Source organism: Amblyomma mixtum, chromosome 7 (genome assembly GCF_055824585.1).
Source record: "Amblyomma mixtum isolate Tamu chromosome 7, ASM5582458v1, whole genome shotgun sequence".
Classification (NCBI taxonomy): Eukaryota; Metazoa; Arthropoda; class Arachnida; order Ixodida; family Ixodidae; genus Amblyomma; species Amblyomma mixtum.
Window position 1 is genome coordinate 87,495,171 of NC_143018.1, and position 143,723 is coordinate 87,638,893.

General features: G+C 50.4%; 3 protein-coding genes across 3 annotated transcripts; all 3 read right to left on the bottom strand.

Annotated features, from left to right (window-relative positions):
- Window positions 1-29,316: 29,316 nt before the first annotated feature.
- Window positions 29,317-57,259, bottom strand: LOC149336735 (uncharacterized). The gene is made up of 4 exons (XM_089554224.1): window positions 57,223-57,259; window positions 53,929-54,010; window positions 33,785-33,935; window positions 29,317-30,987 (listed from the first exon to the last, which is right to left on the bottom strand). Exons 1-4 carry the CDS (start codon window positions 57,257-57,259, stop codon window positions 29,317-29,319), a joined length of 1,941 nt encoding a protein of 646 aa, XP_089410350.1.
- Window positions 57,260-58,514: 1,255 nt separating this feature from the next.
- On the bottom strand, window positions 58,515-90,552 carry LOC149336736 (uncharacterized). The gene is made up of 4 exons (XM_089553084.1): window positions 89,111-90,552; window positions 75,027-75,361; window positions 66,950-67,100; window positions 58,515-62,639 (listed from the first exon to the last, which is right to left on the bottom strand). Exons 1-4 carry the CDS (start codon window positions 90,269-90,271, stop codon window positions 60,969-60,971), a joined length of 3,318 nt encoding a protein of 1,105 aa, XP_089409210.1. The 5' UTR covers window positions 90,272-90,552; the 3' UTR covers window positions 58,515-60,968.
- A 22,886-nt stretch (window positions 90,553-113,438) lies between these two features.
- Window positions 113,439-120,518, bottom strand: LOC149336737 (uncharacterized). The gene is made up of 3 exons (XM_089554226.1): window positions 120,079-120,518; window positions 117,844-117,994; window positions 113,439-115,446 (listed from the first exon to the last, which is right to left on the bottom strand). Exons 1-3 carry the CDS (start codon window positions 120,516-120,518, stop codon window positions 113,776-113,778), a joined length of 2,262 nt encoding a protein of 753 aa, XP_089410352.1. The 3' UTR covers window positions 113,439-113,775.
- Between the last annotated feature and the right edge of the window lie 23,205 nt (window positions 120,519-143,723).

A 143,723-nucleotide genomic window follows, 5' to 3' on the forward strand; every position in this document is an offset into this window, starting at 1 on the left:
TTTTCACTACCTTTGGTATTGTCCTTCCCCAAAGAACCACAGGGAATGTCCTTCCCCCCCATCCCCAATCCCATTCATTCTTCCTGGGAGGCTGCTTTACGGACAGCTCAGCCCGCCGGCCAGAAATGGCTGTGGATCGGGCTTCACGTGAAGCACAAGCTCGTGAACTCCTGGACCAGTAGGGGACCACCCTGGAAATTTTTTTTTGTGTGTTTAATAAAGTTGTTTCCATCCATCCATCCACCTTAGTACATAAGTCAATTATGGCAATCTGCAAAACCAACATAACGGAAACGGATGTACACCACACTGTACATGAAATTGTACCCGAAAAACCAGCGGATGACAACGATTTCATCATAAACGTGTACAGCCACCCAAAACAAAAGAACCCCAGAATACACGAACTGATCAAAAAAGCCAGCCATATGGCAGGCCATAACCCACTGTTGATGCTAGGAGACTTTAATGCGGCAAACCCCAGTTGGGGGTACCAAAAACTCAACGCCAAAGGTAAAAGCATTGCAGAAAGCGCAGAAAAATCTTGCATGGAGCTAGCTAACGACCCTACAACTACGAGGAGGATAGGAAACAGCGTCTGCAATGACACCACTCCTGACCTAGCCTTCTCAAAAAACAACGAGAATATCCAATGGGAATATACAATGGAAACCTTAGGTAGCGACCAGTTCATCCGTAACTTAAAAATAGTCGCAGGATAAATGAAGAGATGCCTAGGGACTGCCAAAATCACAGACTGGGAAGCCTTCAGAAACCACAGCGACGAAATAATAAAACTGATAACCAACATAGAAGAGTGGTGCACGGAGCTTATGAAGGTCAGACAAAAATACACGAAGATGATCGTTCGCACGGAACAACACCCAGACGTAGACAGCCACCTTCTTCACCTATGGGAAGCACGGACAAGCCTTATCAGGATATGGAGGCAGCAAAAACACAACAGGAAACTCAAGCTGAAGATCGCAAAACTAACAAAGAAGGCATCAGAGCACGCAGACAACATCGCCACGCAAAACTGGCAACAGTTCACGGAAACACTTGAGGAACACTAGGCATCGCCCGAACTTGGAATATACTAAGAGCCTTGATAGACCCCACAAAAACCAAAACGGAAAGCGGCAAGTCCATGAAAAAACTAATCCACACCTTCCCTGGAACGGAAGACAAACTAACATACGCACTGAGGGAGAAATGCTACGGCACAACCACGCACCCAAAGCAAGACCAAGAATACACCGGCGAAAACATCCGCGAGATGGATAGGCCAATCCCCGAGGAGGAAGTAAGGGCAGCCATAGGGGAAGCAAAAAAAAATACGGCAGCCGGAAAGGACAGCATAAATAACGCAACCATTAGAAACATGGCAGACACGGCCATCGCTGAGCTTACCAAGTACCTAAACGCAATCTGGGAAAAAGGAATCGTGCCGGCGGAATGAAAACATGGAGAGGTAATTGATACCCAAGCCGTGCAAAAGACTCCAAATCGAAAACCTAAGACCAATATCCCTAACCTCCTGTCTAGGGAAGATATGCGAGAGAGTGATTAATCAAAGGATCACAAACTACATGGATGACAAGTGATAATACCCTGATGCCATGTTTGGCTTCAGAAGGGGACTGTCTACGCAAGACGTACTCCTACAATTAAAGGAGGAGGTCCTCACTGATATACCAAGAAGCGGCTAACACATAGTGCTAGCGCTCGACATAAAGGGAGCCTTCGATAAAGTGGGACATGCGGCCATCATGGAAGGTCTCAATAACATAAACTATGAAAACAGAGCCTTCCATTATGTCAAAGCCTTTCTGACGGAACGAATGGCTACGATAGGCATCGGAAATACAAGATCGGAGAGCTTCACGGTGCCAAACAAGGGTACCCCGCAAGGCTCAGTAATATCACCGCTATTATTCAACATATCAATGATAGGACTCACGAAAGTACTCGACGAAATATAAAACATCAGCTACGCAATGTATGCAGGTGACATAACAATTTGGACAACTACAGGCTCCCTAGCAGCTAAACAAGAGCGGCTACAAAGAGCGATCGACAATACTGAACAATACGCCAGGGCCAGAGGATTATCGAGCTCAGCGAAAAAATCAGAATACGTAAGAATCAAAAAAGGTACACGAAAATACGGCTCCCAAATCACCCTGAAACTCGGAAACGAGACAATATCTGAGAAAACGGAAGTCAGGGTACTTGGAATGTGGCTGCAAAACACCGGACAATGTAGTAAAACCATTGCCTCTATTAAGAATACAACAGAGCAAGTCGCTAGAATTGTGCGAAGAATCAGCAGTAGAAAGAAGGGGATGAGAGAACAGGAAACCGTAAGACTCATAGACAGCCTCGTCACGAGCAGGGTTACGTACAGCCTCCCCTACCACGAACTAAACAAGCAAGAGACTCTACAAATCGACAACATAGTACGCAAAGCGTACAAAACGGCGCTCAAACTTCCAATGTCCACACCAACCCAAAAACTAATGGCCCTGGGAGTATCGAACACCTTCGACGAACTACGAGAAGCGCAACGTAGTGCGCAATTAGACAGACTCACTCAAACCAGAACGGGAAGACATCTACTGGAGAAATTATGGCTACCTCTTGGTACACAAAGAGACAAGGAACATATTAATAATGAAGACACAAACAACATCCGGGTAAGACCAATACCCAGACACATGGATCCGAATTTGCATCATGATGCCCTCACTGTGGGGAGACCTGTGATATCTTCCACATGGTGTGGGCTTGTAGTCAAAATCCCTACCTCCCCCCTTCCCCTACCCCTTCCAGAGAGGCATGGGAGACTGCCCTCCTCAACTGCTCCTCGCTTGAGTCCCAAAGGGCTCTGGTGAAACGGGCGAGAGACGGGGCATTGTCATGCGGTGTCCCGGACTAGGGACGCCGACCATGTAGCGGGGCCACTCTGTGGCTCCCAAACTCTATTTCAGAAATTAAAAGTTTTCGCCACCACCACATCATGAAAGACGACAAGCCAGAGTCCGAGCACTCACCAGGGAACTCAGCGACAATCACAACGTAGTCTACATGGACGCAGCAAAGTACCGATACCAACGCAAAACGATCGCCGTTGTAACAGACGAAGGAGGGCAAGAAATAACCAGCGCAACGATAAACAACCCAAACATAGAAACAGCTGAAGAAGCCGCCATTGCTCTGGCAATATCGCACGGCAACGCAACAGGACACAACCTCACTATAGTGACGGACTCCAAACAAGCATGTAGAAACTACACAAGAGGCAGGATAGACAGCATCGCCAATCATATTCTACACACGACGAGAAGACACAAAAACACTAAACATAGTATATTTATTTATTTATTTATTTATTTATTTATTTATTTATTTATTTATTTAGTGTGGGTTCCCAGACATGAGGGGGTGAGGGGCAACGCGGCAGCAGACGAGTCAGCTTGAGGGTACGTCAACCGAGCAGACTCAGCACATTGCACCGCAGGCACCTTTGACCCAGTTACCCCCACGTACTCAGATATACTCTATCATTACAGGGGTCAGCGGTAACGCTACCCAGCCCCACACAAAAGGCTCACCAAAGAGGAGGCGGTAGACTGGCGCAGACTACAAACCGGTACCTACCCACACCTGCACAAACTACACAAGATTTTCCCTACACAATATGCGGACGAACGTCCGTGGTGTCAGTGGTAAACCTACACTAGAACATATCACATGGACCTGCCCTAAGACAGACTTAGAGCGAAGAATAAACAACCCGAGTGTGATGCAGTGGGAGCACTTGCTGGCCAGCGAGGACGAGGAAGCGCAACGATTCCTTGTGCGCCGAGCCACGATGGCAGCAGTCAAGTGCGGCATCCTGGACCAAGGATCGACCACGGCGCCCAGGGTCGGGTCACGAACACCAATTTATTTACAACAAAGTTTTTTCCATCCATCCATCCATCTGAGCTACCAAGTCGGTTCCCGGCGGACCCTCCCCCGCGGGACCTAGAGAACCTCAAGACCTGGGAGGACTGGGAGACCCTGCTGCGCTCGGAGGACCCGGCCGTGCAGACCATCGCAACCGGCCGGGCTGCCAGTGTTATGGACCTCAGGAACATAAACACTTGAGTGCAGTGGGGTCGTGTGGGGACCCTGGGGCGTGGCCCAAATTCCTGGTACAATAAAGTTTTTTTTCTCTCTCTCTCTTTCGTCGGCGCGGTCCCAGTGGTATCCACGGAGCGCCGCAGATCCCAGGCAGTAAGAGGGAGAGAGAGAGAGAGAGAGAAACTTTAACAGGAATTCGGGGCACGCCCCAGGGTCCCCGCACGACCACACTGCACTCAAGTGTTTATGTTCCTAAGGTTCATAACACTGGCAGCACGGCCGGTGGCGATGGTCTGCACGGCCGGGTGCTCCGAGCGCAGCAGGGTCTCCCAGTCCTCCCAGGTCTTGAGGTTCTCTAGATCCCGCGGGGGAGTGTCCGCCGGGCAGAGGGAAATGATGTGGAGGGAAGAGGCGAAGTGTTCTGGGCATAGAGCGCATGCCGGAGTGGGGAAGGAGGGATGATAATGGGCTAGGTTAAGGGGTGTAGGGAGAGTCTGTGTCTGTAGTCTGCGCCAGAGTGTTGCGTGTTTGTTATCTAGGGAGGGGTGGGGCGGGGGGTAGAGCTGGCGTGAGGCTCTGTATGCCTGGGTCAGGTCACTGAATGAGTGCATGCGCTCCTTCGTCGAACCCCGATCAGAGGCCACCTGAGCCCGGTTTAAAGAACCTCGGGCTAAAAGGTTGGCGGCCTCGTTTCCGGGATTCCCGGAGTGCGCAGGCACCCATATCAGCTCCACATGGCGGGGCGGGGATGCATCGGGCGAGTCCAGTATGTCAAAAGCAGGGACATGAACTCGGCCTCGAACAAAATTTTGTATCGCAGCTTTAGAGTCACTTAATATATACCGGGCTTCCGTGCGGGTGATAGCGAGTGCAATGGCTGCTTCCTCTGCAGCCTCTGGGGACGTGTCTGGAGGGAGAGGTAGTGTGATGATGGCAGATAAAGAGGAGTCCACCACAGCTGCTGTCGCTTCATCACCCGTGCAGGCTGTGTCCACCCATATGGCGTCCGGCTCGGAGCCGTACGCTCTATGGAGTGCCTTCGCTCGGGCAGTGCGGCGCTGCTCATGGTGGGACGGGTGCATATTCCTCGGGAGCGGCCTGATGAGAAGCTCCCGGTGAAGGGGTCGTGGGATGGCGAGGAGGGTTGGGTCGTTGGCCGGTATTTTGATTCCCAGGGAGTCCAGGATATACCGACCTGTGGACGTTTTTGTGAGTCTGATGTATTGGGCCTGTCGGTGGGCCTCCACCAGTTCCCCGATCGTGTTGTGGAGGCCCAGGCCTAGTAATCTGTCTGTGGGTGTGTTGAGGGGAAGATGAAGTGCTACCTTGAATGCCTTGCGAATCAAAGCATCCAAAGCGTTTATGTCATGTTTGGATAGTTGTAAGTATGGGGTAGTGTACAGTACACGGCTGAGGACAAAAGCATGAATGAGGCGACATAGGTCGCGCTCCTTCATGCCTCTATGATGTCCCGAAACCCTGCGGATGAGGTGCGATATCGCGCCTGCAACCCGCTTGAGTTTCTTGAGGGTAGTGGTGTTTTTGCCATCGTTCTGGATGTGCAGGCCCAATACACGGAGGGTGCCAACCTCAGGTACCGGGTAACCATTCAATTCAATGGCAATGGGGGAGCGGGGACAGCGGTGGTTCTTAGGCCGGATGAGGAGCAGTTCGGACTTCTCTGGGGAGCAAGACAGTCCGATGGTCCGCGCGTAATTTTGGGTGAGGGTGGCTGCTTCCTGTAAGGTGTTCTCTATGTCGCCGTCACTGCCGTGGGTGGTCCACAGGGTGATATCGTCGGCATAAAGAGTGTGCTTGAGGTGGGGAATAGTTGCCAATTTCCGGGCGAGGGGTATGAGGGTTATGTTAAAGAGAAAGGGGGAAAGGACGGACCCTTGAGGGGTGCCGATACTCTGAAGTGTGTAGGAGGGGGAAGACAGAGGGGACTGCGTTCATTTCGAGGAAAGGAAAGGCGTCTTACCAACTCTGTGGTTTAGTGGACACCTCAATAACACTTTCAGCTAATTCCGTCGTTCATTTTTGCGCTCTGACAGAGACAGCGTTGTAGACTGCGTTGATTTGGAGGAAAGGAAAGGCGCCTTACAAAACTGTGTGGTTTAGTGGACACCTCAATAGCACTTTAAGCTGATTCCGGCGTTCCGTGCAGCACTCAGGCTTTCGCCTTTCACTGCTTTAGTCGGTGAAGTTGCTCGCAATTTGCTTTCGCAACCTTCCAGGCTTAACCAAGCTAAGCCTCTGCAATTTTTTCCTTGTGCCCATAGCGAAATGGACCCTGAGGCGCCACACAGATGAACATTCAACCTTCCCCTCTAATGCATTCAAGCATATTGGTCATAAAACCCATGCAAAGCTAACGGAACCAGCCCTCACTCACTGATCAACTTTTGCGTTCCGATTCAGGGCGGTCTATAGCGCATTAGTTGTTTGGGAAAACCATCGCTTCTAATGCATCACAGCTTAAAAAACAATTCTGTTCAACGTAACGGTAATTTTGAACTCCTATAGTCCCACAGGATTTTACAACAAATCTCGAAAAAAAAATAGTTGGAGATAATGCCAAAATTAACACGGCTGCGTGGTTTTCGTATTGCATTCTGGAGCCCTAATGCCTTAATTCCCTAAAGACCAGAAGGGCTGCGCTGGCTCAGCGGTTAAGCCGCCCGTCTACCGAGCCGGAATACCCGGGTTCGAACCCGACCGCGGCGACTTTCCGCACCTCTCTACCTATCGTAGACCCCCTCCAGTCGGGATACGACGCCTGGTCCAGATCGCTCACGTCTACACTCACACAACACGAAAAGCAGATACAGCTCACAGAAACACAAACAGACGTGGACAACCACCTTCTCCACCTTTGGGGGCCTGTCGCAGCCTCACGAAGCGATGGAAGAAACCGAAACATAACAGACGCCTAAAGAACCGCATCCTCGAACTCACACAACAGGCAGCGGAATATGCTACTCAGCTAGCCGACACTAACTGGGTGGACCGGTGCAACGCGGCTGCTCGCCAGATGTCTGGCCGCAACACGTGGCGCCTGTTCCGCGCTCTCATCGATCCAATACAAACACGCACGGAAACCCAACGCCAATTACATAGGGCCTTGCACAACTTTACAGGAACGACAAAAGAACTAGCGCACACGCTCAGGGATCGATACCTGTGCACCACTAAAGACCCCCGGCAGGCGGCTTTCTCGTATGCAGGCGAAGAGAACACGGAGCTGGACAAGCCTTTCCAACTCCACGACCTCCGGGCAGCCTTAAGCAAAATGAAGCGGGGCAGTGCACCCGGGCGCGACAAGGTTACGGTCAAGCTCTTGGCCAACCTTCCCGACGCAGCCTACGCCGCGCTCCTCAAATACATCAATAGCATTTGGGACGGAGAGACTCCTCTCCCTCTCGATTAGAAATCGGCTCTCGTCACCTTTATTCCGAAGGCCGGAAAACCTATTGATGTGGAGAACCTTCGCCCCATCTCCCTCACGTCTTGTGTCGGCAAGCTGATGGCACGGCCGCTTGATGCAAAGCGCAAAGCGAGGTGCTTTGCGCTTTGTATCTAGCGGCCGTGCTGATGGAGACGATGGTGCGCGACAGACTCTCCGATTTTCTCGAAACACAGCACACTTTCGCGGACACCATGTTCGGTTTTCGGCCTCACAAGTCAGCACAGGATATACTTCTGCAACTTCACCACGACATCTCAGATCCTGTCGAATGTCCCCACAACGACAAGGTGGTCCTGGCCTTGGATCTTAAAGGCGCATTCGACAACGTCAAACACGAAGTAATCCTGGACCACCTCAGTAACACCAACTGTGGCCACAAAACATTCAACTACATAAAACAATTTCTTACAGACCGTCAAGCCTACATACGCATACAAGATGCGGAACACGGGCCATACACCATCGGTTCGAGGGGAACACCTCAAGGCGCGGTCCTCTCTCCCCTCCTCTTCAATTTGGCAATGCTTCATCTTCCCTCCAAACTGTCTTCTTTGCCCGGGATACATCACGCTCTTTATGCGGATGACATTACAATCTGGGCCACGCAAGGTAACCTGGGCCACATGGAATCCTGCCAGCAAGCAGCGGCGACCCTAGTCGACGACTACGCGGCCTACTGCGGACTCCAGTGCGCCCCATCTAAATCAGAATTTGTGCACATACGTCCCTCCCCTCGGGACACAACTCCGCTTTGCATCAGTCTCCCCTCGGGACCGATCCGGGAGTCCAAGGAGATCCGCGTCCTTGGTCTCTTCATACACCATCAACGCAGGGTCGACACTACCCTAGCCAAACTTCGCACAGTGGGAGACCAGGTGGGCCGCATGGTCCGCCGGGTCTCCAATAAGCGGGGCGGATTACGAAGCAAGGATGCACTGCGGCTTGCCCATGCTTTCGTGACGAGTAGAATCCTCTACTCAACCCCCTACTTGCACCTGCGCAAACATGATGATGACCAACTCTGATGATGATGACCAACATGATGATGATGATGACCAACTCTGATGATGATGACCAACATGATGATGACCAACATCCTCTGAGATTATCCTCTGACCAACATGATGATGACCAACATCCTCTACTCAACCCCCTACTTGCACCTGCGCAAACATGACGGTGACCAACTCTGATGATGATGATGATGACCAACATGATGATGATGATGACCAACTCTGATGATGATGACCAACATGATGATGACCAACCGTGGGCTCTTTTCCGAGGTTTTTAAACCACTTTTTCACTTGATCGCAAACAAAAAGTATCTAAAAAGCTGGCTGCGTAACCCAGTCAAAAAATATAGCCAAGAAAAAACGGTGCTCTTTCTAGCGCGCGCCGTGAGCTGCGGCAGCAAGCGATTCCCACAGTCACCGTCCCCGAACTATTTACCTGATAACCCAAGGGCAGACTCAGTATTCTAAATACGCCGTGCAAATGCAACATTCATTCATCTTTGCGGCAACATTTATTCACCGGACCTGCGTTTTACTAAATACGAAACCCTACAAAAAGTTATGAGCCGGAACTATAAAAAGGACTATAAAATCCAAAATACGGTTTACTCGAAACTGGATGAACGTTACCATCTGAAGTAAACAATCAGATGCCTAAACATGTTTCCCTCGATTAAAATTTGTTTGCCATTCAGGTTTTATGCCAACAGGGATAAATACGCAAGGCAGAGCTCCATTAAGGCGGAAGCCTTTAATGTCTCATCGTTGTAAGCAGCAGTTGTCGACAGAAAATGTCACGCTTCTCAATTGGTGGAAACGGTCGTGACGTCACAGTGCGCGAATTTCAAACGGGGCCAATTGCACTTTGGCTAGTAACCATGCAACCAATTGAAGGGATCGTATAGTGATGCCCCAAGTAAGTGGGACTGAGCTTAGTTAATTGTTTAATTACCCAATTAGCCTAATTAGCTTTACTAGTCAGGCCATATAAATAAATAAAACCGATTAAGAAATTGGTCGAGCTCAGAAATCGAACCCCGGTCCTCGGCGTGAGAGACGAGCGTGCTATCCACTCCGCCATGCCAGCTCGATGGTTTGGAATGAACAAAGGCGCGTCTAGTGAATACGGTGTCTTCACTCACTCTCATCCTCCTCCTTTCCCTTCCGGCGAGGTTTAGGTGTGCACCGACAAATGAGAGACAGATACATTTCCTTTCCCCAAAAACCAATTTACCGACGAGCGAGGCGTAGAACCGAATGGGCGATGGCGTTCTATGGACTCCTTGGCAGCGTTGCAAGACGCTGTCGCGTTCCACTCTTAGGGGCGAAGCTTAACATCTTAACCACACATCAGTGACCACACTTTAGGTCAAAAAAGTGCCCCCCTGAATTTTAACGGGTGTCCACCGAGATATGTGAGACAGTTACTGCGTAATTTCCTTTCCTCAAATACAATTTTCATTTTCTTCATTACGGCTCCTCTTTATCTATCTTCTTTCACTCCCACTTCCTCCCTTCCTCTACGGTGCGGTTCAGGTGTCCAGCGAGATGACAGAGAATTACCGCGCCATTTCCTTTCCTCAAAAAGCGTTCCGTTCAAAGGGCAAGGCATCGCGCCGAACGGGTGGTGGCGTTCCGTGGACTCCCTGGCAGCGCTACAACGCGCTGTCGCGTTCCACTCCTAATGGCGGAGCGTAAGCGTCATTAATTAGCAGTTAATTATTATTGAGGCATTAAGCAGTAATTAACAATTAATTAGTGATTTGCCATCACTTAGTAATTAGTACTCAATTATATGTGACGCCACCAGTGCCACAGAAACAGCGAAGGTGGTGCGTAAAACGCTTCCGCCTCTACCCACTTCAGACAATCAAAGTGCCGCCTGAATTTTTTTACCGTTTCAATAGCGTACACGAAAAAGCGCAGGTCCGCAAGCCCAGCCTGTTTTCGGTAAAGAAACCTAATGCAACTTTTAGCAAAAAAAAACAAACAAAAAAAGGCGCGAGCTACGCACAGAGAGAGAGAGAGAGAGAAAACTTTATTTACAAAGGAATTCGGGGCACGCCCCAGGGTCCCCGCACGACCCCACTGCACTCAAGTGTTTATGTTCCTGAGGTCCATAACACTGGCAGCACGGCCGGTGGCGATGGTCTGCACGGCCGGGTCCTCCGAGTGCAAGCTACGCACACTAGACACCCCACAGCAGCGAACGTAAACAGCCGTTGGATAGTGAATCCGCTTCGAACTTGGACGGCTGTCAATCGAGTTCGCTGCAGCGGCGGCATCGGGAATAGACCTGTCCCGGCCTACGTCATCAGCGCACGTGTTTCTGGTCCGATGGGCAAAACATGCACCGTACCGAGGAAGCTCTCACAGGGAGAACAAAGGCTGCAGGGCGTCTCGAATCGGGGAACAGAGGCGGCGGGGGAGCACTCGACACCGGTAAAACCGGTTCAGAACCGAAAGTGGACAATTTTGCCCATCGAGCGTCGTCTTCTCCGCAGTACACGGTTGCTTGGACACCACGTGATGGCGCTCTGCCAATGGAGTCGCGAGCGGCGTTTTGAAAACAGACGCGCAACTCTGCTACCTTTGGTAGCATATACAGTAACTCTAATAAACACCTGCTTTCGCAACCAACCAGGCTTAACCAAAGCTAAGCCCCTGCCAATTTTTTATTGCGAAAGCAATACTACGCTAGATTCTGAGCCTTCAGCGTGGTCCCGGCGGTAGTCACGTTTCACCTTTAGACGGCCTCCAGTCTGATGACGCGTGGAGACGCTCGCGTCTGTGACGTCATACCGAGGTGAAATCTGAGCTACCAAGTCGGTTCGTCGGCGCGGTCCCAGCGGTATCCACGGAGCGCCGCAGATCCCAGGCAGTAAGAGAGGGGACTGCGTTCATTTCGAGGAAAGGAAAGGCGTCTTACCAACTCTGAGGTTTAGTGGACACCTCAATAGCACTTTAAGCTAATTCCGGCGCTCATTTTTGCGCTCTGACATAGCGTTGTAGAATGCGTTGGTTTGGAGAGAAGGAAAGGCGCCTTACCAACTGTGTGGTTTAGTGGACACCTCAATAGCACTTTAAGCTAATTCCGGCCTTCCGTGCCGCACTCAGGCTTTCGCCTTTCACTGCTTTAGTCGCTGAAGTTGCTCGAAATTTGCTGTCGCAACCTTCCGGGCTTAACCAAGCTAAGCCTCTGCAATTTTTTTTTTTTGGGGGGGGGGGGGGGCATAGCGAAATGGACCCTGAGGCGCCAGACAGCGCCGAGCCAATTGGGGAGCAGACCCAGGAATGGCTAACGGAACCAGCCCTCACTTACTGATCAACTTTTGCGTTCCGATTCAGGACGCTCTATAGCGCATTAGTTGTTTGGGAAAACCATCGCTTCTAATGCATCACAGCTTAAAAAACAATTGTGCTCAACGTAACGGTAATTTTGAACTCCTATAGTCCCACAGGTTTTTACAACAAATCTCGAAAAAAAAATAGTTGGAGATAATGCCAAAATTATTAACACGGCTGCATGGTTTTCGTATTGCATTCTGGAGCCCTGATGCCATCTCTAAAGATCAGAAGGGCTGCGGTGGCTCAGCGGTTAAGGCGCCCGTCTACCGAGCCGGAATACCCGGGTTCGAACGCGACCGCGGCGGCCACGTTTCGATGGAGGCGAAACGCAAAAGGTGCCCATGTGCTATGCTTGGTTTGGATTGGTTTATTGGGGTTTAACGTCCCGAAGCAACTCTGGCTATGAGGGACGCCGTAGTGAAGGGCTCCGGAAATTTCGACCACACCAGATTATTGAGGCAAAAACGCGGGACACCAGGATAATTCTTGGACTCGACCTGCAAAAGGCCTTTGACAATGTCAGACATGATGCAATCTTGGAGAACCTTCATGAAGTCGGCGTGGGAGCCCGCATCTTCAACTATATTGGCGACTTTCTCTCAGGTAGAAAGGCGCATTTTCAAGTAGGAGGTCTCCACTCGCGTGACTTCCCCCTCGGCAACAAGGGCACCCCGCAGGGATCGGTCCTGTCACCCTTTCTCTTCAACGTTGCAATGTTGAAACTTCCACACCAATTAGCGCAGATCCCGCAACTCCACCACAGCCTCTACGCTGACGATATCACCTTGTGGACCGCCGAGGACAGTGATGCCGAAATCGAGCAGAGACTCCATATCGATATCGTGGGGAACTATGTAGACCCCAGGGCGCTGCGGTGCTCTCCAGCCAAACCTGAATTTCTCATATTCCGCAAAATCAGATCCATTGCGCAACCCCCACCGGCCATCGAACTCAGTATTCGCGGAGTCCCCATTCCTCGAGTACCCAAATTTAAAATCTTGGGCCTAATTCTACAAGAACAGGGCTTCAATGGTGACGTAATTCAGAAGCTTCAGGGAACCTCGCAGCAAATTATGCGGCTCATTCGCCGCATTGGTAACCACCACTCGGGCTTGAGGGAAAGCAATACTCTCCGTTTAGTACAAGCCTTTGTGATCAGCCGCATCGATTACGTATGCCCTTACCTACATCTCAAATCAGCTGAAAAAGAGAAAGTGGAGGCCATAATCAGAAAATGCGTCAAACAGGCAGTTTGGCTACCCATGCACACAGTGTAGTGCCGGCGCCCACATTTCGCTGGCTGGCCTCTGGAAACCAGCGCTGCGCGCTCGCCGTCGCTCAAAGCAGGCCCAGACTCTCTCGGACATATCGCGGCTTGCAGCTGAATCATCCGTCTCGCTGGCGCCGACGCGGACCCTTCCTCCTTCCCTCCTCTCCGTCGGTGCGGACTCCTACAACGCTTCGTCGGCCGTCGCCTCTCGACCATTGGTCTAATTTGAACGGTGGCCAGTGCCGTGACCTGATTGGAGGATTTGAACTGCTGGCTGCCGCAACCGACAGCGGCGGCTTTAAAAACGGAGCCGTGCTCAACCCGCGCAGCAGACGGGCAGCAGAAGAGCCATCACGCCGGAGCTACGCTCGCCGCCGGGGCCGCCCTTCTTCTTTGTGCTTGCCCGTGGTGCTCTTGGCCCTTGTATCATGTAAAAACCCTTGTACATAGTGTACATAAAAGTCATTTGACTCACCGTCGCCTCGACCGTTTCCTGGCTCGGACACCCATTCCCAACAGTGGTGGAAGCGGTGGGGTGCCGAAGTCCCAACAACAGCGACTGAGAAAGTGTTAGGCCTCGGTCTTCATAACACCCTAAGTGAGATTATTGAAGCGGTAACCGTCTCGCAGTACGAACGACTAACGGCCACACCAACTGGCAGACACATGTCCACACTAGGCATAACATACGAACGACAAGGCGAACCAACAACTGATCTTCCCAAACATATACGCCAGCTTCTGGTCATTCCTCCACTACCTCGGAACATGCACCCAGATTTCCACGCTGAACGTCGTGCAGAGAGAGCCAAATCATTAGGCAAACGCTTCCTTAATGATACCTCTGTGGTATATGTTGATGCAACAGATTCTTCGGCTGACAAGATGGTAGCTGTGGTCACCACGGAATGTGGTACACTCATAACTGGGGCACTATACGCACTCAGCACACACATGTTAGAGAAGAAACAGCCATTGCTCTAGCCATTGCGGGATCCTCGGCAGAAACCATTGTCAGCGACTCAAAATTCGCGATACGTAACTACACGTTTGGAAGAATCTCTCCACAAGCAGCACGGATTCTGCTAAATTATCAGCCCACGCGGCGCATTCGCCTAATCTGGACGCCTGCTCATGCCTCCCTTGCTGGTAATGAGGCGGCTCATAACCTAGCTCGAGAACTGTCCTGCCGAGCTGGGTCGCGCAGTCCACCCGCCCTGTACTCCGGCTAGGACAGGTTGTTTTCTTACAGAGAAATCCTGCAGCACTATAGGCTTGCAAGACTCAGATTCCCCCCAGCAGATAAAACGCTTTCCAAGCAACAGGCCAAAGCCTGGCGTAAACATCAAACTAACACCTATCCAAATCCACAATTGTGTAGCTTCTATTCGGATGGACTCTACTCGGACAAATGCAAAAATTGCGATGCGAAAGCCGATCTAAATCATATGATCTGGAACTCCCCGCAGTCCCTACCCGCGAGTCGATTCATTACCGAATCTGATCATTGGGAGGCTCTATTGCTCAGCCCCGACCCGGGGACGCAGATCAGGCTCCTCCAGCTGGCTGAAGACGCCGCCGCTGCCCAAGGGATAGCGGCCGCCGTTTAAGCGTGCGGCGACTTCGGGTCGGTCCTCTAGATCCGCTGGAAATAAAGTTCCACCACCACCACCACCTGGGGTTCTTTAACGTGCACTGACATCGCACAGCCCACGGGACTCTAGAATTTCGTCTCCATCAAAATTCGGTCGCCGCGGCCGGGTTCGAACCCGCGTCTTTCGGGTCAGCAGCCGAGCGCTATAACCACTGAGCCACCGCGGCGGGCCCCATGTGCTATGCGATGTCAGTGCACGTAAAAGATGCCCACGTGGTCGAAATTATTCCGGAGACCTCCACTGTGGCACCTCTTTCTCGCTTTCTTCTTTCACTCCTACCTTCCCTCCATTACAGCGCGGTTGAGGTATACACCGAGATATGCGAGACAGATCCTGCGCCATTTCCTTTCCTCAGAAACCAATTTACAAATTTACTTGAGGTGGTGGCGAAAATATTTTAATGAAATTGTTTAGGAGGTTGTAGCGGCGGTTGGAGCTCTCAGTCCGGAACCCCATTGGCGCTGCTGTCCGCGCTCTTTCGATGAGTTGCTTTTGACTCTTTTCGTCCGAGCTGGTCAGAGCTGCCTCCCACCCCTCCTGCGTTGGCTGGTTATTAACAGTGATCGCCTTATTTCGTCGGCAGGCCCATACCATATGGTACAGGTCCGCCTTCTCCCCGCAGAATTTGCAGTGTGAGTCAAATGACTCCGTGTCTATGGCATGTAGTCTTCGTGGGTTGTTGCAAGTGTTGGTCTGTAGCTTTCGGAGGTGTTGTTCCTCCCCTTTATCTAGTGTCTTAGCCGGCGGAGGGTAGACCCGACGGGATAGTCTTAAGTGCTGAAGTATGTCATTGTAAGTTAGTAGTGGGGTAGGAGGTTCCACGGCATCCACACTGGGTGCCCGGGGTAGAAATGTTCGGTCTGAGGCATGTGCGCTCTCGTTCCCTGAGATACCCTGGTGACCTGGTACCCATATTAAGTGTTTTTGTGTGGGTTGGCAGCCACGGATGTAGCTACCTTGCAGGATTTTAGCTGCTAGCGGTGCGACCCTGCCCCTGAGGTAATTGCGGTACGCTGTCTGTGAATCTGTAAGAATGTATTCCGAGCTAGTGTGTGTGGCAGCTAGTGTGTGTGTGTGTGGAGCTAGTGTGTGTGGAAGGCTCAAGCGCTTCTTTCTCGTTTCTTCGTTGTTTTGCGGTATGAACTGCGCACTAGGAGGCAACGGGTGGGAAACTATAGAGGAGGTAATTTCCAGGCGGGAGGAAAAATGGAAAAGAGAAGAAGAGTGGGTGGAGGAGAGCCAAGAGGGGTTACGGCATGTCATGCTGTGATTGCTGTGTTGGATCGGGTGAGTGGATCAGGCCATCCGCTCGCACGGTCTGTATCGTCAACGGCAGCGACTGCTATGTCCGGAGGAACACTATAAGAAAAATGTTTCCGACGTTTACTCTGCCGCATGAATCGCATTTAGAGGGTGCCAGTAATTTCTTTTAAGCTCAGCAAAAAAAAAAATAAAGCTGCTGGTGTTAACTTGTGAGTACTTGAAAGTACACCCACTCCTATACTACGGTGAAATGCAACAATTATGCCTTCCAATATATGGCCAGTGCTTGCGACCGCCTTATCACCTTTATGACCGCTATGAAAGTTCGATTAGAAGGGAGACGGAATTTGAATTTATAGGCAATTTATAGGCAAGTATACCACAATTTTGCAAGAATTGACTGAGAAGACCTACACGAGGCCTTTTTATCGTCCGCTAAGCAGCTGAAGCTGCAGCTTTCTACGATGACGAAAGCTTCATACGTAAACTAGCTGAAACCTACATAGGAGACACAGACAAAGGCCGGCTTCCCGATTATGAAGGATCCCCGAACGAGGCCCTGGACGCGCCCATTACGGTAGCCGAGGTAAGGGCTGAAATAGTCAGACTCAAAACCAGATCGGCTCCTGGCCCAGACGGGATTACGAACAAAATGTTAAAGAACCTTGACGACAACTCCACAAAGGCCCTCACAGATTACATGCAGGAGTGCTGGGAGAAGGGCGAGATTCCCCCGCAATGGAAAACGGCCACCGTGTTCCTAATACCTAAGCCCGGGAAGCAGCCGCAGATAGGGAACCTCCGACCTATATCCCTCACATCGTGCCTAGGAAAACTAATGGAGCATGTCGTCCAGACCAGAACATCGAATTACATGGAAGAGAATAGGAAGTGGCCAGATGAGATGTATGGTTTCCGACCCCATCTCAGCACACAAGATGTCATGCTGCGACTAAAACATGATATCATTGACTCCAGAACCAAGGATGCAAAGGTTATCCTAGGTCTCGATCTCAAAAAGGCATTTGATAACGTCAAACATGAGGCAATATTGAAAGGACCCAGCCACGCCGGAGTAGGCCACAAAACCTATCGCTACATAAGAGACTTCCTCACAGATAGAACTGCGAGCATAAGCTTCCAGGTGATTAAATCCGGGGAAACAAAGCTGGGAAGCAAGGGAACCCCTCAAGGGTCGGTGCTATCACCCATTCTCTTTAACATGGCCATGAGAGAACTACCGGGCGAACTTGAGAAAATTGTCAACCCAAACTTAGAATATAGCCTGTATGCGGACGACATTAATCTATGGATCAACCGAGGAAGTGGTGCAGAGATTAACCAAACCCTACAGGCAGCTGCCAATATAATTTCGATGTATGCAGAAGAAAGGGGCTTAGAATGTTCGCCCGAAAAACCTGAAATATTCATATATAACGATAAGGCTCTGAGGTACAAACCACCCTCGGAAATTCAGATTTCTGTAGGAGGAAAGGAGGTACCCAAAGTGGACACAATCAGAATCCTAGGCCTTTATATGCAATCAAATGGAAAAAATATGACAACCATCAAAAAGCTTGAGAGCCACGTGATGCAGACCCTCAATCTCATCAAACGTGTCTCGAGCAAAAGAGGCGGTCTCAAAGAAAAAAACCTACTTAGGCTCATACAAGCTTTCATAATAAGTAGTCAGCTACGCCACGCCGTACCTAAATCTCAAAGCAGCAGAGAGGAACAAGATCGACGCTCTCATAAGGAAGTGCGTCAAGAAAGCTCAGGGCCTGCCCATGTGCACATCCTCGGAAAAACTCCTATCACTGGGCATACATAACACGCTTACAGAGCTCGCAGAAGCAGTCCATACATCACAGCTAGAGAGACTCAGCATAACACATGCAGGAAGAGCCACACTAGCCAAAGTCGGACTCAAAACAGATAGGGGAGCTAGACAGAGGGAGGATATCGACATGGAGATTAGGAGCAATCAGGATTCCCCCCTTACCCAAGAACATGCACCCAGAAATAAACAAGGAAAGAAGACAAAACTGGCACAGGTGATAGACCGCATCTACGGTGACAAGTCTCAGGAGGAGGTCGCCTACGTAGACGCAGCGGGTGATATACATAGTCAGTGCACGACCGTCGCGGTAGTGAACGGAGCGGGTAGCCTCATTACGGCCGCAACTGTCCTAGGGACAAACACTGAGACGGCGGAGGAGGTCGCAGTAGCACTACCTTGCGTCGGTTCCAAAGCTAAATACGTCATAAGCGACAGCAAAGCTGCAGTCCAAAATTTTAGTAGAGGGAGAGTCTCTCCCCTCGCTGCCAAAATTTTAAGACAAGCGACATTGAATAGAACAATCAATATAATCTGGACCCCCGCGCACGAATCTGTCCGTGGCAACGAGGCGGCCCACGAGGTGGCTCGAGATCTCTACCATCGAGCTGCACACGACGGTCCACCGCTCGCAGATCACGGGATAGAAGGGCGAAAAATTTCCTGTCAGGAAGTTACAGAATATTACAGACAACATCGCAGGTACTTTCCCCCGCCTAGCATAACACTCAACAATCAACAGGCGGTGGCGTGGAGGCGTCTACAAACAGATGTCTACCCACACCCAATTCTAAGGAAACATATCATTCCAGAAATATAGGACGATAATTGCAAGAAGTGAGGAGCGAGAGGGTCCCTCGACCACATTATATGGGAGTGTAGCCAATCCCCAGGCAGGGCAAACAACATTAATAGTAGAGACGCCTGGGAGACCTTGCTCCGGAGCTCGGACCCTGAGCTCCAGCTCACCGCCGTCCGACTGGCTGAAGAGGCCGCCGGGATACAAGAGATCCTGGCCAGCATCTGACGCGACTACCCCATGCGGCCGGATCTCTCCTGATCCTCCTCCCTCAACTGAGCGTATAGGACAGGGGAGGTCTGGATGAGGTAGTCTCATTCTGTTGGACAATAAATGTTTTTCACTCACTCACTCTGCGCGGTATCATGCACCTGTTTCCTGTTGCAAATGCTCATCAGAAAAGCCAACGGTGCCTGCGGCCTTAGCGACTGCGCGGCCATATACTATATCATCATCAACATCATCAGCCTGACTACACCCACTGCATGGCAAAGGCCTCTCCCATGTCTCTCCACTTAACCCTGTCCTTTGCTAGTTGCCGCCACTGTATCCCTGCAAACTTCTTAATCTCATCCGCCCACCTAACTTTCTGCCGTCCCCTGCTACGTTTTCGTTCGTGGCCTGGTGGTCTGGGCGTCCGCTTCGGCTGCGGGAGGTGGTTGGTTCGAAACCCACCGCCGGACACCCACCGGTAAAAATGGGTACAAGCCACCCCCGGCCCGCCGCCCGGCTTCTTCAGGGGTGTGCGCTTGGAGGAGGCTCCGCAAACCCCGCTGCGCCCCTTCGGGGGCAACCTAGTTTCGAGCACTGAGCCTGCAAAGGTGGTTCGTGTTTCACTGCAAAGTGAAGAGTTCCGACTCAAACCTTGTACGCTCTAACCAGCGTGTCCCAAGACAAACACTGTAAGCGATCCTTCGTTCCGAAGAGAAAACTTCAGAGTATCACAGCTGACTAGACATGCCGGTTTTTCCGGCTGTCTGACTTGCGAGAAAAAAAAAAAGGCCACAAATTGGGCTTATGCCGCACGAGGCGGACTTATGGTTGCTTGGCGGGGGAACTTATCCCTCATCCGTCAAGGCAACTGTTTGGTCTGAGACCCTTTTCCCAAGCAGTATATACTATATACTGCAACGCATTGAGCACTGCCATTGACCACACGTCGGGACAAGCATCGCGCATGAAGATACGTGAACAAATTAACCGAGCCGCTTTTCCCACCATAAGCGCGAGTCCGCCCTTCGGCCACGCACATAAATGATCGAGGAATTCCGGAACATCTTGCGCGCGCCTTTGCCACATTCGATTTTTTTTTTCCCTTGATTTTTCAGCTTAACTTTGAAGCGTGCCTTGCCTGCTTTGGTTAAGATGGCAGAAGAAGGCATGTACCGTGGCACAGAGTAAAAAAATTGGCAGTGGTTTAGCTCTGGTCAAACCCGGAGGATTGCGAAAGCAACGAGGAGAGAGAGAGGCGATGGAGAGCGCGCGGCGGCGGCCCCGACACGCTAGCTATGCGCAGCTACTGCGCATGCGCAACTGGCGAGCGCGGCGGCGGCCCCTCTGAGTCACCCGCGCAGCGATGGCGGCGGCGCGCCAGCTGTGCGCCGTGTGACGTCACTGCTCCTTGCGCATGCGCAGTATGGCCTTTGCGTCAGCTCCGCGAAATGGCTCGGCGACTCGCGTAGTGTTGCTTTCGCAACAAAAAAGCCAACAGTAAACTCACACACTCGGCTGGTTGGTGCAACTGCAGTGGCTCCGAGGAGTGCAGCGGCCCCAGCGAACCAAGGGACGGCCACTGTTGGCTTCTGAAAACGAAAAGAAAAATCGTAGTGTTAAACCGCGTGCTCGTGCAAAAGCAGTTGCTCGCTCTTCAATTGGAGGGGGCACTTAAGCTTCGGTTTAAGAATATGACGTGATATATTCGGTGGGTTAAAGCCCATATACGCAGAATTGGTCATTCTCTAACATTCACAGAAGGCGTGGCGAGTCCTCATATACCACTACCAGCGCAGTGGCGCAGTGGTTAAGCGATGCGCCACTGCGCTGGCAGGTGGCTGTTTCTATCAAAGCCACCGATAGGGATTGTGAGACCCATGTTTCTCTTCCTGAGCTACCTCTAGCGCAGCTGGTGCGACGCTCCTCAGAATTTACCCGAGTAACCTCGGCTAGTTACTACCCGAGTAAGCTCGTTTAGTAACTACATGTCGAGTAGTCGTCGAGTAGTGTCGAGTATGGTCGAGTAGTAACTACATGTAACTTCATGCTGAGCTCCTGCCCGAGTAAGCTCGGTTAGTAATTCGGGTTGTTTGGCAACGGCACAATATCGTACGCACGGCGATACGGTCACAAGATTCTTGGTTGGTGTTGAGGAACGTGTAAGTTCTTTCGCACTGAAGTCACAGCTGATATCAGATTCATTCAGCAGGGTATAAGTTCGCATCAGTGTCCCGCTTTACAGTGGCGGGCGGTGTGCTGAAGTCCACAAATCATCGTAAGCCTTGCCCTGTCCCCTCGCCACTCCACCCAGCCCTCGATTCTGAACGGCGACAGCGGCTTCCCTCTCTTCACCCGTCTCCCTCCACCAGGTCCACCTGGTTTTATTGCTCCCATCAAATCCCTCTCTCTCCACTTTCCCCCTGCCATCTCCCTCCCTCCTCTTTCCTTCCCTTTTTGCCTCCTCTCTTCCATCTTCATATGCTCCGCAAACGCCGGACACTCTATGGTCTAAAAGGGGTTCAATGCGAACGCAATAAAATGTTGAAGGAGCGGTCACGTGACGCAAAAAAAGTCAACGTCAGCAGTTAAGGGCGTTATAGCAAACGTTTCAGAAAAGATGATACTAATTTTTAAAGATAGGGTTTTGCGGTAAGAGGAGCTTTTTTTGCGGCATACCAGCATTGGCGGACGTCAAAAAACAGGCGAATCATGTAAACTATTAATTGATTAACAAAATTCTAATAGTTTCCTTTTTAAGTATATTTAGCTATCTTTTGCTACTTTTTAACTATTTTAAATTAGTTATCGGCTTCCCTGAAACACACCTGGCGAAACGTTAGAATAAAGTCATGTTCCCACCGTGTGCCAACTCAATCGCTTTTATTTCCTACCTGGTCCATCCGAGCTTCACCCCCTGGTTACATTATATGCAGGGCTCATTAATTATTGAGGAGCGTGTAGCCCACCGTAAGTAATAATCATATCAGTTTTTAGAATTTAAAAAAATTCGGGTCACACTCGGCGCTGTGGCCCAACAAATTTTACCTATTTCAATGAGTTAGTGCCCTGGACAGGTTGCTTCGCCTGCTAGGTTCTCGACAGTGCACGTATTTTGGTGCGATGTAGCCAGAATATTTTGGGCCACAGCACAGCTGGTAACCGTGTTTTCGCAATTCTAAAAACTGATATAGATATTCCTTGCGGTGGGCTACACGCTTCTTAATGTTTAAGGATCGTAACAGTAATAGTTAAAAATTTAAATATTTAATATTAGGTAAACGGCCCGAAAGTTAGCACGTCTTAGCTGAATTCTGATGTATTACACTACTGTTTAACACCCTGTGCGTATGTGTGCGCAATTTGATTTGTTTTGATTTATTGGGGTTTACCGTCCCAAAGCGCCTCAGGCTACGAGGGACGCCGTAGTGAAGGGCTCCGGGAATTTCGACCACCTGGGGTTCTTTAACGTGCACTGACATCGCACAGCACACGGGCCTCTGACATTTCGCCTCCATCGAAATTCAGCCGCCGCGGCCGGGGTCGAAACCGCGTCATTCTGGTCAGCAGCCGAGCGCCGTAAACACTGAGCTACCGCGGCAGGTGTGTGTGTGTGTGTGTGTGTGTGTGTGTGTGTGTGTGTGTGTGTGTGTGTGTGTGTGTGTGTGTGTGTGTGTGTGTGTGTGTGTGTGTGTGTGTGTGTGTGTGTGTGTGTGTGTGTGTGTGTGTGTGTGTGTGTGTGTGTGTGTGTGTGTGTGTGTGTGTGTGTGTGTGTGTGTGTGTGTGTGTGTGTGTGTGTGTGTGTGTGTGTGTGTGTGTGTGTGTGTGTGTGTGTGTGTGTGTGTGTGTGTGTGTGTGTGTGTGTGTGTGTGTGTGTGTGTGTGTGTGTGTGTGTGTGTGTGTGTGTGTGTGTGTGTGTGTGTGTGTGTGTGTGTGTGTGTGTGTGTGTGTGTGTGTGTGTGTGTGTGTGTGTGTGTGTGTGTGTGTGTGTGTGTGTGTGTGTGTGTGTGTGTGTGTGTGTGTGTGTGTGTGTGTGTGTGTGTGTGTGTGTGTGTGTGTGTGTGTGTGTGTGTGTGTGTGTGTGTGTGTGTGTGTGTGTGTGTGTGTGTGTGTGTGTGTGTGTGTGTGTGTGTGTGTGTGTGTGTGTGTGTGTGTGTGTGTGTGTGTGTGTGTGTGTGTGTGTGTGTGTGTGTGTGTGTGTGTGTGTGTGTGTGTGTGTGTGTGTGTGTGTGTGTGTGTGTGTGTGTGTGTGTGTGTGTGTGTGTGTGTGTGTGTGTGTGTGTGTGTGTGTGTGTGTGTGTGTGTGTGTGTGTGTGTGTGTGTGTGTGTGTGTGTGTGTGTGTGTGTGTGTGTGTGTGTGTGTGTGTGTGTGTGTGTGTGTGTGTGTGTGTGTGTGTGTGTGTGTGTGTGTGTGTGTGTGTGTGTGTGTGTGTGTGTGTGTGTGTGTGTGTGTGTGTGTGTGTGTGTGTGTGTGTGTGTGTGTGTGTGTGTGTGTGTGTGTGTGTGTGTGTGTGTGTGTGTGTGTGTGTGTGTGTGTGTGTGTGTGTGTGTGTGTGTGTGTGTGTGTGTGTGTGTGTGTGTGTGTGTGTGTGTGTGTGTGTGTGTGTGTGTGTGTGTGTGTGTGTGTGTGTGTGTGTGTGTGTGTGTGTGTGTGTGTGTGTGTGTGTGTGTGTGTGTGTGTGTGTGTGTGTGTGTGTGTGTGTGTGTGTGTGTGTGTGTGTGTGTGTGTGTGTGTGTGTGTGTGTGTGTGTGTGTGTGTGTGTGTGTGTGTGTGTGTGTGTGTGTGTGTGTGTGTGTGTGTGTGTGTGTGTGTGTGTGTGTGTGTGTGTGTGTGTGTGTGTGTGTGTGGAAATCAGTGAGTGCGGGTTTTAGTCACGAACTAAAACTAAATATTATACCTGTGTGGCCTGGACTTCTTCATGCTTTTGCGTAAAGGCTATACCGAGGCATATATTCATAGACCGGATGCAGAAGAATGTCTCTCTGCAAAGTGAAAAAATACGCATTTCATTCCAGCCTGACTGCGCAATCCTGCACGCGTTACTGTTACCGATGGTAGATTATATGACTACCGACACGAACACCGAGGAGAAGGACGACCGTTACGGAGCTTGGGCTTGATGGCGCCATCCCCCTTATAAACTGTACTGTCGAATTCTCTCGCGCGCTACGCCTGTCGTCGACAACTCACCCTAATGCGACGGCGTTCTCCGGTTCCGGCGAGTGCGCCCTGTCGTGGTGCTTGCGGCCTTTCTTCCCGTGGTGTCTGTGACGTCGCGTCGAGACGGAACCGACGGCTTGGCCTGGACTGGAACCCGGGCTCGCAGGGACCGGCTCGAAGGAAGGCTCGGCTGCTGGTTGCGGGTCCATCAGTGCTGCCTCAGGCTCGGTATTCGCTAGCAGGAACACCAGTGTGGGGAGCTGCGCAAACTTCCTTTTCTTTACTAAGCAGCTCCATCCCAACGTTTGTTTTTCTTTTTGTTTTCAGTGCGAGTTTTGCGAAATACTTAATCCGCGGCAAATTTCTGTAAACCGTCAACGTCTTCGTCGCAGTATGCCTTGAGCGAAAGCACCCGCGTTTTCCTGCTGAAAAACAATGAACGCTACCTAAAGTAGACATTTGGGATGGCTGATATGCACTCATGGTCTAGGAGCTCCAAAGAGACGAGGAGACCGAGAGGGTGTTTGTGCCTTTAGGTCTCTTTTTTCCCCTCTTAGAGCGGAAGGTCTTCTCCTCTGATGCAAAACCTCAAGGCCATGTCGCTCCAAGGGTGACTTTCAAGCGGCGAAGCGGCGGGAGGTGGTGACGTCATGGTATTCGACTCGATTCAATGCTCACCTCGCAGTTTCGCTGAGCCACGGGGCTCGCCCTTCATCTGATAAAAAGCCCGAAGCGTTCCTTGACGTTCGCAGATAGCCATAGAGGAGTCGCGCGCTGGAACCAGTGCTTCGGCTGCGTATTGCAGACGGCTGATTGAATCTGATGATGCTTATGATCAGGAACGTCGACGGGGCGCGTTGGCGAAGGACAGAGCGAGGAAGCATTAAACCACAGCAAACCCCGCCTGACTGTGCTTAATCAAGCTTCCTCTCTGTACACTACGTTCAGCCAGGTTAAACCCCAGCCAATTTTTCAAGGCGCTTCTTGGCCATAAACATGAGCGTGAGCCACAGAGAACGTGTGTGCAGTTGAAGCGTGTTGGAAAATCCTGGCCTGTGTAGCACGCGGCTTTACCACCACCGGCTGCGTACGGCTATGCATTACTATTTAGTTAAATAAAATCTATCTGAGCCTACTCTTATAATTCGAAAATTTGTTTTCGAGGAACGGTCAGTGTCGCTTCAAACATGGATGCGAAAGCTTTTAGCTGCATGCGTCGGAGCTAACAAACGGCTCCTCAACATCCTTATTTCTGCTGCTTGACAACGCGTGTATTCCCCGATTCCGAATCGGATGTTTCACGTCTTGTGCGATATATGCTGTGCTTTGTTACGATTGAATTGTTTCCAAAAGCCATCACCTCATAGCACGGCTTTCCAGGCTGCTATATCATGCAGCCCCATTGAACACAAAACGTTCTGCAGACGTCTTCGAACTTCTACGAAAAAAAGAAACACTGCAGAGAATGTTTACTACATTCTAATCGGAGGGAAAGCACGTATTTGTGCTACGTAGAAGACGACGGTCCTGCAACGTGCATTGTCAAATAAAACTTCCGCTCAGAATTAGGGATGCCACAATTCTTCTCTTAAAGGTACTCAACCTCTGCCAAGCTCTTGATTTATGATTCATTCAGTTATTGTCCAGAATGATGGTTCTGGCAGAAATACGCGGGCGCTTTTTAACGCACGCCGAAAGTGCGAAGCGGAGCTCATGAAAGCGGAAATAAATTCTTTAATTTAACATTAATTTACCAGGCACGATCAAGATCAGCGTTCGCGAAGTTCACGGCTTCATAGTAGGGAAAAGGATCCACAAAAACGTTCGTTCTTACCTGCCTTTAAACTGCGCATAGCGCGTGTAGCCTCACCGGAAGCCTGAGTGCACGACCAACTGCGTCGTTATGCGCTCTGACAGACACGTGCAACTCTACAGGACGTATGCATTGCTATACGCGGACAGGAACACCGAGCAATCGAAGAATTTTATTTCCCTGCTTGTTATAGTTGCAACTACGGCCTCCGGACCAAGAGCAGAGATATTCCTGTTCATCACGCTGAAACTGAAGCAACTTCTCGGGGACGTGCTTTCGAACTGATTCCCGTTTGTTATTGTGCCTTGTACGAATAACATGTTGCCTTGAACTGAAGACCCTCTCAGGCACCTTGTTTTTACCTTTTCCAATTGCACGGAGCGGCTCCGTGAAACAGTAAACGAACCAAACCATTTGACGATGTTTTCTCCCTTAAAGGGACACTGAGGAGAGCACTATTATTTTTTTTATAGTAAAATCCGATAGTTCGGCATGTCATGGCTTTGTTGCCACTTGGCCGGCAGCGAAAGATGCATTTATTTCTAAGAAATTTGGATTCGAAGTTGAAAAAGTTTTTCCCGGCGCTCTGATTCAAACTTGGGATTCGTCTATGACGACAGAGGACTAAGAGACGTGAAACATGACGTGCACATGACGTAACGCAGACTCCGTGATTTCTGGCTGGCCGCAGCCGAAAAGAAAGCTACCGCCGGCCGCACGTTGAAGGCATCTATCGGCTATTGCGGCCGTCGCTACAGTCGCTTCGATTACGTTTGCACTGGTGTTTTGCCAGCGTTACGATGGATCTCGTTCTCGAAGTCGTCAACGAAGTTCTCGCAAATAGACACCTTTAGCATACCGTGTACCTTGTTACCGTTAGCGGAATACCGGGAGCCCGCCTACCGCCGGAAAACAGGCGCTGATTTGTCCCGATGCTTCAGGAGCGCGCGTAGCAGCCGGGCACGTGGCGCCATCTGGCGACGTCAAGGAGATTTGCGCATGCATTGGCTGCGCCTCAGTGATGCTTGTTTTCTCGGTTCCTGGTGTTGCTAGAACCATTCGTGCTAGCAACACTGTTTTGTTCTATGATCTCATCACGCTTGTACTTGCGAGTTTGGCCTGTGGCGGCGATACCTGTATTTTGGTTCTTGCTCTTTTCTACGTTACAAGAGCTTTGTTGTCAGTATGAGTGGCGTTTTTGTAATCAGGAGCTGGTATTCTGTCGATACAAGCCAACTTCAATTTCTCCTCAGTGTCCCTTTAAGGCTATAGGTGCACTTTAATACGAATATGCCTATATGGGAGTAAAACGGAGGTAAGCTACCCTCTAGCGCATTCTCTTTTCACTCCCATATAGGCATTCTTACTCTACTCCTCTCTGTTTACACACTACCTCGTCCCTGATAGCTTGAGTTTCTTTGGGGTGTTAAACTCCAATAAAGCAAACCTAACCGAACTTTCTGTATACAGGATACTATGCAACAGCGAGGCAGCACTGGGACAATGCGCGCTTGTCTTGGTAGTTTACTTCGCCGTCGCGGTTTTCTCAATGAGCTGTGTTTTCGCTATTAACCGAAACCAATATGCCCACTTATTTGTGACTTTACGCTACTACGACCGAATAATTACGCCTATTCGGACCTACAACACACCAGCGTTTACCGTATTGTGGTTCGCACTCCATGACAAATGCCTGCGCCGCGAAGCATATCACAGAATTAAGAGAATTCAAAAACCTCGCAGAAAACCCTGCACCTAAATGGAGAACTTTTTCAGCGCTGCTTGAATTGCGTCACCTCACACTGCGCGTTTTAGGTCATACTGATCGAGATACTGCTTGATTGGTTTGGTTTATTAGGGTTTATCGTCGCAAAGCAACTCAGGTTATGAGGGACGCCGTAGTGAAGGGCTCCGGAAATTTCGACCACCTGGGGGTCTTTAACGTGCACTGACATCGCACAGCACACCGGCCTCTAGAATTTCGCCTCCATCGATATTCAGCCGCCGTGGCCGGGATCGAACCCGCGTCTTTTGGGTCAGCAGCCGAGCGCCGTAACAACTGAGCCACCGCGGCGGGGCAGATACTGCTTGAACATCTTAGCTATCATGGCTGCTCGAATCCATGGTTTGGCAATCGGAACAGTTGTTGCCGTTGTCTTGGCGAAGCCAGTCAATTTCCACTTTTGCAGTGGTGCAGCGGTTAAGCGATGCGCCTCCGCCCAGCGATGGTAGGTGTTCCCAGCGGTGGGGCTATAGTAAGACCCAGGTTACTCTTCCCGAGCTACCTCTCCCAACCAACCATTAATATACCTGCCACCGCATCAGTGGTCCGGCGGGCAGGTTGTGATGATGCTACAAGGTCACATGACCTACACTCCATCCCAGTGGTTCCTCGCAACACTACCAAAGCTACGACGAGTGCACAGGCAACGTTCTGACGTTGCGGAATGTTGTGTCAGTATATACGCATACGGGTATACAGGATAGCCAGCTTAAAAGTGCCCATGCGCCAAACGCTATTTCATATCGAACCTTAATGTACGGTCGCGGTACGTAAGCTATTTGCGGAGTTTTGCGTGCGTTAATCTTGCATCATCTAAAAATTCGTTTCAAAATAGCGGCATCCTTTGAAGCAGGACCTCTCGCCTCGGACTGAATTAGTTGTTGTTGCTAGAGTTTTCAGTGGCCATAAATGGGGCACAGGGCCATCGCTTCGTCTCACCTCGCCTATAATAAAACGTACGAGCGATAAATTTGCTCTATTTTTTAATAAGGGTGACGAGTCTGCCGCTTTTAGTCCTGAAGGGAAGCGTCCATTTGTTGACAAAATGTTTCTCCTTCTAAACACCAGATGGCGCCACTCAGCTGATCTTATTATTCTGCCAGTTTCTATGCGCTGAACTAAATGTACGAATGTGAAAAATGGCGTCGTCATGCAAAATGCTTGCGTTTGGCGTACGTAAACGTGAATAGGAAGCTGGTACGTAGCGGGCGTCGATTTATACTCTTTTTCTAACCATATATGTGTACTCCGCGAGCAGACGACACGCAACAGCTAGGAACGAAGGAACACGTTTAACGCGCTCTCCTGATTGGCTGATCTCCAGCTTCTGCGGGGATTTTTCGCTCACAATACCGACGTCGATCGCCAACGACTCCGGACTTTCTGCAGAACGAAAGCCTTAACGCTATCGCGTTAGAACGACACAAACCACCACAGTTATTTTGCACAAATCTAATTTCCTGCATGCCGAGGTAATGAGGAGAAAATCTGCAGCTCTCCTTGAACAGGCATGCATATGCTCCCTTCAGAAAACGCAATTCAAGGGTACGACACAGCATTGCTACCGTATCAGGCGACACTTCTTCACCGGGTTCATGACGGACGCGTTCGCACAACCGAACACCTGCGAAAAGTCCGCGCTGTGTTGGAGCGCCACATTGCACATGCGTTCGCCATCCGCGTCCCCGCAGAACAGGTAGCAGAAGAAAACGAAGAAGAGCTCGTCTTCCTTCAGGGACCCGATTCCGCCAGCACCGAAGCGTCGCAGGTCGCTCTTGAACGTAGCGTGCGCGTCGGAGCTTGCAGCTCGGAACGCAGTCCACGCCACGGCGACGGAAGCGACAGCGCCCTGGATCTCGAGGTCCGGGCTGCTTCCGACACCGGTTCCGGGAAAGAGGCACTCGTGGTTTTCGCCGTAGACACTTGCGGGACCACCAGTGCTGTTTGGGCCACCGCTAGTCTCGACGTGATCGTAAAACAGCGCAGCGGCCAGGCGCGCTCCGCTGCCGGCCATTAGCACAGCCGCGCTGACGTTGGTGGCATAGAACGGTTCCTCCATGTGCGCCAACGCCAAGCGGAAGTTACGAAACCTGCCAGCAGCGCGCCAGATGTCGCCATACGGGGGCGCTGGAACAGGCTCCCCCGTAGCAACAAGGCCCCCGGCAGAGGCAAACGCAGCGTGATGTATCCAGTCGTACACGGGACTATCGGTCATGTTGGGGTAGCGTTCGTAATGTCCGGCGAACGTCATCATGTTCAGTTGGTCCAAACCGGACAGGGCCCAGTCGAAATTTCGGTGCCTACTTGAGGTATTATTAATCACGGCCAGGTTTGTGCCACCCAGCGCTGTTCTCCGGCGTCGCTGACCGGTGAAGGTTTCGTGGACGACGGTGGCCATGTGTCGGAGGTCCACGACCTCGTGGCTCATGGGCTGGTGGAAGTAGGCGTCGATGGCGCGCCCGTAGAACCTGTAGGATGTAGAGAAGCACGAGTCGTAGACACGCTGGGTGGCGATGGCTTGACTGCCAAACAGGCTGGCCAGGATGTCGAAGCTGCCGTACTCCGCGAGTGTCTGCACGCACAGGCCTCCGACGAAGTCGTCGGTGAAGAACTCACCGTGCTTGGCGTGCACCTCGAAGAGCGTCGCGAAGAGGTGCACGTCCTGAATGACCACGCCTCCTCGGAGCTTGTCGCCGTCCCCGTCCTGGAAGAGAGAGACGCCCAGGTATCGCCTCATCAAGCCGTCCCATCGGGCCTTCGGCACCGACGGCGTGTATTGCAGGAAGAAAGACGCGTTGTCGCTCGTGGTGACATGGTGGGCCGCGTTCTGGTAGTCCTGGAAAAAATCGTCCAGATAGTCGTACTGACTGGCGAGCTCCTTCAGCCGGCTCTCGTTCACATGGATGGCCAACGTCTTGTATGTGAGCCTCAGATGGCTCAAAAGGCCACCCGATCGTCGAAGACTCGCCAGTGCCTTCACGTGCTCCTGGAAACGCCGGGATCGACCAAAGTGCAGGGTCAGGTGTTTGGACGGCGGCAGCTGTGTTTCCTGGCTCGCCGTCTCCATGGTGGAGACGTGGAAAGCAACGGGCAAAAACAGCTGCCGCGACATGTAGAACAGGGAGCCGAGAAAGTCCGGGTGGTCGTTGCGCGCTGGCCACGTGATGTTGCCTTTGGCGAGCAGTTCGTTGATCTCGGGGACCCTTGGCACTTGGATGATCGCCAGGCACGTCTGCGTATCGCGATTTGCGAGCAATGAAATGAAGGCATTGGCGAAAGGAATGAAGGCATTTGTGCACATTTAGAGTCGAGCAATAGGGAGGGACCTAAGCAAACTTTCAAGGACATCTATGTGAATTTATATTAGGGCCAAGTATTGTAGAACAAGCTGCCTAACACTGTACTTATTAAACACTTCGATCGGGCTTCTGGGCCTTCTTTAAAACTCGTTTTAAACTTGTTTTCGCCCATATTGCCTTGGGCATGATGTCTTGACCAGCAGCCCATGCTGTTAACTGAGTTAGCATGACCATGGCTACTGTGCCAAGTAGGCACATTCGACAGTTATTACCGCGGAGACTTTCCCGCCCTCCTCTCTTCACAATAATGTTTTAAGACGTCACCAAGAACGTCACCATTCGCATTGAGGGTGCAGCCTATACGTGCCTAATTGAAGGCACTTTTGTCACAATGAAAATGCTAAGAGTTTTCGTCACAAGTCCACAGAGCTTGAAAAACTTTCTGAAAGCAAATTTTTATTCCTATCGAAACGATTTGCAATTTTATTCAAACAAAACTTTTATTCCAATTTTCCCAATGACAGTCATTCCTGCTAAAGGTCATGTTCAAAATCTAGAGCAGTTTAGTGAAAAGGAACAAATAAGTAGGTGGCGACTGCATGGACTTTAGGGTGAACGGATGTTACTTTTATGCATCCCACACGCACACTAACAGCTTTCCTGAGAATGAAAAAATGATTTGCAGAATAAATAAGGATCCATCCATTACACTGTCGACATACGCTCGCTGACAAAGTCTAACCCGACACGAAAGCGCCATGAAAGCGGGGCGCATGCAATACCTGCCCCATGTACACTGTATCGATGGCAGAAGGGGGCATTGCGCTCCGTTCGCGGTGGTAACAACGCCCACAAACTATTCGCGTGGGCTGGTTAGCTTCTCTCGCCTGACAATGACAACCAAGCTCAGTTGATAGGCTTCCGAAGCCGACAACGCAGAGGCCACTGAGCTACGACAGCGCGTTAAATATGCCGTGGGTCTCATCTCTTACGTTATCTTAAAGCAGAAATGACCGCTGAAAACCGACCCCACTGATATCCGAGATCAAATCTGCACGAGACTCGTCATTATACTGTGAAACTCAGCGCCCTCGCCGACGCTGGTACCGTTCGAACAAAACCAGCTTCAAATTGCACAAGGGACACAAAACCGAGGAAACACGATCCCCACGGGACGCAACATGTGAGCGAACGTATGTAGACAATTTAGGAAATTCTGCGGTGGTCCACGGTTGGTCGCGTTATATTTTCCTCTGTCTCGTGTCCCTTGTGTAATTTAGAGCTAGTTTAGTTCGAAGATGATATACCAACTATACTTCATCTCACAAGCCGTTTGCAGCACTGTGAAAGCTAGAGCTCTCTCGTCCAATCAAGGCCAAGGAAGACAACTAGTCCCTCAAGTATGCGAGCACTGTTATGACTTTTTTAAAAACAATTACTGAAGTAATTGAAAATACAGTTCAGGGTGGTGCTTTGAATGTACAGCGACCGTTTCATTCACTGGTCAAGTTAGCAGAGAAAGCCCGCACAAATACAGCCCTGCGGATCCCAGCTGCGAGGTTTTGCGCTGTCATTTATAAACATGGCGCCCGGTGAGTCGGCCTATGGCAGCGGTCTAGAAGGGAGCGCGGGCTTTTGCGCGTCCTGGCCTTGAGACTGGCCGTAGTCGGCCAAGTCCCCTGCGCAAAGCAGCTGGACACTACTGATCTTTCCTTCCAAAAGATGGAGACACCAGTAGCGGGCTGAGGGGCGCGAAGGAACACATTTTGCAGAGGACGCCGTTCTGATTGGTTCAGATCACCACAGCCTTCACAGCGCTGCGAAAAACTTGTGGAATTGGTCCTTGCCCTTGTGGTGCTGTTTCGTGGTCTTACTGATACGGGGACTGCACATGTCAAGCTGCTCCTTGGCAGTGCCACACACGACCGGCTTTGTCGTGGTGCCACATAACCAGAAAACTTAAGGGTAATCAGACTCATCACGCTCAGGCAAATGAGGCTGGTACTTCTCACGAAAATTTGCTAAAAATGTGAATTAACAATTACACCTGTCCGCACGCAGCATATTTGCGAGAAAATCTCTACTGAAGCGAAATGAGCAGATGACCAAGTACTGAGACTTCTGTGCACTTGAAAACCCCAGGTGCGAGAGAACCCCACCAATTCTGACAAAAGCATTTTTTAGCGGAAAACTGTTTAAGAACGGAATTTTCCCATAAAATGTAGTGTAAGATTTCTCTAAAGAATCAATATATCTGCCGATCACACAACGGCAGTAGTATTTTTTTTTTGTATTAACGTTTTTGCGACCGATAAAACACTTTCCGATTGTTTTAACTGTTCGACGCGATCGGTGGAAACACTTCAAAAAAAAGATTTTGTTGCGTATCAGAAGAATGGACCATTACCTTCAATATTTCCATAACAGTGTATTACAATTTTCAAATTTTCAAAACTTTTGTCTTAGAAACTTGGACAATGAGCAACCTGCCGGACTGCACTGTAAGGCACGTACGTCTCTCATTGCCTGCAGTGTTGCTGTGGAACGCTAAAATCCTGTAATCGTTAATTAACCAGCGCAAAAAGTAGTTATGCTTAACGAACAAAATGGAACCTGCAACGTTCAAAACAACCCGCGAACCGGACCGCTGGCAGTATTGGTGCATGCGCTTCCCCAGAGTTCCTCTTCTGTAGGGACCACCTGCCACTGTCCCTCGAGCACTGCACTCACGTAGATGAAGTGAGCAGCCCTGTGTACGGGCTTCGGACTGCCCGTGGGGTCCGGTATCAGTCTCAGCCGGGAAGAGGCCCTCCTGGCCAGCTGCCCCCAGGACTCCGCCAGCACGCTGTTCTCACCGGTCCTCGGGTGCGATGCGTCCCACCTTGGAGGCAGAGACGAAGGCAAGCAATAGGTGAAACAGGGTTACCTATTCTTTAGTACCTTAACCAACGTTCCCACTAAACGATTAACTAGCGTGCACGTTATAGTACACAAAACTGTCATCCTTCTCGCCGTCCCTGGAGTGAACCAGCGAAAGCAATCTCGTTGATGCACTGTCATGGAGAAAAGTTTACTAGATGTGGATCGCAGAAGAAAAATTACTTCTTTGCGTTTGAGCAACGCAACGCAATGAAAAACATTGAATCACAAGAGGGCGTGCGTGCTCCATCGTTTCAAAGAATACCAGCTGACTGACTAGCGAGGCAACGCGGAAATGTTTTTTTTTTATCCCGAAAAATTTTGTCCATGAATGTATACCATGAGGCGTTCCACTTGTCCGCTGTTTATCTTTATATGTACGATTTACCTCAAAACCATGATTCTCACGCTCGCCTCTTCGCTGAAGATTGTGCATTATTTGAAGTCATTAACTTTTCTAATGATCACTCTTATCTTCAGGAGTGATTGGCTATGTGTCGTGCCAGGTGAAACCCCTGGCACATGAAAACTTTGATAAAGTAGCCATCATTCTCTCAAAAATCTTTTCCACCATTTGAAAAGCAATCAGCTTACCAGTTGTCCTCTTTAAATTGTTTTAGAGAACAAATGCGTCACACATAACATGACACAGCCTAATCACAAAGAATATATTTGGAAACATTATATGAGAGAAGGCTTCATGTGGCATGCATTAATGAATTACCCAAAACACACAAAACCTGTAATGCACAAATCGGTGATCAGTCTAGTTCTTTATTTAGATTTTAGACACTCGAAATTTAAAAAAAAAATTAACATGAACATAAACATAGCCTTTTATTAAGAAAAAATACAACCGCTGCGTCAGTGATCCTTCGGTGGCCCTGTCGGATAAGGAGCTCGTGTACATAGACGACCGGCTATATTTTTATCCTGATTAGTAACATTTATTTATACTTTTGTGCACCATGGTTGTGACGTGCGCAGTTTCCGGTTGGTTCCTCTGAACGCTTAACTTCGCCTTTCTGTTAAATCTTCACTTGCTAGTGAGCGCTTGTGGTACCTTCCCCTTTGATTTGTGTATCATCTACTTTGCGCTGTTTTCCATGTGGATATAAAAAAGAGCATTTTGATTTATACGTTTTTATTGCACCCAAGAGTTTTCTCCCTCTTAGGCAGTCCCTTCCCAGGATATGGCTTAACGCACATTGTGCATGTTTTTGCTTCGAAGCAGTACGGAAATTTCCGCATTGGAGGCCCCCTTGCAATCACCACCTACAGGACCCCCTTTTATACGTCACTTTTTGGAAACACCCTCTGATTGCACAGCCAATTGTAACATCTCTTTAACAGTTATGTACAGTTTGCAAACTAATTACCACAAAAACACACTGCAAGTTGAAGCTTATATTTTAACACGTACGCACTAACACTAAAGTTAAGCTGTCTTCTCTCCCATCACCAAAGCATGACACTTGTTGCCTAATGCCACCAGCTCTTTTCTATATTCAAGTTGCAGATCTGCAAACGAAGAAACTATGCTGCATATCTATAGGCTTGAACAACGCGTATATTTTCTTCCTGGTCTGAGCTTACATCTTAGGCGCTGTTCGCAGTCCCTGAATGTGCATATCCTTGCTTTCTGTTTTCGCTCCCTCAGTAGCGCTCTTGACACTGTAGTACGCAAAAGTTAATGCAGATGCGCCGATAACAAATTGTAATTGGTCATTAAGAAATAACGTAACCTCGAAGTGTCATTGAGATTGTTTGGAGCATAGGGTACATGTAGTATATAGCGCGGCATGCTAGGGACCGGTAAGCAGTCCTTGCAACTTTAGAAGAATGGCCTGAGGGGCGAGTTTGTACATGCTGAAATGAACGGCGGCGTAACAAGGACACTGTGCCCCCTGTGTCCCCTTTCTCGTTAGTGTCCTTGTTGCGCCGCCGTTCATTTCTTCTTCTTCTTGCAACTTCTTGAGCCCGGGGGGCTGTTATAGGCCTGACAGCCTTCCCTTATCTGTGCGCCCTCAGGTATACCCGCACCTTCCGCAGGTGTACGCGTAGAAGTTGTCGCAGGGAGGAGCGCTTGTGTTCATGGCGTCGGCGAAGAGCTTCGCGTAGCGGTCGCACTCCTCGCTGGCGCACACGGCAGACGCCCGCTGGGCCTGGGCTACCCTTTGTTTGTGGGGCAGAGGAGCCGCGAAGGCCAGCTGCAGGGCGACGATGAGCACGAACGCAGCGAGGGCCATGGCCAGCGAGAGGTACTGCGCGACTCCGGGATCCGGGACGTCGTCCGGAGGGTAGGGCTCCGAGCTCGGGAACGCCTGGTCCTGCTCCCCTCGCTGGCCCGCTACCGGTTCCGAGACGGTGCGCCGGGCCTGTGGTCCGTCCCGCGAGGAACCGAAACGTCGATAGGGAAGCAAAAGAGGAGGTACGCTGCCCTGAGACTGCGTTGGGGACGACGCCTGTTGTGTAGGACACACGACGTAACCCTTTTGAAGTAGCTTCGTGCAGGTGTTGACAAGTCTTTCAGGCTTAAGACGGGCGTGTGTTTTGAATGTATGCATTCCCTGTCCCTGTACGTACTTGCTATTGTAATTTAAAGGAGCCAAAAACCGCACTCACAAACACACACGCACACACTAGAGAATAGAACGGGACAGACAACGCGACAGTTAGCAACTAGTCCCAACAAGAAGTCCTCTTAAGCTATATTTCTGGGTTAATTGTGCCCTTATATTTGTGTGTCATCAACGCCCTTAAATTACAATGATCAATTACCAACTATCTCAACAAGAAGTTCTTTTAAGTCCCTGCTATTGCCGTGGTTCTTCGTGTTACCGTTCTTGGATCATTAGCTGAAATGAAACTTTCAACGTTCGGCCTCTCGGTACGGAAAAAAAAACAAACAATAGTTATCGCTCTATAGGCCTGGTTACCCAAACTTTCATGAGTCCAAGGGAATATCAGCCGATGCAAGCAATTGTAGCTATCGGCCAGGCACGCGTCGAGTTCTAAAGAATTATGCGGGAAGGCAATAGGCTGACCTGAAGGCTTAAAGCTCTAACCTGTGGTAGCTCGATGCGTACTCTCCACGCGAAATGAAATTCTCTCTCTGGTGGGAGCTCAAAGCGCAGTAAGCATTGTTTCCAAAAGAGCAGGAGCATAGGCTTGCTGAAAGTTTTGAACCCACCACTTGCTGTATATAGCCGCCGCGGTGGCTCAGTGGCTATGGTGCTCGGCTGCTGACCCAAAAGACGCGGGTTCGATCCCGGCCGCGGCGGTTGAATTTCTTTGGAGGAGAAATTCTAGAGGCCCGTGTGCTGTGCGATGTCAGTGCACGTTAAAGAACCCCAGGTGGTCGAAATTTCCGGAGCCCTCCACTACGGCGTCTCTCATAGCCTTTGTCGCTTTGGGACGTTAAACCGCGTAAATCAAATCAATCAATCAAACTTGTTGTATATGGCTTCGGTACCTATTTTACGTGTGGTATGTTGTAATAAAATATCGACTTTCTTTGACACCAGCAGAGTTCGCTGATTCGGGTAATAGACCATCGTCCCCAAGAGGCTTCAATAGGACAGTGAAGTGAATTGTAAATAAAAAGATAGTGAATACTAAATACCACCTGAGCGCATATTTAAAGCTAGAAAGGCGAGCCGCACAGCTGTATCAAAGCTTTAGAAGCTGTATTTAGAGTTCGAGAAATCAACAAACTACCGTCGTGAAGCAGGAATACGGACTATTATTATCCTGTAAATTCTCCAGTAAGCTCAGTTCGACCACGTGAACGCACACTTCGAGTGAACCACATGAGAAGTCCTCAGAGGCATGCTGGAGGTTTCATGGCTGGAAAACTATCGTGTTTCAGGGCGTAAAATTTCTGCTTACCCTATACATATATTGCACTCTAGAAAAGTCTGCGCATAGTTTACACTGCACATATCTCAAGCCTTACCGTGCGCGAAGTGCCATACTCTCCAAGGTCAACCCAGATCATAATGCTTGGAAGAAGATGTTAGGACCAAGCGTCTGCTGCAGCTTCTAATCTGTGGAAGCTCAACAGGCCCCTCGTCCGCCTCTCTGCGGAGCTATGCAGTTTCATCATCATCACAGTAATTATGCCCACTGCAGGACAGAGGCCTGTCTCATACACCTCCAATCAACCCTTCCCTGCGCCAATTGCGGCAATCTCATCCCCCGCAGACTTCCCAGTCAGGCTCTCTGCCGCCCCCTTGATGCGCTCGCCTTTCATTGAGACCATGTCCACTGTCCTAAGCGTCCATCGGTTACCAGTTCTAAGCTTTACATTTCATGCCCACGTTCATTTCCTATATTTTAGTTCAACTAGGATATCAGAAAATCGTGTTGTTGTTTTTATTTTTCACTAACGCACTGTGCTCTCGTCATTTCCCTTAAAGTTACTTGTGAAGTTTTCTTTCCACAGCTCGCTGCGTGCGCCTCAATTTACTTTCAAGCCATTTCGTTAGCCTTCAAGTTTCCGCCCCATAGGTGAGTACTGGCAAGATACAATCAATGTGTACTTTCCTCTTCGGGGATACTAGCCGGTAAGCTGCTATTCATGACCTGAAAGTACCTGTCAATGCACAATACCCCATTTTATTCTCCTAGCTATTTCACCCTCATGTGCTAAATCTGCGGCCACTGATTGCCGTATTCCCTTGCCACTTCCAATACCACGCAGCCTATTTTAAACTGTTGCTCTTTTCACAGAGAGTTTTCTTCATGTTATTCTATAATACTTAAGTGCTCACAAAATCTGAAGCTACTGCACTGTTCTCTATGCATTGACTATTTCAACCCTTTGAATACCGCTCGTAAACATGCGGTGAATAGAAGTGAAGAGATTCTGCCTCTTTCTCTGACATCCACCTTGATTCCATCTCTTTTTCACTGCAGGACAATGGTCTCTGTGCCTTTCCCACGGATATTTTATATAAGCTTTCAATATGCCTCTCCTCCGCCATCGTTACGAAATGCATGCATGACGTTTGAACTAACTCAAATGCTTTTTCGTTTTTTTTTTTGAAGGCTCTATATAGACATTAGATATATCTGCGCATTTCTCTATTACCTGATGGGCGGTGTGAATGTGACAGTTGACTCGAACCATGAGATTTAAATACGTAAAAATAAGAAAAAAAGAGCACTGCGCTTCGCAGAAGCTTCAGTTCATGAACAGCAACTGACCAGCATTACAAAAAAGAAACTATTTAACACGTATTCGCTCAGCAGTGAAGCCGCAACTTAAAGACATGCGGAAAGGCCTGAAAGTGAATTGCATACCCGGGAGCGAGCTGTGAAAAAGAAAATAATAGGCGTAACGTTAAGCGACAGGAAAAAAGCAGAACCGGACAGGGAGCAAACGCGAGTTAATGACATCTTAGCCGAAATTAATAAGAGGAAATGGACATGGGCAGAACGTGTAATGCGAAGGCAAGGAAAGGAATGTTCGTAGAGAGTAATGCCGTCTAATCCAAGGAAAGTTATAGAGAGTAGCAAGACTCGACAGAAAGTTGGGAGGGTGGGGAAGGTTAAGGAGTTTGCAGTGATCAGGTGGTCGAAGCTAGGAAAGCACAGGATTGAGTTAAGATGAATGGGGGAGACATTTAACGTGCAGCGGACGCAACTGCGCTCTTGACGACACCGGAGAGGAACATCTAACCACGGATAAAGTAGTCAGATAACGGGGGTAGCTTCGATCGGATCATCAATCCCTTACGTTTACGGCAGGTATTTGGTTAGCATTGTGGTTGAGAATATTGCTTATAAATCATGCTTAGAACTTTCGAATGTCTTGTTTGTAATCAAAGTGTTATATCTGCTTCTTTTTAGTTTCATGGTGGCGATGCACAGTATTCATCGTCTGCTCACTTTCCCGCTATACTGCATTGATGCTGCCGCGTACGCTCGAAACAAATGAATCAAAGTTACCGCCACCAACCGTAGCCAATTAGCAACCGATTAGGTCGCTATACGAAACCACGAAAAGCTCCAGAGGCGGTAAAGAGCGGAGTGTATGAGTGAATGTTTTACAAGACAAGCGGTGTAAGTTGTAAGACAAGCTCGAGCTCAGAAAACTAAAGCTTCGGTATTTCTTGATGTTTAAATATTGCAGAAGATAAACACGCTCATAAGTTGGCATTATGCTGGTAACCGTCACGGACTGAGAAGTTTCTGCCTATCCTTAGTCTCGCGTAGGTGACCTCCATACATCTTGCCGACTTCTGTGAGCCAATACTCCCTCACCTTCACGTCAGTGCGCGAGTAGAGCTGTTTCGTTTTGCAGCGCTCAGTCCTTATTTTGAAAAGACGCGTTTCGGGGATACCTCCGAGACGGACACCTTGTAGAAGGGCTACAAATTTCATCCCCGAGTTTTATTCCACAGATTTTCCTCAAATGGCACGCATGAAGCATCAGCTTCTTCGCATCGAACTCCAGAGATGTCCGAAAGTAACACCCTGAAAGTGGAGTGGCGTCTACTAGTATTGTATCGCATCATATCGTATGGTATCGTATTGTATTGCATTGCACTGTATTGTATTGTACTGTATTGGGTTTTATGGAGCAGAAAACTCAGACCATCACGCGCCAAACACGTGGTATAATTTCTTTAAAAAAATAGGTGTCCTCAGCGGCAGTCCTTCTGTAGACAAGGACTTTGAGGAGCTCAACAAATCAAATGAAGACCCCAGCCTTCTTCTCAGGCCTCCGAAAATGAATGAGGTGCACCACGAAATGCATCAAAGCACAGGGTAAGGATTTTTCGAGTTTATAGTTTTTGTTATATTATAGTTTAAGAACGCCGCTTCTTTCAGGAAACTAAAAGCCGATTAAATATGTACAAGTGGATTATCTCCTAAAAGTTTACTAGAGGCATCTCAACCGTGCTTTAAGCTAAGTGGCGGTAGTGACAGGTGTGCGCTGCATGCGTTGGCATTGACAACGCTGTGCCAGAAACACGGCGCTGAAGCCATAGGCCGTCGGCGTTCGTTGTGTTCACTGGCGTTGGCGTTGACCACGTTTTACGCTCCGATAATTTTAAGGAAAAGAAGGCAAGCGCGCACGCGCGGCGAGGCACGCCAGCTGTGTATAGTGACGTCACTTGCTCCTCGCGCATGCGCAGTATGGTCGTGCAAGAGAGCACGCGAAACGGCGCGACTGTGGGCCAAAACCAAAGGTCGCGTGCGTGCACTGGTGGTAAAATTAATCCGGACCACTTCTCATTGGCACGTATTCCTCACTCTTTTATTGCGAAAGCAATACTACTCCCAAGAACGGCCTATCGCGCAGCGGCGGCCACTTGGCAGGTTTGACCTTTAGACTGACACCTGACGCCGTACCATGCCTAGTGACGTCACAGCGTGACGTCATACTAGGAGCGAGAGACGGGCTACCAACTCGGCTCGTCGGGTAACGGCGGCCGCTTGGCACGCCTCGCCTCGCTCCTCCCGCTAGAGGCGCTGCATATGTATAAGGTCCGCCATCTTGCCTGTCAAGCAACCGAAGTTATGCGGCGAAGCCGCACTCCGTTTCTGTAGGCGACATGCCTAGCGCTTCACCGATCGACCGTGGGCGCTTTTCCGAGGTTTTTAAACCACTTTTTCACTTGATCGCAAACAATATGAGGAACTTTAGCGGCTAAAGTGCTGAAAGGCGAAAGCCTGAGTGCTGCATTCTGCTACGTGATTGTTCACTTGACATTTTGTTGGTGCATTAATTAAATGCCAATTAATGACGCTTAAGCTTCGCCTTTAGAAGTGGAACGCGACAGCGTGTTGTAGCGCTGCCACGGAGTCCAAGGAACGCCGCCGCCCGTTCGGCACGATGCGTTGCCCTTTGAACGCAACGCTTTTTGAGGAAAGGAAATGGGCTGTAATTCTCTGTCATCTCGGTGGACACCTGAGCCGCACCGTACAGGAAGGGAGGAAGTGTGAGTGAAAGAAGAAAGAGGGGCCGTAATGAAGAAAATGAAAATTGTATTTGAGGAAAGGAAGTTGCGCAGTAACTGTCTCACATATTTCGGTGGACACCCGTCAAAATTCGCGCGCGGTGACGTCACGACAATTTGGACCAATCTGAAACGTGGACAATTACGCCTTGCTCGTCGGTAAATTGGTTTCTGAGGAAAGGAAATGTATCTGTCTCTCATATCTCAGTGGACACCTAAACCTCACCGTAACGGGAAGGGAGGAAGATGGGAGTGAACGAAGACACCGTATTCACTAGACGCACCTTTGTTCATTCCAAACCATCGTGCTGGCATGGCGGAGTGGAAGCGTGCTCAACTCGCACTCCGGAGACCGGGGTTCGATTCCCAAGCTCGGCCAATTTCTTACTTGGTTTTATTTATTTATCTGGTCGGACTAGAAAGGTTTTTAGACTAATTAGTTAAGTAAGCAATTAACTAAACTCAAATTTACTTGGAGCATCACTATACACGACCCCTTTAATTGGTTGCATGGTTAGTAGCCAAAGTACAATTGGCCCCGATTGAAATTCGCGCACTGTGACGTGACGACCGTTTCGACCAACTGAAAAGCGTGACATTCTCTGTCGACAGCTCCTGCTTACAGCGATGAGGCATTAAAGGCTTCCGCCTTAAAAAAGTATCTAAAAAGCTGGCTGCGTAACCCAGTCAAGAAATATAGCCAAGAAAAAACGGTGCTCTTTCTAGCGCGCGCCGTGAGCTGCGGCAGCAAGCGATTCCCACAGTCACCGTCCCCGAACTATTTACCTGATAACCCAAGGGCAGACTCAGTATTCTAAATACGCCGTGCAAATGCAACATTCATTCATCTTTGCGGCAACATTTATTCACCGGACCTGCGTTTTACTAAATACGAAACCCTGCAAAAAGTTATGAGCCGGAGCTATAAAAAGGACTATAAAATCCAAAATACGGTTTACTCGAAACTGGATGAACGTTACCATCTGAAGTAAACAATCAGATGCCTAAACATGTTTCCCTCGACTAAAATTTGTTTGCCATTCAGGTTTTATGCCAACAGGGATAAATACGCAAGGCAGAGCTCTATTAAGGCGGAAGCCTTTAATGTCTCATCGTTGTAAGCAGCAGTTGTCGACAGAAAATGTCACGCTTTTCAATTGGTGGAAACGGTCGTGACGTCACAGTGCGCGAATTTCAAACGGGGTCAATTGCACTTTGGCTAGTAACCATGCAACCAATTGAAGGGATCGTATAGTGATGCCCCAAGTAAGTGGGACTGAGCTTAGTTAATTGCTTAATTACCCAATTAGCCCAATTAGCTTTACTAGTCAGGGAATATAAATAAATAAAACCGATTAAGAAATTGGTCGAGCTCACGAATCGAACCCCGCTCCTCGGCGTGAGACGAGCGTGCTATCCACTCCGCCATGCCAGCTCGATGGTTTGGAATGAACAAAGGCGCGTCTAGTGAATACGGTGTCTTCACTCACTCTCATCCTCCTCCTTTCCCTTCCGGCGAGGTTTAGGTGTGCACCGACAAATGAGAGACAGATACATTTTCTTTCCTCAAAAACCAATTTACCGACGAGCGAGGCGTTTAACCGAATGGGCGATGGCGTTCTATGGACTCCTTGGCAGCGTTGCAAGACGCTGTCGCGTTCCACTCTTAGGGGCGAAGCTTAACATCTTAACCACACGTCAGTGACCACACTTTAGGTCAAAAAAGTGCCCCCCTGAACTTTGACGGGTGCCCACCGAGATATGTGAGACAGTTACTGCGTAATTTCCTTTCCTCAAATACAATTTTCATTTTCTTCATTACGGCTCCTCTTTACCTTCTTTCACTCCCACTTCCTCCCTTCCTCTACGGTGCGGTTCAGGTGTCCAGCGAGATGACAGAGAATTACTGCGCCATTTCCTTTCCTCAAAAAGCGTTCCGTTCAAAGGGCAAGGCATCGCGCCGAACGGGTGGTGGCGTTAAGTGGACTCCCTGGCAGCGCTACAACGCGCTGTCGCGTTCCACTCCTAAAGGCGGAGCTTAATCGTCATTAATTAGCAGTTAATTAGTATTCAGGCATTAATCAGTAATTAACAATTAATTAGTGATTTGCCATCACTTAGTAATTAGTACTCAATTATATGTGACGCCACCAGTGCCACAGAAACAACGAAGGTGGTGCGGAAAACGCTTCCGCCTCTACCCACTTTAGACAATCAAAGTGCCGCCTGAATTTTTTTTGCGTTTCAATAGCGTACACGAAAAAGCGCAGGTCCGCAAGCCCAGCCTGTTTTCGGTAAAGAAACCTCAATGCAACTTTTAGCAAAAAAAAACAAACAGAAAAAAGGCGCGAGCTACACACACTAGACACCCCACAGCAGCGAACGTAAACAGCCGTTGGATAGTGAATCCGCTTCGAACTTGGCCGGCTGTCAATCGAGTTCGCTGCAGCGGCGGCGTCGGGAATATACCTGTCCCGGCCTACGTCATCAGCGCACGTGTTTCTGGTCCGATGGGCAAAACATGCACCGTACCGAGGAAGCTCTCACCGGGAGAACAAAGGCTGCAGGGCGTCTCGAATCGGGGAACAGAGGCGGCGGGGGAGACTCGACACCGGTAAAACCGGTTCAGAACCGAAAGTGGACAATTTTGCCCATCGAGCGTCGTCTTCTCCGCAGTACACGGTTGCTTGGACACCACGTGATGGCGCTCTGCCAATGGAGTCGCGAGCGGCGTTTTGAAAACAGACGCGCAACTCTGCTACCTTTGGTAGCATATACAGTAACTCTAATAATTAAACACCTGCTTTCGCTACCAACCAGGCTTAACCAAAGCTAAGCCCCTGCCAATTTTTTATTGCGAAAGCAATACTACGCTAGATTCTGAGCCTTCAGCGTGGTCCCGGCGGTAGTCAGGTTTCACCTTTAGACCGCCTCCAGTCTGATGACGCGTGGAGACGCTCGCGTCTGTGACGTCATACCGAGGTGAAATCTGAGCTACCAAGTCGGTTCGTCGGCGCGGTCCCAGCGGTATCCACGGGGCGCCGCAGATCCCAGGCAGTAAGAGAGGGGACTGCGTTCATTTCGAGGAAAGGAAAGGCGTCTTACCAACTCTGTGGTTTAGTGGACACCTCAATAGCACTTTAAGCTAATTCCGGCGTTTCGTGCCGCACTCAGGCTTTCGCCTTTCACTGCTTTAGTCGCTGAAGTTGCTCGTAATTTGCTTTCGCAACCTTTCGGGCTTAACCAAGCTAAGCCTCTGCCAATTTTTTTTGGGGGGGGAGGGGGGGGGGGCCTAGCGAAATGGACCCTGAGGCGCCAGACAGCGCCGAGCAGATGAACATTCAACCTTCTAATTGGTGAGCAGACCCAGGAATAGCTAGCGGAACCAGCCCTCACTTACTGATAAACTTTTGCGTTCCGATTCAGGACGCTCTATAGCGCATTAGTTGTTTGGGAAAACCATCGCTTCTAATGCATCACAGCTTAAAAAACAATTGTGCTCAACGTAACGGTAATTTTGAACTCCTATAGTCCCACAGGTTTTTACAACAAATCTCGAAAGAAAAATAGTTGGAGATAATGCCAAAATTATTAACACGGCTGCATGGTTTTCGTATTGCATTCTGGAGCCCTATTGCCTTCTCTAAAGACCAGAAGGGCTGCGGTGGCTCAGCGGTTAAGGCGCCCGTCTACCGAGCCGGAATACCCGGGTTCGAACGCGACCGCGGCGGCCACGTTTCGATGGAGGCGAAACGCAAAAGGTGCCCATGTGCTATGCTTGGTTTGGATTGGTTTATTGGGGTTTAACGTCCCGAAGCAACTCTGGCTATGAGGGACGCCGTAGTGAAGGGCTCCGGAAATTTCGACCACACCAGATTATTGAGGCAAAAACGCGGGACACCAGGATAATTCTTGGACTCGACCTGGAAAAGGCCTTTGACAATGTCAGACATGATGCAATCTTGGAGAACCTTCATGAACTCGGCGTGGGAGCCCGCACCTTCAACTATATCCGCGACTTTCTCTCAGGTAGAAAGGCGCATTTTCAAGTAGGAGGTCTCCACTCGCGTGACTTCCCCCTCGGCAACAAGGGCACCCCGCAGGGATTGGTCCTGTCACCCTTTCTCTTCAACGTTGCAATGTTGAAACTTCCACACCAATTAGCGCAGATCCCGCAACTCCACCACAGCCTCTATGCTGACGATATCACCTTGTGGACCACCGAGGACAGTGATGCCGAAATCGAGGAGAGACTCCAGCGTGCTATCGATATCGTGGGGAACTATGTAGACACCAGGGGGCTGCGGTGCTCTCCAGCCAAATCTGAATTTCTCATATTCCGCAAAATCAGATCCCTTGCGCAACCCCCACCGGCCATCGAACTCAGTATTCGCGGAGTCCCCATTTCTCGAGTACCCAAAATTAAAATCTTGGGCCTAATTCTACAAGAACAGGGCTTCAATGGTGACGTAATTCAGAAGCTTCAGGGAACCTCGCAGCAAATTATGCGGCTCATTCGCCGCATTAGTAACCGCCACTCGGGCTTGAGGGAAAGCAATACTCTCCGTTTAGTACAAGCCTTTGTGATCAGCCGCATCGATTACGTATGCCCTTACCTACATCTCAAATCAGCTGAAAAAGAGAAAGTGGAGGCCATAATCAGAAAATGCGTCAAACAGGCAGTTGGGCTACCCATGCACACAGTGTAGTGCCGGCGCCCACATTTCGCTGGCTGGCCTCTGGAAACCAGCGCTGCGCGCTCGCCGTCGCTCAAAGCAGGCCCAGACTCTCTCGGACATATCGCGGCTTGCAGCTGAATCATCCGTCTCGCTGGCGCCGACGCGGACCCTTCCTCCTTCCCTCCTCTCCGTCGGTGCGGACTCCTACAACGCTTCGTCGGCCGTCGCCTCTCGACCATTGGTCTAATTTGAACGGTGGCCAGTGCCGTGACCTGATTGGAGGATTTGAACTGCTGGCTGCCGCAACCGACAGCGGCGGCTTTAAAAACGGAGCCGCGCTCAACCCGCGCAGCAGACGGGCAGCAGAAGAGCCATCACGCCGGAGCTACGCTCGCCGCCGGGGCCGCCCTTCTTCTTTGTGCTTGCCCGTGGTGCTCTTGGCCCTTGTATCATGTAAAAACCCTTGTACATACTGTACATAAAAGTCATTTGACTCACCGTCGCCTCGACCGTTTCCTGGCTCGGACACCCATTCCCAACAGTGGTGGAAGCGGTGGGATGCCGAAGTCCCAACAACAGCGACTGAGAAAGTGTTAGGCCTCGGTCTTCATAACACCCTAAGTGAGATTATTGAACCGGTAACCGTCTCGCAGTACGAACGACTAACGGCCACACCAACTGGCAGACACATTCTGTCCACACTAGGCATAACATACGAACGACAAGGCGAACCAACAACTGATCTTCCCAAACATATACGCCAGCTTCTGGTCATTCCTCCACTACCTCGGAACATGCACCCAGATTTCCACGCTGAACGTCGTGCAGAGAGAGCCATATCATTAGGCAAACGCTTCCTTAATGATACCTCTGTGGTATATGTTGATGCAGCAGATTCTTCGGCTGACAAGATGGTAGCTGTGGTCACCACGGAATGTGGTAGACTCATAACTGGGGGCACTGTACGCCCTCAGCACACACATGTTGGAGAAGAAACAGCCATTGCTCTAGCCATTGCGGGATCCTCGGCAGAAACCATTGTCAGCGACTCAAAATTCGCGATACGTAACTACACGTTTGGAAGAATCTCTCCACAAGCAGCACGGATTCTGCTAAATTATCAGCCCACGCGGCGCATTCGCCTAATCTGGACGCCTGCTCATGCCTCCCTTGCTGGTAATGAGGCGGCTCATAACCTAGCTCGAGAACTGTCCCGCCGAGCTGGGTCGCGCAGTCCACCCGCCCTGTACTCCGGCAAGGACAGGTTGTTTTCTTACAGAGAAATCCTGCAGCACTACAGGCTTGCAAGACTCAGATTCCCCCCAGCAGATAAAACGCTTTCCAAGCAACAGGCCAAAGCCTGGCGTAAACATCAAACTAACACCTATCCAAATCCACAATTGTGTAGCTTCTATTCGGATGGACTCTACTCGGACAAATGCAAAAATTGCGATGCGAAAGCCGATCTAAATCATATGATCTGGAACTGCCCGCAGTCCCTACCCGCGAGTCGATTCATTACCGACTCTGATCATTGGGAGGCTCTATTGCTCAGCCCCGACCCGGGGACGCAGATCAAGCTCCTCCAGCTGGTTGAAGACGCCGCCGCTGCCCAAGGGATAGCGGCCGCCGTTTAAGCGTGGGGCGACTTCGGGTCGGTCCTCTATATCCGCTGGAAATAAAGTTCCACCACCACCACCACCTGGGGTTCTTTAACGTGCACTGGCATCGCACAGCCCACGGGACTCTAGAATTTCGTCTCCATCAAAATTCGGTCACCGCGGCCGGGTTCGAACCCGCGTCTTTCGGGTCAGCAGCCGAGCGCTATAACCACTGAGCCACCGCGGCGGGCCCCATGTGCTATGCGATGTCAGTGCACGTAAAAGATGCCCATGTGGTCGAAATTATTCCGGAGACCTCCACTGTGGCACCTCTTTCTCGCTTTCTTCTTTCACTCCTACCTTCCCTCCCTTACAGCGTGGTTGAGGTATACACCGAGATATGCGAGACAGATCCTGCGCCATTTCCTTTCCTCAGAAACCAATTTACAAATTTACTTGAGGTGGTGGCGAAAATATTTTAATGAAATTGTTTAGGACGTTGTAGCGGCGGTTGGAGCTCTCAGTCCGGAACCCCACTGGCGTAGGCTGCTGTCCGCGCTCTTTCGATGAGTTGCTTTTGACCCTTTTCGTCCGAGCTGGTCAGAGCTGCCTCCCACCCCTCCTGCGTTGTCTGGTTATTAACAGTGATCGCCTGATTTCGTCGGCAGGCCCATACCATATGGTACAGGTCCGCCTTCTCCCCGCAGAATTTGCAGTGTGAGTCAAATGCCTCCGTGTCTATGGCATGTAGTCTTCGTGGGTTGTTGCAAGTGTTGGTCTGTAGCTTTCGGAGGTGTTATTCCTCCCCTTTATCTAGTGTCTTAGCCGGCCGATGGTAGACCCGACGGGATAATCTCAAGTGCTGAAGTATGTCATTGTAAGTTAGTAGTGGGGTAGGAGGTTCCACGGCATCCACACTGGGTGCCTGGGGGAAAAATGCTCGGGCTGAGGCATGTGTGCTCTCGTTCCCTGATATACCCTGGTGACCTGGTACCCATATTAAGTGTTTTTGTGTGGGTTGGCAGCCACGGATGTAGCTATCTTGCAGGATTTTAGCTGCTAGCGGTGCGACCCTGCCCCTGAGGTAATTGCGGTACGCTGTCTGTGAATCTGTAAGAATGTATTCCGAGCTGGTGTTTGTGGCAGCTAGTGTGTGTGTGTGTGGAGCTAGTGTGTATGGAAGGCTCAAGCGCTTCTTTCTCGTTTCTTCGTTGTTTCGCGGTATGAACTGCGCACTAGGAGGCAACGGGTGGGAAACTATAGAGGAGGTAATTTCCAGGCGGGAGGAAAAGCGGAAAAGAGAAGAAGAGTGGGTGGAGGAGAGTCAAGAGGGGTTACGGCATGTCATGCTGTGATTGCTGTGTTGGATCGGGTGAGTGGATCAGGCCATCCGCTCGCACGGTCTGAATCGTCAACGGCAGCGACTGCTATGTCCGGAGGAACACTATAAGAAAAATGTTTCCGACGTTTACTCTGCCGCATGAATCGCATTTAGAGGGTGCCAGTAATTTCTTTTAAGCTCAGCAAAAAAAAAAATAAAGCTACTGGTGTTAACTTGTGAGTACTTGAAAGTACACCCACTCCTATACTACGGTGAAATGCAACACTTATGCCTTCCAATATATGGCCAGTGCTTGCGACCGCCTTATCACCTTTATGACCGCTATGAAAGTTCGATTAGAAGGGAGACGGAACTGGAATTTATAGGCAATTTATAGGCAAGTATACCACAATTTTGCAAGAATTGACTGAGAAGACCTACACGAGGCCTTTTTATCGTCCGCTAAGCAGCTGAAGCTGCAGCTTTCTATGATGACGAAAGCTTCATACGTAAACTAGCTGAAACCTACATAGGAGACACAGACAAAGGCCCGCTTCACGATTATGAAGGATCCCCGAACGAGGCCCTGGACGCGCCCATTACGGTAGCCGAGGTAAGGGCTGAAATAGTCAGACTCAAAACCAGATCGGCTCCTGGCCCAGACGGGATTACGAACACAATGTTAAGGAACCTTGACGACAACTCCACAAAGGCCTTCACAGATTACATGCAGGAGTGCTGGGAGAAGGGCGAGATTCCCCCGCAATGGAAAACGGCCACCGTGTTCCTAATACCTAAGCCCGGGAAGCAGCCGCAGATAGGGAACCTCCGACCTATATCCCTCACATCGTGCCTAGGAAAACTAATGGAGCATGTCGTCCAGACCAGAATATCGAATTACATGGAAAAGAATAGGAAGTGGCCAGATGAGATGTATGGGTTCCGACCCCATCTCAGCACACAAGATGTCATGCTGCGACTAAAACATGATATCATTGACTCCAGAACCAAGGATGCAAAGGTTATCCTAGGTCTCGATCTCAAAGAGGCATTTGATAACGTCAAACATGAGGCAATATTGAAAGGACTCAGCCACGCCGGAGTAGGCCACAAAACCTATCGCTACATAAGAGACTTCCTCACAGATAGAACTGCGAGCATAAGCTTCCAGGAGATTAAATCCGGGGAAACAAAGCTGGGAAGCAAGGGAACCCCCAAGGGTCGGTGCTATCACCCATTCTCTTTAACATGGCCATGAGAGAACTACCGGGCGAACCTGAGAAAATTGGCAACCCAAACTTAGAATATAGCCTGTATGCGGACGACATTAATCTATGGATCAACCGAGGAAGTGGTGCAGAGATTAACCAAACCCTACAGGCAGCTGCCAATATAATTTCGATGTATGCAGAAGAAAAGGGCTTAGAATGTTCGCCCGAAAAACCTGAAATATTCATATATAACGATAAGGTTCTGAGGTACAAACCACCCTCGGAAATTCAGATTTCTGTAGGAGGAAAGGAGGTACCCAAAGTGGACACAATCAGAATCCTAGGCCTTTATATGTAATCAAATGGAAAAAATATGACAACCATCAAAAAGCTTGAGAGCCACGTGATGCAGACCCTCAATCTCATCAAACGTGTCTCGAGCAAAAGAGGCGGTCTCAAAGAAAAAAACCTACTTAGGCTCATACAAGCTTTCATAATAAGTAGTCAGCTACGCCACGCCGTACCTAAATCTCAAAGCAGCAGAGAGGAACAAGATCGACGCTCTCATAAGGAAGTGCGTCAAGAAAGCTCAGGGCCTGCCCATGTGCACATCCTCGGAAAAACTCCTATCACTGGGCATACATAACACGCTTACAGAGCTCGCAGAAGCAGTCCATACATCACAGCTAGAGAGACTCAGCATAACACATGCAGGAAGAGCCACACTAGCCAAAGTCGGACTCAAAACAGATAGGGGAGCTAGACAGAGGGAGGATATCGACATGGAGATTAGGAGCAAGCTCAGGATTCCCCCCTTACCCAAGAACATGCACCCAGAAATAAACAAGGAACGAAGACAAAAACTGGCACAGGTGATAGACCGCATCTACGGTGACAAGCCTCAGGAGGAGGTCGCCTACGTAGACGCAGCGGGTGATAGACATAGTCAGTACACGACCGTCGCGGTAGTGAACGGAGCGGGTAGCCTCATTACGGCCGCAACTGTCCTAGGGACAAACACTGAGACGGCGGAGGAGGTCGCAGTAGCACTACCTTGCGTCGGTTCCAAAGCTAAATACGTCATAAGCGACAGCAAAGCTGCAGTCCAAAATTTTAGTAGAGGGAGAGTCTCTCCCCTCGCTGCCGAAATTTTAAGACAAGCGACATTGAATAGAACAATCAATATAATCTGGACCCCCGCGCACGAATCTGTCCGTGGCAACGAGGCGGCCCACGAGGTGGCTCGAGATCTCTACCACTGAGCTGCACACGACGGTCCACCGCTCGCAGATCACGGGATAGAAGGGCGAAAAATTTCCTGTCAGGAAGTTACAGAATATTACAGACAACATCGCAGGTACTTTCCCCCGCCTAGCATAACACTCAACAATCAACAGGCGGTGGCGTGGAGGCGTCTACAAACAGATGTCTACCCACACCCAATTCTAAGGAAACATATCACTCCAGAAATAGAGGACGATAATTGCAAGAAGTGAGGAGCGAGAGGGTCCCTCGACCACATTATATGGGAGTGTAGCCAATCCCCAGGCAGGGCAAACAACATTAATAGTAGAGACGCCTGGGCCTTGCTCCGGAGCTCGGACCCTGAGCTCCAGCTCACCGCCGTCCGACTGGCTGAAGAGGCCGCCGGGATACAAGAGATCCTGGCCAGCATCTGACGCGACTACCCCATGCGGCCGGATCTCTCCTGATCCTCCTCCCTCAACTGAGGGTATAGGACAGGGGAGGTCTGGATGAGGTAGTCTCATTCTGTTGGACAATAAATCTTTTTCACTCACTCACTCTGCGTGGTATCATGCACCTGTTTCCTGTTGCAAATGCTCATCAGAAAAGTCAACGGTGCCTGCGGCCTTAGCGACTGCGCGGCCATATACTATATCATCATCATCATCATCAGCCTGACTACACCCACTGCAGGGCAAAGGCCTCTCCCATGTCTCTCCAATTAACCCTGTCCTTTGCTAGTTGCCGCCACTGTATCCCTGCAAACTTCTTAATCTCATCCGCCCACCTAACTTTCTGCCGTCCCCTGCTACGTTTGCGTTCGTGGCCTGGTGGTCTCGGCGTCCGCTTAGGCTGCGGGAGGTGGTTGGTTCGAAACCCACCGCAGGACACCCACCGGTAAAAATGGGTACAAGCCACCCCCGGCCCGGCGCCCGGCTTCTTCAGGGGTGTGCGCTTGGAGGAGGCTCCGCAAACCCCGCTGCGCCCCTTCGGGGGCAACCTAGTTTCGAGCACTCAGCCTGCAAAGGTGGTTCGTGTTTCACTGCAAAGTGAAGAGTTTGGACTCAAAACTCGTACGCTCTAACCAGCGTGTCCCAAGACAAACACTGTAAGCGATCCTTCGTTCCGAAGAGAAAACTTCAGAGTATCACAGCTGACTAGACATCCCGGTTTTTCCGGCTGTCTGACTTGCGAGAAGAAAAAAAAGGCCACAAATTGAGCTTATGCCGCACGAGGCGGACTTATGGTTGCTTGGCGGGGGAACTTATCCCTCATCCGTCAAGGCAACTGTTTGGTCAGAGACCCTTTTCCCAAGCAGTATATGCTATATACTGCAACGCATTGAGCACTGCCATTGACTACACGTCGGGACAAGCATCGCGCATGAAGATACGTGAACAAATTAACCGAGCCGCTTTTCCCACCATAAGCGCGAGTCCGCCCTTCGGCCACGGACATAAATGATCGAGGAATTCCGGAACATCTTGCGCGCGCCTTTGCCACATTCGATTTTTTTCCCCTTGATTTTTCAGCTTAACTTTGAAGCTGCCTTGCCTGCTTTGGTTAAGATGGCAGAAGAAGGCATGTACCGTGGCACAGAGTAAAAAAAAATTGGCAGTGGTTTAGCTCTGGTCAAACCCGGAGGATTGCGAAAGCAACGAGGAGAGAGAGAGGCGATGGAGAGCGCGCGGCGGCGGCCCCGACACGCTAGCTATGCGCAGCTACTGCGCATGCGCAACTGGCGAGCGCGGCGGCGGCCCCTCTGAGTCACCCGCGCAGCGATGGCGGCGGCGCACCAGCTATGCGCCGTGTGACGTCACTGCTCCTTGCGCATGCGCAGTATGGCCTTTGCGTCAGCTCCCCGAAATGGCTCGGCGACTCGCGTAGTGTTGCTTTCGCAACAAAAAAGCCAACAGTAAACTCACACACTCAGCTGGTTGGTGCAACTGCAGTGGCTCCGAGGAGTGCAGCGGCCCCAGCGAACCAAGGGACGGCCACTGCTGGCTTCTGAAAAGAAATAAAAAATCGTAGTGTTAAACCGCGTGCTCGTGCAAAAGCAGTTGCTCGCTCTTCAATTGGAGGGGGCACTTAAGCTCCGGTTTAAGAATATGACGTGATATCTTTAGTGGGTTAAAGCCCATGTATGGAGAATTGTTCATTCTCTAACATTCACAGATGTCGCGGTGAGTCCTCATATACCACTACCAGCGCAGTGGCGCAGTGGTTAAGCGATGCGCCCCTGCGCTGGCAGGTGGCTGTTTCTATCAAAGCCACCGATAGGGATTGTGAGACCCATGTTTCTCTTCCTGAGCTACCTCTAGCGCAGCTGGCGCGACGCTCCTCAGAATTTACCCGAGTAACCTCGGCTAGTTACTACCCGAGAAAGCTCGTTTAGTAACTACATGTCGAGTAGTCGTCGAGTAGTGTCGAGTATGGTCGAGTAGTAACTACATGTAACTTCATGCTGAGCTCCTGCCCGAGTAAGCTCGGTTAGTAATTCGGGTTGTTTGGCAACGGCACAATATCTTACGCACGGCGATACGGTCACAAGATTCTTGGTTGGTGTTGGGGAACGTGTAAGTTCTTTCGCACTAAAGTCACAGCTGATATCAGATTCATTCAGCAGGGTATTAGTTAGTATCAGTGTTCCCTTTGACAGTGGCGAGCGATGTAATTAAGTCCACAAAACATCGTAAGCAACGCCGTCCCCCCCCCCCCCCCCTTGATTCTGAATGGCGACAGCGGCTGCTATCTCTTCACACGTCACCTCCCACCAGGTCCACGTGGTTTGTCTATGTGGCACTGCTCCCATCAAGTACCCCTCTCTCCACTTTCCCCCTATCGTCTTCCTCCCTCCTCTTTCTTTCCCTTTTTGCCTCCTCTATTTCATCTTCATACGCTCCGTAAACGCCGGGCACTCTATGGGCTAATGGGGATTCAAATGCGAACGCAATAAAACAGTTGAAGGAGCGGTCAGGTGATGCAAAAAGTGAGTCAACGTCAGTAGTTAAGGGCGTTATACCTTATGTTTCAGGGAAGGTGATCACTATATCTTTAAAATAGGGTTTTGCGGTAAAGAAGAGCTTTTTGCGTCATAGAAATACCAGTGTTGGCGGACGTCAAGAAACAGGCGAATCATGGTAACTAGTGAAGTGATTAACAAAATTCTAATAGTTAACTTTTGGCTATATTTAAGTAATTTTAGCTATTTTTTAACTATATTAAATTAGTTATCGGCTTCCCTGAAACACACCTGACCGAAACGTTAGAATAAAGTCATGTTCCCACCGTGTGCCAACTCAATCGCTTTTATTTCCTGCCTGGTCCATCCGAGCTTCAACCCCTGGTTACATTATATGCAGGGCTCATTAATTATTGAGGAGCGTGTAGCCCGCCGTAAGTAATAACCATATCAGTTTTTAGAATTTAAAAAAATTCGGGTCACACTCGGCGCTGTGGCCCAACAAATTTTACCTATTTCAATGAGTTAGTGCCCTGGACAGGTTGCTTCGCCTGCTAGGTTCTTGAAAGTGCACGTATTTTGGTGCGATGTAGCCAGAATATTTTGGGCCACAGCACAGCGGGTAACCGTGTTTTCGAAATTCTAAAAACTGATATAGATATTACTTGCGGTGGGCTACACGCTTCTTAATGTTTAAGGATCGTAACAGTAATAGTTAAAAATTTAAATATTTAATATTAGGTAACCAGCCCGAAAGTTAGCACGTCTTAGCTGAATTCTGATGTATTACACTACTGTTTAACACCCTGTGCGTATGTGTGCGCAATTTGATTTGTTTTGATTTATTGGGGTTTACCGTCCCAAAGCGCCTCAGGCTATGAGGGACGCCGTAGTGGAGGGCTCCGGAAATTTCGACCACCTGGGGTTCTTTAACGTGCACTGACATCGCACAGCACACGGGCCTCTGACATTTCGCCTTCATCGAAATTCAGCCGCCGCGGCCGGGGTCGAAACCGCGTCTTTCGGGTCAGCAGCCGAGCGCCGTAACCACTGAGCCACCGCGGCAGGTTGTGTGCGTGTGCGCGTGCGCGTGCGTGCGTGCGCGTGTGCGTGTGCGTGTGCGTGTGCGTGTGTGTGTGTGTGTGTGTGTGTGTGTGTGTGTGTGTGTGTGTGTGTGTGTGTGTGTGTGTGTGTGTGTGTGTGTGTGTGTGTGTGTGTGTGTGTGTGTGTGTGTGTGTGTGTGTGTGGAAATCAGTGAGTGCGGGTTTTAGTCACGAACTAAAACTAAATATTATACCTGTGTGGCCTGGACTTGTTCATGCTTTTGCGTAAAGGCTATACCGAGGCATATATTCATAGACCGGATGCAGAAGAATGTCTCTCTGCAAAGTGAAAAAGTACGCATTTCATTCCAGCCTGACTGCGCAATCCTGCACGCGTTACTGTTACCGATGGTAGATTATATGACTACCGACACGAACACCGAGGAGAAGGACGACCGTCACGGAGCTTGGGCTTGGTGGCGCCATCCCCCTTATAAACTGTACTGTCGAATTCTCTCGCGCGCTACGCCTGTCGTCGACAACTCACCCTAATGCGACGGCGTTCTCCGGTTCCGGCGAGTGCGCCCTGTCGTGGTGCTTGCGGCCTTTCTTCCCGTGGTGTCTGTGACGTCGCGTCGAAACAGAACCGACGGCTTGGCCTGGACTGGAACCCGGGCTCGCAGGCACCGGCTCGAAGGAAGGCTCGGCTGCTGGTTGCGGGTCCATAAGTGCTGCCTCAGGCTCGGTATTCGCTAGCAGGAACACCAGTGTGGGGAGCTGCGCAAACTTCCTTTTCTTTACTAAGCAGCTCCATCCCAACGTTTGTTTTTCTTTTTGTTTTCAGTGCGAGTTTTGCGAAATACTTAATCCGCGGCAAATTTCTGTAAACCGTCGACGTCTTCGTCGCAGTATGCCTTGAGCGAAAGCACCCGCGTTTTCCTGCTGAAAAACAATGAACGCTACCTAAAGTAGACATTTGGGATGGCTGATATGCACTCATGATCTAGGAGCTCCAAAGAGACGAGGAGACCGAGGGGGTGTTTGTGCCTTTAGGTCTCTTTTTTCCCCTGTTAGAGCGGAAGGTCTTCTCCTCTGATGCAAAACCTCAAGGCCATGTCGCTCCAAGGGTGACCTTCAAGCGGCGAAGCGGCGGGGGGGGGGGGGGGGGGGGGAGGGGGGTGACGTCATGGTATTCGACTCGATTCAATGCTCACCTCGCAGTTGCGCTGAGCCACGGGGCTCGCCCTTCATCTGATAAAAAGCCCGAAGCGTTCCTTGACGTTCGCAGATAGCCATAGAGGAGTCGCGCACTGGAACCAGTGCTTCGGCTGCGTATTGTAGACGGCTGATTGAATCTGATGATGCTTATGATCAGGAACGTCGACGGGGCACGTTGGCGAAGTATAGAGCGAGGAAGCATTAAACCACAGCAAACCCCGCCTGACTGTGCTTAATCAAGCTTCCCCTCTGTAAACTACGTTCAGCCTGGTTAAACCCCAGTCAATTTTTCAAGGCGCTTCTTGGCCATAAACATGAGCGTGAGCCACAGAGAACGTGTGGGCAGCTGAAGCGTGTTGGAAAATCCTGGCCTGTGTATAGCACGCGGCTTTACCGCCACCGGCTGCGGACGACCATGCATTACTATTTAGTTAAATAAAATCTGTCTGAGCCCACTCTTATAATTCGAAAATTTGTTTTTGAGGAACGGTCAGTGTCGCTCCAAACATGGATGCGAAAGCTTTTAGCTGCATGCGTCGGAGCTAATAAACGGCTCCTCGACATCCTTATTTCTGCTGCTTGACAACGGGTACTCCCAGATTCCGAATCGGATGTTTCACGTCTTTTGCGATATATGCTGTGCTTTGTTACGATTGAATTGTTTCCAAAAGCCATCACCTCATAGCACGGCTTTCCAGGCTGCTATATCATGCAGCCCCATTGAACACAAAACGTTCTGCAGACGTCTTCGAACTTCTACGAAAAAAAGAAACACTGCAGAGAATGTTTACTACATTCTAATCGGAGGGAAAGCACGTATTTGTGCTACGTAGAAGACGACGGTCCTGCAACGTGCATTGTCAAATAAAACTTCCGCTCAGAATTAGGGATGCCACAATTCTTCTCTTAAAGGTACTCAACCTCTCCCAAGCTCTTGATTTACGATTCATTCAGTTACTGTCCAGAAGGATTGTTCTGGCAGAAATACGCGGGCGCTTTTTAACGCACGCCGAAAGTGCGAAGCGGAGCTCATGAAAGCGGAAATTAATTTTTAATTTAACATTAATTTACCAGATACGACCAAGATAACCGCTCGTGAAGTTCACGGCTTCATAGTGGGGAAAAGGATCCACAAAAACGTTCGTTCTTACCTGCCTTTAAACTGCGCGTAGCGCGTGTAGCCTCACCGGAAGCCTGAGTGCACGATCAACTGCGTGGCTATGCGCTCTAACAGACACGTGCAACTCTAGAGGACGTATGCATTGCTGTACGCGGACAGGAACACCGAGCAATCGAAGAATTTTATTTCCCTGCTTGTTATAGTTGCAACTACGGGCTCCGGACCAAGAGTAGAGATATTCCTGTTCATCACGCTGAAACTGAAGCAACCTCTCGGGGACGTGCTTTCGAACTGATTCCAGTTTGTTATTGTGCCTTGTACGAATAACATGTTGCCTTGAACTGAACGCCCTCTCAGGCATCTTGTTTTTACCTCTTCCAATTGCACGGAGCGACTCCGTGAAACAGTAAACGAACCAAACCATTTGATGATGTTTTCTCCCTTAAGGCTAGGTGCACTTTAACACGAATATGCCTATATGGGAGTAAAACGGAGGAAAGCTGTCCTCTAGCGCATTCTCCTTTCACTCCCATATAGGCATTCTTACTCTACTCCTTTCTGTTTACACCCTACCTCATCCCTCATAGCTTGAGTTTCTTTGGGGTGTTAAACTGCAATAAACCAAACCTAACCGAACTTTCTGTGTACAGGATACTATGCAACAGCGAGGCAACACTAGGACAATGCGCGCTTGTCTTGGTAGTTTTCTTCGCCGTCGCGGTTTTTTCATTAAGCTGTGTTTTCGCTATTAACCGAAACCAATATGCCCACTTATTTGTGACTTTACGCTACTACGACCGAATAATTACGCCTATTCGGACCTACAACACACCAGCGTTTACCGTACTCCGGTTTGCACTCCCAAGACAAATGCCTGCGCCGCGAAGCATATCACAGAATTTAGGGAATTCAGAAACCTTGCAGAAAACCCTACACCTAAATGAACTTTTTCAGCGCTGCCTGAATTTCGTCACCTCACACTTGCCGTTGTAGGTCATACTGATCGAGATACTGATCGAGAGACTGCTTGATTGGTTTGGTTTATTGGGTTTTATCGTCCCAAAGCAACTCAGGCTATGAGGGCTCCGCAAATTTCGACCACCTGGGGTTCTTTAACGTGCACTGACATCGCACAGCACACGGGCCTCTAAAATTTCGCCTCCATCGAAATTCAGCCGCCGTGGCCGGGATCGAACCCGCGTCTTTTGGGTCAGCAGCCGAGCGCCGTAACAACTGAGCCACCGCGGCGGGGCAGATACTGCTTGAACATCTTAGCTATCATGGCTGCTCGAATCCATGGTTTGGCAATCGGAACAGTTGTTGCCGTTGTCTTGGCGAAGCCAGTCAATTTTCACTTTTGCAGTGGTGCAGCGGTTAAGCGATGCGCCTCCGCCCAGCGATGGTAGGTGCTGCCAGCGGTGGGACTATAGTAAGACCCAGGTTACTCTTCCCGAGCTACCTCTCCCAACCAACCATTAATATACCTGCCACCGCATCAGTGGTCCGGCGGGCAGGTTGTGATGATGCTACAAGGTCACATGACCTACACTCCATCCCAGTGGTCCTCGCAACACTACCAAAGCTACGACGAGTGCACAGGCAACGTTCTGACGTTGCGGAATGTTGTCAGTATATACGCATACGGGTATACAGGATAGCGAGCTTAAAAGTGCCCATGCGCCAAACGCTATTTCATATCGAACCTTAATGTACGGTCGCGGTACGTAAGCTATTTGCGGAGTTTTGCGTGCGTTAATCTTGCATCATCTAAAAATTCGTTTCAAAACGGCGGCATCCTTTGAAGCAGGACCTCTCGCCTCGGACTGAATTAGTTGTTGTTGCTAGAGTTTTCAGTGGCCATAAATGGGGCACCGGGCCATCGCTTCGTCTCACCTCGCCTATAATAAAACGTACGAGCGATAAATTTGCTCTATTTTTTAATAAGGGTGACGAGTCTGCCGCTTTTAGTCCTGAAGGGAAGCGTCGATTTGTTGACAAAATGCTTTCCCTTCTAAACACCAGATGGCGCCACTGAGCTGGTCTTATTGTTCTGTCAGTTTCTATACGCTGAACTAGATGTACGAATGTGACAAATGGCGTAAAGTCATGCAAAGTGCTTGAATTTGGCGTACATAAACGTGCATAGGGAGCTGGTACGTAGCGGGCGTCCATTTATACTCTTTTTCTAATCATATCTGTGTACTCCGCGAGCAGACGACACGCAGATGGCCAGACCCGGAGGAACACGTTTAACGCGCTCTCCTGATTGGCTAAGGAGGTGTCTGCCTTTGGTAGTGCTGCAAGTTAGTTATGGGATGGAGTATAGGTGGCGCACCAAAGTTGTTTCTCCTAAAGCCCCTTGATAATATAGCTTCTCCCGCTCCTGCGCGGATCTTTCGCTCACAATGCCGACGTCGATCGTCAACGACGCCTGGACTTTCTGCAGAACGGAGGCCTTAACGTTATCGCGTTAAAACGAAACAGACCACCCCAGTTATTTTGCACAAATCTAATTTCCTGCATGTCTAGGTCATGGGGAGAATAACTAGAGCTCTCCTTGAACAGGCATGCATATGTTAATTCCCTTCAGAATACGCAATTCAAGGAGACGACACAGCATTGCTACCGTATCAGGCGACACTTCTTCACCGGGTTCATGGCGGACGCGTTCGCACAACCGAACACCTGCGAAAAGTCCGCGCTGTGTTGGAGCGCCACATTGCACATGCGTTCGCCATCCGCGTCCCCGCAGAACAGGTAGCAGAAGAAAACGAAGTAGAGCTCGTCTTCCTTCAGGGACCCGATTCCGCCAGCACCGAAGCGTCGCAGGTCGCTCTTGAACGTAGCGTGCGCGTCGGAGCTTGCAGCTCGGAACGCAGTCCACGCCACGGCGACGGAAGCGACAGCGCCCTGAATCTCGAGGTCCGGGCTGCTTCCGACACCGGTTCCGGGAAAGAGGCACTCGTGGTTTTCGCCGTAGACACTTGCGGGACCACCAGTGCTGTTTGGGCCACCGCTAGTCTCGACGTGATCGTAAAACAGCGCAGCGGCCAGGCGTGCTCCGCTGCCGGCCATTAGCACCGCCGCGCTGACGTTGGTGGCGTAGAACGGTTCTTCCATGTGCGCCAACGCCAAGCGGAAGTTACGAAACCTGCCAGCAGCGCGCCAGATGTCGCCATACGGGGGCGCGGGAACCGGCTCCTCTGTAGCAAGAAGGCCCTCGGCAGAGGCAAACGCAGCGTGGTGTATCCAGTCGTACACGGGACTATCGGTCATGTTGGGGTAGCGTTCGTAATGTCCGGCGAACGTCATCATGTTCAGTTGGTCCAAACCGGACAGGGCCCAGTCGAAATTTCGGTGCCTACTTGAGGTATTATTAATCACGGCCATGTTTGTGCCACCGAGCGTTGTTCTCCGGCGTCTCTGACCGGTGAAGGTCTCGTGGACGACGGTGGCCATGTGTCGGAGGTCCACGACCTCGTGGCTCATCGGCTGGTGGAAGTAGGCGTCGATGGCGCGCCCGTAGAACCGGTAGGATGTGGAGAAGCACGAGTCGTAGACGCGCTGGGTGGCGATCGCTTGACTGCCAAACAGGCTGGCCAGGATGTCGAAGCTGCCGTACTCCGCGAGTGTCTGCACGCACAGACCTCCGACGAAGTCGTCGGTGAAGAACTCGCCGTGCTTGGCGTGCACCTCGAAGAGCGTCGCGAAGAGGTGCACGTCCTGAATGACGACGCCACCTCGGAGCTTGTCGCCGTCGCCGTCCTGGAAGAGAGAGACGCCCAGGTATCGCCTCATCATGCCGTCCCAGCGGGCCTTCGGCACCGACGGCGTGTATTGCAGGAAGAAAGACGCGTTGTCGCTCGTGGTGACATGGTGGGCCGCGTTCTGGTAGTCCTGGAAAAAGTCGTCCAGATAGTCGTACTGACTGGCGAGCTCTTTCAGCCGGCTCTCATTCACATGGATGGCCAACGTCTTGTATGTGAGCCTCAGATGGCTCAAAAGGCCACCCGACCGCCGAAGACTCGCCAGTGCCTTCACGTGCTCCTGGAAACGCCGGGATCGACCGAAGTGCAGAGTCAGGTGCTTGGACGGCGGCAGTTGTGTTTCCTGGCTCGCCGTCTCCATGGTGGCGACGTGGAAGGCAACGGGCAAAAACAGCTGCCGCGACATGTAGAACAGGGAGCCGAGGAAGTCCGGGTGGCCGTTGCGCGCTGGCCACGTGATGTTGCCTTTGGCGAGCAGTTCGTTGACCTCGGGGACCCTTGGCACTTGGATGATCGCCAGGCACGTCTGCGTACCGCGGTTTGCGAGCGAAATGTTCGGCATTGGCGAAAGTAATGAAGGCATTAAGAATGACTCTTGTGTACATCAAAGAGGCGAGCAAGAGGGACCTAAGCAAACTTTCAAGGACATCTGTGTGAATTTATATTAGGGCTAAATATTTTAGAACGATCAGCGTAACACTGTACTCATTAATCATTTCGATTGTGCTTCTAGGCGTTCTTTAAAACACGTAGGTATAGAAAAAAACGAAAGCAACTTAACTGGCGCCTGCATGACCAGTTGCCTGATATGAACAATGTACCGCACGTCGTTTACGGCCCATTGCCTTGAGTATAATGTCTTGACCAGCAACCCGCGCTGTTAACTCAGTCAACATGACCATAGTAATTGTACCAAGTTTGGCGCATTCGACAACAGTTATTACCGCGGAGACTCTCCCCTTATCCTCTTCCCGATAATATTTAGTGACATCACGAACAGCGTCGCCATTCGCACTGAGGGTGCAGCTTATATGGGCCTCATTCAAGGCACTTTTGGTTGGTTTATGGTTGGTTTATGGGGTTTAACGTCCCAAAGCAACTAAGGCTATGAGAGACGCCGTAGTGGAGGGCTCCGGAAATTTCGACCACCTGGGGTTCTTTAACGTGCACTGACATCGCACAGTACACGGGCCTCTAGAATTTCTCCTCCAAAGAAATTCAACCGCCGCGGCCGGGATCGAACCCGCGTCTTTCGGGTCAGCAGCCGAGCACCATAACTACTGAGCCACCGTGGCGGCTCAAGGCACTTTTATCAGAATGAAAATGCTAATAGTTTTCGTCACAAGTCCACAGTGCTTGAACAACTTTCTGAAAGCAAATTTTTATTCCACCAAAATTATTCGAAGTTTCGTTCAAAGAAAATTTTTATTCCAATTTTTGCAATGGTCATTCCTGCTAAAGGTCTGGTTCAAAATCCAGCGCGATTTAGTGACAAGTAACAAATAAGTAGGTGACGGGTGCTTGGACTTTGAGGTGAATGGATGTTACTTTTGTGCATCGCACACGCGCACCAACAGCTTTCCTGATAATGAAAAAATGATTTGCAGAATCAATAAGGATGCATCCAATAAACTGTCGACATACGTTCGCTGACAAAGCCTAACCCTACACGAAAGCGCCACGAAAGCGGGGCGCATGCAATATCTCCCCCTTTTACCCGAAGAGGGCACTGCGCTCCGTTCGCGGTGGTAACAACGTCCACAAACTACTCGCGCAGGCTAGTTAGCTTCCCTCGCCTGACAAGGACAACCAAGCATAGTTGATAGGCTTCCGAAGCCGTCAATGCAGAGGCCACTGAGCTACGACAGCGCGTTAAATATGGCTTGGCTTTCATGTCTTGCGTTATCTTAAAGACGGTTCTCCGAGATTGAATCTGCACGAGATTCGTCATTACACTGAGACACTCCGCTCCCTCGCCGACGCGGGTCCTCTTCCAACTAAATCAGCTTTAAATTGCACAAGAGACACAAAACAGAAGAAACACGATCCCCGCGGGACGCATTATGTGAGCGAACGTATGGAGACAAGTTAGGAAATCCTGTGGTGGTCCAGGGTTGGTCGCGTTATTTTCCTGTCTCGTGTCCCTTGTGTAACTTAGAGCTCGAATATTATATGCCAACTATGCTTCATCTCACAAGTCGCTTCCAGCGCTTTGAAAGCCAGAGCTCTCTCTCGTCCAATCAAAGCCAAGGAAGAAAACTAGTCCCTCAAGTATTTGAGCAGCGTTGCGACTTTTTTAAAAAGTTATTAAATTAATTGAAAAGGTTGTTCGGAATAGTTTTTTTTATGTACGGAGTGCGTTTCATTCACCGGTTAAGTTAGCAGAGAAAATCCGCATGAAGACAGAACTGTATAGGCCTGCTGCGAAGTGTTGTGCTGTCATTTGTAAACATGGCGTCCGCTGAGTCGGTAAAATTGGCCAATTGGTTTTTGGAGAAAGGAAACGGCACAGTATATGTCTCACATCTCGGTGGACACATGGACCGCGCCGTAAGGGACAGGATAAAGGGGGAAGTGAAAGAAGGGAAGAAAGTGGTGCCGTAATGGAGGGCTCCAGAATGACTTCGACCACCTGCGGATACTCAATGTGCACTGACATCGCACGTGCGCACGGGCGCCTTTGCGTTTAAATTGTTTTTTTCTTTTTGAGGGAACGAATTGGCGCAGTATCTGTCTCACATATCTCGGGGGCCACCTGAACCGCGTCGTAAGGGAAAAGAGGAAGGTGGAAATTGAAGAAGAAAGAGAGAAAGAGGTGCCGTAGTGGAGGTCTCCGGAATAATTTCGACCACTTGGGCATCTTTAACGTGCACTGACATCGCACAGCACACGGGCGTCTCTTGCGTTTCGCCTCCACCGAAACGCGGCCGCCGCGGTCGGGTTCGAACCAGGGTACTCCGGCTCGGTAGACGAGTGCCTTAATAACTGAGCCACCGCGGCGGGTCCACGGCCGGTTTCGAGGGGAGCGCGCGCTGCCCTTGAGGCTGGTCGTAGTCGGCTGAGTCTCCTGCACGCAGCAGCTGGATACTGGTGCTCTTTCCTTCTCGAGGATGGAGACACCAGTAGCGGGCTGGGGGGCGCGAAAGAACACATTTTGCAGAGCACGCGGTTCTGATTGGCTCAGATCACCACAGCCTTCATAGCGCTGCGAACAACTTGTGAGCCCTAGTAGTCCTTGCTCTTGTGGCGCTGTTTCGTTGTCTTGAGTCATTGATACGGGGACTGCACAAGCCAAGCTGCTCCCTAACAGCCCCACATAACCATAAAGCTTAAGAGTCTATGCGTCAGACTCAGGCAATTGGCGCTGGCATTTCTAGCGAAAATTTGCTAAGAAATGTTAATTTTCAATTACACCTGTCCGCATGCAGCAACGTAGTAGTAGTAGTAGCAGTAGTAGTAGTAGTAGTGGTAGTAGACCTTTATTCGGTCATAATTTACAGGCCCAGCATGTCGACCGCCTGGGCAACCAGAAGTCGCTGTTCTTCCTCCCCTTCAGCGTCAAGCCAGTCGAGCCAGGGGGTGATTGATAGAGGAAGTGGGGGGGGGGGGGGTAGGAACACGACTGCTGGGCAGCCGGGCAATAGAAGAGGCAATGGGCCAGGTCCTCATAGATACAGGGGCAGTTGGGACAGGAAGGGTCCGATCGATAGCGATAGAGAAAGAGGCGGGACGGGGTGATGACTGCATTCATCTGGATGTTCCGAAGACGAGCCTCCGGCACCGTGAGTGATGGATGAGGGGGTGGCTAAAGGCGTTTGTCGACGTGGAGCTCGAGGTAGACCTCTTTTACGGTGCTGCGAGTCTCCCACCGTCCTCCGAGGGCTTGGGCCAGGGGATCAACTGTTCCCGGAAAAGTGTGTCGCGGGCGAGCTGATGGGCCAGCTCATTGCCGTCAATCCCTGAATGCCCAGGGACCCAGCGGAGGAAAACGATGAAAGGCTGCAGTGCGGAGACCGTTCGTTCGACTTCCTGTTGGAGAGAAGGGGTTAGGGTGCAGTTCTGTATGTGGTGTATAGCGGCCTGTGAGTCTGAATAGGCTGTGCGCTCTTGGAGAGAGGGAAGGAAGGCAAATGGCAGGAGTGCATGCGCAATGGCGTGGACCTCGAGGGACAATGCGTCCGGAAGGTGTAGACACGGCCCGCTGGTGTGGGTTTCAGGAGCGGGGAGGTGGGGATGGTACAGGGCGTAGCCGTTGGAACCTCGAGGAGCCACGAAGGAGGCATCTGTGTAGGCTACACCCTGAGTATGAAAGAGAGGGTAATGGTGCTGCGCGGCCGCATGACGATGGCCAGCGTGCAGGACGGGGGACATGTTGGTCGGGAGGGGGAGGATACGAAGATTGGGAGCCGGGGTGGGAATAGGAGAGGTAAATGGGGAGATAGGAATGGGCGAGCTACCCGCTTGAGTCAATCACCACTGACCCTGACGGATAAGGGAAAGCCAGGCAAGCTGCGAGTCACGATGGAGACTGAGAATAGAGCGCAGAGGATGGAAGAAGCCTGTAAATTTGCGAGGTAAAATTTCGACTGAAGCAAAATGTGAAGATTACCATGCATTGAAACTTCTGTGCACTTTGAAAACCCCAGGTGTTAGAGATCAATCTGCCGGACTGCAATATAAGGCGTGTATGTCTCTCATATCCTGCAATTGAGCAGCGTGACCTGGAATGTTTAAAATAATCCGCGATCTTCGTGCTGCCGGACCGCTGGCAGTACTGGTTTATGCAGCTTCATAAAGTTCATCCACCTGCAACTGCCCCGGAAGCACTGCACTCACGTAGATGAAGTGAGCAGCCCTGTGGACGGGCTTCGGACTGCCCGTGGGGTCCGGTATCAGTCTGAGCCGGGAAGAGGCCCTCCTGGCCAGCTGTCCCCAGGACTCCGCCAGCACGCTGTTCTCACCTGTCCTCGGGTGCGATGCGTCCCACCTTGGGGCCACAAAGGCAAGCAATAGGTGAAACATGTTTGTTTATTCTTTATTACCTTGACTAACGTCCCCACTAAACCATTAACTAGGGTGCTCGTTACACTACATAAAACTGCCATCCTTCTCGCAGTCCATGGAGTGAATGAGCGAGAGCAATGTCGCTGATTTATGCTGACATGGACAAAAGTTTACGGGACGCTGGTTCGGTGAAAAAAAAATTATTTCTGTGCATTCGGGCAAAGCAGCTGAATGGAATGCTTTGAAGCACAAAAGTGTGTGTATGCGCCATCGACCGAAACATTACGAGCTTACTAACTAGCGAGGCAAGGCGGAATTTTTTTTTTCGGGCTTCCGTATCCTGCAAACTTTTGTTCATGACTTTACCACCACGTGTTCCATTGGACAGTTCATTATATACAGGGTGTTTCACGTATCATGAAGCAAGCACTTAAAAAAAAAAGAGTGGTTCTCCGGTGCTGGGTGAAACTAAAGACATACTGTTTGCCGTCGTGTGATGCGTTCCTCAGAGTATTTTTTTAATCCCGCTTAATTAGGCCATTTGCTAAGAACAATTATGCAAAATTTTAGATTATTCACTTTGGGGTCACGTGGGTTTCCTTAAGCTGTAGAGAGTGTTAAGAAGGAACCGATCCATTTTTCTGTAGCAACGTGCTTCATAGGTAGTCCTTTCTTCCGGCACTAAAAGAAAGCCCGAGAAATATTGTTACGGGCTTGGAGAAACGAAGGAAGGGCAAGGCGACGACGCCGGCGGGGCTCCAGTTGTTGCTGCGCCGTTTTGTTGCTGTTATGTATGACATTTTTAAACCAGTAGCTAGCGCCCCCTACGTGTGCTGTGCAGTATCTGTGTGGGTGTCCAGTCCAGGGCTTGGACACTGGGGGAACCGGGGAGAGACAAGGAGCGCGGGAACTAGCCATCATAGAGTTTCTTACTATTACCTAGAGGGAAAGCTGGCAGCCCGTCTATGGGAGTTTGCATGGCGACCCCTCGAGACCACTTCAGCCAGCATGGGCGCTCAAAGCATCATGGGGCGGTGAGCTACTTGTTGCGGAACTGCAACTTTTGGCCAAACAAAATAGAAAAATTAAGCTGTTTGATAACTACAAGCGTCCTAATATTCAATATCTTGTCTAATGATTGCAACGAACGAGCAGAAAAGCATTTAAATGCAAAGTTTGCCCAAAATAAGAGATGACTCGATCTCCTATTGGCCTAGTAATGAACACTATAAAAACTAATATTTCTTAATTAACAGGCGCACTTTTAAAAGTAAATATATTTTCAAAAAAAATATTGCTGCTTAAACACTATAAGAGGTTTTTAATGGCATTTCAGAAAAGTGAAACCTTTTATTGGCGTCGTGTGTCGTCGCGTTTTCACTAATAAGAGTTTTTCCCACTGCGTTCGCGCGAAAGTCGTCTGCGCACACACGGACAGCGTTTTTGGAATGAAAAGTCTTAGTAGTGCCACTCCATGTTCCCGAAAAATTACGACTGTGCCGCAACAAGTAGCTCACCGCCCCATGATGCTTTGGGCGTCCATGGTGGCTGAAGTGCAGCGCCGCCAGCTTTCCCTCTAGGTAATAGTAAGAAACTCTATGCTAGCCATGGCCGCTCTGGCTTGTAGTATGTAACGTCAATAAACTTTTACTAAAACATAACATGGTGTCAGAAGTGAAAGTGAACGCCTAGTCTCCGCAACGACTCCGCAACAAGCAGCGCAACATGGCAGGCGTATTTCTGCAGCAAGCGCCACCGTTTGAGCCGACAGACGACCCAGCGACGACCTGGGAAGAATGGCGTTCGTCGTACAGCATATATGAGCAAGCTTGTGAGTACGCAGCTAAGCCAAACGCAGCTAGGAAAGCCTTACTTCTGCACGTTCTTGGCCCGCAAGCACGACGAATATATCAAACGTTCCCGCCGCCTCCTACGCAACCAGACGGACAACCAGTGGATGAAGTCGAGTACATTCTTGACAAGTTCGACGCCCTTTATAAGCCTTACAGGAGCGCTACTCAAGCCACCGCCATTTTCAACTCCATGACCCAGCAGGTGGGACAGTCAATTGACGACTTCGTAGTTGAACTGCGAATTCAAGCCAAGCGCTGCAATTTTGGCAGCGTAGCGGATCGGCTGATTGGCGATCGAATCATCGTGGGCATTCGGGACTCTGCGCTTCGGGAGCGCCTGTTCCGCGAAAACGACTTAACGTTGGAACGCATCATCACAATCTGCAAAGCTGCCGAGATTTCTAAAAAGCACTTGCAAAATCTTCAGGCGACTGAACCAAAGTTAGAGGTGGACGCACTTCGCTGCAACAGTCGGCGGGCCGGTAATTTTCAACGCCACCAGCCCGTGAATGACCGACGTCCGCCACCGCCGCAACAAGGCCGCACGCCGACCCCGACTACACTCTCATGCTCGAGATGTGGGAGCAATCATCCGCCGCGCAACTGTCCGGCATATGGAACGCACTGTTTTCGCTGTGGCAAGTTTGGACATTTTGCAGTTATGTGCCGTCAGAGGAGAGCAAGACCAGCTAGACCAGCTGACTGTGATGATCAACAGACGCAGACTAGACCACCGCACAACGTGTCGACGCTTGACCGGGATGACTTCTTTCTTGGGGAGCTGACAGCGGGCAGTACTGTCAAAACATCGGACTGGACAGCTACACTCGTCGTCCACAACCACAAGGTGACGTTTAAGCTTGATACCGGGGCTGACGTGAACATTCTTCCAAAGCATGTGCTTCAACAGTGGAGTGATCAACCAATGCTGCATCCGACTTGCGTCAGGGTGTCTACGTATGCAGGTGATCGACTGCCGGTCAGCGGTGAGTGCACTCTGCAGACAAAAACAAAAAACCTCAGCTGTAACTTGCAGTGCCTTGTCGTAGACCTTGAGTGTTCCCTGTGCTTGGTGCTGAGGCATGCCAGCAGCTACAGCTGATTCGTCGACTTCATCATCTCGCCTCTTCAGGAAATGCAGCCGGTACTCCTCAAAGTGGTTCTAACGATGTCACAGCTCAAGACATCATTAAGGACTTCAAAGATGTGTTCACTGGGGTTGGCCAGCTTCCAGGAACTGTCAGCATTGTGCTGCAAGATAGTGCAACTCCTACTATTGCAGCACCACGCAAGATCCCTTTGGCCATTCAAGACAAAGTTAAAGCAGAGCTCGAGAAGATGGAGCAGGATGCTATCATCACAAAAGTCACGAAGCCAACTGACTGGGTGAACCCATTGGTAATTGTACCCAAGAAAGACGGCAGCTTACGAATCTGCCTCGATCCCAGGCATCTAAACAGTGCTATCAAGCGCCAGCACTACCGTATACCAACGCAAGAAGAACTGTTTGCTCATCTATGTGGGTGCACTGTATTCAGCCTGCTTGATGCCAAATCTGCATTCTGGCAGCTTACTCTCTCTGAAGAAAGCTCTTACTTGTGTACGTTCGCAACCCCTTGGGGCAGGTACCGTTTCCTACGGCTACCATTTTGACTGAAAAATGCTCCAGAACTTTTGCAGCGTTGCATGGATGATATGTTTGCAAACATTGAGGTTGTTTACCCATACTTTGATGACATTCTGATAGCGTCCAAGACTATGAAGCAACACATGGAGCAGCTGCAGCTCGTCATGTTAACAGCTCGCAAACACAATCTCAAGCTTAATGAGAAGAAGGGTCAGCTAGCACAGCCTAGTCTGCAGTTCCTGGGACATCAGATCACTTCAGAGGGTCTGCAAGCAGATGCTGCAAAAGTGAGTGCTATCTTAGGAATGCCAGTGCCAACAAACAAGACTGAACTCCTCCGATTTTTGGGTATGGTGACTTACCTTACCAAGTTTGTGCCAAATGCATCAAAGGAAACTACATGTCTCAGGCAGCTGTTAAAGAATGACGTTCCTTGGCACTGGGATAACAACCTGACTCGAGAGTTCATCAGAATCAAGCACCTCATCTCTAAGACCCCTGTCCTTCACTTCTTTGACAAATCAAAGGAGGTTGTAGTCTCAGCGGATGCAAGCTCATACGGAGTTGGTGCGGTACTCCTACAGGAAAATCATCCAGTAGCCTATGCCTCAGCTGCACTCACTGTGGCAGAGCAAAAATATGCCCAGATCGAAAAAGAGCTGCTCGCTATAGTCTTCGCCTGTGAACGTTTCCATTTTTACACATATGGACGGAGTGTTGTGGTACAAACTGACCACAAGCCTCTTATTGGCCTGCAACAAAAAGACTTTGACAAGATAACCCCAAGGCTTCAGCGTCTTCTACTCAGACTCCAGCGGTATGATGTTCAGCTAACATATGTTCCAGGGAAAGAACTCATAGTAGCTGATGCACTCTCACGAGCGCCTGACAGTGCAAGTTCTTTGCAGGAGTATGAACCTGCTGAGTGCCTGGCTAGTTGTGCGGTAGTCAACGCTTCAACGTCAAAGCTGGAACATATCCGAAAAGCAACTGTTGAGGACAGCACTTTGCAACAGGTGTTGAAACACATCAAGGAAGGTTGGCCTACACGTGACACATTGCTCCCAACAGCAGTGAAACCTTTTGCTCATTGCAAAGATGAACTACACGTATGTGATGGCCTTATATTGAGAGGCAGCGACTTGTCTTGCCTATCTCGTGTCAGCAAGATGCCTTACTGAGACTTCACGAAGCACACCGTGGCATAGTTTCATGCAAGAATAAGGCTCGAGAAAGCCTATATTGGCCGTCCATGAATGCAGACATTGAGGAGATGATCAAACATTGTCATCACTGCCAGCGACACCAGCGACAAAACCAGTATGAACCCCTGGCTGAGCGTGTTTTGCCCGATCGTCCGTGGCAGAAGGTTGCAATGGACCTCTTTCATTTAACAGATCTACCTACCTGCTAATTGTCGACTACTTCAGCAAGTATGTGGAGGTGCAACAAATGGCATCAACAAGCACTGAAGCCATTATCACTGCTCTCAAAGCAGTATTTGCCCGTTTCGGCATCCCGGAAGAACTCGTATGTGACAATGGACCTCCATTCAATGCGACCCAGTTCCAGGAGTTCCTCGCTTCTTGGGACATCACATACGACCCTAGTTCTCCCTATTACCCAAGGTCTAATGGACTGGCAGAAAGGTCCATACAAACAATAAAGCACTCCCTTCTAAAGGCATTGCAAGATGGAAAGGATCTTTTTGTGGTCCTGATGGATGCTCGAAGTACACCAATGGATGGCCTTAAGTCACCAGCCGAACTCCTAATGGGCAGGAAAATGCGTACAAGAGTACCTATACATCCTGTCCAGCTCCAACCGCAGTACAACTGTGCCGACGCAAGAAGCCGCCTTCGTGTTGACCAAAAACGACATCATCGCCACGGTGACAGAAGAACAAAGCCGTTGTCTGTATTGAAGGAAAAACAGAAGGTGTGGTCCAGACGCCAAGGTCAGTGGATGCGTGGAAGTATACACAGAGTTGGCCCGCAGCACCGATCATATCTGATCGTCACACCAGAAGGTGCCATATATCGTCGGAACCGTTACCACATTAGACCTTTATTTGGCATTGCACCGGTGCCACTGGCTTCTCCAGAGAACTATGACATAACTCCGTCCTCTGACCATCCATGGCCTCAGCGTGCATCACCTCAGCCTCCACCTGTTCAGCTGGCTTCACCAACATCCCCCACACCAGCAGCATCATCACCTCCACGAGCAGTTTCTTCTAGCGTGTACCATACTCGCACAGGTCGGCGGGTAGTTAAGCCAGCAAGATTTCGTGAATGACAAAACCCAGAAAGCCTGAACAACGCCTTGTGTTGTGAACTTTTTGTTTTTTAAAAAGGGGCGTGTTATGTATTACATTTTTAAACCAGTAGCTAGCGCCCCCTACGTGTGCTGTGCAGTATCTGTGTGGGTGTCCAGTCCAGGGCTTGGACACTGGGGGAACCGGGGAGAGACAAGGAGCGCGGGAACTAGCCATGGCCGCTCTGGCTTGTAGTATGTAACGTCAATAAACTTTTACTAAAACATAACAGTTGCTGAGACCGTTAACCCCCACCTCCACCACGATATTGCGGCTACAATTTCACAGCCGGGGTGTTCAACAGGCCAGCGGCGAGAGGTTGAATCGGCGAGCGGGAATCAGCGTCCAACGGGGCACAACACTTTCAACTTCCTCTTGTTTCGTTCTCTACCTTGCCCTTCCTACGTTTCTCCAAGCCACGCGTAACAATAAGAAAAAAAAAGTCATGCGACCGGGTTTTGAACGAACAAAACGTGCGCGCTGACCGTGCCCAAGTGAGCGGCCTCCGCTCAGTTACTGCAAAATAAAAAATTAAAAAAAAAATACAGAGCATACCTTGAAATACGCGACTTCACTGTTTTGTCTATGAGATGACTCAGTAGCTCAGTAGAACCTCCGTCTGAATTGGCTGTCGATGGCCTGCTTATCACTTATCGCGGATCACAGCGCCCTCTTCCCGCGTTGACGCAGAATGCGCTGACGCACTTTCAAGACCATGCTGAGGAGGCGTCGGCCGCCCACTTCGAGGCGGTGCGCACGCACGCTTCGTTCAGTGAGGACACGCTTGGCAGCGCTACAATACGGTAGGGCAAGAACGAAATCACGTGTTTGTTTTTTTTCATACTTCGCGGCTTTCTTTAAATGCTGGAAAAAAGGACCACGTAGAACATACGTTGACACAAAAACTGGATCGGTTGTTTCGCAGCACCTTGTACAAACGCACGTGACCCACGGTGAATATTTAAATTTTGCATAATTAATCTAAGCTAATTAACCTGTTAAGCGGAGTATTCAAAATAACCTGAGGAGCGCCAGACGAAGGGAAACAATATGTCCTTGGTTTTATCAAGCTTCGGTGCGCCACTTTTTTTTTATCCTTGGTTCAAGTTACGTGAAACGCCCTGTACAGAGGGCAAAACGCTTGTCTAGAACACGTTCTGGGCGTGTTTCGGGCTGACCACGCGATATCTAAAGATAACATTTGGTTAAAAATGGTCTGGATGTAAGCATGTGCAGTTAAACTTATAGGATTACGTTGTCATTTTTTGACTTCTTGGTTGCAGCGGCTTTGGGAGGTGCGGAACAGACAGTTCGCTTGTTCTAGACAGCGTTTTGCCCTCTGTACATAAGATTTACCTCGTAACCATGCTTCCCGCGCTCGCCTCTTCGGAGAATATTGTGCAATATTTCAAGTCATTAACTGCTCTAATCACCCTTACCTCCAGGAGAGATTGGCTAGATGTCATCCCAGGTGATACACCTGGCACATGAAAATTTTGGTAAAACAGCCATGATGCTCCAAAATCATGCTTTGATTTGCTTTGGTTGATGGGGTTTAACGTCCCAAAGAGACTAAGGCTATGAGGGACGCCCCAGGGAAGGGCTCCGGAAATTTCGACCACCTGGGGTTCTTTAACGTACACTGACATCGCACAGAACAATTCCGCTTCCATCGAAATTCGACCGCCGCGGCCGGGATCGAACCCGCGTCTTTCGTGTCAGCAGACGAGCGCCATAACCACTGCACCACCTGTCACGATCTTGTTTGCTGCATAGGGTACATGTCGTTTATATCGTGGCATGTTGGGACCGTAAGCAGTCCCTGTAATTTCTTGAACCCGGGGAGCTGTTATAGGCCTGAGAGTATTCCCTTATTTGTGCGCCCTGCACTCGGCTGCTGAACCGAAGGACGCGGGTTCTATCCCGGCCGCGGCGGCTGAATTTCGATGGAGGCGAAATTCTAGAGGCCCGCGTGCTGTGCGATGTCAGTGCACGTGAAAGAACCCCAGGTGGTCGAAATTTCCGGAGCCCTCCACTATAGCGTCTCTCATAGCCTCAGTCGCTTTGGGACGTTAAACCCCAATAAACCAAACCAATCAGGTATATCCGCACCTTCCGCAGGCGTACGCGTAGAAGTTGTCGCACGGAGGAGCGCTGGCGTTCATGGCGTCGGCGAAGAGCTTCGCGTAGCGGTCGCACTCCTCGCTGGTGCACACGGCAGACGCCCGCTGGGCCTGGGCAACCCTTTGTTTGTGGGGCAGAGGGGCTGCGAAGGCCAGCTGCAGGGCGACGATGAGCACGAACGCAGCGAGGGCCATGGCCAGCGAGAGGTACTGCGCGACTCCGGGATCCGCGACGTCGTCCGGAGGGTAGGGCTCCGAGCTCGGGAACGCCTGGTCCTGCTCCCCTCGCTGGCCCGCCACCGGTTCCGAGACGGTGCGCCGGGCCTGTGGTCCGTCCCGCGAGGAACCGAAACGTCGATAGGGAAGCAAAAGAGGAGGTACGCTGCCCTGATACTGCGTTGCGGACGACGCCTGTTGTGTAGGACACATGCTGTAACTCGTTTGAAGCACCTTCGTGCAGGTGTTGGCAAGTCTTTCAGGCTTAAAACGGGTGTGTGTTTTGAATGTACGCATCCCTTGTCTCCGTACGTCCCTGCTATTGTAGTTTAGTGTAAAGAATCCAAAAACCACACACACACGAGTGGAGAACGGGACAGAGAACAGGACGGTTACCAACTAGTCAAAATAAGAATTTCTCTTAAGCTATATTTCTAGTACAGTGGGCCCTTATATTTGTCTGTCATCAATGCCTTTAAATTACAATGATCAATTACCAACTAGCCCAACAAGAAGTTCTCTCAACCTATATTTCTAGTACAGCGGGCCCTTCTATTAGTGCGTCATCAACGCCTTTGAATCCCAATGATCAATTACCAACCATCCCAACAAGAAGCTCTAAGTCTCTGCTATTGCCGTGGTTCTACGTGTTACTGTTGATGGATCATTAACTGAAATGAAACTCTGAACATCACTCGGTACGAACAAAAACAAACAATACTTAACGCTTTATAGCCCTAGTTATCCGGATGCCATTATCAATTTTTTCACCATGAAGGTCCATGAGTCCAAGGGAGTATCACTCGATGCAAGCAATGACAGCTACCGACCGAGCACGCGTCGAGTACCAACGAATTATGCGGGAAGGCAATAGGCTGACCTGAAGGCTTAAGCTCCAACCTGCGGTAGCTCGATGCGTACTCTCCATGCGAAATGAAATTCTCCCTCTCGTGGGAGCTCAAACCGCAATAATCACGATTTCCAAAATTGCAGGTGTATAGAATTGCTTACAGTTCTGAACCCACCGCCTGTTGTACATGGCCTCAATACCTATGTTAATTGTGGTATGTTGTAATAAAATATCGACTTTCTTTGACACCAGGAAAGTTCGCTGATCCGGGTATTGGACCATCGCGTCCAGGAGGCTTCACAAAGGATAGCGAAGTGAATTGTAAATAAAGGGATAGTTACTGCTAAATTCCACCTGAGCGCATATTTACAACTAGAAAGGCAAGCCGTACAGTGTATCAGAGCTTGAGAAGCTGTATATAGAGCTTCAGAAATCAACACACTACCACGTCGGGAAGCCGAAATACAGCCGATTATTATCCTGTAAATTCTCCAGTGAGATCAGTTCGACCACGTGAACGCACACTTCGAGTGAACCACATGAAAAGTCTTCAGAGGAACGCTGAGGATTCATGGCTGGAAATCTATTGCGTTTCAGGGCGCAAAATTTCGGCTTGCCCTACCAGACGCTACAACCTACGAAGACGCAACGCGAAATACAAGCCAGGAGGCCGAGTCTGGGTTTGGACGCCCATCCGCCGCCGAGGATTGAGTGAAAAACTTTTGCGCCGCTATTTCGGCCCGTACAAGGTTCTTCGTCAGCTAGGTGAACTGGACTATGAAGTCGTCCTTGACGAAATGACTGCATCCCAGCGAAGCCGCGTACGACCAGTTGTCCATGTCGTCCGTCTAAAGCCCTATTATGCGTGCTAAAGCACATTGTGTTCAGACCCTTGGTGTTTGTTTTTACACAATCCGTTTTAGTTTGTGGCAGCATTATATACTAAAGCATCGGATCGATGCTTCTTTGAGAGGGGAGTAATGCGGCGAATATTTGTAGTGTTTGTTTGTTCATTCTTCAAAGCTGCCGGCACGCCGCTTTACCGCTTTGTTTGTGATGCAAGACGCACCTAGATTTATCTCGATTCATCGCATCCAGGCGGAGCCGACTCTACGTTGTTTCAGAGTGTTCTAGTAACTTTCCAAGCTTTATCTCGAAGGTTAGCCGTCAGCTTTAAAAAGATCACGGCTGAGAGCGGCGGGCATTCTGTTCGACGACCGCCAAGCACGATTGCTTGGCGGAAATTAAAGAATTTCGTTTAGAAGGCATTCTCGCTATTTTCCTGTTCGCCGGACTGCAGTCACCACTACGTGACAATATATTACACTCTAGAAAATCTGCGCACAGTTTACACTGCACATATCTCAAGCCTCACCGTGCACGAAGAATCATATTCCAAAGTCAACCCAGATCACAAGGCTTGAAGGAAGGTGTTCCACCAGGCTGCAGGACACTTATGGTACCCCTGCAGCTTCTAATCCTTGGAAGGTGAACAGGCCTCTCATCCACCTTTTTGCGGAGCTATGCAGCTTCATCATCATCATCATCATCATCATCATAATACTATCTACGCCCACGGCAAGACAGAAGCCTATCCCATATACCTCCAATCAATCCTTTCCTGCGCCAACTGCGGCCATCTTATCCGGACACCGCAGGCTTCCCAGTCAGATTCTCTGCTGTCCCCTTGGTGGTAAACCTTTGTTGACTATGTACAAGTAGGTGTTTGGGCCCAGGCCCTATTGGCCCTGGTCCTCACAAATCGAGGTGGAGCTCCTATTCCGGAGCCCCAACGCCGTCTAATGCCGCTCGCACCCTTGCGACCAAGGTCCGTTGGGACTGCAGGTCATAGCAGCTGAGCAGAGCCGCCTCCTAGGCCTCCCTAGAAGGGTGGGAGATGAAAGATTGGGTGGATGCGGACTGGAAGGGCAGGCCGAGACCATGCGGGAAACGTCCGAGTACGTCGTTCCACACAGGCTGCAGCCCCCATCAAATTCTGTGTTGAAGTGCTTCAATACTGCCGGGAACAGAATTGTATTTGTAAAAATTTTCAGGAGGAGCCCTTCGTCTGCTCCCGGCAGACCCTTACAGGGTTCTGGAAAGCGACGATGATTTGCCTTTCCTTGAGACCCCGTCCGCTATCCTAAGCGACAATCGGTTATCAATTTTAAGTTTTACCTTTCATGACCACGTTCATTTAATATATTTTATTTCAACTAGAGTATCAGAGAATCGTGTTGTTGATTTTTTTTTACTAACGCACTCTGCTCTCGTCATTTCCCTTAAATTACACTTATGAAGTTTTCTTTCCACAGTTCGCTGCGTGCTCCTCAATTTAATTTCAAGCCATTTCGTTAGCCTTCAAGTTTCCGCCCCATAGGTGAGTACTGGCAAGATACAATCAATGTGTGCTTTCCTCTTCGGGGATACGGTAAGCTGCTATTCATGACCTGAAAGTGCCTGTCAATGCACACCACCCCATTTTATTCTCCTAGCTATTTCACCCTCATGTGCTAAATTTGTGGCCACTAATTGTCCTAGGTAGGTGTATTCTCTTGCCACTTCCAATACCACGCCGCCTATTTTGAACTCTTGCTATTTTCACAGAGAGATTTCTTCATGTTATTCTGTAATAATTAAGTCCTCACAAAATCTGAAGCTACTGCACTGTTCTCTATGCATTGACTATTTCAACCCTTTGAATACCGCTCGTGAACACGCGGTGAACAGAAGTGAAGATATTCTGTCTCTTTCTCTGACATCCACCTTGATTCCATCTTTTTTCCACTGCAGGACAATGGTCTCTGTGCCTTTCCCACGGATATTTTATATAAGCTTTCAATATGCCTCTCCTCCGCCATCGTTATAAAATGTATGCATGACGTTTGAACTAACTCAAATGCTTTTTCGTTGTTTTTTTTTAAGGCTCTATATAGACATTAGATATATCTGCGCATTTCCCTATAACCTTATGGGCGGTGTGAATGTGACAGTTGACTCGAACCATGAGATTTAAATACGTAAAAATAAGAAAAAAGAGCACTGCGCTTCGCAGAAGCTTCAGTTTATGAACAGCAACTGACCAACATTACAAAAAAGAAACTATTTAACACGTATTCGCTCAGCAGTGAAGACGCAACTTAAAGACATGCGGAAAGGCCTGAAAGTGAATTACATACCCGGGAGCGAGCTGTGAAAAAGAAAATAATAGGCGTAACGTTAAGCGACAGGAAAAAAAGCAGAACCGGACAGGGAGCAAACGCGAGTTAATGACATCTTAGCCGAAATTAATAAGAGGAATTGGACACGGGCAGAACGTGTAATGCGAAGGCAAGGAAAGGAATGTTCGTAGAGAGTAATGCCGTCTAATCCAAGGAAAGTTATAGAGAGTAGCAAGACTCGACAGAAAGTTGGGAGGGTGGGGAAGGTTAAGGAGTTTGCAGTGATCAGGTGGTCGAAGCTAGGAAAGCACAGGAGAGAGAGAGAGAGAAACCTTTATTTACAGAGGAATTCGGGGCACGCCCCAGGGTCCCCGCACGACCCCACTGCACTCAAGTGTTTATGTTCCTAAGGTCCATAACACTGGCAGCACGGCCGGTGGCGATGGTCTGCACAGCCGGGTCCTCCGAGCGCAGCAGGGTCTCCCAGTCCTCCCAGGTCTTGAGGTTCTCTAGGTCCCGCGGGGGAGGGTCCGCCGGGCAGAGGGAATTGATTGTGGAGGGAAGAAGCGAAGGGTTCTGGGCATAGAGTGCATGCCGGAGTGGGGAAGGAGGGATGATAATGAGCTAGGGTAAGGGGTGAAGGGAGTGTGTGTGTCTCTAGTCTGCGCCAGAGTGTTGCGTGTTTGTTATCTAGGGAGGGGTGTGGCGGGGGGTAGAGCTGGCGTAAGGCTCTGTGCGCCTGGGTCAGCTGACTGAATGAGTGCATGCGCTCCTTCGTGAATCCCCGATCCGAGGCCACCTGAGCCCGGTTTAAAGAACCTCGGGCTAAAGGGTTGGCGGAGTGCGCGGGCACCCATATCAGCTCCACTTGGCGGGGCGGGGGGGGCATCGGGCGAGTCCAGTATGCCAAAAGCAGGGACATGGACTCGGCCTCGAGCAAAATTTAGAATCGCAGTTTTAGAATCGCTTAAAATGTACCGGGCTTCCGTGCGGGTTATAGCAAGGGCAATGGCGGCTTCCTCTGCAGCCTCTGGGGACGTGTCTGGAGGGAGAGGTAGTGTGGGGAGGGCGGATAAAGAGGAGTCCACCACAGCTGCTGTGGCTTCATCACACGTTCAGGCAGCGTCCACCCACACGGCGTCCGGCTGGGGGCCGTACGCTCGATGGAGTGCCTTCGCACGGGCTCTGCGGCGCTGCTCATTGTGGGACGGGTGCATATTCCTCGGGACCGGCCTGATGAGGAGCTGTCGGTGAAGGGATCGTGGGATGGCGAGGAGGCAGGATTGAGTTAAGATGAATGGGGGAGACATTTAACGTGCAGCGGACGCAACTTCGGCTCTTGACGACACCGGAGAGGAACATCTAACCATGGATAAAGTAGTCAGATAACGGGGGTAGCTTCGATCGGATCATCAATCCCTTAAGTTTACGGCAGGTATTTGGTTAGCATTGTGGTTGAGAATATTGCTTATAAATCATGCTTAGAACTTTCGAATGTCTTGTTTGTAATCAAAGTGTTATATCTGCTTCTTTTTAGTTTCCTGGTGGCGATGCACAGTATTCATCGTCTGCTCACTCTATACTGCATTGATGCTGCCGCGTACGCTCGAAACAAATGAATCAAAGTTACCGCCACCAACCGTAGCCAATTAGAAACCGATTAGGTCGCTATAAGAAACCACGAAAGGCTCAGGGGCGGTAAAGAGCGGAGTGTATGAGTGAATGTTTTACAAGACAAGCGGTGTAAGTTGTAAGACAAGCTCGAGCTCAGAAAACTAAAGCTTCGGTATTTCTTGATGTTTAAATATTGCAGAAGACAAACACGCACATAAGATGACATTATGCAGGTGACCGTCGCGGACTGAGAAGTTTCTGCCTATCCTTTGTCTCGCGCAGGTTGACCTCCATACACCTTGCCGACTTTATTGAGCCAATACTCCCTCACCTTCACGTCAGTGCGCGAGTAGAGCTGTTTCGTTTTGCAGCGCTCAGTCCTTATTTTGAAAAGACGCGTTTCGGGGATACCTCCGAGACGGACACCTTGTAGAAGGGCTACAAATTTCATCCCCGAGTTTTATTCCACACATTTTCCTCAAATGGCACGCATGAAGCATCAGATTCTTCGCATCGAACTCCAGAGATGTCCGAAAGTAACACCCTGAAAGTGGAGTGGCGTCTACTAGTATTGTATCGCATCATATCGTATGGTATCGTATTGTATTGCATTGCACTGTATTGTATTGTACTGTATTGGGTTTTATGGAGCAGAAAACTCAGAACATCATGCGCCAAACACGTGGTATAATTTCTTTAAAAAAATAGGTGTCCTCAGCGGCAGTCCTTCTGTAGACAAGGACTTTGAGGAGCTCAACAAATCAAATGAAGACCCCAGCCTTCTTCTGAGGCCTCCGAAAATGAATGAGGTGCACCACGAAATGCATTAAAGCACAGGGTAAGGATTTTTCGAATTTATAGTTTTTGTTATATTATAGTTTAAGAACGCCGCTTCTTTCAGGAAACTAAAAGCCGATTAAATATGTACAAGTGGATTATCTCCTAAAAGTTTACTAGAGGCATCTCAACCGTGCTTTAAGCTAAGTGGCGGTAGTGACAGGTGTGCGCTGCATGCGTTGGCATTGACAACGCTGTGCCAGAAACACGGCGCTGAAGCCATAGGCCGTCGGCGTTCGTTGTGTTCACTGGCGTTGGCGTTGACCACGTTTTACGCTCCGATAATTTTAAGGAAAGGAAGGCAAGCGCGCACGCGCGGCGAGGCACGCCAGCTGTGTATAGTGACGTCACTTGCTCCTCGCGCATGCGCAGTATGGTCGTGCAAGAGAGCACGCGAAACGGCGCGACTGTGGGCCAAAACCAAAAGTCGCGTGCGTGCACTGGTGGTAAAATTAATCCGCACCACTTCTCATTGGCACGTATTCCTCACTCTTTTATTGCGAAAGCAATACTACTCCCAAGAACGGCCTATCGCGCAGCGGCGGCCACTTGGCAGGTTTGACCTTTAGAATGACACCTGACGCCGTACCATGCCTAGTGACGTCACAGCGTGACGTCATACTAGGAGCGAGAGACGGGCTATCAACTCGGCTCGTCGGGTAACGGCGGCCGCTTGGCACGCCGCGCCTCGCTCCTCCCGCTAGAGGCGCTGCATATGTATAAACACTAGAGTTAGCGTTGCTCCGCCATCTTGCCTGTCAAGCAACCGAAGTTATGCGGCGAAGCCGCACTCCGTTTCTGTAGGCGACATGCCTAGCGCTTCACCGATCGACCGTGGGCGCTTTTCCGAGGTTTTTAAACCACTTTTTCACTTGATCGCAAACAAAAAGTATCTAAAAAGCTGGCTGCGTAACCCAGTAAAAAAATATAGCCAAGAAAAAACGGTGCTCTTTCTAGCGCGCGCCGTGAGCTGCGGCAGCAAGCGATTCCCACAGTCACCGTCCCCGAACTATTTACCTGATAACCCAAGGGCAGACTCAGTATTCTAAATACGCCGTGAAAATGCAGCATTCATTCATCTTTGCGGCAACATTTATTCACCGGACCTGCGTTTTACTAAATACGAAACCCTGCAAAAAGTTATGAGCCGGAACTATAAAAAGGACTATCAAATCCAAAATACGGTTTACTCGAAACTGGATGAATGTTATCATCTGAAGTAAACAATCAGATGCCTAAACATGTTTCCCTCGATTAAAATTTGTTTGCCATTCAGGTTTTATGCGAACAGGGATAAATACTCAATGCAGAGCTCTATTAAGGCGGAAGCCTTTAATGTCTCATCGTTGTAAGCAGCAGTTGTCGACAGAAAATGTCACGCTTTTCAATTGGTGAAAACGGTCGTGACGTCACAGTGCGCGAATTTCAAACGGGGCCAATTGCACTTTGGCTAGTAACCATGCAACCAATTGAAGGGATCGTATAGTGATGCACCAAGTAAGTGGGACTGAGCCTAGTTAATTGCTTAATTACCCAATTAGCCTAATTAGCTTTACTAGTCAGGCCATATAAAAAAATAAATCCGATTAAGAAATTGGTCGAGCTCAGGAATCGAACCCAGGTCCTCGGCGTGAGAGACGAGCGTGCTATCCACTCCGCCATGCCAGCTCGATGGTTTGGAATGAACAAAGGCGCGTCTAGTGAATACGGTGTCTTCACTCACTCTCATCCTCCTCCTTTCCCTTCCGGCGAGGTTTAGGTGTGCACCGACAAATGAGAGACAGATACATTTCCTTTCCTCAAAAACCAATTTACCGACGAGCGAGGCGTAGAACCGAATGGGCAATGGCGTTCTATGGACTCCCTGGCAGCGTTGCAAGACGCCGTCACGTTCCACTCTTAGCGGCGAAGCTTAACATCTAAACCACACATCAGTGACCACACTTTAGGTCAAAAAAGTGCCCCCCTGAATTTTGACGGGTGTCCACCGAGATATGTGAGACAGTTATTGCGTAATTTCCTTTCCTCAAATACAATTTTAATTTTCTTCATTACGGCTCCTCTTTATCTTTTTTAGTAGTTGTAGTAAAGACTTTTAATCGACCATAATTTACAGGCCGAGCATTTCGACCGCCTGGGCGACCAGAAGCCGCTGTTCTTCCCCTTCAGCGCCAAGCCAGTCGAGCCAGGTGGTGATGGATAGAGAGGGTGGGGGGAAGGAACCCGACTGCTGAGCAGCCGGGCAATAGAAGAGGCAATGGGCCAGGTCCGCATAGATACAGGGGCAGTTGGGACAGGAAGGGTCCGATCGATAGCGATAGAGGAAGAGGCGGGACGGGGTGATAACTGCATTCATCTGATGTGCCGAAGAAGGCGACTCCGGCACCGTGAGTGATGGATGAGGGGGAGGGTAAAGGCGTTTGTCGAGGCGGAGCTCAAGGTAGACCTCTTTTATGGTGCGGCGAAGGGTGAGTCTCCCACCGTCCTCCGAGGGCTTGGGCCAGGGGATCAACGGTGCCCGGAAAAGTGTGTCGCGGGCGAGCTGATGGGCCAGCTCATTGCCGTCAATCCCTGAATGCCCAGGGACCCAGCGGCGGAAAACGATGGAAGGCTGCAGTGCGGAGACCGCTCGTTCGACCTCCTGTTGGAGAGAAGGGGTCAGGGTGCGTTTCTGTATGTGGTGTATAGCGGCTTGTGAGTCCGAATAGACTGTGTACTCTTGGAGAGAGGGAAGGAGGGAAAATGACTGCAGGGCATGCGCAATGGCGAGGACCTCGAGGGACAATGCGTCTGGAGGGTGTAGATACGGCCCGCTGGTGTGGGTTTCAGGAGCACGGAGGTGTGGATGGTACAGGGCGTAGCCGCAGGAACCTCGAGGAGCCACGAAGGAGGCATCCGTGTAAGCTACACCCTGGGTATCAAAGAGAGGGGAATGGTGCTGTGCGGCAGCATGACGACGTCCGGCGTGCAGGACGGGGGACATGTTGGTCGGGAGGGGAAGGATACGAAGATTGGGGGCGGGGGTGGGAATAGGAGAGGTAAACGGGGAGATTGGAATGGGCGAGATACCCGCTTGAGTCAATAACCACTGACCCTGACGGGTAAGGGAAAGCCGGGCAAGCTGCGAGTCACGATGGAGACTGAGAAGAGAACGAAGAGGATGGGAGAGGCCTGTGGCAAAGAGCTTAGTGGTAGAGGTAGTGATAGGGAGGTTGAGAGCTGCCTTGTAGAGGCCCACAAGGGCAGTCTCGAGAGCGTTAAGTTGAGTCTGAGTGAAGGAAGCGTAGGGTGCGGTTCAGGTGTCCAGCGAGAGAGAGAGAGAGAGAGAGAGAAAACTTTATTTACAAAGGAATTCGGGGCACGCCCCAGGGTCCCCGAACGACCCCACTGCACTCAAGTATTTATGTTCCTGAGGTCCATAACACTGGCAGCACGGCCGGTGGCGATGGTCTGCACGGCCGGGTCCTCCGAGTGCAGCAGGGTCTCCCAGTCCTCCCAGTTCTTGAGGTTCTCTAGGTCCCGCGGGGGAGGGTCCGCCGGGCAGAGGGAAAGGATGTGGAGGGAAGAAGCGAAGGGTTCTGGGCATAGGGCGCAAGCAGGAGTGGGGAAGGAGGGATGATAGTGGGTTATTGTAAGGGGCGAGGGGAGAGTATGTGTTTGTAATCTGCGCCAGAGTGTTGCGTGTCTGTTATCTAGGGAGGGGTGGGAAGGGGGGTAGAGCTGGCGAGAGGCTTTGTATGCCTGGGTCAGCTCACTGAATGAGTGCATGCGATCCTTCGTGAATCCCCGATCCGAGGCCACCTGAGCCCGGTTTAAAGAACCTCGGGCTAAAAGGTTGGCGGCCTCGTTTCCGGGATTCCCGGAGTGCGCAGGCACCCATATCAGCTCCACTTGGCGGGGCGGAGGTGCATTGGGCGAGTCCAGTATGCCAAAAGCAGGGACATGAACTCGGCCTCGAGCAAAATTTAGAATCGCAGTTTTAGAGTCAGTTAAAATATACCGGGCTTCCGTGCGGGTTATAGCAAGTGCAATGGCGGCTTCCTCTGCAGCCTCTGGGGACGTATCTGGAGGGAGAGGTAGTGTGAGGAGGGTGGATGAAGAGGAGTTCACCGCAGCTGCTGTCACTTCATCACCCGTGCAGGCAGCGTCCACCCATACGGCGTCCGGCTGGGGGCCGTACGCTCGATGGAGTGCCTTCGCACGGGCTCTGCGGCGCTGCTCATGGTGGGACGGGTGCATATTCCTCGGGAGCGGCCTGATGAGAAGCTCTCGGTGTAGGGATCGTGGGATGGCGAGAAGGGTTGGGTCGTTGGCCGGTATTTTGATTCCCAGGGAGTCCAGGATATACCGACCTGTGGAAGTTTTTGTGAGCCTGACGTATTGGCCCTGTCGGTGGGCCTCCACCAGTTCCCCGATCGTGTTGTGGAGGCCCAGACCTAGTAATCTGTCTGTGGGTGTGTTGAGGGGAAGATGAAGTGCTACCTTGAATGCCTTGCGAATCAAAGCATCCAAAGCGTTTATGTCATGTTTGGATAGTTGTAAGTATGGGGTAGTGTACAGTACACGGCTGAGGACAAAGGCATGAATGAGGCGACATAGGTCGCGCTCCTTCATGCCTCTATGATGTCCCGAAACCCTGCGGATGAGGTGCGATATCGCGCCTGCAACCTGCTTGAGTTTCTTGAGGGTAGTGGTGTTTCTGCCATCGTTCTGGATGTGCAAGCCCAATACACGGAGGGTGCCAACCTCAGGTACCGGGTAACCATTCAATTCAATGGCAATGGGGGAGCGGGGACAGCGGTGGTTCTTAGGCCGGATGAGGAGCAGTTCGGACTTCTCTGGGGAGCAAGACAGTCCGATGGTCCGTGCGTAATTTTGGGTGAGGGTGGCTGCTTCCTGTAAGGTGTTCTCTATGTCGACGTCACTGCCGTGGGTGGTCCACAGGGTGATATCGTCGGCATAAAGAGTGTGCTTCAGGTGGGGAATAGTTGCCAATTTTCGGGCGAGGGGGATGAGGGTAATGTTAAAGAGAAAGGGGGAAAGGACGGACCCTTGAGGGGTGCCGATACTCTGAAGTGTGTAGGAGGTGGAAGACAGAGGGCCGAAGTGTATCTCAGCCGTGCGGTCAGTCAGGAATGCTTGAATGTAGGCATACGTGCGCACACCCACATTCAATGGGGATAGAGCAGTCATGATCGCCTGATGTTCAATGCGATCAAAAGCTTTGGAGAGATCCAAAGCTAAGACTGCCTTGGTGTGACCTGGAAGAAGCGGGTCAAAAAGGTCGTGTGTGAGTTGCAGCATGGCATCCTGTGCGGATAGATGAGGGCGGAATCCCACCATGCTATGCGGGTAGAGATTGTTGTCCGCCATGTGACTTGTGAGTCTCGCTAACACAACATGCTCGAGGAGCTTCCCGAGGCATGAGGTTAGCGAAATCGGGCGAAGGTTTTGAATGGTGAGTGGTTTGTTGGGTTTTGGTATAAATATTACCTTCGCGTGGCGCCAGGACTGCGGGAGGTTACCCTCCCTCCAGCACTGGTTGAAGTATTTCGTAATGTGGGTGATCGATTGGTCATCCAGATTACGGAGCACGGAGTTTGTGATTTGGTCTGCACCAGGTGCGGAGTTGGCGCGGAGAGTCAGGAGGGCCGCTCTGACTTCCGTCTCCGTGATGTCGGTGTCGAGTGTTGGATTTGCTTGTCCTGTGTAGTGCGGTAGAGGGATGGGGCCGCCTGGAGACGTGTATATGGTTTGAAGTGTGTCTAGAAGGGTGTCGGGATCGTCAATGTGTTCATGTGTGAGGCGTGTCACGTGGTGCTGTGCTGCTGATTTGGTGCGTGTGGGGTCAATGAGGTGTCGGAGGAGTTGCCATGCACGTTTGCTGGACAGGTTTCCGGCGATGCCGTCACATATCTGTCCCCAGCTGGATCGACAGAGCTCCTCAGAGTGCTGTTGGATTTGTGTCTGCAGCGCGGCCAGCCGCTTTTTAAGCGTTCTGTTGTGTTTGTTGCCTTTCCAGCGTTCCAGGATGCTGTGATAAGCCTCCCAGAGGTGGGCTAGGCGTGTGTCAAGGGTCGGTGTTTCGGTTGTAGTTTCAATGTGTCGCGTGTTGTGGTGAACGTCATGCTTGAGTGATTGCACCCATGCATCGATGTCTGCGATGGGAGTGTCTGGGAGGGCGGTGCGTGCAGCGCGAAAGGCATCCCAGTTAATGAGTTCGTGTGTCATATTTGCGTGACGGGGTGGTTTGTATGGGACAGTGATTTGTATAATGTAATGATCACTGCCCAGTGTATGTTGTGTTCTGTTCCAGGTAACGCCGCGGATACAGCGGCTCAGCGTCAGGTCCGGACTGGTGTCCATGCTGACACTGTTGCCGATCCGCGTAGGCGTCTGAAACGTGTTGTGCACAGTGAGTTGGAGGTTCTGCAGGAGCAGCCAGAGCCTGCGACCTCGATGTGTCGTGGTTGTGTATCCCCAGTCAGTATGCTGACTGTTGAAGTCCCCACCGATGAGCAGGGGATGTTTCCCTGCTAGATGGTGTAGCTTTCGCAGAAGTGATTCTAGCGGGGCCATCGGCAGGGACGGGGGGTGGTATATGTTTGCTATAAATATAGAAGGAAGTGAATGTGTGTGATGTATAATTTCCGTGATCACGCAGGGCGTCTCAGACGTAATGTGATGAGTTTTGTAGGTGAGGCTGCGGTGGATGAGTGTGGACGCCCTGGGTGTGTTAGTGGTATCCGAGTGTGTAGATGTGTAGCTGGGGAGGGTTGCTCGGTGTGCAGTCTCCTGGAGAAGAAGTATGTGGGGCGTGGGTGTGATGGTGGGAAGGAGAAGTTGCAGAGGTGCGCGCTTTGCCCGGAAGCCGCGGCAGTTCCAAGTTATAATGGGGAGATAATTAGTGTTCCCCCCGCCATATTGGATGGTGGGGGGATTGAGGAGGGTATTAAGACGGGTGTCAATTGGTATGTGTGGCTAAGGGAAGGTGTTTTGTGCTTGTGGAGGTAGGATGGGGGGAGTGGAGGGGGTTTGAAGTTGGGTGAAGCGATGGGTAAGATTATGCTCCAAGAGCTCCATCATCTTGGTAAGCATAGCGTCCATGCGCTGCTCAAGTTTTTCGGTGAGGGCGGCGGCAAGGTGATTGAATCTGGCCTCGAGGCGGGCGTCTAGCTCCTTTAGTTTATGGTCAAATTTTGCTTCGAGCGCTGCTAAGTTAGCGCCTATTTCTGGGGGCACGGGAGGGGGTGTGGCGTCTGTGGTGCGCTGTTTCTTTGCAGGAGGGGTGCTCGAAGTGTCTGTGGATGATGAGCTCGAATTAATGACAGGGGGTGCGGGTTGAGGGGGCATGGAGGGGGCGGGGGTGCTTAGGAGAGAGGAAAGGCGGCTTACCTCGTCACGCAAGGCCTTGAGTTCCTGGTCTCTCGGGTCTGCCTGGGAGGACTGGGGTGGTGGGGGTTGACGGGTGGTTTTGCCGGAAACGCGGTCTGCCCAGGTGAGACGCGTGGCGTTCTTGCTGCCATTCTGCCGGCTTGTAGAAGGCGACCGGGAAGCCGTCGAGCTGCGTCTGCTGGCTGTGCCTGGTTGATCGTAGCGGGAAAGCCGCGATGTACCCGGAGGAGAGAGAGCGTTCTTCGGGGACGCTAGTTTGCGGCCCCGTCCCTTGCAGTTCCCGGTGCCGGTCATATGAGGGCCTCCGCAGAGAATGCAGCTGGGGGTGCATGAGGGCACATCTTCCTTTGGGTGGGACTGCCCACAGCGGGGGCACTTATGGGATCTTGGGTGGACACACACGTCTGCCCGGTGACCAGGGACGCGGCAGTTAGTGCAGGCGTCTATATGCCCTCGATAGGGTGTGCACCTGTGGAGGGCTCCTCTATAAAGGACGGCGCGTGGGACAGGTCCAGCTCGGAAAGTGATTAGGATGGAACGCGTGGAGCCCATTCGGCGGGCGTCCACGATGATGGCGTCTGGGTTGCCGGTGATCAGGTCTTGCAGGAGCTCTGTCGGGGTCTCATTCCAATAAGCATTGGAGATGACTCCGCGTACCGCTCCATCCGGCGGGGCTATGTAAGCTGCGACGGCGAAGTCCTTGCCTTGGTTTTTGATGCTGGTTACGCTAACCAGGGCAAGCGCGTCAGCTTTTATGGGCGTGCTTAAGGTGCACGTATTGTTTACGGGGTGTACCCTGATTTGGGTACGCGTTGGTTCGTGTAGCTGGGACGCCGCTTGAAGGATGGCTTCCCGTAGTTGTCGGGCTGGAAGCAGGTCCAGCTGCAGCCCGCCTCGTGATCTGAACACGACCTTGTAGTCTGCAGCAGGAAGCGGCGGCTGCTGCCGCGAACGCTGCGCAGCTGTGCGCGTTGCTTGTAGGTGCGCTGACTTGTCAAGGCGCGCAGACTTGGGGGCACCGGTAGCAGAGGCTGCGGCCTCCTGGCTTCGGGATGGTGAAAGGACGTCCTTGGAGCGGGCAGGCACACTAAGAATGTGCGTCCAGTCCCTTGGGTCGTAGTCGTGGGGGTTAAGAACCTCTCCCTGCACCTGCACCTCCATGATGGTGTTGGTGGCGGAAGCGTCCGACGCAGTAGGCCTAGCTCCCAGCGGAGCGAGGCCTAGCTCAGGCGAAGAGGTCACAAAGAAAGGGCCGTGGGTGCCCGAAAAATGGCTTAGGCGGGCCAAAAATTGATGGCGTGCGGCACTCACATTCGTAGATCAGTGGATGGTGAAATTTGGGCCGATGATGCAGGCGATTGGCGAATTCCGCTGTCTTTGTGCGGAGCCGATGTGGGGTGCGTCTGTACTACTCGGCCCCCTAGCGGCCAATCTCCAGCGAGATGACAGAGAATTACTGCGCCATTTCCTTTCCTCAAAAAGCGTTCCGTTCAAAGGGCAAGGCATCGCGCCGAACGGGTGGTGGCGTTCCGTGGACTCCCTGGCAGCGCTACAACGCGCTGTCGCGTTCCACTCCTAAAGGCGGAGCTTAAGCGTCCTTAATTAGCAGTTAATTAGTATTCAGGTATTAATCAGTAATTAACAATTAATTAGTGATTTGCCATCACTTATAATTAGTACTCAATTATATGTGACGCCAGCAGTGCCACAGAAACAGCGAAGGTGGTGCGGAAAACGCTTCCGCCTCTACCCACTTTAGACAATCAAAGTGCCACCTGAATTTTTTTAGCGCTTCAATAGCGTACACGAAAAAGCGCAGGTCCGCAAGCCCAGCCTGGGGCCGAATCCACGAAGGAGTTCGCTTTGGAACGCGTTCGCTTTCTCTCTTGCCACCTCGCTCGATTGGTCGTGTGTCGTCACCGCTGGCGGTGACGTCACTTCAGGGAGGCGGGAACACGGATTTTGTTTACGTCACGAGACTGTCAATCAAGTGAAAGAGAACGCGTTCGGTCGCTGTGTGCGGAACTCTGAAAGTGGCGTTCGCTTCAGCGAGAGGAGAGACATGCCGGTACCTCCCGCCGCCCCGCTGTTGTTCGCGGTGCTCAGCGAATGTGATCGGCGGCCCCGGCGGTCGCGCGTGCATGACAATCCTTTCGACATGCTTGACGATGCTTTCCGAAGGCACTTCAGGCTGTCGAAGCTACTTGTACGCCAGCTATGCGAAGAGCTCAAACCCCACCTTGGACCAACGAGGAAAAGTGCGCTCACAACAGAGCGCAAAGTACTCTGCACCCTACGGTTCTTCGCTGCCGGGGGCTTCCAGGCGGCAGTCGGCAGCGAGGCAACTATACGGCTCCCGCAGTCGTCTGTGAGCCGGACGATTTTGGCCGTCGCTCAGGCAATCGTGCGTGTCGGCACGGAGAAAAACTGGGTGTCGTTTCCTTCGACTCCCGAGGAGAAGTCCCGCGCCAAGGCAGAGTTTTTTGAGCGTGGTCTCATCCCCGGCGTCGTCGGGTGCGTCGAGCTCACACGAAGGCTTCATCATGTAGGTATGTTCCTCCATGAACTCAACGAGCCTTTCACGCTGGCGCATCGAGACGTGCGGGCCCAGGCGACAACCTTTGTGCGTTGACATGACGACTAGTGAAAATGTCAAGCTGACAAGTGCTGACACGTGAAAAGTCTCCCGCGCAAGTTCGAAATGCCTAAGGGTTGAAATGCGGGCCAGTTGGTACATTGTAAACGAAAAAAACCAGTCACACAAGACGACGGACAAGAAGAGTGTACACACCACAACGACTGGACTAGCAACTGAAGTTTATTGGAAAATACATGGTCCGAGCAAGGCCAGCAGAGCATGCGCAGCAGCATCATCACTAATCACTGAGCAAAAGAAACAAAGACAAGAAATCCCATCTATCGTGGACGACCTAAAAAAGCAAATTCTTTTTCAAGCAAGCGCACCGAGGTTGTGCTTGCGCTCGAAATGCCTATCGCCCTCTCGCGAACACAAAATAAAACAACACAATTGAGAGCGCCCTCTCGGGAACGCAAAAGAAAACAAACCAATCAAGAAGCATTGAAACCGCCTCAAAATAAATTCTATGCTTATTTTATAGGCTCTGAGTAATAAATTTGCAGTATTGTAGCCAAACGCATTCATTTAGAGGTTAAAAACGCAAAGAAGTTAGCATATGGCTCCTTAAAAATACATGCAACCGAGATGGGACCGCCCAACAAAGCCGATTGGCTGTTGCCTGCCCCGTTGTCCTCCCGCAGTGTTCCTCCCACCTTTCTCCCGCCGATGTCAACGTCAAACTGACGTCACGGCAAAGCGAACGCGTTCCAAAGCGAACTCTTTCGTGGATTCGGCCCCTGTTTTCGGTAAAGAAACCTCAATGCAACTTTTAGCAAAAAAAAACAAAAAAAAAAGGCGCGAGCTACGCACACTAGATACCCCACAGCAGCGAACGTAAACAGCCGTTGGATAGTGAATCCGCTTCGAACTTGGACGGCTGTCAATCGAGTTCGCTGCAGCGGCGGCATCGGGAATAGACCTGTCCCGGCCTACGTCATCAGCGCACGTGTTTCTGGTCCGATGGGCAAAACATGCACCGTACCGAGGAAGCTCTCACAGGGAGAAGAAAGGCTGCAGGGCGTCTCGAATCGGGGAACAGAGGCGGCGGGGGAGCACTCGACACCGGTAAAACCGGTTCAGAACCGAAAGTGGACAATTTTGCCCATCGAGCGTCGTCTTCTCCGCAGTACACGGTTGCTTGGACACCACGTGATGGCGCTCTGCCAATGGAGTCGCGAGCGGCGTTTTGAAAACAGACGCGCAACTCTGCTACCTTTGGTAGCATATACAGTAACTCTAATAAACACCTGCTTTCGCAACCAACCAGGCTTAACCAAAGCTAAGCCCCTGCCAATTTTTTATTGCGAAAGCAATACTACGCTAGATTCTGAGCCTTCAGCGTGGTCCCGGCGGTAGCCACGTTTCACCTTTAGACGGCCTCCAGTCTGATGACGCGTGGAGACGCTCGCGTCTATGACGTCATACCGAGGTGAAATCTGAGCTACCAAGTCGGTTCGTCGGCGCGGTCCCAGCGGTATCCACGGAGCGCCGCAGATCCCAGGCAGTAAGAGAGGGGACTGCGTTCATTTCGAGGAAAGGAAAGGCGTCTTACCAACGCTGTGGTTTAGTGGACACCTCAATAGCACTTTAAGCTAATTCCGGCGCTCATTTTTGCGCTCTGACATAGCGTTGTAGAATGCGTTGGTTTGGAGAGAAGGAAAGGCGCCTTACCAACTGTGTGGTTTAGTGGACACCTCAATAGCACTTTAAGCTAATTCCGGCGTTCCGTGCCGCACTCAGGCTTTCGCCTTTCACTGCTTTAGTCGCTGAAGTTGCTCGTAATTTCCTTTCGCAACCTTCCGGGCTTAACCAAGCTAAGCCTCTGCCATTTTTTTTTGGGGGGGGGGGGGGCATAGCGAAATGGACCCTGAGGCGCCAGACAGCGCCGAGCCAATTGGGGAGCAGACCCAGGAATAGCTAACGGAACCAGCCCTCACTTACTGATCAACTTTTGCGTTCCGATTCAGGACGCTCTATAGCGCATTAGTTGTTTGGGAAAACCATCGCTTCTAATGCATCACAGCTTAAAAAACAATTGTGCTCAACGTAACGGTAATTTTGAACTCCTATAGTCCCACAGGTTTTTACAACAAATCTCGAAAAAAAAAATAGTTGGAGATAATGCCAAAATTATTAACACGGCTGCATGGTTTTCGTATTGCATTCTGGAGCCCTGATGCCATCTCTAAAGACCAGAAGGGCTGCGGTGGCTCAGCGGTTAAGGCGCCCGTCTACCGAGCCGGTCTTCAATGTTCCCCTCAAAAATCGGAATTTGTGCACCTCCGCCCCTCACAGAAGTGCACAACTAAAATATCTCTTTCTCTCGAGAGTGGTCCCATACGCGAAAGTGATGAGATACGGGTACTCGGACTCTACATCCACAAACACAGGCGGCCAGACACTACATTGGCCAAACTCCGTAAGGTGGGGGACCAGGTGGGCCGCATGGTCCGCCGGGTTTCCAACAAACGCGGAGGGTTACGAAGTAAGGATGCCTTGCGGCTGGCAAACGCCTTCGTAACTAGTCGAATTCTCTATTCGACTCCTTATCTCCACCTACGGAAACAAGAGGAGGATGCCCTTGAGGTCATCCTTCGCAAAATTGTTAAACGTGCCCTTGACCTCCCCATCACTACTTCGAACAGCCGGCTTATGGCCCTTGGGGTGGTGAATACTTTCCGGGAGCTCCGGGATGCGCACCTTACAAACCAGTACACGCGTTTGTCGCTAACGGAGTCGGGTCGCCGCCTTCTTGCTCGACTCCATATACAACACACCCCTCCAATGGAAGACAGGTTTCGCATCCCGGAACTGTGGAGACGTGCCCTCCACGTGCGGCCTCTTCCAGCAAACATGTCACATGAAGACCATAATGGTCGGCGCCTGGCACGAGCGGAAGCGCTAGCCCGATATTATGGCAACAAAACAGGTGTATACTACGTGGACGCCTCCGGCCCTCACCACGGGGGATGGTACACGGCCGCGGTAGTTCACAACAGCAACACAGTTAACGGCCTCACTTTCAGAGCCCGCAGTGCAACACAAGCAGAAGAGGTCGCGATTGCTCTCGCGGCCTCACATTCCAATTCAAAATACATAATTACCGACTCGCGAGGGGCCTGTCGGAACGTCGAACAAGGCAGCACTCCCTTCCTAGCCTATCGAATATACCAAAATTGCATACGGGATACGGACCCCAAACACCGTCACCTCATATGGGCCCCTGCTCATCAAGGGTTGGCAGGAAACGAGGCAGCAGACGCAGCCGCCCGCGCGCTCTCTCACCGGGCTGTTTTCTCCTCCCCACCTGATCAGGAACCCGATTTTAATCCGGTTTATACGTTCAAAAATATCGCAACCTACTTTCAAGATAGCCATCGCCTTTACCCTAGCCCATGTAAAGGCCTCAAGAAGGCGGATGAGCGGCTTCTTCTCCGCCTCTTCACCAATACATTGCTGTGCCCGGCAGCACTAAAACATTTTGACCCCTCCTTTAGCGGCAGCTGCCCGCACTGTGGTGCGGTGTCTTCGGACACCTATCACATGGTGTGGGCCTGCCCCTCCAACCCGGCCATTCCCCCTATCCCCAACCCAACCCGGGAGGACTGGGAGGCGACCCTGCTCGGCTGCCACGACTTACAGGCCCAACAAGCCTTGGTCGGGCGCGCCCGGGCGGCGGCTACCGCCACTGGGGTCCCAAACTAGGGACCTCCACCTAGTGTTTGTGAGGATCGGTCCCTTACGGGCCGATCCAAACACCTCCTGTTCTGAATAAATGTTTTCACCACCACCAGCCGGAATACCCGGGTTCGAACGCGACCGCGGCGGCCACGTTTCGATGGTGGCGAAACGCAAAAGGTGCCCATGTGCTATGCTTGGTTTGGATTGGTTTATTGGGGTTTAACGTCCCGAAGCAACTCTGGCTATGAGGGACGCCGTAGTGAAGGGCTCCGGAAATTTCGACCACACCAGATGATTGAGGCAAAAACGCGGGACACCAGGATAATTCTTGGACTCGACCTGGAAAAGGCCTTTGACAATGTCAGACATGATGCAATCTTGGAGAACCTTCATGAACTCGGCGTGGGAGCCCGCACCTTCAACTATATCCGCGACTTTCTCTCAGGTAGAAAGGCGCATTTTCAAGTAGGAGATCTCCACTCGCGTGACTTCCCCCTCGGCAACAAGAGCACCCCGCAGGGATCGGTCCTGTCACCCTTTCTCTTCAACGTTGCAATGTTGAAACTTCCACACCAATTAGCGCAGATCCCGCAACTCCACCACAGCCTCTATGCTGACGATATCACCTTGTGGACCGCCGTGGACAGTGATGCTGAAATCGAGGAGAGACTCCAGCGTGCTATCGATATCGTGGGGAACTATGTAGACCCCAGGGGGCTGCGGTGCTCTCCAGCCAAATCTGAATTTCTCATATTCCGCAAAATCAGATCCCTTGCGCAACCCCCCCCCCCCCCCGGCCATCGAACTCAGTATTCGCGGAGTCCCCATTCCTCGAGTACCCAAAATTAAAATCTTGGGCCTAATTCTACAAGAACAGGGCTTCAATGGTGACGTAATTCAGAAGCTTCAGGGAACCTCGCAGCAAATTATGCGGCTCATTCGCCGAATTAGTAACCGCCACTCGGGCTTGAGGGAAAGCAATACTCTCCGTTTAGTACAAGCCTTTGTGATCAGCCGCATCGATTACGTATGCCCTTACCTACATCTCAAATCAGCTGAAAAAGAGAAAGTGGAGGCCATAATCAGAAAATGCGTCAAACAGGCAGTTGGGCTACCCATGCACACAGTGTAGTGCCGGCGCCCACATTTCGCTGGCTTGCCTCTGGAAACCAGCGCTGCGCGCTCGCCGTCGCTCAAAGCAGGCCCAGACTCTCTCGGACATATCGCGGCTTGCAGCTGAATCATCCGTCTCGCTGGCGCCGACGCGGACCCTTCCTCCTTCCCTCCTCTCCGTCGGTGCGGACTCCTACAACGCTTCGTCGGCCGTCGCCTCTCGACCATTGGTCTAATTTGAACGGTGGCCAGTGCCGTGACCTGATTGGAGGATTTGAACTGCTGGCTGCCGCAACCGACAGCGGCGGCTTTAAAAACGGAGCCCGCGCAGCAGACGCAGCAGAAGAGCCATCACGCCGGAGCTACGCTCGCCGCCGGGACCGCCCTTCTTCTTTGTGCTTGCCCGTGGTGCTCTTGGCCCTTGTATCATGTAAAAACCCTTGTACATACTGTACATAAAAGTCATTTGACTCACCGTCGCCTCGACCGCTTCCTGGCTCGGACACCCATTCCCAACAGTGGTGGAAGCGGTGGGATGCCGAAGTCCCAACAACAGCGACTGAGAAAGTGTTAGGCCTCGGTCTTTATAACACCCTAAGTGAGATTACTGAAGCGGTAACCGTCTCGCAGTACGAACGACTAACGGCCACACCAACTGCCAGACACATTCTGTCCACACTGGGCATAACATACGAACGACAAGGCGGACCAACAACTGATCTTCCCAAACATATACGCCAGCTTCTGGTCATTCCTCCACTACCTCGGAACATGCACCCAGATTTCCACGCTGAACGTCGTGCAGAGAGAGCCAAATCATTAGGCAAACGCTTCCTTAATGATACCTCTGTGGTATATGTTGGTGCAGCAGATTCTTCGGCTGACAAGATGGTAGCTGTGGTCACCACGGAATGTGGTACACTCATAACTGGGGGCACTATACGCACTCAGCACACACATGTTGGAGAAGAAACAGCCATTGCTCTAGCCATTGCGGGATCCTCGGCAGAAACCATTGTCAGCGACTCAAAATTCGCGATACGTAACTACACGTTTGGAAGAATCTCTCCACAAGCAGCACGGATTCTGCTAAATTATCAGCCCACGCGGCGCATTCGCCTAATCTGGACGCCTGCTCATGCCTCCCTTGCTGGTAATGAGGCGGCTCATAACCTAGCTCGAGAACTGTCCCGCCGAGCTGGGTCGTGCAGTCCACCCGCCCTATACTCCGGCAAGGACAGGTTGTTTTCTTACAGAGAAATCCTGCAGCACTACAGGCTTGCAAGACTCAGATTCCCCCCAGCAGATAAAACGCTTTCCATGCAACAGGCCAAAGCCTGGCGTAAACATCAAACTAACACGTATCCAAATCCACAATTGTGTAGCTTCTATTCGGATGGAGTGTACTCGGACAAACGCAAAAAATTACGAGGAACTTTAGCGGCTAAAGTTGTGAAAGGCGAAAGCCTGAGTGCTGCATTCTGCTACGCGATTGTTCACTGCACATTTTGTTGGTGCATTAATTAACTGCCAATTGATGACGCTTAAGCTTCGCCTTTAGGAGTGGAACGCGACAGCGTGTTGTAGCGCTGCCACGGAGTCCAAGAACGCCACCACCCGTTCGGAGCGATGCGTTGCCCTTTGAGCGCAACGCTTTTTGAGGAAAGGAAATGGGGCTGTAATTCTCTGTCATCTCGGTGGACACCTGATCCGCACCATACAAGAAGGGAGGAAGTGTGAGTGAAAGAGAACGTGGGGCCGTAATGAAGAAAATGAAAATTGTATTTGAGGAAAGGAATTTACGCAATAACTGTCTCGCATATCTCAGTAGACACTAGTCGAAAATTGTATTTGAGGAAAGCAAGTTGCGCAGTAACTGCCTCGTATATTTCGGTGGACACCCGTCAAAATTAGCGCGCGGTGACGTCCCGACAATTTGGACTAATCTGGAACGCGGACAAATACGCCTTGCTCGTCGGTAAATTGGTTTTTGAGGAAAGGAAATGTATCTGTCTCTCATATCTCGGTGGACACCTAAACGTAGCCGTAACGGGAAGGGAGGAAGATGGGAGTGAACGAAGACACCGTATTCACTAGACACCTTTGCTCATTCCAAACCGTCGAGCGGGCATGGCGGAGTGGTAGCGTGCTCGACTCGCACTCCGGAGACCGGGGCTCGATTCCCGTGCTCGGCGCATTTCCTACTCGGTTTTATTTATTTATCTGGTCTGACTAGAAAGGTCAATTAGGCTAACTGGTTAAGTAAGGAATTAACTAAACTCAGTCAAACTTACTTGGAGCATCACTATACGATCCCTTTAATTGGTTGCATGGTTAGTAGGCAAAGTACAATTGGCCCCGTTTGAAATTCGCGCACTGTGACGTTACGACCGTTTCGACCAATTGAAAAGCGTGACATTCTCTGTCGACAGCTCCTGCTTACAACGATAAGGCATTAAAGGCTTCCGCCTTAAAAATTGCGATGCGAAAGCCGATCTAAATAATATGATCTGGAACTGCACGCAGTCCCTACCCGCGAGTCGATTCATTACCGACTCTGATCATTGGGAGGCTCTATTGCTCAGCCCCGACCCGGGGACGCAGATCAAGCTCCTCCAGCTGGCTGAAGACGCCACCGCTGCCCAAAGGATAGCGGCCGCCGTTTAAGCGGGGGGCGACTTCGGGTCGGTCCTCTATATCCGCTGGAAATAAAGTTCCACCACCACCACCACCTGGGGGTCTTTAACGTGCACTGACATCGCACAGCCCACGGGACTCTAGAATTTCGTCTCCATCAAAATTCGGTCGCCGCGGCCGGGTTCGAACCCGCGTCTTTCGGGTCAGCAGCCGAGCGCTATAACCACTGAGCCACCGCGGCGGGCCCCATGGGCTATGCGATGTCAGTGCACGTAAAAGATGCCCACGTGGTCGAAATTATTCCGGAGACCTCCACTGTGGCACCTCTTTCTCGCTTTCTTCTTTCACTCCTACTTTCCCTCCCTTACAGCGCGGTTGAGGTATACACCGAGATATGCGAGACAGATCCTGCGCCATTTCCTTTCCTCAGAAACCAATTTACAAATTTACTTGAGGTGGTGGCGAAAATATTTTAATGAAATTGTTTAGGAGGTGGTGAAAAACATTTATAATGCAATAAATATTTACAGAGAGGTGATTAGGGTAGGCCCTATTGGCCCTTTCCCCTAACAATACTAGGTGGAGCCCCTATTCCGGGGCCCCATTGGCAAGCAACGCCGCCCGCGTCCGGTGAACCAAGGCCTTTTGGGTCTTTAGGTCCTGACAGCCGAGCAGGGCCGCCTCCCAGTCCTCTCTGGTGGGGTTGGGGTTGGGGGGGATAGATGGGTTTGACTGACACGCCCAAACCATGTGGAAGGTGTCAGCCACCTCCCCACAGAACTGGCACGCGCCATCAAAGGATGTATTGAAATGTTTAAGAACCGCCGGGCACAGTACAGTGTTAGTAAGAATTTTGATGAGGAGGCGCTCGTCAGCGCGATCCAGACCCTTACAAGGGGCCGGGTAGCGCCGGTAGCGGCGGTTGGAGCTCTCAGTCCGGAACCCCATTGTCGTAGGCTGCTGTCCGCACTCTTTCGATGAGTTGCTTTTGACTCTTTTCGTCCGAGCTGGTCAGAGCTGCCTCCCACCCCTCCTGCGTTGGCTGGTTATTAACAGTTATCGCCTGATTTCGTCGGCAGGCCCATACCATATGGTACAGGTCCGCCTTCTCCCCGCAGAATTTGCAGTGTGAGTCAAATGACTCCGTGTCTATGGCATGTAGTCTTCGTGGGTTGTTGCAAGTGTTGGTCTGTAGCTTTCGGAGGTGTTGTTCCTGCCCTTTATCTAGTGTCTTAGCCGGCGGAGGGTAGACCCGACGGGATAATCTCAAGTGCTGAAGTATGTCATTGTAAGTTAGTAGTGGGGTAGGAGGTTCCACGGCATCCATACTGGGTGCCCGGGGGAGAAATGTTCGGTCTGAGGCATGCGCGCTCTCGTTCCCTGAGATACCCTGGTGACCTGGTACCCATATTAAGTGTTTTTGTGTGGGTTGGCAGCCACGGATGTAGCTATCTTGCAGGATTTTAGCTGCTAGCGGTGCGACCCTGCCCCTGAGGTAATTGCGATACGCTGTCTGTGAATCTGTAAGAATGTATTCCGAGCTAGTGTTTGTGGCAGCTAGTGTGTGTGTGTGTGGAGCTAGTGTGTGTGGAAGGCTCAAGCGCTTCTTTCTCGTTTCTTCGTTGTTTCGCGGTATGAACTGCGCACTAGGAGGCAACGGGTGGGAAACTATAGAGGAGGTAATTTCCAGGCGGGAGGAAAAATGGAAAAGAGAAGAAGAGTGGGTGGAGGAGAGTCAAGAGGGGTTACGGCATGTCATGCTGTGATTGCTGTGTTGGATCGGATGAGTGGATCAGGCCATCCGCTCGCACGGTCTGAATCGTCAACGGCAGCGACTGCTATGTCCGGAGGAACACTATAAGAAAAATGTTTCCGACGTTTACTCTGCCGCATGAATCGCGTTTAGAGGGTGCCAGTAATTTCTTTTAAGCTCAGCAAAACAAAATAAAGCTGCTGGTGTTAACTTGTGAGTACTTGAAAGTACAACCACTCCTATACTACGGTGAAATGAAACAATTATGCCTTCCAATATATGGCCAGTGCTTGCGACCGCCTTATCACCTTTATGACCGCTATGAAAGTTCGATTAGAAGGGAGACGGAATTGGAATTTATAGGCAATTTATAGGCAAGTATACCACAATTTTGCAAGAATTGACTGAGAAGACCTACACGAGGCCTTTTTATCGTCCGCTAAGCAGCTGAAGCTGCAGCTTTCTACGATGACCAAAGCTTCATACGTAAACTAGCTGAAACCTACATAGGAGACACAGACAAAGGCCGGCTTCCCGATTATGAAGGATCCCCGAACGAGGCCCTGGACGCGCCCATTACGGTAGCCGAGGTAAGGGCTGAAATAGACTCAAAACCAGATCGGCTCCTGGCCCAGACGGGATTACGAACACAATGTTAAGGAACCTTGACGACAACTCCATAAAGGCCCTCACAGATTACATGCAGGAGTGCTCGGAGAAGGGCGAGATTCCCCCGCAATGGAAAACGGCCACCGTGTTCCTAATACCTAAGCCCGGGAAGCAGCCGCAGATAGGGAACCTCCGACCTATATCCCTCACATCGTGCCTAGGAAAACTAATGGAGCATGTCGTCCAGACCAGAATATCGAATTACATGGAAAAGAATAGGAAGTGGCCAGATGAGATGTATGGGTTCCGACCCCATCTCAGCACCCAAGATGTAATGCTGCGACTAAAACATGATATCATTGACTCCAGAACCAAGGATGCAAAGGTTATCCTACGTCTCGATCTCAAAAAGGCATTTGATAACGTCAAACATGAGGCAATATTGAAAGGACTCAGCCACGCCGGAGTAGGCCACAAAACCTATCGCTACATAAGAGACTTCCTCACAGATAGAACTGCGAGCATAAGCTTCCAGGAGATTAAATCCGGGGAAACAAAGCTGGGAAGCAAGGGAACCCCTCAAGGGTCGGTGCTATCACCCATTCTCTTTAACATGGCCATGAGAGAACTACCGGGCGAACTTGAGAAAATTGGCAACCCAAACTTAGAATATAGCCTGTATGCGGACGACATTAATCTATGGATCAACCGAGGAAGTGGTACAGAGATTAACCAAACCCTACAGGCAGCTGCCAATATAATTTCGATGTATGCAGAAGAAAGGGGCTTAGAATGTTCGCCCGAAAAACCTGAAATATTCATATATAACGATAAGGTTCTGAGGTACAAACCACCCTCGGAAATTCAGATTTCTGTAGGAGGAAAGGAGGTACCCAAAGTGGACACAATCAGAATCCTAGGCCTTTATATGCAATCAAATGGAAAAAATATGACAACCATCAAAAAGCTTGAGAGCCACGTGATGCAGACCCTCAATCTCATCAAACGTGTCTCGAGCAAAAGAGGCGGTCTCAAAGAAAAAAACCTACTTAGGCTCATACAAGCTTTCATAATAAGTAGTCAGCTACGCCACGCCGTACCTAAATCTCAAAGCAGCAGAGAGGAACAAGATCGACGCTCTCATAAGGAAGTGCGTCAAGAAAGCTCAGGGCTTGCCCATGTGCACATCCTCGGAAAAACTCCTATCACTGGGCATACATAACACGCTTACAGAGCTCGCAGAAGCAGTCCATACACCACAGCTAGAGAGACTCAGCATAACGCATGCAGGAAGAGCCACACTAGCCAAAGTCGGACTCAAAACAGATAGGGGAGCTAGACAGAGGGAGGATATCGACATGGAGATTAGGAGCAATCTCAGGATTCCCCCCTTACCCAAGAACATGCACCCAGAAATAAACAAGGAAAGAAGACAAAAACTGGCACAGGTGATAGACCGCATCTACGGTGACAAGCCTCAGGAGGAGGTCGCCTACGTAGACGCAGCGGGTGATAGACATAGTCAGTACACGACCGTCGCGGTAGTGAACGGAGCGGGTAGCCTCATTACGGCCGCAACTGTCCTAGGGACAAACACTGAGACGGCGGAGGAGGTCGCAGTAGCACTACCTTGCGTCGGTTCCAAAGCTAAATACGTCATAAGCGACAGCAAAGCTGCAGTCCAAAATTTTAGTAGAGGGAGAGTCTCTCCCCTCGCTGCCAAAATTTTAAGACAAGCGACATTGAATAGAACAATCAATATAATCTGGACCCCCGCGCACGAATCTGTCCGTGGCAACGAGGCGGCCCACGAGGTGGCTCGAGATCTCTACCACCGAGCTGCACACGACGGTCCACCGCTCGCAGATCACGGGATAGAAGGGCGAAAAATTTCCTGTCAGGAAGTTACAGAATATTACAGACAACATCGCAGGTACTTTCCCCCGCCTAGCATAACACTCAACAATCAACAGGCGGTGGCTTGGAGGCGTCTACAAACAGATGTCTACCCACACCCAATTCTATGCAAACATATCATTCCAGAAATAGAGGACGATAATTGCAAGAAGTGAGGAGCGAGAGGGTCCCTCGACCACATTATATGGGAGTGTAGCCAATCCCCAGGCAGGGCAAACAACATTAATAGTAGAGACGCCTGGGAGACCTTGCTCCGGAGCTCTGACCCTGAGCTCCAGCTCACCGCCGTCCGACTGGCTGAAGAGGCCGCCGGGATACAAGAGATCCTGGCCAGCATCTGACGCGACTACCCCATGCGGCCGGATCTCTCCTGATCCTCCTCCCTCAACTGAGGGTATAGGACAGGGGAGGTCTGGATGAGGTAGTCTCATTCTGTTGGACAATAAATGTTTTTCACTCACTCACTCTGCGCGGTATCATGCACCTGTTTCCTGTTGCAAATGCTCATCAGAAAAGCCAACGGTGCCTGCGGCCTTAGCGACTGCGCGGCCATATACTATATCATCATCATCATCATCAGCCTGACTACACCCACTGCAGGGCAAAGGCCTCTCCCATGTCTCTCCAATTAACCCTGTCCTTTGCTAGTTGCCGCCACTGTATCCCTGCAAACTTCTTAATCTCATCCGCCCACCTAACTTTCTGCCGTCCCCTGCTACGTTTGCGTTCGTGGCCTGGTGGTCTGGGCGTCCGCTTCGGCTGCGGGAGGTGGTTGGTTCGAAACCCACCGCCGGACACCCACCGGTAAAAATGGGTACAAGCCACCCCCGGCCCGCCGCTCGGCTTCTTCAGGGTTGTGCGCTTGGAGGAGGCACCGCAAACCCCGCTGCGCCCCTTCGGGGGCAACCTAGTTTCGAGCACTCAGCCTGCAAAGGTGGTTCGTGTTTCACTGCAAAGTGAAGAGTTTGGACTCAAAACTCGTACTCTCTAACCAGCGTGTCTCAAGACAAACACTGTAAGCGATCCTTCGTTCCGAAGAGAAAACTTCAGAGTATCACAGCTGACTAGACATGCCGGTTTTTCCGGCTGTCTGACTTGCGAGAAAAAAAAAAGGCCACAAATTGGGCTTATGCCGCACGAGGCGGACTTATGGTTGCTTGGCGGGGGAACTTATCCCTCATCCGTCAAGGCAACTGTTTGGTCTGAGACCCTTTTCCCAAGCAGTATATATTATATACTGCAACGCATTGAGCACTCCCATTGACTACACGTCGGGACAAGCATCGCGCATGAAGATACGTGAACAAATTAACCGAGCCGCTTTTCCCACCATAAGCGCGAGTCCGCCCTTCGGCCACGCACATAAATGATCGAGGAATTCCGGAACATCTTGCGCGCTCCTTTGCCACATTTGATTTTTTTCCCCTTGATTTCTCAGCTTAACTTTGAAGCGTGCCTTGCCTGCTTTGGTTAAGATGGCAGAAGAAGGCATGTACCGTGGCACAGAGTAAAAAAATTGGCAGTGGTTTAGCTCTGGTCAAACCCGGAGGATTGCGAAAGCAACGAGGAGAGAGAGAGGCGATGGAGAGCGCGCGGCGGCGGCCCCGGCACACTAGCTATGCGCAGCTACTGCGCATGCGCAACTGGCGAGCGCGGCGGCGGCCCCTCTGAGTCACCCGCGCAGCGATGGCGGCGGCGCACCAGCTGTGCGCCGTGTGACGTCACTGCTCCTTGCGCATGCTCAGTATGGCCTTTGCGTCAGCTCCGCGAAATGGCTTGGCGACTCGCGTAGTGTTGCTTTCGCAACAAAAAAGCCAACAGTAAACTCACACACTCAGCTGGTTGGTGCAACTGCAGTGGCTCCGAGGAGTGCAGCGGCCCCAGCGAACCAAGGGACGGCCACTGTTGGCTTCTGAAAAGAGATAAAAAATTGTAGTGTTAAACAGCGTGCTCGTGCAAAAGCAGTTGCTCGCTCTTCAATTGGAGGGGGCACTTAAGCTCCGCTTTAAGAATATGACGTGATATCTTTAGTGGGTTAAAGCCCATGTACGGAGAATTGTTCATTCTCTAACATTCACAGATGTCGCGGTGAGTCCTCATATACCACTACCAGCGCAGTGGCGCAGTGGTTAAGCGATGCGCCACTGCGCTGGCAGGTGGCTGTTTCTATCAAAGCCACCGATAGGGATTGTGAGACCCATGTTTCTCTTCCTGAGCTACCTCTAGCGCAGCTGGCGCGACGCTCCTCAGAATTTACCCGAGTAACCTCGGCTAGTTACTACCCGAGTAAGCTCGTTTAGTAACTACATGTCGAGTAGTCGTCGAGTAGTGTCGAGTATGGTCGAGTAGTAACTTCATGCTGAGCTCCTGCCCGAGTAAGCTCGGTTAGTAATTCGGGTTGTTTGGCAACGGCACAATATCTTACGCACGGCGATACGGTCACAAGATTCTTGGTTGGTGTTGGGGAACGTGTAAGTTCTTTCGCACTAAAGTCACAGCTGATATCAGATTTATTCAGCAGGGTATTAGTTAGTATCAGTGTTCCCTTTGACAGTGGCGGGCGATGTAATTAAGTCCACAAATCATCGTAAGCAATGCCGTCCCCCCCCCTTGATTCTGAATGGCGAGAGCGGCTGCCATCTCTTCACACGTCACCTCCCACCAGGTTAACGTGGTTTGTCTATGTGGCACTGCTCCCATCAAGTACCCCTCTCTCCACTTTCCCCCTATCGTCTTCCTCCCTCCTCTTCCTTTCCCTTTTTGCCTCCTCTATTTCATCTTCATACGCTCCGTAAACGCCGGGCACTCTATGGGCTAATGGGGATTCAAATGCGAACGCAATAAAACAGTTGAAGGAGCGGTCAGGTGATGCAAAAAGTGAGTCAACGTCAGTAGTTAAGGGCGTTATACCTTATGTTTCAGGGAAGGTGATCACTATATCTATAAAATAGGGTTTTGCGGTAAAGAAGAGCTTTTTGCGTCATAGAAATACCAGTGTTGGCGGATGTCAAGAAACAGGCGAATCATGTTAACTAGTGAAGTGATTAACAAAATTCTAATAGTTAACTTTTGGCTATATTTAAGTAATTTTAGCTATTTTTTAACTATATTAAATTAGTTATCGGCTTCCCTGAAACGCACCTGATCGAAACGTTAGAATAAAGTCATGTTCCCACCGTGTGCCAACTCAATCGCTTTTATTTCCTGCCTGGTCCATCCGAGCTTCACCCCCTGCTCACATTATATACAGGGCTCATTAATTATTGAGGAGCGTGTAGCCCACCGTAAGTAATAATCATATCAGTTTTTAGAATTTAAAAAAATTCGGGTCACACTCGGCGCTGTGGCCCAACAAATTTTACCTATTTCAATGAGTTAGTGCCCTGGACAGGTTGCTTCGCCTGCTAGGTTCTCGAAAGTGCACGTATTTTGGTGCGATGTAGCCAGAATATTTTGGGCCACAGCACAGCGGGTAACCGTGTTTTTGAAATTCTAAAAACTGATATAGATATTACTTGCGGTGGGCTACACTCTTCTTAATGTTTAAGGATCGTAACAGTAATAGTTAAAAAATTAAATATTTAATATTAGGTAACCAGCCCGAAAGTTAGCACGTCTTAGCTGAATTCTGATGTATTACACTACTGTTTAACACCCTCTGCGTATGTGTGCGCAATTTGATTTGTTTTGATTTATTGGGGATTACCGTCCCAAAGCGCCTCAGGCTACGAGGGACGCCGTAGTGAAGGGCTCCGGGAATTTCGACCACCTGGGGTTCTTTAACGTGCACTGACATCGCACAGTACACGGGCCTCTGACATTTCGCCTTCATCGAAATTCAGCCGCCGCGGCCGGGGTCGAAACCGCGTCTTTCGGGTCAGCAGCCGAGCGCCGTAACCACTGAGCTACCGCGGCAGGTGTGTGTGTGTGTGTGTGTGTGTGTGTGTGTGTGTGTGTGTGTGTGTGTGTGTGTGTGTGTGTGTGTGTGTGTGTGTGTGTGTGTGTGTGTGTGTGTGTGTGTGTGTGTGTGTGTGTGTGTGTGTGTGTGTGTGTGTGTGTGTGTGTGTGTGTGTGTGTGTGTGTGTGTGTGTGTGTGTGTGTGTGTGTGTGTGTGTGTGTGTGTGTGTGTGTGTGTGTGTGTGTGTGTGTGTGTGTGTGTGTGTGTGTGTGTGTGTGTGTGTGTGTGTGTGTGTGTGTGTGTGTGTGTGTGTGTGTGTGTGTGTGTGTGTGTGTGTGTGTGTGTGTGTGTGTGTGTGTGTGTGTGTGTGTGTGTGTGTGTGTGTGTGTGTGTGTGTGTGTGTGTGTGTGTGTGTGTGTGTGTGTGTGTGTGTGTGTGTGTGTGTGTGTGTGTGTGTGTGTGTGTGTGTGTGTGTGTGTGTGTGTGTGTGTGTGTGTGTGTGTGTGTGTGTGTGTGTGTGTGTGTGTGTGTGTGTGTGTGTGTGTGTGTGTGTGTGTGTGTGTGTGTGTGTGTGTGTGTGTGTGTGTGTGTGTGTGTGTGTGTGTGTGTGTGTGTGTGTGTGTGTGTGTGTGTGTGTGTGTGTGTGTGTGTGTGTGTGTGTGTGTGTGTGTGTGTGTGTGTGTGTGTGTGTGTGTGTGTGTGTGTGTGTGTGTGTGTGTGTGTGTGTGTGTGTGTGTGTGTGTGTGTGTGTGTGTGTGTGTGTGTGTGTGACACGAACACCGAGGAGAAGGACGACCGTCACGGAGCTTGTGCTTGATGGCGCCATCCCCCTTATAAACTGTACTGTCGAATTCTCTCGCGCGCTACGCCTGTCGTCGACAACTCACCCTAATGCGACGGCGTTCTCCGGTTCCGGCGAGTGCGCCCTGTCGTGGTGCTTGCGGCCTTTCTTCCCGTGGTGTCTGTGACGTCGCGTCGAAACAGAACCGACGGCTTGGCCTGGACTGGAACCCGGGCTCGCAGGCACCGGCTCGAAGGAAGGCTCGGCTGCTGGTTGCGGGTCCATCAGTGCTGCCTCAGGCTCGGTATTCGCTAGCAGGAACACAAGTGTGGGGAGCTGCGCAAACTTCCTTTTCTTTACTAAGCAGCTCCATCCCAACGTTTGTTTTTCTTTTTGTTTTCAGTGCGAGTTTTGCGAAATACTTAATCCGCGGCAAATTTCTGTAAACCGTCGACGTCTTCGTCGCAGTATGCCTTGAGCGAAAGCACCCGCGTTTTCCTGCTGAAAAACAATGAACGCTACCTAAAGTAGACATTTGGGATGGCTGATATGCAATCATGGTCTAGGAGCTCCAAAGAGACGAGGAGACCGAGGGGGTGTTTGTGCCTTTAGGTCTCTTTTTTCCCCTGTTAGAGCGGAAGGTCTTCTCCTATGATGCAAAACCTCAAGGCCATGTCGCTCCAAGGGTGACCTTCAAGCGGCGAAGCGGCGGCGGGGGGGGGGGGGGGGTGACGTCATGGTATTCGACTCGATTCAATGCTCACCTCGCAGTTGCGCTCAGCCACGGGGCTCGCCCTTCATCTGATAAAAAGCCCGAAGCGTTCCCTGACGTTCGCAGATAGCCATAGAGGAGTCGCGCGCTGGAACCAGTGCTTCGGCTGCGTATTGTAGACGGCTGATTGAATCTGATGATGCTTATGATCAGGAACGTCGACGGGGCGCGTTGGCGAAGTATAGAGCGAGGAAGCATTAAGGGCACAGGGTAAGCCCTATACTTCCCATGCATTTTAGGCCATGTTGAGGTACATGTTTCTCGCCAACTAATAGGTGTACCCTGGTAATATATATATCATTTTGTTGCAAATTTTGCGCTCTTTTTACTGAACTAGAATAATTGAAATGTGTTGAAAGTTTTATTTTTAATGAAATTTCTAACTGTAGTACATAAATTTCGGCTTTCTTTTCACATTTGAAAATTCATAACGGAAAAACTACTGAGTGAAATTGCTTAATTCTAGTTCAGTAGTTGCCAACACTTATGTAGATAGTTGCAAAAGAAAATAAGCTGTCTGTCTTGAAAGACATTGGAAATAATGGTACCTTTGTAAGAAAAAACACTGTTTCGAGATAATTGAGCCTAAAGTGAAAAAAGATGTGAAAAACAATTTTTTATCCGAACAAACACATTCATAGCCATTGGTTTAATAGCCCACTACTTCGTAATCACTGTTGCAGTCAATTTTTAGCGTTTGGGCTTGTAATTTTGCTTGCCGGGCTTCTTTTGTCAGCTGTCGTGTTGCTCGGTCCGCAAAGTACATACGCTTGTGGTCAGCTTCCCTCAGCCACTCGATGGTGCTGCGCCGTGGGTTCAATCCACACGCCTTCAAAACGTTGGCCCGTGCGATGCTACCATCATTAAATGAAAAAACAGCGTCCAGTGCTTTCAAGCCTAACAAACACGCTCTTTGTCAGAATTTCGGTGAGCTCAACCCTTCCACCGCACTGTCTACACACACAACTCTGTGTAATTGCGGCACAAATGCCATGCATATCCATTAAGGCATATTCGCTGCCGCTCTGTAGCACATCCTCTTCCTGGAAGCACACAGAAAATCTTGAAAGTTTCGATGTCGAGGAGCTGGCGCGTTCGGCGTCTCATTATGACGTGGACATCCTTTTGATTTTGCGCGATGAGTGTAACGATTGCCGTGAAATTCGCGCCTGCCGAAGGCCTTCTTTGCTCTAGGCATCTCATCTTATCAACAACAACCAACACCGGCACAAAGTACAATACTCATCGGCAGGGAAAGCACTCATATGCAGCTGCATGAAAGTTGCAGAAACGTGGAAAAAACGTGAGCAGCGTCTCAGGATTATCTTGGATAAAAAAGAGAGCTGAACAATTGTTGGCAAACAATTTTTTATATGTAGCTGATTTCAGACAAGCTTTAAAATTAGGTGGTGGACTTCTTGGTTGAAAACATTGGCGATAAACGCGGAGGGTATCCGGAAAGGGGGCGTGGCCGCTGACTACTTGGTTTCGGAAAAGGCGTTTTTTAGCCCGAAATATAGCTTTCTGAGGAAAGTGCGATCATGGAACATGTGTAGAAAGAATGGAACTTCTCAAATTGCAAAAGAAAAAAAAAACATTTTTTTTCTAATTTTGCCTTACCCTGTGCCCTTAAACCACAGCAAACCCCGCCTGACTGTGCTTAATCAAGCTTCCCCTCTGTAAACTACGTTCAGCCTGGTTAAACCCCAGTCAATTTCTCAAGGCGCTTCTTGGCCATAAACATGAGCGTGAGCCACAGAGAACGTGTGGGCAGCTGAAGCGTGTTGGAAAATCCTGGCCTGTGTAGCACGCGGCTTTACCACCACCGGCTGCGGACGGCCATGCATGAATATTTAGTTAAATAAAATCTATCTGAGCCTACTCTGAACGGTCCGGGTCGCTCCAAACATGGATGCGAAAGCTTTTAGCTGCATGCGTCGGAGCTAATAAACGGCTCCTCGACATCCTTATTTCTGCTGCTTGACAACGGGTACTCCCTGATTCCGAATCGGATGTTTCACGTCTTTTGCGATATATACTGTGCTTTGTTACGATTGAATTGTTTCGAAAAGCCATCACCTCATAGCACGGCTTTCCAGGCTGCTATATCATGCAGCCCCATTGAATACAAAACGTTCTGCAGACGTCTTCGAACTTCTACGAAAAAAAGAAACACTGCAGAGAATGTTTACTACATTCTAATCGGAGGGAAAGCACGTATTTGTGCTACGTAGAAGACGACGGTCCTGCAACGTGCATTGTCAAATAAAACTTCCGCTCAGAATTAGGGATGCCACAATTCTTCTCTTAAAGGTACTCAGCCTCTGCCAAGCTCTTGATTTATGATTCATTCAGTTATCGTCCAGAACGATGGTTCTGGCAGAAATACGCGGGCGCTTTTTAACGCACGCCGAAAGTGCGAAGCGGAGCTCATGAAAGCGGAAATAAATTTTCAATTTAACATTAATTTACCAGATACGACCAAGATAACCGTTCGTGAAGTTCACGGCTTCATAGTGGGGAAAAGGATCCACAAAAACGTTCGTTCTTACCTGCCTTTAAACTGCGCATAGCGCGTGTAGCCTCACCGGAAGCCTGAGTGCACGACCAACTGCGTCGTTATGCGCTCTGACAGACACGTGCAACTCTAGAGGTCGTATGCATTGCTATACGCGGACAGGAACACCGAGCAATCGAAGAATTTTATTTCCCTGCTTGTTATAGTTGCAACTACGGCCTCCGGACCAAGAGCAGAGATATTCCTGTTCATCACGCTGAAACTGAAGCAACCTCTCGGGGACGTGCTTTCGAACTGATTCCAGTTTGTTATTGTGCCTTGTACGAATAACATGTTGCCTTGAACTGAAGACCCTCTCAGGCACCTTGTTTTTACCTCTTCCAATTGCACGGAGCGGCTCCGTGAAACAGTAAACGAACCAAACCATTTGACGATGTTTTCTCCCTTAAGGCTAGGTGCACTTTAACACGAATATGCCTATATGGGAGTAAAACGGAGGAAAGCTGTCCTCTAGCGCATTCTCCTTTCACTCCCATATAGGCATTCTTACTCTACTCCTCTCTGTTTACACCCTACCTCGCCCCTCATAGCTTGAGTTTCTTTGGGGTGTTAAACCCCAATAAACCAAACCTAACCGAACTTTCTGTATACAGGATACAATGCAACAGCGAGGCAGCACTGGGACAATGCGCTCTTGTCTTGGTAGTTTTCTTCGCCGCCGCGGTTTTCTCAATGAGCTGTGTTTTCGCTATTAACCGAAACCAATATGCCCACTTATTTCTGACTTTACGCTACTACGACCGAATAATTACGCCTATTCGGACCTACAACACACCAGCGTTTACCGTATTGTGGTTCGCACTCCATGACAAATTCCTGCTCCGCGAAGCATATCACATAATGTAGGGAATTCGGAAACCTTGCAGAAAACCCTGCACCTAAATGAACTTTTTCAGCGCTGCCTGAATTTCGTGAATACTGCGCGCTGTAGGTCATACTTATCGAGATACTGCTTGAACATTTCAGCTATCATGGCTGCTCGAATTTGTTGCCATTGTGTTGCCGAAGCCAGCCAATTTTCTCTTTTACAGTGGTGCAGCGGTTAAGCGATGCGCATCCGCCCAGCGATGGCAGGTGCTGCCAGCGGTGGGACTATAGTAAGACACAGGTTGCTATTTGCGAGCTCTACCTCTCCCAACCAGCCATTAATATACCTGCCACCGCCCCAGTGGTCCGGCGGGCAGGTTATTATGACGCTACAAGGACACATGACCTACATTCCATCCCAGTACTTCCTCGCAACACTACCGAAGCTGCGAGGAGTGCACAGGCAACGTTCTGACGTTGAGGAATGTAGTGTCAGTATGCAGTACGCATACAAGTATACAGGATAGCCTGCTTAAAAGTGCGCATGCGCCAAACGTTAACTCATATCGAAGCTTAACGTACGCTCGCGGTACGTAAGCTATTTCAGGAGTTTTGCGTGCGCGAACCTTGCATCATCTAAAAAATCGTTTCAAAATGGCGGCATCCTTTGAAGTAGGAGCTCTCGCCTCGAACTGAATTCGTCGTTGTTGCTAGAGTTTTCAGTGGCCATAAATGGGGCACCGGGCCATCGCTTCGTCTCACCTCGCCTATAATAAAACGTACGAGCGATAAATTTGCTCTATTTTTTAATAAGGGTGACGAGTCTGCCGCTTTTAGTCCTGAAGGGAAGCGTCGATTTGTTGACAAAATGCTTCCCCTTCTATACACCAGTTGGCGGCACTCAGCTGATCTTATTGTTCTATCAGTTTCTATGCGCTGAACTAAATGTACGAATGTGAAAAATGGCGTAAAGTCATGCAAAGTGCTTGCGCTTGGCGTACGTAAACGTGCATAGGGAGCTGGTACGTAGCGGGCGTAGTTTTATACTCTTTTTTCTAACCATATATGTGTACTCCGCGAGCAGACAACACGCAGACGGCCAGACCTAGAGGAGAACGTTTAACGCGCTCTCCTGATTGGCTGAGGAGGTGTCTGCGTTTTGTAGTGCTGCTAGTTATGGGATCGAGTGTAGGTGGCGCACCAAGGTTGTTTCTCCTAAAGCCCCTTTATAATATAGCTTCTCCAGCTTCTGCGGGGATTTTTCGTTCACAGCCGACGTCGATCGCCAACGGAGCCGGACTTTCTGCAGAACAGAAGCCTTAACGTTATCGCGTTAAAACGACACAAACCACCACAGTTATTTTGCACAAATCTAATTTCCCATATACCAAGGTCATGAGGAGAAAACCTGCAGCTCTCCTTAAACAGGCATGCATATGCTGCCTCCAGAACGCGCAATTCAAGGAGACGGCACAGGACTGCTACCGTATCAGGCGACACTTCTTCGCCGGGTTCATGGCGGACGCGTTCGCACATCTGAACGCCTGCGAAAAGTCCGCGCTGTGTTGGAGCGCCACATTGCACATGCGTTCGCCATCCACGTCCCCGCAGAACAGGTAGCAGAAGAAAACGAAGAAGAGTTCGTCTTCCTTCAGGGATCCGATTCCGCCAGCGCCGAAGCGTCTCAGGTCGCTCTTGAACGTAGCGTGCGTGTCGGAGCTCGCAGCTCGGAACGCCGTCCACGCCACGGCGACGGAAGCGACAGCGCCCTGGATCTCGAGGTCCGGGCTGCTTCCGACACCGGTTCCGGGAAAGAGGCACTCGTGGTTTTCGCCGTAGACACTTGCGGGACCGCCAGTGCTGTTTGGGCCACCGCTACTCTCGACGTGGTCGTAAAACAGCGCAGCGGCCAGGCGCGCACCGCTGCCGGCCATTAGCACCGCCGCGCTGACGTTGGTGGCATAGAACGGTTCTTCCATGTGCGCCAGGGCCAAGCGGAAATTTCGAAACCTGCCAGCAGCACGCCAGATGTCGCCATACGGGGGCGCTGGAACCGGCTCCTCTCTAGCAGCGAGGCCCCCGGCAGAAGCAAACGCAGCGTGGTGTATCCAGTCGTACACGGGACTATCGGTCATGTTGGGGTAGCGTTCGTAATGTCCGGCGAACGTCATCATGTTCAGTTGGTCCAAACCGGACAGGGCCCAGTCGAAATTTCGGTGCCTACTTGACGTGTTATTAATCAAGGCCAAGTTTGTGGCACCGAGCGCTGTTCTCCGGCGTCGCTGACCGGTGAAGGTTTCGTGGACGACGGTGGCCATGTGTCGGAGGTCCACGACCTCGTGGCTCATCGGCTGGTGGAAGTAGGCGTCGATGGCGCGCCCGTAGAACCTGTAGGATGTGGAGAAGCACGAGTCGTAGACGCGCTGGGTGGCGATCGCTTGACTCCCAAACAGGCTGGCCAGGACGTCGAAGCTGCCGTACTCCGCGAGTGTCTGCACGCACAGGCCTCCGACGAAGTCGTCGGTGAAGAACTCGCCGTGCTTGGCGTGCACCTCGAAGAGCGTCGCGAAGAGGTGCACGTCCTGAATGACCACGCCGCCTCGGAGCTTGTCGCCGTCGCCGTCCTGGAAGAGAGAGACGCCCAGGTGTCGCCTCATCATGCCGTCCCAGCGGGCCTTCGGCACCGACGGCGTGTATTGCAGGAAGAAGGACGCGTTGTCGCTCGTGGTGACATGGTGGGCCGCGTTCTGGTAGTCCTGGAAAAAGTCGTCCAGATAGTCGTACTGACTGGCGAGCTCCTTCAGCCGGCTCTCGTTCACATGGATGGCCAACGTCCTGTATGTGAGCCTCAGATGGCTCAAAAGGCCACCCGATCGCCGAAGACTCGCCAGTGCCTTCACGTGCTCCTGGAAACGCCGGGATCGACCGAAGTGCAGAGTCAGGTGCTTGGACGGCGGCAGCTGTGTTTCCTGGCTCGCCGTCTCCATGGTGGAGACGTGGAAAGCAACGGGCAAAAACAGCTGCCGCGACATGTAGAACAGGGAGCCGAGAAAGTCCGGGTGGTCGTTGCGAGCTGGCCACGTGATGTTGCCTTTGGCGAGCAGTTCGTTGATCTCGGGGACCCTTGGCACTTGGATGATCGCCAGGCACGTCTGCGTACCGCGATTTGCGAGAGAGATGTTCGTCATTGGCAAAAGAAATGAAGGCATTAAGAATGACTCTTGTGCACGTCGTAGAGTAGAGCAAGAGGGAGGGACCTAAGCGAACTTTCAAGGACATCTATGTGAATTTATATTAGGGCCAAATATTGTGGAACTAGCTGCGTAACACTACTTATTAAACACTTCGATCGTGCTTCTGGGCCTTTAAAACTCGTTTTAAACTTGTTTTCGCCCATATTGCCTTGGGCATGATGTCTTGACCAGCAGCCCGTGCTGTTAACTGAGTTAGCATGACCATGGTAACTGTGCCAAGTAGGCACATTCGACAGTTATTACCGCGGAGACTTTCCCGCCCTCCTCTCTTCACAATAATGTTTTATGATGTCACCAAGAACGTCACCATTTGCATTGAGGGTGCAGCCTGTATGTTCCTAACTGAAGGCACATTTGTCACAATGAAAATGCTAGAGTTTTCGTCACAAGTCAACAGAGCTTGAAAAACATTTGAAAGCAAAATTTTTATTCCTATCAAAACGATTGGCAATTTCGTTCAAGGAAAACTACTTCCAATTTTCCCAATGATGGTCATTCCTGCTAAAGGCCATGTTCCAAATCCAGCGCAATTTAGTGACAAGTAACAAATAAGTAGGTGGCGTGTGCTTGCACTTCAGGGTGAGCAGATACTTTCATGCATCGCACGCGCGCAACAGCTTTCCTGAGAATGAAAAAGGTTTTGGAGAATCAACAAAGATCGATCCAATAAACTGTCGACATACGTTCGCTGACAAAGCCAACCCGACACGAAAGCGCCATGAGAGCAGGGCGCATGCAATACCTGCCCCTTGTACACTGTCTCGATGCCCGAATGGGGCATTGCGCTCCACTCGCGGTGGTAACAAGGCCCACAAACTATTCGCGCAGGCTAGTTAACTTCTCTCGGCTGACAAGGACAACCAAGCTTAGTTGATAGGCTTCCGAAGCCGACAATGCAGAGGCCACTGAGCTAAGACAATGCGTTAAATATGGAAAGGCTTTCATGTACTGCGTTATCCTAAAGCAGAGACTGTTTTCCGAGATCGAATCTGCACAAGACTCGTCATTATACTGTGAAACTCTGCGCTCTCGCCGACGCTGGTCCCGTTCGAACTAAACCAGCTTTGAATTACGCAATGAACCCAAGACAGAGAAAACACGATCCCCATGGTACGCATTACGTGTGCCGACGTATGCATAAAATTTAGGAAATACTGTGGGGGTTCTGTGGTGGTTGCGTTATTTTCCTGTCTCATGTCCATTGTGTAATTTAGAGCTATAGTTTAGTTTGAAGATGATATACAAACTATATTCTTCATCTCACAAGTCGTTTGCAGCACTGTGAAAGGTACAGCTCTCTCGTCCAGTCAAGGCCAAGGACGACAACATCCCTCAAGTGTTTGAGCAGTGTCGTGACTTTTTTGAATAGTTATTGGAGTTATTGAAAAGGTAGTTCAGGATAGTGCTTTGACAGTACAGCGAGCGTTCCATTCACTGGTCAAGTTAGCACTCAAATCCCGCATGAACACAGCGTTGCGGATGCCTGCTGAGGAGTATGGCACTGTCATTTGAAAACATGGCTCCCGCTGAGTCGGCCCATGGCCGCGGTTTGTAAGGGAGCACGCGCTGCCCTTGAAACTGGCCGTGGTCGGCCGAGTCTCCTGCGAGCAGCAACTGGACACTGGTGGTCTCTCCTTCCTAACGATAAAGCCACCAGTCACAGGTTGAGGGGCGCGAAGAAACACGTTTTGCAGATCACACCATTCTGATTGCCCCAGATCACCGTAGCATTCACAGCGCTGCTGGCATCTTCTGAGATGGAGTATAGCCCCAGTCCTTGCCCTTGTGACGCTGTTTCGTGGTCTGCGTCATTGATACCGGGATTACACAAGCCATACTGCTCCCTAGTAATACCACGTAACATAAAATTTAAGGGTTTATGAATTAGACTCAGGCAATTAGCATTGGCTTTTCTGGCGAAAAATATTAGGAATTATTAACTCTCAATTATACCCGTCCCCATGAGGCAAATTTCCGAGGTAAAATTTCGAATGAACGGAAATGTGAAGACAATCAAGTACTTAAGACTTTTAGTGCGCCCCAGGTGCTAGAGATTAATCTGCAGGTTCGCACTATAAGGCACGTCTCTCATAACCCGCAGTGTTTCAACAGAACGCGAAAATCCAGTAATCGTTAATTAACTAGCGTGAAAAAAGTTGTGCTTGACAAAAAAATGGAACCTGCATTGTTGAAAACAACCCTCAATCTTCGTGCTGCCGGACCGCTGGCAATACTGGTTTATGCGGCTCCCCAGGGTTCCTCTATACTGCAGCTGTCCCGCAAGCCTGCACTCACGTATATGAAGTGAGCAGCCCTGTGTACGGGCTTCGGACTGCCCGTGGGGTCCGGTATCAGTCTCAGCCGGGAAGAGGCCCTCCTGGCCAGCTGTCCCCAGGACTCCGCCAGCACGCTGTTCTCACCGGTCCTCGGGTGCGATGCGTCCCACCTTGGGGGCACAAAGACAAGCAATAGGTGAAACAGGGTTACCTATTCTTTATTACCTTGACCAATGTTCCCACTAAACCATTAACTAGCGTGCACGTTATAGTACACAAAACTGCCATCCTTCTCGCCGTCCCTGGAGTGAATCAGCGAAAGCAATCTCGTTGATGTGCTGTCATGGAGAAAAGTTTACTAGATGCGGATCGCAGAAGAAAAATTACTTCTTTGCGTTTGAGCAACGCAACGCAACGCAATGAAAAACATTGAATCACAAGAGGGCGTGCGTGCTCCATCGTTTCAAAGAATACCAGCTGACTGACTAGCGAGGCAACGCGGAAATGTTTTTTTTTTTATCCCGAAAAAAATGCATACCGTGAGGCGTTCCACTTGTCCGCTGTTTATCTTTATATGTACGATTTACCTCGAAACCATGATTCTCACGCTCGCCTCTTCGCTGAAGATTGTGCGTTATTTGAAGTCATTAACTTTTCTAATGATCACTCTTATCTTCAGGAGTGATTGGCTAGGTGTCGTGCCAGGTGAAACCCCTGGCGCATGAAAACTTTGATAAAGTAGCCATCATTCTCTAAAAAATCTTTTCCACCATTTGAAAAGCAATCAGTTTACCAGTTGTCCTCTTGAAATTGTTTTAGAGAAGAAATACGTCACACATAACATGACACAGCCTAATCACAAATAATATATTTGGAAACATTATATGAGAGAAGGTTTCAGGTGGCATGCATTAATGAATTACCCAAAACAGACAAAACCTGTAATGCACAAATCGGTGATCAGTCTAGTTCTTTATTTAGATTTTAGACACTCGAAATTTAAAAAAAATTAACATGAACATAAACATAGCCTTTCATTAAGAAAAAATACAACCGCTGCGTCAGTGATCCTTCAGTGGCCCTGTCGGATAAGGAGCTCGTGTACATAGACGACCGGCTATATTTTTATCCTGATTAGTAACATTTATTTATACTTTTGTGCACCATGGTTGTGACGTGCGCAGTTTCCGGTTGGTTCCTCTGAACGCTTAACTTCGCCTTTCTGTTAAATCTTCACTTGCTAGTCAGCGCTTGTGGTACCTTCCCCTTTCATTTGTGTATCATCCACTTTGCGCTGTTTTCCATGTAAATATAAAAAAGAGCATTTTGATTTATACGTTTTTATTGCACCCAAGAGTTTTCTCCCTCTTAGGCAGTCCCTTCCCAGGATATGGCTTAACGCACATTGTGCATGTTTGTGCTTCGAATCAGTACAGAAATTTCCGCATTGGAGGCCCTCTTGCAATCACCACGTACAGAACCCCCTTTTATGTCACTTTTTGGAACCCCCTGATTGCACAGCCAATTGTAAGATCTCTTTAACAGTTATGTACAGTTTTCAAACTAATTGCCACAAAAACACACCACAAGTTGAAGCTTATATTTCAACACGTACGCACTAACACTAACGTTCAACTCTCTTCTCTCCCATCCCCAAAGCATTACACTTGTTGCCTAACGCCACGAGCTCTTTTCTATATCCAAGTTTCAGATCTGCAAACGAAGAAACTATGCTGCATATCTATGCTTGAACAACATGTATATTTTTCTTCCTGGTCTGAGCTTATAACTTAGGCGCTGTTCGCAGTCCCTGAATGCGCATATTCTTGCGCACTGTTTTCGCTCCATCAGCAGCGCTCTTGGCCCTGCAGTACGCAAAAGTTAACGAATATGCGCCGATAACAAATTGTAATTGGTCATTAAGAAATCACGATCACGTAATCTCGGAGTGTGATTGAGCTTGTTTGCAGCGTAGGGTACATGTCGTATATAGCGCATGTTCGGGACCGGTAAACAGTCCATGTAACTTCTTGAACCCGGGGGTTGGGGGGGGGGGGGGGGAGCTGTTGTCCCTGTAACTTCTTGAACCCGGGGAGGGGGAGGAGGGGTCTGTTATAGGCCTGAGAGTATTCCCTTATCTGTGCGCCCTCAGGTGTATCCGGTACACGTCGTATATAGCGTGGCATGTTGGGACCGGTAAGCAGTCCCTGTTGAGAGTATTCCCTTATCTGTGCGCGCTGAACCATATCCGCACCTTCCGCACGCGTACGCGTAGAAGTTGTCGCACGGAGGAGCGCTGGCGTTCATGGCGTCGGCGAAGAGCTTCGCGTAGCGGTCGCACTCCTCGCTGGTGCACACGGCAGACGCCCGCTGGGCCTGGGCAACCCTTTGTTTGTGGGGCAGAGGGGCCGCGAAGGCCAGCTGCAGGGCCACGATGAGCACGAACGCAGCGAGGGCCATGGCCAGCGAGAGGTACTGCGCGACTCCGGGATCCGCGACGTCGTCCGGAGGGTAGGGCTCCGAGCTCGGGAACGCCTGGTCCTGCTCCCCTCGCTGGCCCGCTACCGGTTCCGAGACGGTGCGCCGGGCCTGTGGTCCGTCCCGCGAGGAACCGAAACGTCGATAGGGAAGCAAAAGAGGATGTACGCTGCCCTGAGACTGCGTGACGGACGACGCCTGTTGTGTAGGACACATGACGTAACCCTTTTGAAGCACCTTCGTGCAGGTGGTGGCAAGTCTTTCAGGCATAAAGAGGGCGTGTGTTTTGAATGCACGCGTCGTGTGTCTCTGTACGTCCCTGCTATTCTAGTTTAAAGGAGCCAAAAACCACACACACACACACACACACACACACACACACACACACACACACACACACACACACACACACACACACAAAAGGTTGGTTTGGTTTGGTTTATGGGGGTTTAACGCCCCAAAGCGACTCAGGCTATGAGGGACGCCGTAGTGAAGGGCTGCGGAAATTTCGACCACCTGGGGCTCTTTAACGTGCACTGACATCGCACAGTACACGGGCCTCTAGAACAGGACAGAGGACTGGACAGTTGCCAGCTAACGCTAACAAGAAGTTCTCTTAAGCTATGTTTCTAATACAGTGGGCCCTTCTATTGGTGTGCCATCAATACCTTTAAATTACAACGATCAATTACCAACTAGGCGAACAAGTTCTCTTAAGCTATACATCCAGTACAGTGGGCCCCTCTATTTGTGTCATCAATGTCCTTAAATTACAATGATCAATTACCAACTAGCCCAAAAAGAAGTTCTCTTAAGCCCTTGCTACTGCCGTGGTTCTGCATGTTACCGTTTACAGATCATTAGCTGAAATGAAACTCAACATCTCTCGGCGCGAACAAAAACAAACAATACTTATCGCTCTAGGCCTGCTTATCCGGAGTTCACCATGAACGTCCATGAGTCCAAAGGAATATCACTCGATGCAAGAAATGGCAGCTATCGACCGGGCGCGCCTCGAGCACTAACGAATTATGCGGGAAGGCAATAGGCTGACCTGAAGGCTTAAGCTCTAACCTGTGGTAGCTCGATGCGTACTCTCCAGGCGAAATGAAATTCTTCCTCTGGTGTGATGCTCAAAGCGCAGTAATAACGATTTCTAAAGGAGCAGGTGTATAGACTTGCTGACAGTTTTGAGCCCATCACCTGTGTATATGGCCTCGGTACTTGTTTTAATTGTGGTATGTTGTAATAAGATACGACTTTCTTAGACACCAGCAGAGTTCGCTGATCCGGGTACTAGACCATCGCGCACAGCAGGCTTCAAGAGAACAGCAAAGTGATTTGTAAATAAAAGAATAGTTACTGCTAAATTCCGCCTGAGAGCATATTTGCAGCCAGAGAGGCAAGCCGTACAGTGAATCAAAGCTCGAGAAGCTGTATTTAGAGTTCGACAAATAGCCGGAATATGCACTATTATTATCCTGTAAATTCTCCAGTAAGCTCAGTTCGACCACGTGAGCGCACACTTCGAGTGAGCCGCATGAGAAGTCCTCAGAGGGATGCTTGATGTTTCATTGCTGGAAAACTATTGTGTTTCAGGGCGTAAAATTTCTGCTTACCCTATACATATATTACACTCTACAAAAGTCTGCGCATAGTTTACACTGCATATATCTCAAGCCTCACCGTGCGCGAAATACCACACACCAAAGTCAACCCAGATCATAATGATTGAAGGAAGGTGTTCCACCAGGCTGCAGGACACTTATGGTGTTCCTGCAGCTTCTAATCCTTGGAAGCTGAACAGGCCTCTCGTCCGCCTCTCCGCGGAGCTATGCAGCTTCATCATCATCATCATCATACTATCTACGCCCACTGAAAGACAGAGGACTATCCCATATACCTCCAGTCAACCCTTCCCTGCGCCAACTGCGGCAATCATCCCCCGCAGACTTCCCACTCAGACTCTCTGCCGACCCCTTGATGGGGGTGGTGGCAAACTATATTCAAGGAGGTGTTTGGGCCCAGGCCCTATTGGCCCAGGTCCTCACAAATCTAGGTGGAGCTCCCTTTCCGGAGCCCAAATGGCGTCTAAAACCGCTCGCACCGTGGCTACCAAGGTCCGTTGGGACTGCAGGTCATGGCAGCCGAGCAGCGCCGCCTCCCAGGCCTCCCTAGAAGGGTGGCATATGAAAGATTGGGAAGGGTGGGGATTAGAAGGGCAGGTCCAGACCATGTGGAAAACATCCGAGAACGTCGCTCCACAGAGGCTGCAGCCCACATCAAATTATGTGCTGAAGTGCTGGAATACTGCCGGGCACAGCGTTATATTTGTGAAAATTTTTAGAAGGAGCCATTCGTCTGCTCACGAGAGACCCCCACAGGGTTCTGGAAAGCGACGATGACTTACCTCTCCCTGAAACCCCGTCCGCTATCCTAACCGACCATCGGTTACCAGTTCTAAACTTTAACTTTCATGCCCACGTTCATTTCCTATATTTTAGTTCAACTAGGATATCAGAAAATTGTGTTGTTTTTTTTTTCACTAACGCACTGTGCTCTCGTCATTTCCCTTAATTATACTTATGAAGTTTTCTTTCCACAGCTCGCTGCGTGCGCCTCAATTTCCTTTCAAGCCTTTTTGTTAGCCTTCAAGTTTCCGCCCCATAGGTGAGTACTGGCAAGATACAATCAATGTGTACTTTCCTCTTCGGGGATACTAGCCGGTAAGCTGCTATTCATGACCTGAAAGTACCTGTCAATGCACAATACCCCATTTTATTCTCCTAGCTATTTCACCCTCATGTGCTAAATTTGCGGCCACTAATTGCCCTAAGTAGGTGTATTCCCTTACCACTTCCAATACCATGCCGCCTATTTTAAACTGTTGCTCCTTTCACAGAGTTCTCTTCTTGTTATTCTATAATAATTAAGTCCTCACAAAATCTGAGGCGACTGTACTGTTCTCTATGCATTCACAATTTCAACCCTTTGAATACCGCTCCTAAACACGCGGTGAACAGAAGTGAAGAGAATCTGCCTCTTTCTCTGACATCCACCTTGATTCCATCTCTTTTTCACTGAAGGACAATGGTCTGCGTGCCTTTCCTACAGATATTCTGTAGAACCATTCCATATGCCTCTCCTCCGCCATCATTACGAAATGCTTGCATGAAGTTTCGACTAACTCAAATGCTTTTTCGTTTTTTTTTTGAAGGCTCTATATAGAGATTAGATATATCTGCACATTTCTCTATAACCTGATGGACGGTGTGAATGTGACAGTTGACTCGAACCATGAGATTTAAATACGTAAAAATAAGAAAAAAGAGCACTGCGCTTCGCAGAAGCTTCATGTCATGAACAGCAACTGACCAACATTCCAAAAAACAAAGTATTTAACAGGTATTCGCTCAGCAGTGAAGCCGCAACTTAAAGGCACGCGGAAAGGACTGAAAGTGAATTGCATACAAGGGAGCGAGCTGTGAAAAAGAAAATAATAGGCGTAACGTTAAGCGACAGGAAGAGTGCAGAACCGGTCAGGGAGCAAACGCGAGTTAATGACATCTTAGCCGAAATTAATAAGAGGAAATGGACATGGGCAGAACGTGTAATGCGAAGGCAAGAAAAGCAATGTTCGTAGAGAGTAATGCCGTCTAATCCAAGAAAAGTTATAGAGAGTAGCAAGACTCGACAGGAAGTTGGGAGGGTGAGGAGGTTAAGTACTTTGCAGTGGTCAGGTGGTCGAAGATAGGAAAACACAGGGTTCTTGATTAATGGGAGAGACATTTAACCTGCAGCGGACACAACTGCGCTGATGACGACACCGGAGAGGAACCTCTAATCATGGATAAAGTAGTACCAGCTAACGGAGGTAGCTTCGATCGGATCATCGATCCCTTGCGTTTATGGCAGTTAGTTGGTTTGCATTGTGGTGGGGTATATTGCTTGCAAATCATGCTTAGAACTTCTGACTTTTTTGTTTGTAATTACAAAGTGTTACGTCTGCTTCTTTTTAGTTTCTTGATGGCACTGCACAGTATTATTCTCCTGTTCGCTCTCCCGCTATACCGCATTGGTGCTGCAGCGTACGCCGTAAACAAATTAATCAAAATTACTGGCAGCAACCGTATCCAATTAGCAACCGAGTAGGTGGCTATACGAAACCACGAAAAGCTCCAGAGGCGGTAAAGAGCGGAGTGTATGAGTGAATGTTTTAAAAGACAAGCGGTGTAAGTTGTAAGACAAGCTCGAGCTCAGAAAACTAAAGATTTGGTATTTCTTGATGTTTAAATATTGCAGAAAACAAACACGCACATAAGATGGCATTATGCAGGTGACCGTCGCGGACTGGGAAGTTTCTGCCTATCCTTCGTCTCGCGCAGGTGACCTCCATACATCTTGCCGACTTCTGTGAGCCAATACTCCCTCACCTTCACGTCAGTGCGCGAGTAGAGCTGTTTCGTTTTGCAGCGCTCAGTCTTTGTTTTGAAAAGACACGTTAGACAAAGACACGTAGCCTTTTGTAGACAAAAGGCTACAAAATTTATCACCGAGTTTTATACCACACATTTTCCTGAGAATGGCACGCATGAAGCATCAGCTTCTTCGCCTCGAACGCCAGGGTTGTCCGAAAGTAACATCCTGAAAGTGGAGCGGCGTCTACTAGTATTGTATCGCATCATATCGTATGGTATCGTATTGTATTGCATTGCACTGTATTGTATTGTACTGTATTGGGGTTTATGGAGCATAAAACTCAGACCATCATGCGCCAAACACGTGGTATAATTTCTTTTTAAAAAAATGGGTGTCCTCAGCGGCAGTCCTTGTGCAGACAAGGACTTTGAGGAGCTCAACAAATCAAATAAAGACCCCAGCCTTCTTCTCAGGCCTCCGAAAATGAATGAGGTGCACCACGAAATGCATCAAAGCACAGGGTAAGGATTTTTAGAGTTTATAGTTTTTGTTATATTATAGTTTGTTTAAGAACGCCGCTTCTTTCAGGAAACTAAAAACCTATTAAATATGTACAAGTGAATTATCGCCTAAAAGTCTACTAGATGCATGGAACCATCTCCGCCAGCGGGACACCGAGAGTGAATCCGAGTACCCAATGTTCCGCAAAGGGCATCCTTTTCTCCATTTCACCTAGGAAGTTCGTGAAATATTTTTGCTGAAGTAGACTCTGCTGCCTTCCTATGATCGTTACCTTTACTGCTTTGCTTTGCTCACCTCACTGTGGAGTCCAAATTTCGGCCTCACGGGTGATCGAACGCCAGAAGATACAGGACATGTCGGTTCTACACTTTAGGCATGGAGCAGTTTTAGATCCCATTTTCTGTAATCTCACTCGAACGTCGTTCGACAAAAGCGGAGAACTTGAGACCAGACACAAAACCGAACCGAGAATAGCATCCAGCACAAAAACTAATCGTACTATAGCCTACAGCGGGATCGTCAGCACCAAGAGTGGATGCGTCCCTGGATGCCTCAGACCAGTTGACCATTGGCCACCACCGCAGTCTCCGGCGCTGCGTCTTTTAAACAGTTCTAAATTATAGCCTTCGTCATTTTTGATCCCTTCGTTTTGCGCTTTGAAATGCTTGGCGACATAGCGAAAGTTCAGTACCGAGAAAAAAAGGCGAATGAGCCAAGAGTTAGAAATCATTGCCTATGTCGCCAGCAGCAGATCTATGCAACCACACACGACAGCGAGAAAGGTGGTGGTGGTGGTGAAAACATTTATTTGGAAGGCACAGGAGGCACGTTTGGATCAGCCCGTAAGGAACCGATGCTTACAAGCACTAGGTGGAGGTCCCTAGTTTGGGACCCCAGTGGCGGTGGCCACCACCCGGGCGCGCCAGACTAAGGCTTGTTGGGCCTGTAAGTCGTGGCAGCCGAGCAGGGTCGCTTCCCAGTCCTCCCGAGTTGGGCTGGGGATGGGGGGAATGGCCGGGTTGGAGGGGCAGGCCCACACCATGTGATAGGTGTCAGAAGACACTGCACTACAGTGTGAGCAGCTGCCGTTAATGGAGAGGTCAAAATGTTTTAGTGCAGCCGGGCACAGCAATGTATTGGTGAGAAGGCGGAGAAGGAGCCGCTCATCCGCCTTCTTCAGGCCTTTAAATGGGCGAGGGTAAAGGCGATGACTATCTTGATAGCAGGTTATAATATCTTTGAAGGTATAGATCGGATTATGATCGGGCTCCTGATCAGGTGGGGAGGAGAAGACAGCCCGGTGAGAGAGCACGCGGGCGGCTGCGTCTGCCGCCTCGTTTCCTGCCAACCCCTGATGAGAAGGGGCCCATATACGGTAACGGTGCGCGGGGTCCGTATCCCGTATGCAATTTTGATAGATTCTATAGGCTAGGAGGGGAGTGTAGCCTTGTTCGACGTTCCGACAGGCCCCTCGCTAGTCGGTGGATGGATGGAAACAACTTTATTGCACAAAAAAAAAAATCTTCCAGGGTGGTCCCCTACTGGTCCAGGAGTCCACGGGCTTGCGCTTCACGTAAAGCCCGATCCACTAGCCATTTCTGGCCGGCGGGCTGAGCGGTCCGTAAAGCAGCCTCCCAGGAAGAATGAGTGGGATTGGGGATGGGGAGTACTGCCTTTGGGGAAGGACATTCCCAAAGGTAGTGGAAAAGTGTAGATCTGGGCACGCCACAGGTGGTACAATCAGGAGGAAAGGTGGGGTGAATGCATGAGAGACGGTGGGGGGAAATAAAACAGCCTGTCTGTAATTGCCGCCATGTGGCGCTGGATGAGGGCGACAAGGTACTGTGGGGTGGTGTCAGTGTCATGCGGCTGAGTTTGTAAAATGTAGTAATTTGATGATATGTATACAGGACCGATGTAGCCTCGTTCGCAGGGTTGGGTGCCTGATCATCCGGGGTCCGGTAGGAGAGTTCTCGGGCCAGCGCATGAACGCGCTCATTACCGGGGATCGAGGCATGCCCAGGGACCCACGACAGAGTAACCGTTCGGTCGAGAGGTGACTGTGGCAAGAATACGATGTGTTGCCGGCGTCGCCACGCCCTTTAGGTAGTGGCGGTACGCGGCCTGGGAATCTGTGCAAATTTCGGTTACGTTTTTGTCAATGGTGGAGTGGGCCAAAGTAAGTGCGATGGCGGCTCCTTCCGCTTCTGCAGGCGAATTAGTCCGGATAGTGGCGGCGGCCCCCACTGTGCCGTCTTCATAGGCTGCGACTGCCGTGAAATATCCTGGTTTCGAATTTTGTGCCCCGTCGACATAAAGGATATCGGAGCGGTTGCTGTATGTTTTCGTGTAATAGCTCGCTCGTGCCTGCCGCCTACCCTGATGGAAACTAGCGCTCATATTGCGCGGTAGGGGCTTCTGATATATGTGATCCTGAGTGCGCAGAGAGATCATGTAAGGTGTAGGACTTGTTGGGGTGGGAATGGTGATTATGTATTTTGAATCGGAATGCGAGGCCGCGAGAGCAATCGCGACCTCTTCTGCTTGTGTTGCACTACGGGCTCTGAAGGTGAGGCCGTTAACTGTGTTGCTGTTCTGAACTACCTCGATTTCTGCTTTGATTTCTTCTTTTGTGAGTGGGATGTCAGCTTGGGATTCAGCAGCCCGGAATACTCCGGCTGTTCCACGACTTGGTCCGTGCACAGATACCTGGTCTTGAGCTTTTCCATCAACTCTGTGTCCGTACCCGGTGTGGTGTGTACGACCTTCGTGAGCCGCTCTTTAGTGGCCGACTCTCTGCTGCTGGGGTCGATTCGGACACGCAGGAGTGTGTCCTAATTACACACCCAGCTTCCCCTCAGTACCATCGCAGAGCGAATTCCAGTTCTGCCTGGCCAAGGATATGGCGTAGGATTCTGCCTTGTTGTTTATCTCCTCTATTTCTTTCTTGAATTTGTGGTTAAGCCGTCATATTCGCCATCTCTTTGTCAATGAGTACCTCACTTCCCATAAACATAGAAGGTGCAGATCGACCGCTGGGCAATATTCTGTCGTGCAGACCTCTTTCGTAAAGGCTTTCAAAGTGTGCACCTAATCCTTAACCCATTCCTCTAGGTCTGTAATAGGGTTTGCAGTAGATGCCTGGGCCTTTCTCCACCTGTCCTAGTTCGTAATTCTTGCGATACTTATTTTGCGCTTGCCCGCGTTTGTGCTTATCTCCAGAGAAAGGATGAAGTGATCGCTTCCTAGGTGCTGTTCGGTATTCTTCCAAATGGCGCTTTGTAAGTTCTTGGTGAACGTCAGGGTCGGACACGTATCTCTACTAACACTGTTTCCCAGCCTCGTAAGGCAGGTGGGATCGGTGAGGATCGATAGCCCTTCTTGCGTCACTACTTCTTCCAGTTTTCTGCCTTTTGGTGTCGCCGCCCGGTAGCCCCATGAAGGGTGTGGCGCGGTGAAGACGCCACCAATCACGCAGGGGGCATGTCCCACTAAGACAGAAATTCCTTTATGAGGGAACCGAGTCTTGTGTGCCTGTCTTTAGGAGGTTTGTAGACATTCATTACATGTGTGCGTGTCGCTCCTCGAGAGTGTGGGCAATGTAGCTCACGCTACAAAACCAAAAGACGCCTGCGTGCAATGGTGGTAAAAATTCAGGGGTGCGCTTTGCTGACCTAAAGAGCGGTGACGCGAAAACCTTAAGCGTGGTGTTGCTGCTTGTGTCACTGATGTGTGGTTAAGATGTTAAGCTTTGCCTCTAAGTGTGGATGGCGACAGCGTCTTGCAACGCTGCCAGGGAGTCAACAGAACGCCATCACCCGTTCGGCTCTACGCCTCGCTCGTCGGTAAACTGGTTTTTGAGGAAAGGAAATGTATCTGTTTCGCATATCTCGGTGGACACCTGAACCTCGCCGTAACCGGAGGGGAGGAAGATGGGAGTGAACGAAGACACCGTATTCACTAGACGCGCCTTCGTTCATTTCAGGCCGTCGAGCTGGCATGGCGGAGTGGTTAGCGTGCGCGTCTCGCACTATAGAGACCATGGTTCGATTCCCCAACTCGACCAATTTCCTACTAAGTTTTATTTATTTTATCTGGTCGGACTAGAAGAGGTAATTACGCTAATTAGTTAATTAAGCAATTTACTAAACTCTGTCCCACTTACTTGGAGCATCACTATACGATCCCTTTAATTGGTTACATGGTTACTAGCGGCGCCGTTTGAAATTCGCGCACTTTGACGTCGCGCCCATTTCAACCAATTGAAAAGCGTGACATTTATGTCGACTCTTGCTTACAACAATGAGGCATTTAAGGCTTTTGCATTGAAATTGATCCGGAGCGCTTCTCAATGGCACGTCTTCCTCACTCTCTTCTTGTGGCCATCGAGAAATGGACCCTGGGAGGCGCCAGACGACGCCGAACTGATGAAGGTGCCAGATTTACATCCAGACATCGCTAACGTAACCAGCCCTCACTTACTGATCCACTTTTGCGTTGCGATACAGGACGTTCTATAGCGCATTAGTTACTTTGGGAAACCATTGCTTCTACTGCATCACAGCTTTAAAAAACAATATGCTCAATGAATGGGAATTTCGATCTCTTCCTAGTCCCACAGGTTTTTACAACAAATATCGAAAAAATGTAGTTTGAGATAATGCCAAAATTAACACGGTTGCATGGTTTCCGTATTGCATTCTGCGGCCCTGATGCCTTCCCTAGAGACGAGAAGGGCTGCGGTGGCTATGCGATTACTGCGCTCGTCTACCGAGCCGGAGTACCCGGGTTGGAACCCGACCGCGGCGGCCGCGTTTCGATGGGGGCGGAACGCAAAAGGGGCCCTTGTGCTATGCAGTTAGTGCACATAAAAGATCCCCAGGTGGTTGAAATTATTCCTGAGACCTCCACTGCGGCACCTTTTTCTCTCTTTCTTCTTTCACTCCTACTTTCCTTCCTTCTCTTACAGCGCTGTTCAGGTGTCCGCCGGGGTATATGAGAAAGATACTGCGCCATTTCCTTTCCTCAAAAACCAATTTACCAATTTTACTTGAAAGGTGACGACAAGGTCCAATTCGAAGGCCAGACCCCGCCAGGAGAACGAACGCAAGACAACGGGGACGCTACTACACGCACGAGCAGATCCAGAGAAAAATAACGGGCAGACGCAACAAAGCAACTGCTCAGTTCAGAAAAAAAAACGCAACACTAAACAGACACGCCGACAAGCGCACGAGATCGAGATCAAGATCAGCAATGAGATCAAGATCCAGGTTGACAACGCGCAAAGAACACTCTAAGACAATGCAACTTGAGGACAGAATAGTAAAACTAGAACAACGACTTGCTGAAAGCGATCAGAGTCAAGGAGCTAGAAGAACAAAACACACATCATAAAATAGAAATCGAGAGTCAAAAACCACAATACATGAATGCACTAAAAAACCTCGAACACGCCAGGCAACCGATGTCCATCACGGAGGGCGAACAAGTCGAAACGTATCAACGTAGGAAAGAATCCGTGGAAGTGGCCGCCATAAAAGCGGCACGAAACCAACTACAAGAAATCAAAGAACTCGACCAAAACGAACTACAAGAAATCAAAGAACTCGACCAGGAGATGGTGAGAGCAACTTTGCTCGCAATAATGAAACACCATGTCAAAGTCAGTGAACGCCTGGAGAACATGGACGGCAAATACAACTACATTAAAGGGAAAGTATTATAGCGACTACAACGAAGGAAGCACACAGCAAACGCATGGGAGAACACATGAGCAATAGGCCCATCCATTCCGACGAACAGGAAACAAGAACGCAAAATGCCTAACGGCAAACACACAAGGCTAAACAAGAAAGGAAGCTTGAAAATTTGGCGATGGAACTGTTTAGGAATAAAGGGAAAACAAACTAAGTTAATCCATCTCATAAAGAAACAAGAAAAACCGCCGGACATCATTGCCATCCAAGAATACGAGACCAGGGCTAAAACAAGCATAACAAGATACGAGATGCATGACGGAGACAGTTCCGGCAAGGCCGTCACCACAAGGGGCGGTTCTGTCACCTTTACTTTTTAACATTGCCCTAGTGCCACCGGCAAAGGCCCTTGCTGCTATCCCAGGGCTCCACACACTTGCACATCGCACATCGCACTTGCTCTGGCCCACTCCACCATTGACAAAAACGTAACCGAAATTCGCAGACTCCCAGGCCGCGTACCGCCACTACCTAAAGGGCGTGGTGGTGGTGGTGGTGAAAAACATTTATAATACAATAAATATTTACAGAGAGGTGATTGGGGTAGGCCCTATTGGCCCTTTCCCCTAACAATACTAGGTGAAGCCCCTATTCCGGGGCCCCATTGGCAAGCAACGCCGCCCGCGTCCGGTGAACCAAGGCCTTTTGGGTCTTTAGGTCCTGACAGCCGAGCAGGGCCGCCTCCCAGTCCTCTCTGGTGGGGTTGGGGTTGGGGGGGATAGATGGGTTTGACTGACACGCCCAAACCATGTGGAAGGTGTCAGCCACCTCCCCACAGAACTGGCACGCGCCATCAAAGGATGTATTGAAATGTTTAAGCACCGCCGGGCACAGTACAGTGTTAGTAAGAATTTTGATGAGGAGGCGCTCGTCAGCGCGATCCAGACCCTTACAAGGGGCCGGGTAGCGCCGGTGCTCCTCCTTGTAGTAATCGGTGATTTGTTTGAATGTAATGGCCAGATTGTCTGATTGGGAGTACCCTTCCAAGGACAGGGAGATAGCCCGGGGAGAGAGTGCGCGGGCGGCCTGATCGGCCTGTTCGTTTCCCTGGAGTCCCTGGTGACCGGGGGCCCAAATCAGGTTGCGTGGAGTTGGATCTTCAGATCGACAGCTATATTCCAGTATGCGCCAGGCAAGCGGGGGAGCCCAGCCCAACTCGTAGTTCCGACAGGCCCCTCGCGAGTCGGTGATGATGTGTTTCGACTTGGGAGTAGTGAGAGCAAGAGCAATGGCAATCTCCTCCGCGTGTGTTGCGCTGTAGGCTTTGAAAGTGAGCCCGTTGACTGTGTTTGTGTTGTGTACGACTGCGGCCGTGTACCACACCCCGTGGTGTGGGCCGGCAACGTCCACGTAATACACATGTTGTTGGTTACCATAGTATCGCGCCAACGCTTCCGCGCGCGCCTGGCGACGACCGCTATGGTCTTCTCTGGACATGTTGCGGGGAAGGGGTCGGACCCGGAGGGCGCGTCTCCAGGGTGCTGGCACTCTCTCCCTTTCCTCAATATGGTAGTCATGTTTGATGTGTAGCCGGTCCAAGAGGCGGCGACCGGACGTGGTCTGTGCAAGACGCGTGTATTGGTTGACTAAGTGGGCCTCTCGAAGCTCCCGAAATGTGTTCACCACGCCCAAGGCCAGAAGTCGCTGGTTGGACGTGGTGACCGGGAGGTCGAGAGCCCGCTTGATGACTTTCCGGTGGATGACCTCCAGTTGGTCATCATCATGTTTGCGCAGGTGCAAGTAGGGGGTTGAGTAGAGGATTCTACTCGTTACGAAAGCATGGGCAAGCCGCAGTGCATCCTTGCTTCGTAATCCGCCCCGCTTGTTGGAGACCCGGCGGACCATGCGGCCCACCTGGTCTCCCACCGTGCGAAGTTTGGCTAGGGTGATCCGGGAGTCCAAGGAGATCCGCGTCCTTGGTCTCTTCATACACCACCAACGCAGAGGGCGTGGCGACGCCGGCAACATATTGTATTCTTGCCACGGTCACCTCTCTCGACCGAACGGTTACTATGTCGTGGGTCCCTGGGCATGCCTCGATCCCCGGTAATGAGCGCGTTCATGCGCTGGCCCGAGAACTCTCCTCCCAGACCCCGGATGATCAGGCACCCAACCCTGCGCAAGAGGCCCCATCGGTCCTCTCTACATATCACCACAATTTACAAACTCAGCCGCATGACACTGCCACCACCCCACACTACCTTGTCGCCCTCATCCAGCGCCACATGGGGACAATTACAGACAGGCTGTTTTATTTTCCCCCACCGTCTCTCATGCTTTCACACCACCTTTCCTACTGGATGTACCACTTGTGGCGTGCCCAGGTCCACACTTTTCCACTACCTTTGGGAATGTCCTTCCCCAAAGGACCACAGGGAATGTCCTTCCCCCCCATCCCCAATCCCATTCATTCTTCCTGGGAGGCTGCTTTACGGACCGCTCAGCCCGCCGGCCAGAAATGGCTTGTGGATCGGGCTTTGCGTGAAGCACAAGCTCGTGGACTCCTGAACCAGTAGGGGACCACCCTGGAAAATTTTTTTGGGTGTTTAATAAAGTTGTTTCCATCCATCCATCCATCTTAGTACATAAGTCAATTATGGCAATCTGCAAAACCAACATAACGGAAACGGATGTACACCACACTGTACAAGAAATTGTACCCGAAAAACCAGCGGATGACAACGATTCCATCATAAACGTGTACAGCCACCCAAAACAAAAGAACCCCAGAACAGACGAACTGATCAAAAAAGCCAGCCATATGGCAGGCCAGAACCCACTGTTGATGCTAGGAAACTTTAATGGGGCAAACCCCAGTTGGGGGTACCAAAAACTCAACGCCAAAGGTAAAAGCATTGCAGAAAGCGCAGAAAAATCCTGCATGGAGCTAGCTACCGACCCCACAACAACGAGGAGGATAGGAAACAGCGTCTGCAATGACACCACTCCTGACCTAGCCTTCTCAAAAAACAACGAGAACATCCAATGGGAAAATACAATGGAAACCTTAGGTAGCGACCAGTTCATCCGTAACTTAAAAATAGTCGCATAGTCACAGGAGAAATGAAGAGATGCCTAGGGACTGCCAAAATCACAGACTGGGAAGCCTTCAGAAACCAAGCGACGAAACCACAAAATCGATAACCAACTTAGAAGAGTGGTGCACGGAGCTTACGAAGGTCAGACAAAAATACTCGAAGATGATTGTTCGCACGGAACAAAACCCAGACGTAGACAGCCACCTTCTTCACTTATGGGAAGCACGGACAAGCCTTATCAGGAGATGGAGGCAGCAAAAACACAACAGGAAACTCAAGCTGAAGATCGCAGAACTAACAAAGAAGGCATCAGAGCACGCAGACAACATCGCCACGCAAAACTGGCAACAGTTCCCGGAAACACTTAGAGGAACACTAGGCATAGCCCGAACTTGGAATATACTAAGAGCTTTGATAGACCCAACAAAAACCAAAACAGAAAGCGGCAGATCCATGAAAAGACTAATCCACACCTTCCCTGGAACAGAACACCAACTAACACAGGCACTGAGGGAGAAATGCTACGGCACAACCACGCACCCAAAGCAAGACCAAGAATACTCAGGACAAGGCCACCCCGAGATGGATAGGCCAATCACCGCAGAGGAAGTAAGGGCAGCCATAGGGGAAGCAAGAAAAGAATACGGCAGCCGGAAAGGACAGAATAAATAGCATTACCATTAGAAACATGGAAGACACGGCCATCGCCGAGCTTACCAAGTACCTAAACGCTATCGGGGAAAAGGGAATCGTGCCGGCTGAATGGAAACATGCAGAGGTAATTATGATACCCAAGCCGGGTAAAAGACTTCAAATTGAAAACCTAAGACCAACCTCCCTAACCTCCTGCCTAGGGAAGATTTACGAGAGGGTGATTAATCAAAGTATCACAAACTACATAGAGGACAAGCGATAATACCCTGATACCATGTTTGGCTTCAGAAGGGGACTGTCCACGCAAGACGTACTCCTACAATTAACGGAGGATGTCCTCACAGAAATACCAAAAAGCGGCGAACACATAGTGCTAGCGCTCGACATAAAGGGAGCCTTCGATAACGTGGGACATGCGGTCATCATGGAAGGTCTCAAGAACATAAACTGTGGAAACCGAGCCTTCCGTTATGTCAAAGTCTCTTCGACGGAACGAATGGCTACGACAGGCATCGGAAATACAAGATCGGAGAGCTTCACGGTGCCAAACAAGGGTACCCCGCAAGGCTCAGTAATATCACCGCTATTATTCAACATATCAATGATAGGACTCACGAAAGTACTCGACGAAATATAAAACATCAGCTACGCAATGTATGCAGATGACATAACAATTTGGACAACCACAGGCTCCCTAGCAGCTAAACAAGAGCGGCTACGAAGAGCGATCGACAATACTGAACAATACGCCAGGGCCAGAGGATTATCGTGCTGGGCAGAAAAATCAGAATACGTAAGAATCAAAAAAGGTACACGAAAATACGACTCCCAAATCACCCTGAAACTCGGAAACGAGACAATATCTGAGAAAACGGAAGTCAGGGTACTTGGAATGTGGCTGCAAAACACAGGATGATGCAGCAAAACCATCGCCTCTGTTAAGAATACGAGGTCTGTTAGAAAAGTATCCGACCTATGGCCGTAGAAAAAAAAATGGTATAACTGGAGCGTTGGAAACCTAATTGCCTTCAAAGTAGTCTCCTTGGGACTCCAGACATTTCTCCCAGATGTGCTGCCACTGTTTGAAGTATTCCGAAAAGGCCTTTTTCTGAATGGAGTTTAGCTCAGCTAGTCGTTGCAGCCATAATGTCCTTTCTTTTCTGAAATCGCGCTCCTTTCAATGGCCTCTTGATTTTCGGAAACAACCAGAAGTCGCAGGGGGCCATATCAGGAGAGTAAGGAGTCTGCCGAACTACAGGAGCCTGGTTTATCGCCAGAAAATCTGAATCAAATGCGAGGAATGTGCAGGAGCAATGCCGCGAGGGATGCGCCAATTTCTTGTTGACCTCAACTCCGGTCTCTTGCGCCGCACAGCATCGCGTAGGCGACGGAGGACACCCCTGTGGTACTCTTTGGTCATTGTTTGACCCTGGGGCGTGCGCACTCGTGGTGTGCCACACAGCGAGAGTCCAAGAAAGCAGTCAGCATCACTTTGACGTTGCTGAGCATTTGCAGGCCTTCTTTGGTCTTGGGGACGTGGAATGCTTCTACTGTGACGACTGGGATTTGGTTTCCGGGTCGTACCCGTACACCCAAGACTCGTCACCAGTGATTATGGTGTTGATGAAGTCGCGGTCACTGTTTGTGGAATCCAGCGTGTCCTGTGAGACTTCAACACGAAGCTGATTTTGCTCCACCGTGAGCAGCTTCGGCGCGAATTTCGCCGGAACTCTCTTCATGGCCAAATCTTCGGTGATAATGGAATGTGCAGAAAAACTGCTGATGTTCACCTCTTCCGCAATTTCTCGGATAGTCACACGACGGTCCCGCATCACCAGAGCGTTCACTTCGGCAATGACCTGGCCATTTCGGCATGTTGATGGCCGACTGGAGCGTGGCTCGCTCTCCACCGATCTGCAGCCATCTTTAAACCAGTTGTACTATTGCTTAATTTGTGTGCTGCTCTAAGCATCATCACCGAAAACCGTCTGAATATTCCGAATGGTTTCCACTTGGCTGTCGCCCCGTTTCTGGCAAAATTTGATGCATTAGCGCTGCTCCTGTCGCACCGCCATTTTGCTTGCACTAAAAAACCGACGAGAGCACCCCGCACTACGTCACTCAAACGCTGCCTCCCAGCGACTGACGCTATCGGCAGGCGGGAAAAAATTCGTGCATGCGCACGACGGCTCAAAGTCTGCTGGTGCAAGCGCGCTTGTTTCACATCCATCAGGTGTTCGCAAAAAAAAAAATAAGGTCGGATACTTTTCTAACAGACCTCGTACAACAGAGCAAGTCGCCAGAATCGTGCGAAGAGTCAGCAGTAAAAAGAAGGGGATGAGAGAACAGGCCACCCTAAGACTCATAGACAGCCTCTTCACGAGCAGGGTAACGTACAGCCTCCCCTACCACGAACTAAACAAGCAAGAGACTAGAAATCGACACCATACTACGCAAAGCGTACAAAACGGCGCTCAAACTTCCAATGTCCACACCAACCGAAAAACTAATGGCCCTGGGAGTATCGAACACCTTCGACGAACTACGAGAAGCGCAACGTAGTGCGCAATTAGACAGACTTACTCAAACCAGAACGGGAAGACACCTACTAGAGAAATTACGGCTATCTCTAGGCACACAAAGAAACAAGGAACACATTAATAATGAAGACAGAAACAACATCCGGGTAAGACCAATACCCCGACACATGGATCCCAATATACATCATGAAAGACGACAAGCCAGAGTGCGAGCACTCATCAGGGAACTCAGCGACAATCGCAGCATAGTCTACACGGACGCAGCAAAGTACCGATACCAGCGCAAAACGATCGCCGTTGTAACAGACGAAGGAGGGCAAGAAATAACCAGCGCAACGATAAACAACCCAAACATAGAAGCAGATGAAGAAGCCGCCATTGCTCTGGCAATATCGCACGGCAACGCAACAGGTCACAACCTCACTATAGTGACGGACTCCAAACAAGCATGTAGAAACTACACAAGAGGCAGGACCGACAGCATCGCCAATCATATTCTACACATGACGAGAAGACACAAAAACACTAAACAAAGTATAGTGTGGGTTCCCGGACATGAGGGGATGAGGGGCAACGTGGCAGCAGACGAGTTAGCTCGAGTATACGTCAACCGAGCAGACTCAACACTTTGCACCACAGGCACCTTCGACCCAGTTACCCCCACGTACTCAGATATACTCGATCATTGCAGGGGTCAGCGGAAACGCTACCCAGCCCCACACAAAAGGCTCACCAAAGAGGAGGCGGTAGACTGGCAGACAACAAACAGGTACCTACCCACACCTGCACTAACTACACAAGATTTTCCCTACACAATATGCAGACGAATGTCCGTGGTCTCAGGGTAAACCTACACTAGAGCATGTCACATGGACCTGCCCTCAGGCAGACTTAGAGCCCAGAATAGACCACCCGAGTGTGATGCAGTGGGAGTACACATTGACGATCCCGACACCCTTCTAGACACACTTCAAACCATGCACACATCTCAAGGGCGGCCCCATACCTCTACCGCACTACACAGGACAAGCAAATCCAACACTCGACACCGACATCACGGAGACGGAAGTCAGAGCGGCCCTCCTGACTCTCCGCGCCAACTCCGCACCTGGTGCAGACCAAATCACAAACTCCATGCTCCGTAATCTGGATGACCGATCGATCACCCACATTACGAAATACTTCAACCAGTGCTGAAGGGAGGGTAACCTTCCGCAGTCCTGGCGCCACGCGAAGGTAATATTCATACCTAAACCCAACAAACCACTTACACTTCAAAACCTTCGCCCGATTTCGCTAACCTCAACATTATGTACAGCGCGAAAAACTAAGACAGGGGAAGAAACACGCGTGTTTCTTCCCCTGTCTTAGTTTTTCGCGCTGTACATAATGTTGAACGTTCACAACTCGCCCAGTTTTCGGTTCGCTAACCTCATGCCTCGGGAAGCTCCTCGAGCATGTTGTGTTAGCGAGACTCGCAAGTCACATGGCGGACAACAATCTTTACCCGCATAGCATGGTAGGATTTCCCCCCATCTATCCGCACAGGACGCCATGCTGCAACTCACACACGACATTTTCAACCCGCTTCTTCCGAGTCACACCAAGGCAGTCTTAGCTTTGGATCTCTGCAACGGTTTTGATCGCATTGAACATCACGCGATCATGACTGCTCTATCCCCCTTGAATGTGGGTGCGCGCACGTATGCATACATTCAAGCATTCCTCCCTTACCGCACAGCTGATATACACTTCGGCCCTCTGTCTTCCCCCTCCTGCACTCTTCAGAGTATCGGCATCCCTCAAGGCTCCGTCCTTTCCCCCTTTCTTTTTAACATTACCCTCATCATCCTCGCCCGAAAATTGGCCACTATTCCCCACCTGAAGCACACTCTTTATGCCGACGATATCGCCCTGTGGACCACCTACGGCAGTGACGGCGACATAGAGAACACCTTACAGGAAGCAGCCACCCACACCCAAAATTACGCACGGACCATCGGACTGTCTTGCTCCCCAGAGAAGTCCGAACTGCTCCTCATCCGGCCTAAGAACCACCGCTGTCCCCGCTCCCCCATTGCCATGGAACTGAATGGTGACCGCGTACCTGAGGTTGGCACCTTCCTTGTATTGGGCCTGCACATCCAGAACGATGGCAAAAGCACCACTACCCTCAAGAAACTCAAGCAGGTTGTAGGCGCGACATCGCACCTCATCCGCAGGCTTTCGGGACATCATGGACCCCGCTGCTCATCAATCTGGCCATGATGCACCTGCCGGCCCAGCTGAGTGGTGTCGCCGGCGTGCAGCACGCCCTGTACGCTGATGACATCACTCTGTGGGCCACGCAGGGCAGCACAGGAGACATTGAAACCAGCCTGCAAACAGCGGCGACGATAGTAGACTGCTACGCCCGCCGCTGCGGTCTTCAATGTTCCCCTCAAAAATCGGAATTTGTGCACCTCCGCCCCTCAAAGAAGTGCACAACTAAAATATATATCTCTCTTGAGAGTGGTCCCATACGCGAAAGTGATGAGATACGGGTACTCGGACTCTACATCCACAAACACAGGCGTCCAGACACTACATTGGCCAAACTCCGTAAGGTGGGGGACCAGGTGGGCCGCATGGTCCGCCGGGTTTCCAACAAACGCGGAGGGTTACGAAGTAAGGATGCCTTGCGGCTGGCAAACGCCTTCGTAACTAGTCGAATTCTCTATTCGACTCCTTATCTCTACCTACGGAAACAAGAGGAGGACGCCCTTGAGGTCATCCTTCGCAAAATTGTTAAACGTGCCCTTGACCTCCCCATCACTACTTCAAACAGCCGGCTTATGGCTCTTGGGGTGGTGAATACTTTCCGGGAGCTCCGGGAGGCGCACCTTACAAACCAGTACACGCGCTTCTCGCTAACGGAGTCGGGTCGCCGCCTTCTTGCTCGACTCCATATCCAACACATCCCTCCAATGGAAGACAGGTTTCGCATCCCGGAACTTTGGAGACGTGCCCTCCACGTGCTGCCTCTTCCAGCAAACATGTCACATGAAGACCATAATGGTCGGCGCCTGGCACTAGCGGAAGCGCTAGCCCGATATTATGGCAACAAAACAGGTGTATACTACGAGGACGCCTCCGGCCCTCACCACGGGGGATGGTACACGGCCGCGGTAGTTCACAACAGCCACACAGTTAACGGTCTAACTTTCAGAGCCCGCAGTGCAACACAAGCAGAAGAGGTCGCGATTGCTCTCGCGGCCTCACATTCGAATTCAAAATACATAATCACCGACTCGCGAGGGGCCTGTCGGAACGTCGAACAAGGCTGCACTCTCTTCCTAGCCTATCGAATATTGTTACGTAGCCGTTGGGGCTCGTAACCGAAACGCTTTAATGGTTGACGTGGACGGCACCGGAGAACAAGCCAAGAGCACCCAGAGGAAGCCGGAACCGATCTTCTTCTTCTTTCACTCGGCGGTGCACGCGACTTGCGAAGAGCAGCCGCCTAGTGGCTGCTTGTGGAAACGTATCATTACCCCCCTCCCTAAAAAAAAAAACATCGACCCGATGCATGCGCAAGAAAAGAAGGTAAGAAAAGCAGTTCACAAGAACATGGCAGAAAATAAGCAGTTAGTAAGCAAGGATGGTGCGAAAATGAACGGTCACAAGAAGCATGTGGTTATGGCGTGGCGGTAGGCTGCTAGCGGTGCTCGCGCGAAAAGTACGGCTTCATTCGCACGACGTGGACGACTTCGGGCTTCTGCTGGCGGCGATGAGAAGTAGAAGAGCCGTCTGGAAGAAGTTCGTATGTGACGTCACTGAGCTGACGGACCACTCTGTACGGACCGAAGTACTGCTTTAGCAGTTTCTCGGAAAGCCCTCGGCGTCGAATCGGAGTCCACACCCACACCATGTCGTCCGGTTCGAAGGTCACTACTCGGTGGCGGTGATTGTAACGCCGAGCGTCTCGGCCTTGCTGGTTCCGGATGCGCAGTCGCGCAAGCTGCCGTGCTTCTTCGGCGCGCTGAGTAAAGTCCTCGGTACCAGCTTCGGAGTCACGACCGTCATGGGGCAACATGGCCTCTAGCATGGTGGACACCTCGCGGCCATACAACAGAGAGAAGGGCGTCATGCGCGTTGTCTCTTGTTGTGCCGTATTGTACGCGAATGTGACGTACGGTAGGATGTCATCCCAAGACCGATGTTCAACGTCCACGTACATAGACAGCATGTCGGCGAGAGTTTTGTTGAGACGTTCGGTCAGGCCATTCGTCTGTGGATGGTAGGCGGTGGATTTGCGGTGGGTAGTGCCACTCAGCTGCATGACGGATTCCAGCAGCTTGGCCGTGAAAGCTGTGCCTCGGTCCGTTATGACAACTGACGGGGCGCCGTGCCTGAGGACGATGCGCTCGATGAAAAATTTCGCTGCTTCGGCTGCCGTGCCTCGTTCGAGGGCCTTTGTTTCAGCATATCGCGTGAGGTAATCGGTAGCGACTATTATCCACCGGTTGCCCGAGGAGGAAGTTGGAAAAGGGCCCAACAAGTCCATGCCAACCTGCTCGAATGGAAGTCTGGGCACTTGGACAGGCTGCAGTAAACCAGCTGGCCTTACAGACGGTATTTTCCGTCGCTGGCAATCGTGGCACGTTCGTACATAGTGGCGCACTGCCGCCGCAAGTTTGGGCCAGTAAAAACTCTTTTGAATGCGAGCCAAAGTTCGAGCATAGCCGAGATGACCGGCGGTGGGCTCATCATGACATGCCTGCAAGACTTCGTCGCGGAGAGTGTCTGGCACGACGAGGAGATAATCCCTTCCCGTGGGAGAGAAGTTGATCTTGTAGAGCACGTCGTTTAGGAGACAAAACGAGGAGTGCGTTCTGGCGAAGGGACGGGGTACTTCCGTAGTACGGGCTTTCAGGAAGTCGATGAGTGGAGCGAGTCCCGGGTCCTCACGTTGGCGCTGCGAAACAGTGACTGTGTCGACAGTTGCGATAAGAGGGAAGTCGGGCTCTTCGTCTTCATTCGCCGACTGGATAGGCGAACGGGACAAGCAGTCGGCGTCGTTGTGCTGGCGTCCGGACTTATACACGATGGTCATGTCGAACTCTTGTAGACGTAAACTCCAACGTGCAAGGCGTCCGGAGGGATCGCGCAAGTTCGTCAACCAGCAAAGAGAATGATGGTCGCTCACGACCTGGAAGCGGCGGCCATAAAGATACGGGCGAAATTTCATCACTGCCCAGACAACAGCGAGGCACTCTTTCTCGGTGGTGGAATAATTGGTTTCAGCACGAGACAAAGTCCGGCTAGCGTACGCGATGACTCGCTCAGCGCCATCCTGCCACTGTACGAGCACAGCGCCGAGGCCTACGTTGCTTGCATCCGTGTGAACCAGGGTCTCGGCATGGGCATCGAAGTGGGCAAGCACAGGCGTTGTTTGCAAGCGGTGCCGTAATTCATCGAATGCCTTTTGCTGTTCTTCTGTCCAGGTGAAGGTGACATCATCTCGGGTGAGACGCGTCAATGGGGCAGCAATTCGTGAAAAGTTTGCAATGAATCGGCGGTAATAGGCGCAGAGTCCCAAAAAACGCCGGACTGTCTTCTTGTCGGATGGAGTAGGGAAGTTGGCGACGGCTGCAGTTTTGGCGGGATCGGGCTGAACACCTCGACGGCTGACGACGTGGCCCAGGAACAGGAGCTCTTCGTAACCGAAGTGGCACTTTTCAGGTTTCAACGTGAGGCCGGCAGATCTTATAGCCCGTAGCACGGTGGAAAGGCGTTGGAGGTGTTCCTCGAACGTTGGGGAAAACACAATAACGTCGTCCAGATATACTAAACAAGTTTGCCATTTAAGGCCGGATAAGACTGCGTCCATCATTCGCTGGAATGTCGCTGGAGCGGAGCACAATCCAAACGGTAGGACCTTGAACTCGTATAGTCCATCCGGTGTGACAAACGCAGTCTTCTCACGGTCCCGTTCGTCTACTTCGATCTGCCAATAACCGCTTTTGAGATCGAGCGAGGAGAAGTAGCGCGCATGGCGCAGCCGGTCCAAGGAGTCATCAATGCGTGGTAGCGGGTAGACGTCTTTTTTTGTGACCTGGTTGAGTTTGCGGTAGTCAACACAGAATCTCAGACTGCCGTCTTTCTTCTTAACCAAGACGACAGGTGAAGCCCAGGGACTCCTCGATGGCTGTATGACACCGTCATTCAGCATTTCGTCTACCTGCTGAGCGATGACTTCGCGTTCCCGCGGTGACACTCGGTATGGGTTCTGTCGGACTGGTCGGATACGTTCGTCGGTTATTATGCGGTGCTTGGTGAGGGGCGTCTGCTTGACCGCGGAGGCAGACGAGAAACAGTCTTGAAACTGAGAGAGCAGCCCGACAAGTCGATCCTTCTCGGTAGGTGATAGAGCGGGGTTCACATCGAGGGCGAATTGGGCCGGTCGGCTGGCAGATGTCCCGGTCTGGAGTGCGATGCAATCAGAAG

What these genes read in the sequence shown, in the direction of transcription:
- LOC149336735 (XM_089554224.1), bottom strand. Translation starts at nt 57,259, where the DNA reads ATGAAGGGCGAGCCCCGTGGCTCAGCGCAACTGCGAG. An exon ending in TGGCTCAGCGCAACTGCGAG is followed by an intron (nt 54,011 to 57,222) that starts GTGAGCATTGAA and finishes ATTTCTTTTCAG; the next exon opens with AAGCCAGCAGTGGCCGTCCC. An exon ending in GGGCTGCTCACTTCATCTAC is followed by an intron (nt 30,988 to 33,784) that starts GTGAGTGCAGTG and finishes CGCGATACGCAG; the next exon opens with ACGTGCCTGGCGATCATCCA.
- LOC149336736 (XM_089553084.1), bottom strand. Translation starts at nt 90,271, where the DNA reads ATGGAGGTGCAGGTGCAGGGAGAGGTTCTTAACCCCCACGACTACGAC. An exon ending in TACGCGTACGCCTGCGGAAG is followed by an intron (nt 67,101 to 75,026) that starts GTGCGGATATAC and finishes TGTGGCCCCAAG; the next exon opens with GTGGGACGCATCGCACCCGA. An exon ending in GGGCTGCTCACTTCATCTAC is followed by an intron (nt 62,640 to 66,949) that starts GTGAGTGCAGTG and finishes CGCGGTACGCAG; the next exon opens with ACGTGCCTGGCGATCATCCA.
- LOC149336737 (XM_089554226.1), bottom strand. Translation starts at nt 120,518, where the DNA reads ATGTGTCCTACACAACAGGCGTCGTCCGTCACGCAGTCTCAGGGCAGC. An exon ending in TACGCGTACGCGTGCGGAAG is followed by an intron (nt 117,995 to 120,078) that starts GTGCGGATATGG and finishes TGTGCCCCCAAG; the next exon opens with GTGGGACGCATCGCACCCGA. An exon ending in GGGCTGCTCACTTCATATAC is followed by an intron (nt 115,447 to 117,843) that starts GTGAGTGCAGGC and finishes CGCGGTACGCAG; the next exon opens with ACGTGCCTGGCGATCATCCA.